General features: G+C 49.9%; 2 protein-coding genes and 2 long non-coding RNA genes across 13 annotated transcripts; 2 read left to right on the forward strand and 2 right to left on the reverse strand.

Moving 5' to 3' along the window:
• Positions 1-2316: 2316 nt before the first annotated feature.
• On the reverse strand, positions 2317-8374 carry CYP2D6 (cytochrome P450, family 2, subfamily D, polypeptide 6). 4 transcript variants are annotated; one of them, XM_042990790.1, is made up of 12 exons: positions 8287-8369; positions 7708-8063; positions 7305-7412; positions 6659-6890; positions 5563-5734; positions 4828-4980; positions 4574-4734; positions 3952-4128; positions 3648-3789; positions 3272-3459; positions 2686-2827; positions 2317-2586 (listed from the first exon to the last, which is right to left on the reverse strand). In XM_042990790.1, the coding sequence occupies exons 4-12, from the start codon at positions 6845-6847 to the stop codon at positions 2408-2410; spliced, it is 1503 nt and encodes a 500-aa protein (XP_042846724.1). In that variant the 5' UTR covers positions 6848-6890; positions 7305-7412; positions 7708-8063; positions 8287-8369; the 3' UTR covers positions 2317-2407.
• A 4603-nt stretch (positions 8375-12977) lies between these two features.
• Positions 12978-115874, reverse strand: TCF20 (transcription factor 20). Of its 7 annotated transcripts, none has more exons than XM_042993422.1 (6): positions 115819-115874; positions 61252-66960; positions 27375-27468; positions 19587-19636; positions 18331-18425; positions 13119-13205 (listed from the first exon to the last, which is right to left on the reverse strand). In XM_042993422.1, the coding sequence occupies exons 2-5, from the start codon at positions 66922-66924 to the stop codon at positions 18375-18377; spliced, it is 5868 nt and encodes a 1955-aa protein (XP_042849356.1). In that variant the 5' UTR covers positions 66925-66960; positions 115819-115874; the 3' UTR covers positions 13119-13205; positions 18331-18374. The 7 variants fall into 7 exon arrangements, with proteins under 7 accessions (XP_042849357.1, XP_042849356.1, XP_042849353.1 ...); XM_042993419.1 differs by having other exon boundaries at positions 18331-18458; XM_042993420.1 differs by lacking the exon at positions 115819-115874 and adding an exon at positions 115587-115740 and having other exon boundaries at positions 18331-18458.
• On the forward strand, positions 13199-19297 carry LOC122240483. The gene is made up of 2 exons (XR_006220275.1): positions 13199-14228; positions 19041-19297. It is a non-coding gene; the product is annotated as an uncharacterized LOC122240483 (long non-coding RNA).
• A 3361-nt stretch (positions 115875-119235) lies between the features above and the next one.
• Positions 119236-122717, forward strand: LOC122240484. The gene is made up of 3 exons (XR_006220276.1): positions 119236-119521; positions 120049-120173; positions 121943-122717. It is a non-coding gene; the product is annotated as an uncharacterized LOC122240484 (long non-coding RNA).
• Positions 122718-142620: the final 19903 nt, after the last annotated feature.

The raw sequence follows: 142620 nt of genomic DNA on the forward strand, positions 1-142620 counted from the left end.
GGGGAGGAAGAGGTGGCGGGGATCCCAGACTGGGAGGGAAGGAACAGCCCTAGCGTGGGCCCCGCTGAGAAGCCCCAGAGCCCGGCAGGGTGGGGGCCGTGAGGGAGAGGGCAGTACTGGGGGCACGGGGCACCCCCAGGACCACTGGGCCGAACCGCCGTCCCAGTGGCGCAAAGAGCCGCACTCCTGGTGTGAGCAGAGCGGGTCTGAACCCTGCCTCTCCTGACTTCCTGTGAAGTGAGGCCTTACTTTCCCCATTTGTGTAGGGTAGAACCTGTCTCATCCCGCCACTGTGTCCTTTCTTTCTTCCCAGGCAAATAAAAAGGTCTGTAAGGAGATGGCAATATACCCTTCTGGCCCCACCCCGATGCAGGACTGCCTCCCTCCCTGATCGCGGCGACCCTGCAGGGGTCACAGATCACTCCTCTCAGACCTCCTGCCCTGGGTGGGGAGGGGAGGGAAGAAGCCCAGGTGTCCAGATGCCGCGTCCCCCCTAATGTCTCCCCTGCCTCCTGCTTCCTTCCTGGTAGCCGGGAGCTTGAAGCCACTCCCCTCGGGCTGGGGGAACGGCCCGCCTTTCCTGAGCCTGTCCCCCCAGCATCAGAGGGCGCCCTGGCTCTGGGGAAAGGTCCTCCCAGCAAGGGACCCACAGGCATGCCTGTTTGTACTTTCCAGAGGCCTCTGAGGTGGCGAGTGAGGAGGAAAGTCCTGGGGCCTGGGTCCCCCGGCTCCTGAGGAGGCTCTGGCTGGGCTGGTTCCCAGCCCCTGACACCCGGAAGACACAGAACCACGAATGACAAAGTATCCAATAAATCCGCAGTTACTGCTTCTGCAGACCCAGCTGCCTCCTTTCAGAGGCTTCGTGTCTTCAAAAACCCAGTGAGACCCTGTCCACAGTCCCTGTCCTGACAAGCTGCAGGAACACCACCTCCTGCCACTGAGCCCTGACACAACGGCAGATACTCTGAACAGGCCCTCTGACTCAGTGCCAGGGGACAGACCAAGTCCCCTGAGTGCTGAGAGCCGGGCGGCTCCATGTCATGAAGGCATTTAGAAGGTGCTGGTGGGACCTCTGTCAGGGATGCCGTTGGGTGTGCGTGTCCTCTGGTAAAAGAAGCCTGGGGGAGGGGGCGCTTCTGACCTGAGTGTCTGTGGTCCCCAAGCTGTTCCCTAAATGCACCAAGGGGGTCTGCGCAAGACTTGGCAAAGCATCCCATTGTCAGCAACCCTCAGGTGCTCCCCAGGTGCGCAGTCCAGAACCCGCCGGTTGTGGGGGTGGGCACGGAGGGGGCACAGCAGTCCTGCTCCTGGCCGCGGCTCCAGGCTAACAGGGTCACAGCCCGAGAAGTCAGAGCAGGAAGACAGGACCCGGCAGCCATCTGACGCCAGCAGCTCATTGGCTGAAGGGGAAACAGAAGCCCGGGGCAGGGGAGGGACTGGCCCAGGGTCACACAGTATCCTGGCAGAGCAAGGGTGAAAGGCAGGTGTCCTCCTCCAGGGTCTCCACATGGCCTCCTCGCCCTCCGACCATCCCACTGTCACGTGGGTCCAAGGTCGACCCCCGTCCCTAGGGCATGCCTGTGGCCCACAGGTCTCCCTGCCTACCCCTGGCCAAGTCTCCCAAGAGCTCAGCCTGACCCAGCCGCTCAGAGGACTGTGCCCTGGGCTGGAGCCAAACGAGCGTCTTCCTGCTCCAGCCTGGCCATGAATGGCAAGTCCTGAGCAGGTGACTGAACGCGAGCATTTCCGAGGGGCTAGGGAACGGGGCCCATCCTAGTTTGGGGTGACTGAAAGGCTCAGGGAGGTGGCTCACTCCTGGGCGGCCATTAGGCTTTGCAGGGAAAGCTCTGGCACCTGAGGACCGAGCCCCAGGTGTTAACCTGGCACATCCCTCCTGGCCCTCCCTGAGCGCCTCACCTTCGGGGGTGTCGTAGATGAAGCGGGGCAGAAGGGTTGAAGGTGCTGCTGAGCTGCTGGCCTGTGGTGTGGGGTGGGCGGTGTTGGACCTGAGGTGGGGGTGTCCGGGCCGAGTGGGGTCCTCCCCACCCCCACCGGGGCCTGGGTGAGATCTCTCAGCAGCTTGTTCTCGCTCTTCCTGGCACGGGCCAGGACCTTAGACATTGCCACTAACCAGAGTGGCCGATGTTGGGTCTCTGGGTGAGCAGGGGGTAAGCTTGTCATCTTCTGGCCCTCGGTATACCCGTCTCTCGAATGGGATCAAATGCAAGGCAAGGATGGATAAGGCAGGGGTAGGGGCTGGCCCTGGGGAGGCTGCTGAGGCCCCATCACCGCCAGGGGCTGGTCACGCGGCCCGAGGGGACTCGGAAGCCAGGATGGAACCGCCAAATTGGTTTATTGCGTATCAGGGCCCCTGCCGAGGAGCCAGGTGGGGGGCTGGTTCCTCCTCCTAGCGTGGCGTGGCACAGAGCTGGTAGGGGGGTGGGATCATCAGGAAGGAAAAGACACCATGGTCGCTGGGCCGGGGTTGCCCCACAGGCACGGAAAAGCTGAAGCGCTGTAGCAGACAGGTGAAGAAGAGGAAGAACTCCATGCGGGCCAGGGGCTCCCCGAGGCATATGCGGCGGCCTGCGGGTGGGTATGGGGGTGCTCAGTGAGCCTGGGGGCCTGGGCTCCATCCTCCGAGACTCCCTTGGGAGGGGTCAGTGAGTTGGGCACCGCAGGTACCTGCAGAGAAGGGCATGAAGGCCTCCTGCTTGACGAATTGGCCCTGGGCATCCAGGAAGTGCTCGGGGTGGAAACGGAAGGGCTTCTTCCAGACCGTCTTGTCCTTCAGCACTGACGATAGGTTGGTGATAAGTGTTGTCCCCTGGCAGGAGACGCCTGGCATGGGTGGGGTCTAGGCTATGGGACGCCCAGACCCCTGCCACCGAACACGCATGGGTGCACGCTCTGCCTGGCACACATGGGACTCTTTCAAATAACCCCGTGGCCCAAGAAGCTTCTCAGCACCTCCTTTGTCCCCATGGCAGGCCAAGTGACTCACCACCCACGGGGGTCCACGCTGCCACCTGTCCCTGTGCACAGGCTCCTCCAAAACCCCGTGCAACATTTCGGTCTGTCTTCCCCACCTGACTCGGGGGCTCTGAAGAGAGAGGCCGGCCCTGCCTCTGCTCCCATCCCCCACATCCACCTAGGCTGGGATAGTGGGTGCTTGCAGAAATGAGGATTGGGTGCCTTGGGTCCCCGCCCTTACCTGGCATTGGCCATGCTGGGTGGTGCTGAGCATGGGTGCAGAGGGCTGCAGACCTACCTTGGGGATGAGAAAGCCCTGTACTTCAATGTCTCGGGATGTCATGTGGGGCACGCCCAGTGGGGCGAGGTCCCCAAAGCGCTGCACCTCGTGCATCACGGCCATGGTGAAGGGCATGCGGGTCTGGTCCGCCATCGCTGGTCGCTGCTCCGGCCCTAACACTTCATCTATCTCCCGTTGGACGCGTCCTAGACAGCCAAGCATCCCCATAGTGGTCAGAACCCTGAGGTCTGGGCTCCGACCTCTGCCTGACTCTATGGAAGGGCCCAGGGCCCAGCTTCCGCTCAGAGCTTCGGGGGGCTAGAGCAAGCTTAAGGGGTCCCGGCTGGTTCCTCTCCTCCCTCATCCATCCATCCGGGCCCCAGGCTGAACTCACGCTGCACGTCCGGGTGCAAGATCATGAGCAGGAGGGCCCAGGCCAGCGTGGCTGAGGTGGACAGCATCCCAGCAAGAAACAGGTCGGCTGTCACCATGAGCATGTTCTCATCATTGAAGCTGCTCTCGGGGCTCCCCCTAGCCTGGGCCGTGCCAAGAGGGTGAGCTGGGCCAGAGGGAAGAAGCCCCCAGATGGCCTCCCACCCTGCACCCATCACTGATCACTGGGTGATGTCCAGGCCCCACCTTCCTGGGCCTGGGTTCATGGGATTCTCAAACCACCACCACTGTCCCCGACACCTCACCTTTTCTATTTCATCCAGGAAGGCGTCAGTCAGGTCTCGGGGTGGCTGGGTTGGGTCCCGGGTGATCCTGTGTTCCTGGACTAGTTCATTCAGGAGGGTCATTAAGGCTTTCTGGTTTGAGAAGACCTTGTCAGTCAGTCCCGGGATGTTCAGGAGCACAGGGATGGAGTTCAGGGCCTGGGAGGGCCACAGATGGGGGACCTTCCTGTGCTCAGGTGTTCACTTCCATCAGCCAGGTCCCTGCCACCTCCCGGGTGTCCCCACCATTGCAGTGGCTCCTCCCTAAGTTCGGGCCTTGATCCTCTTTCCTGGCTCGGGGCCCAGAAGGATAAATCTAAACCCTAGATCTCACGGGCTCTAGTGGCTTCCAATGAAGCAGGTACAGATTCCTTCCCGGGCCCTCTCCTGGGCTCCTGGACCCTGGGCCCGCCTCCCCGGCTCCGGGCCTGCGATCTCCCCACCTTCTCCAGACCCTTTGTCTTGGAATGCCTTTTCTCCCAGGCCCCTCCGTACTCCCCCTCCCCCTCCTCCCCCACGCCCTCCTCCGGGAGGCGCGTTTTAGGGCGGAGGCCGCCTCCACGCAGCTCGCCCTGCAGGGCTCCTTGGCGCCCCCGCCCCGCACCTCACGCACGAAGCCGCTGTCCTCCTGCAGTCCCTTCAGTGCTCGGTCTATCAGCTTGTGGAGGCGCGGGTCGTCGTACTCGAAGCGGCGCCCGTAGGTGAGGGAAGCGATCACGTTGCTCACAGCTTTATTCAGAAGGGCCCTGGGGCTAAAAGGGCGTCCTGAGAGGGGACGGTGCGGGTCAGGGGGTCTCCTGCATCTCTTCCCCAGCCCCTCCGTCCCTGTCTCCTGGGCCCCTCAGCCCCCAAACGCACCGGCATGGTCGGCGAAGGCTGCACAGAGGCACGACGCCTCCTCGGTCACCCACTGCTCCAGTGACTTCTTGCCCAGGCCGAAGTTGCGCAGGGTGGACAAGGCGAAGCGCCGCTGCTCGCGCCACTCGCGCCCGTAGCGCGCCATGAACACCCCTGGGGCGGGGCGGGGCGGTGGGCGTGGTTTGACGCGCCCGCCCAGGGCACTCGGCCCCGCCCCCTTCGCAAGGCCCCGCCCCTGCCCCGTTCACAGGCCCGGCCCCCTGCCCGCCCCCACAAACCTTGCCCCCCACGCCCACTCAATCGCGCCCACTTTGACACCCACTTGCCGCTGGGGACTGGTCTCTCTGCCTGCCCGCCAGCTCTCCTCTGCTGGGGGCAGGTGTTGGCATCACCCTGCCCACCTTGACCCCTGCCCGGTAGGGAAAAGTCCTGGTCCGCCCCCTGCCTCGCCCATACAGTCTTCCTTCCCCCTCATTCCCGCCCACCCAGACGTCCTTTTCTTGACCGCTTCGGCCCTGGGCCCGCCCCTTCTCGGTCAGGCCCCGCCCTCATCCACCTCTATCAGACCCCGGCACTTGGCACCAGATCCTTCCTCCACCTGCGGCCACTCCAAATTCTTTGACTCTTCCCTGCACTGCATGTCCACGATCCTGCCTCCACTTAGCCCTGCCGGGTCTTGAGTCACTGCTGGCCCAGTCCCCGCCGGACCTCGGTCTGCCCCCCTTCTCCGCTTGCCTTGGGAGCGCGGCCCGAACCCCAGGTGCTCGTAGATCGGCATAGGTGGGCGGTCGGCAGTGTCCTCGCTGTGGTAGACCAAGGCCTCGCGCACGGCCTCCAGGCCGTTGAGCACGACCACGGGCGTCCAGGCCAGCTGCAGGCTGAACACGTCCCCGAAGCGGCGCCGCAGCTGCAGGCCGAGGTTTGAGGGCGTTTGTCAAGCCCGGTTCCGCCCCCCCACCCCCACCCCCAGCAGGCTGCGGCCCCAGTCTCATGGCGCTAGCCTTGGGGCACCCCTAGGCCTCCGGCAGCACGCTGGTGCAAGGGCGATATCTGGCCTAGTGACTCTGGGTCTACGGAGGAGGAGCTCACGCTGGATCAGACCTCTCAGCTAGGACTTTGCAAAGGTCACCAAAATTGTCAGTAGGCCAAGTTAGGATCCCATTCTACGGGTGAAGAAACTGAAGTTTACAGAGGTGAGCACTGAGACCCAAGAAACCACAGCAGCGAAAGAGTAGAAACTGTCCCCGTAATTATGTCACCCTCGGTTTCCTGATTTAAATGGGGCTCCTATCTGACTTCAGCCCAGGTCATGATCTCACCTTTCGTGAGCTCCAGCCCCAATTCGAGTGAGCCCCGCTTCTCGTTCTGCCCCTTGTGGGTCTCTCTCTCCCTCTCTGCCCTTTGCTCACTTGTGCCCTCTCTCAGTAAATAAAATAGAAAATAACACAAAATAAAATAATAAAGTAATTTTTAAAATGGGGCTCATGACCAGACTGCGTCCCCGATTCTCAAGACCTTTCCTCCTGCTGTAATCAGAAGGGACCCAGGTCACATGATTTAAGCGCTGCCCGACTGGATCCCAAACCCACTGCCAAGCCCACACCCCACTCCAGGCCTTTGCCCTCTTTGACCTTTGATTGGAAAATCCCAATCGTCCTTCGGGCCCTGCACGGAGGCCGGCCGCCGTCAGCCTCTCACCCCTGCCTCCTGCGCTCGGCCCGTCTCCTTGTGCTCTCCTTGTGCGGCCTGTGGCTTCACCCCCCACCCGCCATCCGCCGCCGCTAGGCGGGGTCCCCATCCCCCTCTGCTGCCCGCCTCCCGCCTCCCTCACCCGGTCGAAGTAGAAGAGCGTGTCCTGGAAGTCCATCTGCAGCAGGTTGCCCAGCAGCGGCAGCGGCATGGGGCCTGGCGGGAAGCGGGCAGCCCAGAATCTGCGCCTGTGCAGAAGGTCCACCAGGAGCAGGAAGAGGGCCACGGCTATGGCCAGGGGCCCCAGAGCATCCCCGGTCAGCAGTCCCATGGCCGCCTCAGTGCGTGCTGGGCTCCTCCGGCACACCAGGTACCTAGGACCGGGCCAGATGGGACGCTCAGCACATTTTGCGAGCCCAGCCAGCGCGGGCCCTCTTTCTAAAGGGACCCGAGGCCGGCCTTTGCCCTCTGCCCCGAGTCAACGTGTCAGGGGGACCGTGCTGCCAGCGGACACGAGGAGGAGCCGAGGAAGGTCAGGTGCAGGGGTGACCGCCGAAGTCCTGTCCCTCTTGGACTCTCGGGTGCTTCCCCAGGGTAGTGGGGTGAGATTAGTGGAGAGACGAGAAGCCCACCCCTCAGCCTGACTCTGCAGCTCTGTTAGAGGCTCCGAGGAAAAACCAGGGGTCATTGGACTTGATTCTGCCACCCACCCGTCGTATTAGGCTCGCACCCCTTAGTGTGGTCCCAGCCTCGTCCCCAGAACACACCCTTGTCTTCCCATATGTTACCTGCCCCCTCGCAAGTTTGTTACTGGCACTTGCCCAGTGCCCTAGGGAGGTCACAGTGATCAGAGGGTCCGTGGTGGCGGGGATGACGTTCTTGGTGTCCCCTTCACACTAGTTCACTCAACACAGAGAAACCCACAATCACGAACCACTCACACATTCAGACGCTACCCACGTGTTCACACACTGACCCGCAATCACAGCACACATTTACACACCCACAAAACCACGCACCACTTACACACACACACACACACACACACACACACACACTCAGACCCAGCACCAAGTCACCCTAGTTCCCGGTAGCTGCCCGGACCCCACCCCTGCCTCCTGCCTCGAGGCTGCCCACAGTGGCGCTGTGGTCCCTCGCCTGGTAGGCGGGCCCAGCGTCCTCAGTTCTGACCTGATCTTGGCCTGTCGAGTTTCCATCTGGGGGTGGGGAGGCAGCTGGGTTGTTTTCAGAGCTTCCTACTCACGCTGACCGCCAGTTCAATGGCCTGGAGACGCCTTCCTAAGTTTGTTACAAATTCGTCCTTGGACCTCCTGGCTCTTGCGGCCACCCGAGTGATGAATGTCCTTCATGCCTGCCCCACTTTCCGGCGTGGGCACTTTCCCTTGTTGACTGAGCTGCCGCTGAGCTCAGGGGCGTGAGGGTGGCTTAGACCCGAGAGGTACCTCTGTCCTCTGAGGAGGAGGCCTGCTTCCTCCTCCTCCTCCTCCTCCTCATTTGTCCTTGAACATCAGCTGCTCAAACTCATTCTGGAAGACGAGGGGATGGAAATCCAGTGGGACACAATTTCTTTCCGCCCTCACAGGCGCCCCCTGCTGAGGACCCCAGGGAGTGAATTCTCAGGACTCCCCTTGTGCCAGCGCCTTCCCCGCGTCCCCCTCCCCGCCCCCCCCCCCCAGGCCAGGTCCCCCGTGGCTCCAGTCCCAAGCCTTCCAGTCCTGACTCCGAGGTCCTTCCAGGAAAGATGCAAACCTGTGTGCCACCCGCACCAGGCTGGAGTCGTGCCAACCAGACCCTTCCTCTTGCTCAGCCTCTCTGCTCCTCCGCGTAAGGCCTGGGTGACCACACCATGCCCGGCCTCACGCTCCTTCTCCAACAATGGAAGGGGCGGGAATTGAAGCTGAATTGTTACATCAGTGAGGCTGGTGGGAACTCTGAGGCCAAAACCTGCTCAGATGAGAAGGTAGTAGACCCAGAGGGTGGGAAGGGGCATTTCCCGGGCAGGGTCAGTCCCCTTCACCCGTCCCAGGGGTGTGTGAGGCACACTCTCATTCTGGAAACAGCCGGGGTATTCTCTCTCCCAGCTGAAGCAGGGCCTGGGGGAGGCATCCCTTACCCCCACCCCATCGCCCCCGTTCTCCCCCTGCTTCGCCTTCCCACTGTAAGAGGACCAGGATCTTCCCGAGCGCCCTCTGACATCCCTGGCTCAGAGACGCCATTCAGAGGTGGCAACCCGGGGTCATATGGCTTCCAATGTTCGCAATTCCTGCTTGGCTTGTGGAAGCTGCTTCCTTCCCGAAGTCCCACACCCCTACTCTCCCGCTGGGCCCAGGACTTAGTTTTTTGGGACCCAGCTGGGCCTTCCCTGCATCTCGCCATGGCCAAGTACTTGATGGGCTTGGATTCTGTCCCACCCACACCGGAAGTACTATGTGCTGGGTACTGGGTGCTGGGCTAAGTACTGGCGACATGGTGGGAAGCACATGGTGGGCCCTGCTCCAAGGTGCTCAGGACCCGGAGGGGGCCAGGCCGGCAGCGTGGGGACTGCTTTCAGGGTCATGGGGACACTGCCCCAGGCTGGAGCAGGACTTTCTGGAGGACCCTGGAGCACTGCAAAGTCTTGTGCGTGGTGGGGGTGGGGCAGCCGGAGGGAGGCGGCTGGAGGTGGCAGCTTTGCAAGTCTGGCTGAGGTCTAGACTGTGCGAAATTGCGGTCTTGGCTTCCAGGAGGCAGGGAGACCGCTTCTAAGGCCACTCGATAGAGCAGGAGGGCGAGACCCTAGGCACCCTGGGGGCGGGGGGTGGGTGGGTGGGTGGGGGGCTCTGATCTGCCTCAGCTGCGCACTCCTGTTCAGCGAGCGGCGACTCTCTACCCAGACCGCCGGTCAGGTGGTGTTAGCACGGGGAACGTGAGGGTCCGAGTGTCCGGTCACACAGTGGCCTTAGATAAACTATCTCTACCCCCTTCTTTTGAGGCATCGTGCCCACTGGGGGGTTGCGAAGGGCAGTGGCCTGTTGTCCAGGGCGGGGTGGCCTTGTGAGGCCTGTGGCCTTCTGCAATCATTGTGCAATCATAGCTTCGTGTGCCAGGCGCTGCTGTTCACGTGCCCTCTCCGCAGCCCCTAAGGCTGGTGGCTTCCAGTTTGTGGTAGGAGATCAAAGTCATCGAGCAGCATTAGGGTCCGTTTCAAAATGCATGCTCTGAGTTACTGTTCCACACTGGACAAAAACTTCAAGGGCCAGCACTTGAGTTCCTGGGGTTTACTCACAGACACACTCAGGGCCGCCCCCACCCCCAGTCAGGCGGTGAGGCTGCCCAGGAGAAGTGGAGATGGGAGTGAGCGCTTCGCAGGGACCACATGTGTCACTGGAGTTTGCCTGCCCGGGGAGGGATGGCACCAACACGGTGCGGACCGGGAACCGCCCACCCCCGGCACCCCTGGGAGGGAGCTTCGGCACCCAGCGAGGGCGCTGGGAACGTTGGTGGCATTTTGCCAGCCGTGACCCCTCTCCCTCCCTGCGGCATGGCGGCGCCCACAGAGGAAACCCCCCAAAATTCCTGGGGACAGAAAGAGGCAGAAGGTTAAAGCGGACCCTGCGTGCAGCTTGCCGGGCACATGGGCCTGGATCTCGCACCTGTCAATGCGAATATACTCAACACTGCACGCCGGTTAAGATGGTAAATATTTTATCTGCAATTTTAAACTTATGAAAAAAAAATCCATGTTATCACCACTGCATACCTATTAGAATGGCCAAAATCCAGCACACTGACAACACCAAATACTGTTAAAGGTGTGGGGCAAAAGGAACTTCCATACGCGGCCACTGTGCAAGGTGGCTGGTGGTTCCTTACAAAACGAAACCTTCTTACCATGTGATCCAGCAAGATCCTCGATATCGACCCAAAGGAGTTGAGAACGGATGTCCACACAAAAACCTGCACACAGGTTATTCACAGCAGCTTTATTCATAATTGCCAAAACTGGGCAGCAACCAGGACGTCTCTTGGCAGGTGAGTGAACTGTGGTACATCTGGACAATGGAATATTCCTTAGCACTAAATGAGCTATCAAGCCATGAAAAGCCATGGAGGAACCTTGAATGCGTTTTCACTGAGTGAAGGAAGCCAATCTGACAAGGCTACATACTGTATGATTCCAACCATATGACATTCTGGAAAAGGCAAAACTATGGAGACAGTAAAAAGATCAGTGGTTGCCAGGGGCTGGGAGGAGGGAGGACAGGCAGAGCACAGAAGATCTTTAGGGCGGTGAGACTACTCTGAGACTGTAACGGTGGACACGTGTCATTACACCTCTTGTCCAAACCCACGGAGTGTGCAACACCAAGAAGGCACCCAAATGTCAACTACGGGCTCTGGGTGACAACGACGGGTCTATGTAGTCGGATCACCAGTTGTAACAAATGCACCGCTTGGCTGGGGTAGGCTGTGTGTGGGGGGACCGGGAACACACGGGCACGTTCTGTAACTTCTGCTCAATACTGCTATGAACTTAAAATGCAGGAGGTGAGGCTTCCTGCAGAAGCTGGAAAGCCGGAGCCAGGAGCGGAGTGTGGAACGCAGCCACGCCCCGGGGAAACGGTCATTTCAGAAGCCAGTTTGAGGAAAGTCCTAGAATCATCCCATGTGCCTCGCTCAAGTATCATCAGCAAGTCAAAAGGGGACAGAAGAATAAAAGCAAAATGACAAAGAATCATTTGCCATTGGGAAAATATTTTCCTCAAGACACGTATTTTTCAAGGTTTGTGGTTGAGCCCCTGACACCTGAAATCTATCAATTTCATCTGAACCGTGTTAGCGCCAAGTCAAGACCAGACGGAGAGCCGCGCGGCTCAAAAAGCCGTCATTTCCATGCGGGTCCCACAGCCCGCCCAGCACACCCACCCACGCCTCCGTCCTGGTGAGCGAAATGAGAAATGGGCCGCACGGCTTGATGGAGCCATTAAAACAGAATTAATCTGCCATTTCTGCAGTCCCAAATTGATGAGCACACAAGAACTCATTTATAATTGCTTACTTCTACTTCACAACATTCCTTCCAGTATTTCTGTTCTCTAAAAAAGTCCATTAACATTGCATTATTTTTTTATAACCTTTAAAATTAATGTTGATTGGAAATCTGTCCTCATACCAACTTAAGTAAATCCGCCCGTCCCCGCACACTGGCTGAGTTCCACCCGCCCGGGCGGGGCCGCAGAGGAGCTTGGGTTTTGTGTCCTTCCAGGCCCCGCTGCGAGGGCCGCGGGGGGCGCGGGAGGCTGGGGCTCAGCTGGACAGTCAGATGGCGGCCTTCTCTGCAGTGGAGCAAAGCCACCTTTGGGGGCTGGAATGGGAGGAGGAAGAGACGCGTTTGCTTTACATTAAACAAAAAAAGGAAACAAGGTTAAAATGAAGTTTATTATTTTTTGATTTTTTTTTTTTTGTTTTTTAAATAAAACTGTTTGTGAAACAGCCATTTTATCCCCACGGCAGAGTGACCCCTGAAAGATGCACTAACCCCTTCTTAAGGCCTTAACAAGATTTTTTTTGTACTTTTTTCTTCTTTTTTTAAAACTCAGATATTTAAAAATTATACAATTTACAAAACAAAACAATACAACATAAAGAATCATGTAGCGTGGAGCTGCTCACCTGACAGGCCCCCTTTTCCTTTATAAAAATGAAAGCAAAAGAAAAAAGGGCTAACTGGGTGTTCCTGGTCAGCCTAACCACACTGATGGCACTCAACAGCCCCTCCCCCGTGTGCCGAGTCCTACAACTTAGATTTCCTGTCCCATCCTTCGGCCTGGGGAGTGGGGGGGGGACAGGGTACAGCTGCCAGGAATGCGTCCAGAGGCAGGCCACCCCCTGACCCTGCCTGCCGGGCGCACTTAGTGGGGCGCTCATGGTTCTCACTGGCCACAGTGACCCAGGACATGGCTGTGACCTTGGGACATCTGCCCATCTCACCCCCCAAAAAGATAAAAATTTTAAAAATAATAAATAAATAGTGTTTCTGGAAATGAAAAAATTTATTTGTGTTTAAACATCATTCCCCCACTCTTGAAAACACGGACCGTCCCCACATCCCCCACCCCCCCAACCCCCAAACCTTCCCACTTTGAGACAAATTAACGACAAAGGATGGTTCCGGTGTGGTCTGTCTGCTCTTTCAACCCTGGGTCTGCAGCTCTCTGAACCGGCGTGAGGCAGGCTAAAGATCAAAGCCACACCCCGTCCTTTATGAGACCAGCTTGTTCAATTTCACACTTAAATTTCACTGTTATCGGAACAAATTTGGAGTTCTTTAACTAGAGAATTTTAAAATAGAATCAAAAGGGATAGCGCACCTTTCATTTAAACAAAGTCTTTCCAGACTAAAAATAGATTTATATATATATATTTTTATCCCACCCTTTTAACCCCCCCTTTCCCATCATCCCACCCCACCCCCCTCCCCCCACATTGTCACTATGGAGATCGTGTCCATGGAAACAGCCATTCCAACTTCTTGGGTCTTTCTTTCCTGTGGTGTCACGGTTTGGGTGTGATGTAAGGACTTAGGGAGGAGGTGCTGGCGGGGCAGGGCGGGCGGGGCGGGGCCGCACAGCAGGACGGTTCTGGTTCCATCGCGAGTGTCCACCACCTTCTCATCTCCACAGTCTCACCTGGAAGACAGAACCGACACTGGGTGCCGGGAACCTCCGTGCCCCCACTCCGTGGGTCCAGCGGCTGCAGACCCCCCCACAACGGTGCCATCGAGGCAGGAGAGCCCCCAAGACCGGTGGTGGCCAGGGACACGGTTAAAGACGGCAGTGACCCCGCCGGCTGCTCTGTGACTAGACTCTGTGCCCCGAGGTGCGGCCGCCTCCCCCAGCGAACGGAAGGAACTGAGGCCAGGAAAGGGCTCCCCAACTGTCCTGGTGGGGGCCGCCCCGGAGTCGGGCAGTTCTTGGGGTGACCCCCGCTCAGGATGCCACCACCAGGGGCCCGGAGTGGGGCTCGGCACTGTGGCGGCCCAGAGCGGTCCTCACAGAGGTGGCTGAGCACCCAGGCGATCTGCGGAAGAACCGCTCACAGCCACAGCTGCTCGCGGTTGACAAGAGCGACACTTCACATGACAAAAGAACACTCTCCGGCCGGCCGGCTCTGACAGGGAGGGCAGAGCCAGCTCTGAGGCTCCCCAGGCGCCCCCTGCCACGGTTCCTCTTCCAGCCCAGGCTCCAGGCTCAGAAAGGTGACCCAGACAACACCCGGGGGCCAGTGGGGCAGTGCCGGGGGCCTCCTCAGACTACCTCACGGGTCACTGCGCGGGCAGGGGTCTCAGACACGCGGCTTCCGAGGATCAGTGCCGAACAATCAGCGGAAGCCGAGAGTGGCGGAGGCCTCCCCCCGACCTGCTCCCTGCTAGTCAGAGTGCCCCCTCTCCCTCCGACCCCCTCTGGTGCCCCCCTCCAACAAATAACCCCCAGGAAAACCCAGGTGGTGCTGTCCCTTTTCTGTCCTCATACAACTAAGAGGCAGGACAGTCAAGAAGGCTATCTGTGTGCAGGAGCTAAGAACCTTCTATTCAGAAGCACCCGAACGTATACCTGCCCTTGCCGAAAAGAGAGGCCTAACTGCTTGGCGTAAAACACGGTTACACGGGAAGCCCTTCTGCAGAGGCAGCAGGACAACGTCATCCCACTCAGGTGAGGCAAACTCCAGGGCTCCAGCCGCCACTCCAGGACGTCCACGGCGACAGCGTGGCTTCCCTAGTTCTGGGCCCCAGAGGTCGGCGGGGCCCTTCCGGCCCATGCTCTGATTGGCCCCCAGCGCGGGGAGACTCTCCACTCCGCCCTCTGGTTTTCCTGAGGTGAAGGCCGCCAGGGGAGGGGAGAGAACCAAAGGTCCCGCGTAAAGGTGATGACAAGGGTGGAGCTGATGGGATGACTCAAGCGACAGCCAGAGTGGGGAACCTTGCTGGGGACGCAGGACACCCGTCCGGGCACACCGCGTAAGGCCCTGCGTGTGGAGGGAGGGACAGGGCGGGGTCCCTTGGCACAGCGCTGGGCCTGCAGCCCCAGCCTGCTGGCTGCTCAGAAGAGCAGGCCCCACCCCGGCCCCCAACCTCAGAATGAAGCAGGCCCGGCACCTGGGGTCAGCCTGGCCGGGGTGGGGGGACTCGGCAGGGTGCTGACCTCGGGCTCTGGAGCGCCTGGTAGTCTAGGCAGCCGTGGCCTTTACAGCACCTCCTGCCTGGCTCTGTCTGCCAGCCTTGCTAACAGGGACCTCTCCTCAGGGTCTGATGTCAGACTGCCCTGAATATGTGACACCTTGAATGTCAGGGGACCCTAACTTCTCAGAGCTATTTCTAAAAAGCTGTTCCTGCGACAGGGAGCACAGGAAGAAAATTCGTGTGCCAGGTACTATGCCAGCAGTTTTACAGGGGTCCGCATGAGGACACCAAGGCCTGACCCCCGTCTCACAGATGACAAGGCTGAAGCCGAGGGACCCAAAGCCACGGGGCTGCTGAGAGGTGGGACTGGGGCTCCCACCCAGCAAAGCCCTTCCGTCTGGGCCCCCGGGACCCTGCCTTCGAGCCTCAGTCACCGCGTGGTCTTGTCCAACCACATGGGACGTGGCTGAGACAGCACGGTCCCGGGCGGGGAGCCAGGGGCAAACGCCGTGCCAGCTGCAGCCACTCGGTGGCGCGGGTTTTCAATACTCTCTGTAAAAGGCACCTTGGTGTCCGGCTGCCAGTGAACAGGATCTCACCCTGGGCTACAGCCTTCCAGGACTCCCGCTCTCCTCCGCTCCCACGTTCCTTCCCCTTCAGCGTCACCTCTGTGGCCTGGACAGGCCTCTGGCCGCACAGGCACAGCCTGCCTTCCCCAACCTTCTCTAACCGCAGCAAGAATCCATCACCCCAGCCCACCCTACCTGGCCAGTTTCCACCTGTCTGGGTGGGACTGTGTGCCGCTTTCTTCTCTGGGGTGCGTGCCCCCCTCTAACCGACTGCCTGCATTGCCCTGTGTGCGTGCTGGGCTAGGGCACAAGTGGGCAGATCCAAACACGGTTCTGATTCCAAATTGGCCTAAGAAGGCTGCAGCCTGGGAAGGAGCTGGTTAGACAGGGGCTCAGGAGGGAAGGCCTCGTGAGCAAGTGACACGGAAGCAGAGACCCGAGATGAGACGGAGCCTGTCACTGAAGATGGGGGGGGAGGGGGGAGAGTACCCAGGCCCAGGGGGATGGCAAGTGCCAAGGCCCCTAGGGAGGAAGTCTGGCCTCTGAGGAGCTCACTGGACACTCCTATAGGCCTTTGGAGGCACGGTTAGGAGTTAGCACAGGGAGAGGGCGGGCACCCACCGGCCTGTCGCCCTGCTTCCTGACACTCACAAGTGGGGAAGAGGCGGCCCACTGGGTGACTGTCTGCCCAAGGAGCTTTCCTCCCTGGCCATGTTGGCCTGCTGAGGGACAAGTGCAGGTACCTTGTCCCGGAAGGACTAGAACTCCCACCTCCCAGCCCCCGGGCTTTGTGTTAGACAGGGAGGCACAGGGTCCCACCCAGCCGGGCACGGCAGGCCAGCACCCCACGCTACACTGCACAGACACGTTAAAGACATTTCTTGACCGAATCCTCACAAGGTGGGCCATCGTCATTCCTCTCTTTACAGAAGAAACAGAAGCAGAGGCATTTAGCGGCCTGCCCCTGGTTACATAGCACTTTCTGTGTGAGAAAGGGGGGCACCAAGAAGCAGGACTCATGTACTCCTGTCCCTTCCCTGCCTTGTCAGGGTCACCCATTGATTGTGGCTCTGTCCCTAGAAAGGGCCCCAAGATGAAATGTTCTCTGTCTCCGATTACTGGGGTTCCCGTACAATCTGTGGAGGGCCACTGCTCTCAACGAGATGGCTGAACTGAGAAAGCGGGACAAGGGTCCCGCCTTGTGGGGACAGCGTATGAAGAAAATCATTTCAGGTGGACAAAGCTGGACCCCACACCGATGGGCCAGGCCGTCACCACTCAGAGCTGCAGTGTCTTTTGTGCACGTGGGAAGCACACACCGACACTGAGGTCTGAATGCTGAAGCTTCCTGCTCCACGCGGGGGCCGAGGGCTACTGGCTGGCAGGGCCCAAGGCTGGCTGGAGAGGAAGCAGTTGATGAACGAAATTAAAATTCCCAACTGGAGTTCTGCCCACCAGGCCCAGGGCTCAGACTTCCTTTTTTTGTTTTTTTTTCCTCTCCAAACACGAGCTGGGATTCTGGGACAAAAACAGAAGGCACTCAGCACCAACTGGTTCTTTCCCTAACCTGGTCATCCAAGGGCACTTCCAGAATGTTCCTCGTGGTCCTTGTAGCATGTGGCTCTGCCCAGCAGCCAGGCAGTGGAGTGGACAGGAAGAAGGCAGAGCCCAGGCACAGGACAAAGGCTAACAGAAACAAGCTGGAAAAGCAACCAGCCTGCTGTCTTGCCCCAGGGGCTGCTCGGTGGGGAAGGAGGACAGGAACAGTGGCCTCGTTGCATTCCAGAAATCTGGGGCTGCTGCTAGCAGCAGTGTGCTCATTTGGTTCCTGAGACCCAACCACCTGTTCTGCTCTGTCCCTTCCATTCCTCGGCCCCCTCCCTGGGAGGGGAAGACAGGCCTAACTGCAAAGGCCTCACTCGACAGCCCCCTCGAGAAAGCACCACAGGCCTCCACAGCCCTGCAGCCTCCACGGCGGAGCAGAGGGGGCTTCTCTGGAATTCTGTACCAGGACCCACCTGAAGAACGAGGACTTCTCAAAGGACAAAAACCGCCACTGTCTGAGACAAATTCTATTTTTTCCTCAAATTACTGTTGGGTATTCCAGAGAAAGGTGGAATCTGCCGGTTGTAACGGGGAGGAAACGTGCCACAGACTAAGCGCACCTGTGTGTGGCTCTCGGATGTCGGGAGTAAACACAGAAGCCTTCATTTGAAGAGAAATAATCCCTTAATGAACATTTCTGAGACAACTGGCTCCCCCCACCCCATCGTATAGGAGCAACCGCCTCAAGTCACAGTTTGGCTTTTCTTTTTCTTCTCTTTATGCTCTCTTTTCCTCAGTCCTCAGTGACTCCATGTTGGGGGGGGGGGAGGGCAAGGAAGCCAGTTGGGGAGGAGGGGACGCCCGCTGCCTCTGGGGACGCTGGTCCTCTAATCCCGTTTTCACAGATGCACGCTGCCCTGACCACGAGCCCGGACACACTCGCAAAAAGCATAACTCAATCTCTTGAGGTTTTTAGGAGTAAAATTAAATCGGACGCTAAAGTCTCCTAAATCTTTGAGGGGATTTTCCTTCCCTTTGTACTTTTGCGCAAAGGAGTCCTTCACAGTACTTGGGGAAAGAGATTTCAAAGAACAAAACTGGGAATTTTTTTGTTTTTCAAAGGAAAAGCCACCATAAGCTTTACAGAGAGGGAATAAATAAAAAAGGACAGCCCCTGGCTAGAAGCATTTCTGAGTCGGACACAGGGGGTGGGCTGCTGGCAGGGTCTGTCCCAGAAGCCTCCGGGAGCACCACACACGCACGCGCACACACGCATGCACGCACGCACGCACGGCCTGAGTTCAGCTCGGTCACTGTGAGCTCCGACGGGCAATGGGACAGCCTCAATCACCCCTCCTCGGGCTCCAGGGAAGCTAAGCGACGGACGGGGAGACGTTCTATCCACCTGGTGTCGGCCGTCCACGTGATTAAAGACCTGGGTGCAGCCGGGCCTGGGGCGAGCAGGAGGGCAGAGGTCATGACACCCACCGGGACTCTGGCAGGGGTGCCGGCCCGACTCACCTGTGCTTGCTGTACTTTCCATTCCCACGAGCACTCTGCCCCCCTCACCCCCGCTCCGACTGCTCTGTGCTGAGGCTGCCTTTCGCTGTCTTGTTCTGCAAGGGGGGGAGGGGGAATGGGAGGGGAGGCTGACACCGGCAAAGCCAAGGACACGAGACAGGAGGGACAGAAGAACAGTGTGGGGGTCAGGGAGGGCAGAGGCGAGGAGAGGAATGGCACATGGAAAAGGAAAGAAAAAGCAAAGAGTCAGTATTGAATGACAAACAGGAGATATTCAGACAGGGTTTTCTAAGACAAAATGTGACCATTAGAGAAGTTTAAAAAATAAAAAAAAATGCAAATTAACTCGAAGAGAATACTATAAGATCCTAGGATCCATCTCTGGAAGTAAATTTTTAAAGAAAAGCCGGAGTAAGCATCTTTCAGAAGTGTTTTGAAGGCAGACTGTCAGGATGGCTTCTTAGTTCGCTCTGGCCCCAGTCGGAGACTGAAGCCTGTGAGCGTCCAGTGACCACCAGGTGTCAGTGTGACCTCAGCCAGAGGACAGCACGGCCGCTGCAGGAGCTCCAGGAGGCGACAGACCTTGGCGGCAGCCCCCATCCTCTCCAGGGCTTCCCCGCACCCCCCTCTGCACCCTCCCTCCCTCCTCCCCCACACGTGCTGGCTCAGCAATGGCCCAGTCACCCCAGGTCTTCCATCATTTCCTAAAGGGGCCACCGAGAGAGGAGAGACGCCTCTTGAATGATGTGGGAAATCAGGTGGCGGCGGCCCACCAACCACACCACCGGTCGCTTCCGCTGAGTGAGGTAAGACCTAGAAGAGACTGAGTTTCCCAGCAAAGCCCTGGAGTCAAGTCTTATTTCTTTCAGTCTGGGAAAATGCCTCTGATTACGCACCAAGGCCTACAATCAATCTTACCTCGCGCCAACCTGTGAACTGGGGTTCCATTAAACTAAAATGGAAATCAGTGGTTTTACTGAGTTTCATCTTCGCATTTCTCTTAACAATCAGATACACACCTTCTGCTTCCAGACCTCTCTCCCAGCCTCCCACACCACATGGGGGGGGGGGGCGTCGCCCCAGGGCACAGGTCTCCCTCCTGCAGGGAGAGACCTCTCCCAGAGAGCACAGGGCCTCTCTGCCCTCCCAGGGCCAGGACCGTAGCCCATCACAAGGTTCTCCAAATTTTGTCTGTAGCTTGTGCAGACCGCCCCCCCCCCCCCACCGCCTGCCGGGGGGCACTAGCTCTGACTCACCTTGTGCTTGGGGCACCTCACCGAGAAGTTCTCCTCATGTAGCAAACAATCTGCAAGACAGAAAGGGGCAGTCAGACAGCTGGCAGACAGCACAGCCCAAGGGGAGTGGGGCCACGCTAGCCAGGACTGACAGGGTCAGACATGGAGATAGGAGGCCCTCGCACTGGCGTTTCTAAAACATCAGAAACACCCCCAAATAAACTACGGGACAGCAACATGATGGAACATCAGTCACTTAAAGCATTAGTGTTTCAAAACAGCCAGTGGTACAGGGAAACACTCATGACACAAAATGGCTTGAAATGCCAGGATACATAAATATAGAAGTACAATCCTAATTTTAACAAAGTGTGTTATATATGCATTTTAAAAAAGAAAGGAAATTTACCAAAATCTAACAGTGCTTCTCTCTGGGCAGCAAGACTACATAGGTGATTTTATTTTATTTTTTTTTACATGTTTCCACGATTACATCATATTGTTTTAATAATGAGAAACAACCTCCAATAAATCTTATTTTTAAGATCCCTGATTCTAGGCTAAGCCCCTCCCACAGGCCCAAGCTGAAGCTTCCCTGTGAAAACGCCCCAAATCCGGAGGCACCTTTCTCCTCTGTTGCAAGCCCTGCCATCTATCACCTTTGCTGTACAACCCACGGAGACACAGGAGAAGTTCCCGACACGAACCACATAATCCACACTAAATGCTTCGGGGGAAAACGAAATCCCACGAGGGGGTTACTAATCCTTGGAGGAAAATGATTCATTCCAACTTTTAACGTGGTGACAGCATCCTCGCTGACAGCAAGGACACGCATCCGCCTCCAGGTGAGTCGAGCTCCATGGCACAGGGGTAGCGTGTGGAGCGGGGCGAAGAGATCTAATTAACGAATTCGCTCTGCACACCACAGCTCCCGGAGACCGACAGCCAGGTCACCGGTGCAAGATGTGATGGCAGAATGTTAATAAATATTGATCGCACATTCTCAGAGAGCTCCCGGGCACCATGGCGGGAGGCAGCCACGGTACTTAGCCTTGTTAAATGTATGATTTAACTCGGGTTTAAACTGAGGTCCAAATTCGCAGCCTGTGTACCCACAGATTTCACATGAAATAGTAATGAGCAAGGGAACATACAAATGAAAACTTCTGAGGTCCTCTGTATCTTAAACAAACAGAAAAAGACCCTTTCATAACTGGGCCGGGCCTGTCCCATCACTGCCTCCCCCTAGAGCCTCTGAACACCCAGGGGTGGGCAGGCAGCCTCCCTGCTCCCGGGGCAAGCCTCAGGGCACAGGAGCTCCGCAAGTCCGCTAACCTCCGAGCCCTCCCCCTGCAAGCAAATAGCATGGCAGTAAATGAAATGTGTTAATTTAAAACCCACAAGTACATGGCGTGACCAAGGCTCCCGCTGCTCCAATCTGCCAGAGAGCTTATGAACAGCAGGACACAGACAACTGGAGCTCAAGGGAAGCACTTGCTCCTTACCTGGGCTTTAGCAGCGCCGTGTGCTGGCGGTCTCTAGGTTGGGCCACAGGGAAACAAACGGCAGAGCCCACGTGGGGCTCGGCCACCTTGACGCCATAGGGGTTTAGAGAAACGAGGAGGGGGGCCACGCTGGCTGGAAACGGTGCCACCCGAGAGGCAGAGGCGGCTCCGTCCGCCTCCCAGCCACGAGGCGTCACCAGCTGTGAGAGACCATTAGTAAAATATGTCTGAAGCTAGGAAACATGTTCCCTCTAAGTTAAAAAGCAGAAAAGAAAGAAAGTAATCTAAGTACACACTACAAGCAACTAGAGTTAATGTCAGGTACTTCTGCAAATGCAAGGCTCCTAACAAAATCTGCCAGAGACCACGTCCACCTGTGGCAACATCTCCCGCGCAGACAGACTGCAGACAAACGCTCTCATCTGTGCTTGGAATACCCACAGGCCACCAGGAACCGCCATCACGCTCCCGGCAGGCACAAGAACCAGGGCCAGAGAGCTTAGACACCCGCAAGGGCACGGGGAGCCTCTTCTTGGCTGCCTCGAACCAGCCCTTGCTGGGGGGAAGGGGCGCGGTGAGGCCTTTCCTGAGGTCTCTCAGCAGGCGCCCGCCCTACACAGCCAGCCAGCCTCTCGATTTGTTTTCCTTAAGCCCCTGGTGATATCCCGCACTGGCCAGAGGGCCTGGTCAGCACTTCCACACACTGAAGTCAAAGTAAATGGCTTGCCGGATCATCACACACGCTGGAAAAGACTCACAAGGTTGTCTCGTCAACAAGACGGCTTCCAGATACAAACACCGATGCCCCAGAAGAGGATTCCGCTTTCATTTCTCTCTACGCTCGTCTTCACTGAGATCCTCATAACAAGCTCCTTGGAGCTTCAGATACTCACATGCAGCCATAGCCACCCTGGGTGTGGATGGTAAACTCGAGGAGGGAGGAAAGGAGAGGGGAGGGCTCGTGTCCTTCACACGTGCCAGGCTCCGGAAGCTGTCACCAGCTCACCTGCAACCCATCTCAGAGCTAGTTAGTACTTAGATTGGTAAAATCCAGGCCGGGACACGGGGACCCGCCGGTCTCACCCGCCTTGCTGGGCCCAAGGAGGGGACTATCAGGGCAGGGCAAGCAAGGCCTTGGCACTGCTTCTAGGGCGCAGAGGAAGGGAAGGGCCAGACACCAGTCCGCTCATAACCGCCAAGGGCCCTGAACCCACTCTGCGGCAAGATCAAGATCAAAGTGCAGTAAGGGTGGCTGCAGAAAGCGAGTTTCCAGCTGGGCCTCCTCCTGAGGGGAAGAGGAAAATCCCCTCCAGGCTGGATTCTTTATGCACAGTAGTTATTAATGTGCTACCGCAGTCCTTTTTTTCTTTTGGTCTTAATTGTTGTGGCTCGTTGCATTAATATGTCATTTTTTTTGAAACTAGTGCTCACGTTCTCCTCACTGCATCTCCCCGGAGCCCCAGGCTGCGCCCGTGACGGAACAAGTAGCACAGGACAGCCAACCATGATGTCACCAACGCAGGACCAACAACAGGTGGAGGGAAGGTGTGGCAGCTACAGACCCTCAGGAGAACAGGATTCTGTTTCCATGGAGATGTCCCCAGCAATAAACGTTCTCTCTTAGACACGGACAGCCCTGTGAAGGTCTGGGTGGTTCGCAGCCAGGCAAAGATGAAAGTGTTCAACTGTTCCTTACAACAAGTAGCAATGAGGGACTCTCCACCCAGGGACATATAATTAGGAAGGAAGTCAATCAATGAACGCCTTTCCTGGACACACAGATCCGTCACATACAGAACCGAATTCCTCAGGAGACCCTGTGGGATAAACACAAGCATCTATCCCCACAGAGCAGTGTGGCCTTCTGGGTCACTGCGACTCAGGTCATCAAAAAAGACTGATAAATCCCAAGACACGGTCATCCTGTGGTGCCGCTTCCTTGGTCCCAGATCTTCACGTGGAGCAGCGGTAAGGCCAGCAGCAGCTGGGGCAACAGCGTCAGGGCCTTGGCCCCACCTGGGCGCCCCCCTGACCCAGGCAGCCTCCCTCTCACCGGATACTCGGCCACCAATTTCTGCCAAATAGTCATGTTCTCAACTCACCTGGGAAGGCCACACAAGACAGGCTCAAACAGAGAGTGACAAATACCATTTTCTTACTAATCTTCAGCTGGTGAAGCAGCCCCTGCTTCCGTGCAGAGTGGCGGATCGAGCAAGCCTCCTTCGCAGAGGAAGAGGAGCCCAGCGCCACTTCCCAGACGACCCAGTCCCGCCGCCGGAGCTTGGGGGAGGCAGTGAACTAAGCCCAGGCTTTCCAGCCGCTAGCCACACGGGGACATGTAAAGTTTAAGTTTAAATACAATGAAGTAAAATAAAAATTCAGTCCCTCGTTCCCAACTAGCCGCATGTTAAGCACTTAGTGGTAACACAAGGCTTGTGGCTACTATGCTGGAGAGTGCAGATCTAGAACGTTCCCATTATGGCAGAGTCCCACCGAGCATCCTGCTTAATCCCTAGAGAAACTGCCAGGAGGCAGGCCGTGAGCCTGGTCCCTAACCTGGCTGGCGCCCCAGGGTGCAGACAGGGAGTGCACTCATGCGGGGGTGGGGGTTGTGTACGATGTTATCTGCCTGTGGCTCACTGGATGTTTCTGGGCAAAGCCTCAGGGCAGGAGATCACCTCTCACCTGGCCACTGACTGGGACAGCCAAATCTCACAGTATTCCCCGCACAAAATTATAAACTGCCACAAACTTAATATGTTTAAACATCTTCATTTAAAAACCACGAAGCTTAAACTAGAAAGAGAATGTAGCCAGGGGCAATAATCGTGACAATGAGAAAAGGCAGCGGCTGGCTCCTGAGGGAGAGGAATGAATGGCTATACTCTGGAATATGCTGGACCACAACCCAGGGTGAATGACAGCTCCGACTCAACAAAGAAACATGGAGGGGAAAGGAAGAAAGAGAATGGAAAGGACCGACTAAAACCCAAGATCCCTGAATTGACATCTTAAGGCTGTCTTCCTACTCGCTCTGGCCAAGCAGCGTCCCAGCCACCAGCTGCCCTTCAACGTGCAAATGCATACTTTCATGAGAACTTTGGCATAATAAGCATTATCTTTCTGGATCTTTCTGGTGTTCAGCTATGCCTCCTATGGAAACTTGGAAGGAAAATCAGAGAGGGAGAGGAGGAATAAGAGAAGGACCTGTGAGGCAGAGGGCCTGCAGCTCCAACAACCACAATGGAAGGAAGCAGCATCCAGATAACACACTTCTCCCTGCGTCTGTCGGATTCTACTCTGTGTGCCTCACGCTGCTGTACCTGCTTCCGCCACCTGCTCGGCCATGCCCTCCCCTCTTCCCTGCCAATTCTAAATCAAACCTCACCTTCTGGGGAGAGCGGGGCTGCCTCCATGGAAGGAGGCACTCCTTCCTCAAGCACTCAGGCCTAAGAAGCATCCTGCCACTCGCTGCCCTCTCGTGGACCTTCCCCTTTTTCTCCCCCTCCTTCCTGAATGAAAGTACAGTAAAACCTTGGTTTGCGAGCATAATTCCTTCTGGAAACATGCTTATAATCCAAAGCACTTGTATATCAAAGTGAATTTCAAGAACCATTGGCTCAGTCGTGATGTGACATTCGGCGTCACGTACTACTTGTATTGTGAGACACTGCTCACTTATCAAGTTAAAATTTATTAGAAATGTTTGCACAGAACAAGTTACTCACAATCCATGGTTTTTACTATATTATGAGGGCCGCTGAGGTGAAGCCCTTAGTCACATGCTCAACAAGTTACAGGTGAAAACGTCCACTGAAAGGACAGGAGTCTAAAAGAAGAGGACTTTCCCAGGCTAAAGCTCTGAGTCAAAATTTAAGGCGTCATTGGGGCACTTGGGTGGCTCAGTCGGTTTAAGCATTCGACTCCTGATTTAGGCTCAGGTCATGATCTCACAATTCGTGAGATCACGCTCCGCACTGGGCTCTGTGCTGACAGCGCAGAACCTGCTTGGGATTCTCTCTCCCCCTCCCCTACTTGCACTCTCTTTCTCTCTCTCAAAAGTAAATAAATACACATTAAAAAAAAGTTTAAGGCTTCTGGGGCGCCTGGGTGGCTCAGTCGGTTAAGCGTCCGACTTCGGCTCAGGTCATGATCTCATGATCCATGAGTTCGAGCCCCGCATCGGGCTCTGTGCTGACAGCTCAGAGCCTGGAGCCCATTTCAGATTCTGTGTCTCCCTCTCTCTGTGCCCCTCCCCTGTTCATGTTCTGTCTCTCTCTGTCTCAAAAATAAAGAAACGTTAAAAAAAAAAAAAAAAAAAAAAAAGTTTAAGGCTTCTGCATCACTCACTGGATGGAACTTCCTGGACGAAAGTTTCCCCTTCTTTCAACAGTTACGACACTGCAAAATACTACTCTGATCACATCAACAGACATGGAAAAAGGAAAAACTGCAGTATCCTTTCATGATAAAACCACTAAACAAACTAAGAACAGAAGGTAACTTCCTCAGCTGCATCAAGAACATCTATGAAAACCCCATAGCTATCATCACATTTAATGGGTCAGAAACAAGGCACGGAGGTCAGCTCTTGCCATTGTTACCCAACATTATGCTAGATGTTCTAGCCAGGGCAATTAGGCAAGAAAAAGAAATAAAAGGCATCTGATTGGAAAGGAAGAAGTAAAACTACCCATTTGCAGATGACATATCTTGTATGTAGAAATCCATTAAAAAACTATTAGAACTAATCAACGAGCTGAGCAAAGTTGCAGGATACAAGATCAATAACAAAATCAAGTGTGTTTCTATATGCTCACAATGAACAATGTGAAAATTAAAGCAGGGAAACAATTCCACTCACAATCACACCAAAAATAGTAAAATACTTAAGAATAAATTTAACAAGTGTAAAACTTAAACTGTGAAAACTATCTCGTCTGGTCATGAGTTGGAAGACATACTACTGGTTAAGATGGGAAAACCCCCCAACTTTACCTGCAGATTCAGTGCAATCCCTAGAGCTCCAATGGCTTCTCTGTACAGAAACAGACCAGTTGATCTTAATTAAAATTCACAGGAAATAGTAAAGGACCCAGAATAGCCAAAACAATCTTGAAAAAAGGAATAAAACTAGAAGACTCCCACTTCCCAATTTCAAAATCTACTACAAAGTTACAGTAATCAAGACTGCGTGGGACTGGAGAAAGTCCAGAAATAAGCCCATCCGTCTATGGTCAACTGGTTTTTGACAAAGTTGTGCCAAGATCATTCCACAAGGAAAAGAACAGTCTTTTCTACAAATGGAGCTAAGACAACTGAAATCCACATGGAAAGAATGAAGTGGACTCCTACTTCACACCATATATAAAAATTAACTCAAAGTGGACCAAAGACCTGTGTAAGAGCTAAATTCTTAGAAGAAAACATAGGCATGAATCTTTGTGATTCTGGATTAGGCAACAGTTTCTTAGATATAAGAAAAGGCAGGGACGCCTGGGTGGCTCAGTTGGTTAAATGTCCGATTTGAGCTCAGGTCATGATCTCACGGTACGGATTCGAGCTCCGCATCAGGCTCTATGCTGACAGCTCGGAGCCTGGAGCCTGTTTCGGATTCTGTGTCTCCCTCTCTGTCCCTCCCCCGCTCACGCTCCATCTCTTCCTTCCTTAAAAATAAACATTAAAAAAAAAAAAAGTGAACAACCACCTAAACGTGCATCGACTGTTAAATGATAAATAAAATATGGCCTAAAATATGGTGTCCTTAAAATATGGTTTGGCAATAAAAATGAAGTAGTGACACACGTCACAACATGGATAAACCTGAAAAACATTATGCTAAGGGACAGAAGCCAGTCATAAAGAGTATGTACGGTATGATTCCACTTCTACAAAATGCCCCAGAACAGGCACATCCATCAAGACAAGAAGTAGATCAGTGGTTGCCAGGGGCTGGAGTGGGTGGAGGGCGAGTGACCGCTAATGGGTAGGAATTTACGAGGTGATGAAAATGTTCGAAAACTGATTGTGGTGATGGCTGCACAATTTTGTGGATCTACTAAAAACCACTGAATTGTACACTTAAATAGTGAATCATGTGAATTATATGAATAAAACTGTTATTATGACCCCATTTCACGCCTTTTTATTATCCTCTCTGCATTCCTTTAGAGTTGACAAACAGAACAGGGTCAGAAGTGACAAAAAGAACTATAAAGAGAGGAAAGAAGGCAGGGAAGGAAGCAAAATGTACATCCCGCCCTTCAGATGCTCTGGATAAGGGTACGTAGTCCCGTCTTACCTGCGTCAATGGCACACGGGTAATGGTATCGGAAGGAGCAGCCTTTGTTGTAGCAGCCCAAGGTGGCACCTGCCTCCTGGCAGTGGGAACATTTCTGGAAGGAAAGAAGTGCACCACATCAGCATTCCAGAGTCACCCTCTCCTCCAGGCCTTCCTTAAACCCCATCTGTCATACCTCAGTACGTCTCTGTGGTTACAGGTCTGTGGTGGTGGGGGGGGTGGTGGGCTGGTCAATAGCTAACCTGCCACCCACTGACCACACGGTGGAAAGGATCCAGCAGCAATGTTTTAGGCCAGGCCTCACAAATGTCCACAAACAGATCAAACAGAACACCGCGGTGGGGCAGGGTCCCCAGACTCGCCTATGGTGCTCCTCCTGCCCACCCACCCGCAGACATGCTTGCCTGTCCTTTCCTCGTTCCTGCCGCATCCTAAAATGCCAGCTCTTGCCTGTTTATTTCTGCTGTGAAAGTCTGGGGTAGGAGGAGAGGGTAAGATAGTAGAGTTATATATAAACCTTTTAGAATTAAAAGTGGAATTTGGTTTCTAGTTCTTGTATTTGTAAGATTTTATTTTTATTCTACTTTATCCCAAATGCCCAATACAAGTATATTTCCCTTTTCAAAAAAGATGGGCTCCTGTGTGCAAATGGTATTTTTATACACAAATCCTATTTTAAATGCACTAGGAAACCTGCCACAAATTTCTGGCTAAGTGAGACACTATTCTGTAATTGAGATGCTCCCCCTTACATGGGCAGGTTTCCTTAAAGCGGGCACATCTCTATCATCCTGTGATGCGGTGGCTGTGAGCTCCCAATCCTGTCCGCATAGGAAATGTGACCTATCAAAAGTCATCGTTATTTGTAAAATTCAACCAACTTGGCCCTACCGAGAAGGATGCAGACTCTTCAGGTGGCTGAGGCACACCGCGATAAGGCTACCTGCATGGCCCAGACACTTGTTCCTGATTCTAGGAAAAGTACCATGAAAAAGTTCTCCCTCAGCAGTCATACTTGTGGAGAGGAATGGCTCCCCACACATGCCCTCGTGCTCCCTGAGACAAAGTGCCTCAACGGCACCCCCTTCTCCCTCTTGTCTCGTGCAAAGGCAGGACCCAAGTGGCAGCCTCCCAGGGGACAGTGTGGTCCCCAGATCTGCAGCAGTTAGGACCGCCTCGCCAGCGGGAGGAAGCTCGCCTGGATGGTGCCGTGGAATGGGCGGGACGCCCGGGACACCCCAGCACAGAGTAGCAGGCCCGGGACCAGGGAGCCGGATCAAGCTTCCCTGGTGCTGACGCTACAACCACACTAGCGCCAGCGACCGCAGAGCCCGAGTGCCCCCTATGCAACGGGTGTCCCTGCGTGCCACTGACGCACACCCGCTCAGTCAGCCCCGTCACCTCCACTCTCCCTCCAGATGAGGTGCCTGAGGCACCAGAGAGAGTGTACTCGCTCCGGGTCAGAGCAGATCCGGGCTGACCACCCCTGGCATCCTCCAAAGACAAACTCGGCTGGAATAGGGTGGTAAGACAGGTCTTTCGGGGGCTCTGCCTTCCTCTCAGAAGACCAACATCTTTCTGAGTGCCGGTGCTGAGTAAATGTTTGCCCTGTGCCCTCGCACCCTTGCCAAGGCACAAAAGATTACTCGGCCTGGAATAAACCAAGGGCAGCTGGCAGCATTCTGAGTGGCCCGGGACCGTACCTACCTTTGTCAGTGCCACAGAGCACCTTCAGGACAAAGGGAACATGGCTGACTGGTCAGGGGCCCTGCCCGCGGCAATTCCTGCTGCCTCACCTCTGACTCCAGGAGCCCCCACCAGTCAGGTATCCAGAGCGCTTGTGCTCCAGGCCCTCCCTACCCTGGAGAGTGAATCTCCATCAGTGGTGGTCATTTACAGGTGGGTGCAGCAAGCCTTTCTGGAAGGAAAGTCTGCAGTTTAAGGAACTTCTAAGGAAGTTTCACCCCTCTTAAAAAGGGACAAGAGGCAGGAACAGGCTGTCTGCTCACTCGGCCCCTGTGAGGATAGGATGGTAAGATCTGCTGCAATCTTCATATCACCATGAGGGGACAGCTGTGAAGATAAAGCCCAAGCTGCTGAGGACAGCAAAGTGACAGGGTGGAGGGAACCTGGACCTCTGAGACCCTGCTAAGGATTACATTAACTAGGTCAGGGACCAACCCATCTCCAGACTGTTAAGGGGGAGGACACTTAAAAAAAATCACTTTTGGGGCACTTGGGTAGCTCAGTTGGTTAAGCGTCGGAGTTTGGCTCAGGTCATGATCTCGCGGTTCGTGAGTTCGAGCCCCGTGTTGGGCTCTGTGTTGACAGCTCAGAGCCTGGAGCCTGCTTCTGATTCTGTGCCTCCCTCTCTCTCTGCTCCTCCCCTGTTTGCGCTCTCTCTTTCTCTCAAAAATAAATAAACATTAAAAACCTTTTAATAAAAAAAAAACCCCAGACATTCTACACAGACCCCCTATGAAAAGCAACCTGGAGCAGGATTTGTCATCACCCAAGTTCACAGACAGGAAAGGGAAGCAATCAAGCTTGGATGTGAACAAGGTCCATTTCCTTTCTACCTCAGCACATGACTCTGTCCCCTGCAGGGCTCCTCAATGCTCCCTGCCCTGAACCAGCCCACAGACCACAGGTACTATCTTTTGCATAAAGAAAGCAAACTCACCACTCATCAATGATGATGCTTGTTTCTTTCAGTTAAAAAGCATAATTAATTTACTATATTGCATCCAGAGGAGAAAGATTCCGTTATGGTATACTTGGGTCTTGAAGAAAGGACATTAAAGAGTTTGTTTTGTATGTATGTATGTATGTATGTATGTATGTATGTATGTATGTATGTATTTCAGTGGTTCTCAAAGTGTAGTCCTTGGACCAGCAGCATCCAAGCATCACCTTGGAACTTGTCACAAATGAAAATTTTGGGATTCCGGGAAGACGTTGGGGTAGGCAGGACCAGGAATCTGTCTCCCTACCTGGTCGACAACTGAACTGGCCAAATCTGTCTGATAGAACTATTTTGGAACTCTGGTGTCTGTTGTAGGCGTGCAACTTTCAGGGGAAGACTTGGGTGGTAAACTGCAGCTAATTTTGGTCAGTTCCAGCTCCTGGCACAGTGGCATCCATCTCCCGTTCACAGCCAAGCTCCAGGCAGCTGTGCACACGATCCTGGAGCAGCTTGCACACAGCCTGGGGGAGCCAGGGTGGGCAAAAAGAACCCCATCCTCCAAGTATCAGTGTATTGGGGGGAATCTCTGTTCTGACTCATTATTGCTCCAGATCACAGAGGTGCAGATGGAGGTGGCTAACCACGCTGTACCTCCCCCTGACTGTTGTAAGCCCCTCCCCTTCAGGCTGAAGGGACTTCTAGGAGATTTAAAAGGCTGGCATCCTCTCCTCACCATTTTTTGCTTTTTTCCCTTCTGGGAGCCAGACATTAAAGAGTAGGATGTTAAAAGAACAGCTATATACTTGGGTGCAATTAGAAAGCGACCCATGTGTTCCCACGGAAAGTCTTAGTAAAAGACCTGAGAAGGCTTGAGTGACACCTCAAGCTGATCCCAGACACAGAAACAACATACAACAATTGAAAACAAACAAACAAACAAACAAACAAACCCAAAACAATTAACAACCTCCCAAAAAGCAAAGTTTGGGGAAGGGGGAAATATGATTTTCAGAGTGATCACATTATTAAATTCAAATTTCCAGTGTTCAACAAAGAAATCACAAGACATACATAGAGACAGGAAAGTACAGTCTATTTGAAGGAAATAAATTAAACAACAGAGACCTTCCCTGAAAAAGACCTAACGGCAAGTACACCAACGACTTAAAAGAACTGTCTTAAAAATGCTCAAAGAAAGAGAAAGTTAAGAACACAATGTGTGAACAAATAAAAATAGCAGTAAAGAAGTAAAGAAAACCTAAAAAGATACCAAAAGAAATTCTTAAAGCTGAAAAGTGTAACTGGAATTTAAAAATTCACTAGAGGGATTCAAATGCAGACTGGAGCAGGCAGGAGAAAGAATCAGTGAACTTGAAGATAGGATGATGGAAATGATGGAGTCTGAGAAACAGGAGGGAAAAAAAAAGAAAGAAAAAAAAAAGACTGAAGAAAAGTGAACAGAGCCTAAGGGAAACCATTAAGTAGACCAACATAGGCAGTGAGGGAGTCCCTGAAAGAGAAGAGAGTGGAAGGGGCAGAGACAATTTTGGAATGGCTGAACACTTCCTAACTCTGATGAAAGACATAATTATAAACATCCAAGAAGCTCAATGAACTCCAAGAAAGACGAACTCAGAGACCTACAGTGAGACACATTACAATCAAACTTTCAAAAGCCAAAGAGAGACTCTTGGGAGAAGTAAACCATCACAAGCAATCCTCTCTGTAGGACTACTTGCAGATTCCTTATCAGAAACTTTGGAGACTGCAAACAGTGGGCTGATACATTCAAAAATCTAAAGAAAAAAAAAAAACTATCAACCAAGAATCCTATATCTGGCAATGCTGTCCTTCAAGAATGTAAGAGAAATTAAGACACTGCCAAATAAACAAAAACTGAGGGAGCTGATGGCCGCTAGACCTGCTCTGCAAGATATACTCCAGGGAGCCCTGCAGGGTGAAGTTGTACAGAGGAATAAAAAGCTTAATAAAGGTAAACACACTGGCAATTATAAATACAGGTGCTATAGGAGCAATGGCTTGTAACTGCATTTTTTGTTTTTCTACATGATTTAAGAGACTAATACAGCTAAAGAAAAAAAAAACCAATTAGTGTAAAAGCTAGTACTACTGTTAACTTTGGTTTGTGACTGCAAATCTTGTTTTCTACATAATTTAAGAGAACAATACATTTAAAAACTTATTAGTTTATGTTTTGGGGCACACAATGTATAAAGATGTAACTGGGGGACATCAACAACAGAAAGGACTGGAGCTGCAGAAGGGCAGAGTTTTTGCATGCTATGGAAATTAAACTGGCAAAAAAAATAGCTATTAAATATATAGGAAAGGAAATGACAAAGGAATTTAAATTTTCCACCATTAAAAAACATCAACAACACAGAAAAAGACAGTAATGCAGGAAATGAGGGACACAAAAACCATAAGACATCTAGAAACAAAATAGCAAAATGACAGAAGGGGCTCATTATCATAATTACTTTAAATGTAAATGGATTAAACTTTCCAATCAAAAAACAGAGACTGGCAGAATGGATATAAACTTATGATTCAACTATATGCTATGCATAAGAGTCTTACTTTAGATACAAAGACAAAATTGACAAAGTAAAAGGATGGAGATACTCCATGCAAGTAGTAACCAAATGAGTGGAGTGGTATCCTATTATCAGACAAAACAGACTTGATGGATAGAAAAACCAGACAGAAGAAAGAAAATAGAGGACTTAACCTTATAAAGCAACCAGTCTAACAGACATACACAGAACATACTACCCAACAACCAAACACACTTTCTTTCAGTGCACACAGGACACCTTCCAGGACAGACCACATGTCAGGCCACAAGGTAAGTCTCAACAAATTTAAAAAGATATCATACAAAGTATCTTCTCTGAGCACAAAGAAGTTCGAAATGAGTAACCAAAGGAAAACTGGGAAATTTAAAAAACTGTGGAAATTAACATACTTTTAAACAAAAAGTGGATCAAAAAAGAAATCACAAGGGAAATAAAAAATATTTAGAGACGAATAAAAATAAAACCACAACATATTAAAACTTTTGGGATTCAGCAGAAGTGGTGCTAAGGGGGAAATTTATAGCTATAAACACTTACATTAAAAATAAGATCTCAAAGCAACTATCTACCTTTATAACTTAAGGAACTACAGAAAGAAGAACAAACTAAACCCAAAACTAGCAGAAGGAAGGAAATAAAAAGGATTAGAATGGAGATAAATGAAACAGAGATCAACAGCAGAGAAAAATCAGTGAATCCAAAAGTTGGTTCTTTGCAACACTCAACAAAATCAACAAACCTTTAGTTAAATGGACTAAGAAAGAGATAGGAGACTCAAATTACTAGAATCAGAAATGAAAATGGGGGCAATACTATTGATTCTACAGAAATGAAAAGGATTATAAAACAGTACTATAAGCAACTGTATGCCAATAAATTGAATAACCTAGAAGAAATGGACCGATTTGCAGAAACACAAAACCTACCAAGATTAAATCACAAATAAAATACCTGCATACACACGTAACTAGTAAGGAGATTGAATCAGTAGTAAAAAATCTCCCCCCAAAAGAAAAGCCCTGGACCTGATGGCTTCACTGGTGAATTCCACCAAACCTTTGAACTATTTCAACACTGAACTATTTGAACTAATACCAATTCCTGTGAAACTTTCCCCCCAAACTAGAGGAGGGAACATTTTCAGAATTATTCCAAGGCCAGCATTACCTGATACCAAAGTCAGACAAAGACATTATATATATAAACAATAACAACACAAAAAACAACAAATATCCTTTATGAATATGATATAAGAATCCTCAATCTAAATACTAGCAAACAGAATTTAGCAGCATATTAAAAGGATTATATGCATGACCAAGTGGGACTTAGTCCTGGAATGCAAGGCTGGTTCAACATAAGAAAACTGTTTGTTGTAATACATCACAACAGTATGAAGGAAATAACCACAGATCAACTCAATTGATGCAGAAAAAGCATCTGACAAAATTCAACACACTTTTATGATAAAAACACTCAACAGAATAGGAATAGAAGGAAATTACCTCAATATAAACAAAAGACATATATGAAAAACCCACAGGGAATATCATACCTAAAGGTAAAAAGATGAAAGCATTTCCTCTAAGATGAGGAACAAAGAGAGGATGCTGGCTTTCACCACTTCTATTCAACACAGTACTGGAGGTTCTAGCCAGAGCAATTAGGAAAGAAAAAGAAATAAGAGGTGTCCAAACTGGAAAGGAGAAGTAAAATTATCTGTTGGTAGATGTTATGACCTAATATGTAGAAAACAAACACTAGAGTCCAAAAAAAACCTGCTAGAATAAATGAATTCAGCAATGTAGAAAGATACAAAATCAATACACAAAATATCAGTTGCATTTCTATACACAAACTGAATAACCTGAAAAAAATTACACACACTTTTGATTTCCAATAGCATCAACAGAATATTTAGGAATTAACTAAAGAAGTGAAAGACTTGTACAATGAAAATTATAAAACATTGTTAAAAGAAATTAAAGAAGAGATGAATAAATGGAAATCCATCCATTTTCATGGATTAGAAGACTTCATATTTAATTAAAGCGTCAATACTACCCAACGTGATCTGCATATTCAAAAAAAATCCCATTTTTTTTTTTTTTTAAAGAAATACCCATCCTGAAATTCATTTGGACTCTCAAGGGACCACAAATTGCTAAAATAATCTTGGACAAGAAGATAACTGGAAGACTCCTACTTCCTGATTTCAAAACTTACTACAAAGCTACAGTAATCAACAGTGTGGTCCAGGCATAAAGACAGGGATATAGACCAAGACAACAGAGCAGAAAGCCCTGAAGTGAACTCTGGCATATAGAGTCAAATGATTTTTGACAAGGGTGCCAATACCATCCAGCGAGGAAAAAAGGACAGTCTTTTCAACAAATGGTTCCAGGAAAACTAGATATCCACATGCAGCAGAATGAAGTTGGACCCTTACCTAACACTATATTAAAATCTTAACTTAAAATGGGTTAAGAACTTAAATGTAAAACCAAAACAATAGAACTCTTAGAAGAAAACATAGGGCAAATGCTTCATGACATCGGGTTTGTCAGTGATCTGTGGTTTATGACACCCAAGGCCCATATAACAAAAGAAAAAAGACAAATTGGACTTCATGAAAATTAAAAAAAAATTTGTGCATTAAAAGACACCATCACCAGAGTAAGAATGGTGATTTACACAATGGGAGAAAATATTTGCAAATCATATACTGAATAAAGCATTAAAATTCAGAATATACAGAGAATGCCTAAAACTCAATGGCAACAAAACCACCTATTTCAAAAATGGGCAGAGGCCCTGAACAGACAGTTCTCAAGGCAACATACAAATGGCCAATGAGCACATGAAAAGATGTTCAACATCACTCATCAATAGGAAAATGCAAATAGTAAGATGTCACCTCATACCCATCAGAATAACTACTATAAAAAAAAAAAGAAACCAACCCAAGGGCACCTGGGTGGCTCAGTTGGTTGATCGTCTCTTGATTTCAATCAACTCAGGTCACGACCCCAGGGTCATGGGATTGAGCACCATGTAGGGCTCTGTGCAGTACACGGAGCCTGCTTAGGATTCTCTCATTCTCTCTCCCTCTCTCTCTCCCCCTCTGCCTCTCTCTCAAATGAAAACCATACAAAACAAAACAAAACCCCAAAACCAACAAGTGTGGCAAGGATAGGAAGGATGTGGAGAAAAGTAGAACCCTTGGGCACTGGTGGTGTGAACGTAAAAGGAATAGCTACTGCGGAAAACAGTATGGCAATTCCTCAAAACACTCAAAACAGAATTATCGGGGCACCTGGGTGGTGCATCTGGTTAAGCGTCTGACTCTAGATCTCGGCTCAGGCCATGATCTCACAATTTGTGAGTCTGAGTCCCTCACTGGGCTCTGTGCTGGTGATGTGGAACCTGCATGGGATTCTGTCTCTCCTTCTCTCTGCCCCTCCCTGGCCTGTACTCGTGTGCGCGTGCTCTCTCTCGAAGTAAACTTAAAAAAATAAAAAATACAAGTAGAATTACTGTATGATCCTACAATTCCACTTTTGGGCATACAGACTCAGAAATGAAAGCAGGGTCTCAAAGATATTTGTACACCCGTGTTCACAGTGGCTCTACTCACAATAGCTAAGATGTGGAAGCGACTCAAGTGTCCACTGACAGATGAGTGGATAGGTAAAATGTGGTGTATACACACAACAGAGTATCATCCCGCCTTAAAAAGGAAGGAATTCTGATGCCCTGTTACAACAGAGAAACCCTGAGGACACCATCCTCAGTGAATTGCACCCGTCAGAAAAAGACACATACTGTATGACTCTACTTACATGAGACAGCCAGAACAGTTAAGATCATAGACACAGAAAGCATAATGGTAGCTGCCATGATCTGGGGATAGGGAGGAGAGAATGGGAGTTAGTGTTTAATGGGCACAGAGTTTCAGTTTTGCAAGATGAAGAGTTCCAGAGAAGGAAAAGGAAAAAGAAACGTAAATTCTCAAGGCCCATCTCAGTCTGTGCCGTGACAAGTGTCCACGCAGTTCTGATGCGCAGTACAATGTGAGAACCCTTGGTCCAATTTCAACTCTCCAACTTTTTAGCTGAGGAAAACAAAGACCCAGAGACGTGCAAGAACTGGCTGAGCTAGGATTTCAGGTGTCCTGGGAGCCATTTAGTGCTTCCCTCACTATACTTCTGTCCCCTACTGACCAATACCAATGTAGATTATGGGGGGGGGGGGTGATAGGCAGAACTACGCCCCAAAATGTCAAAGATGTCCAACCTCATTCCCAGAACCTGCCACCTTACATGGCAAAGGGACTTTGTAGATGTGACTCGGTCAAGGACGCTGGGATGGGCAAGAGCATGCTGGAGTCTCCAGGTGGCCCCAATCTAGTCATGGGCCCACTCAAGCAAAGGAGCCCTCCCAGAGGTAGTGAGAGTTGAGGGTTTTCGGGAGATGCCAACGCTGCTGGTTTCAAAGACGGAAGAAGGGGCCATGAGCCAAGAACGGGGGCGGGGGGGGGGGGCGGCCTTAGAAGCCGGGTGAGACATGCAAACAAATGCTTCCTTAGAGCCTCGAGGAAGAACAGAGCCCTGCCGGCACCTAGTGTCACCGAGTGTGAGCCTCGTGAGACCTGTGCGGGCCCTGAGACCTACAGAACTGTAAGATGACAAGTCTGTGCTTCCAGCCCCCAAGTTTACAGTAATGTGCTACAGCAGGGATAGGAGACTAGGACGTGGGGATTTCCTGTGAAAATCTCACAAGAAGGAAGTAACTCTTCATTTTCCTTTTACGTTCTTCAATGTAACCGATTTCTCCCTCATGGCAACACCCACAACTTTCCTCGCTCTTTATTAGACAAATTCTGGCGTCATCAGTGACACTGGACCTGGAAGGGACGCTGGCTCTGTCATCAGTGCCCTTGTTTCTGGTTTAAGAAACAGGCAAAGTGGCCAGAAGTACCAGCACTTCAAATTGCAGCCCTTTTTCTTCTGAACCCCAAGCTCGACACTCTTTATACCACATGGCCTTCCAGTCCCCTTCATCCACTCAACTCTCCAACCTTTGAAAAGTACTTCCTGCATGCCAGGTGCCAAACACAGAACAGAAAGACCTCTCTCTACAGCGTCTTCAGTTTCCATCCCATACCCCAAATCAATACCCAGGCTAATACCATTTCCAATTGGATTTTTATTTGCCTTTTACTTAAAGAAGCTGTTTACACTATCATTCTCCTACAATGCAAATAATACAATAAAGTCACTGCACAGCTAAATGTCCTTTGTTTTGGACTATACTGTTGTTACAAATTTGGGGATATTCATTCCTAGGGGAGGTTGAGGCCACACAATACTGCTCTCCACACAAGTGAGATACACAGTGGGGCTTCAATCATCATTTCTTTTTTTTTTTTTTTTAATTTTTTTTTTTTTTTAACGTTTATTTATTTTTGAGACAGAGACAGAGCGTGAACGGGGGAGGGTCACAGAGAGAGGGAGACACAGAATCTGAAACAGGCTCCAGGCTCTGAGCTGTCAGCACAGAGCCCGACGCAGGGCTCGAACCCAAAGACCGTGAGATCATGACCTGAGCCGAAGTCGGACGCTTAACCGACCGAGCCACCCAGGCGCCCCTCAATCATCATTTCTAAACCAAGGAATGCTTTTTTTTTTTTTTAATGTTTATTTGTTTTGAGAGAGAGAGAGACAGAGAGACAGAGAGAGAATCCTAAGCAGGCTCCGTGTTGTCAGTACAGAGCCTGACCTGGGGCTCGATCCCATGAATTGTGAGATCATGACCTAAGCTGAAATCAAGAGTCAGAGACTCAACCGAGAGCCACCCAGGCACCCCAAGTCAAGGTATGTTTTTTTCCTTTCAGTGTTCATTTATCTTTGAGAGACAGTGAGACACAGAATCTGAAGCAGGCTCCAGGCTCTGAGCTGTCAGCACAGAGCCCAACGAGGGGCTCGAATCCACAAACCATGAGATCCTGACCCGAGCCAAAGTCAAACACTTAACCAATTGAGCCACCCAGGTGCCCCTCAAGGTAGGTTTTCAAACAAACAACAGCCCAATCTTTCCAACGGCAAAATTTTCATTTATTATTGAAGAGAATGGGGCGCCTGGGTGGCTCAGTCGGTTGAGGGTCCGACTTCGGCTTGTGTCATGACCTCACGGTTTGTGAGTTTGAGCCCCGTGTCGGGCTCTTGTGCTGACAGCTCGGAGCCTGGAGCCTGCTTTGGGATCTGTGTCTCCCTCCGTCTCTGTTCCTCCCCTGCTCATGCACTGTCTCTGTCTCGCAACAATAAATAAACATTTAGAAAATATGTTTGTTATTGAAGGGAATAAAGGTTATTTTTAAGCAACTCTTGTCATTTCTGATGTTGTTATCTTGGCAAATGGATTGTAAAACGTATCCTTAGTTTTGGGGCACACTTAAACAACAGAAAGTGGCCAAACACCCACCCCGACCCTTTCAGCAGCCCTTCTCGCTGTCCCAGAGGCAGGGCTCACTGACCGGAGGTGGCAAACTGCAGGAGCTGAATCGCTTAAGGGCGGTTTAATCCGTATCTGCCAGGGGCTCTGAGGAAAAGTTTTGCGTGCCTCTTCATTCACAGGAAGCCTCTTTCCTGGGAGATGTAACGGCGACCTGAATACTCGCTCTGTTTAATGAGCATCTCGAAGCAGCCTCAGAGCACCGAAGCATTTGGGTCAGAGCATTATTAGTGCTGGTGATAACCGGTCCCGTTCAAGGTTTGAAGATCACACGTGCCGCCTCTACTGGGCCCGAGATGGCTTTTATCTGCACGCGCTTTGTGCGTGCTCACGTCATTTACCCACTCCCCTTTGTCCACCTCCCCTCAACCGTGAGACTCACTCTTGTGTCCCCAGGACAGCACGCCGCGGGAACCGTGAATATGAGCCGGCGCAGTGAGCGCGAGGTCTGACGAATTCCAGAGCTTGAGAAAAACGAACGAGGCTACTCTTCAAGAGGAGTTCAACCGCTGATGCTGGTAGCGCTTGGAGAGCGTGGAGCAAGGTGTGTGCTCCCTCTTGGCTGCCGGCAGGGGCTTTTCCCCCCTCTTTTAATTATGCCTTCGAGATCTAGGACACAAGCCTCTGCTGCCGGAGTAATCTACTCTAGCTACGTGGCAGCGACAGGGCCGATACACAAGGAGCTGCCCTTTAGGGCCCTCAAAGCATCTTTCTTTGACGCAGCTCTGCATCCTATCAATTTTCTTTCAAGAGCACTTCAAGGTGTCGGCCAAAGCAATCCATATAAAACCTTATATGTTTTGGGTCCTTGCTTCCTCGGAGCCAGATAATCTCCTTATGTTCCCTCACGAAAGCTCACCAGACCAGCTAGAGCATTTTCCTGCTGCTTGCCACGCTCAGACTCCAGAGACGGGCTTGGCGACAGCCTCTGGAACCCACACCATGGCCCAGAGCGCCACCAAGGCTTCAAAGCCAACCCTGGAGGGCCAGGGAGACGCCCAGGTCTTTCCCAGCTCTACAAGACACGCAGCACACGGGCTTGAAAGGTGTGCTTGTGTCCCACAGCTCTTCTAGCAAATGCATCAATTTTAGTAACCGAATCCATTAAATACACCTCTCAGTAAATTGGGATGACACCACCGTAAACGCCAGTCGGTCACATTAGCAGCACTCACTGGCTAAAGGGTGTGTGTACCTGAAAACAAAGTGTCAGGTTTGACCAGCTTTTCAGAAAACATGCGGACAGCCCAATGTCACTATCATCCAGGTGTGGAGCCGCGCAAGGGCCGGTGGAAAAAGAACCTGAGGGTGTCAGCTCTTGTACCAAAGCCAAAGTCAGCACGCCAATGTTACCGTCTGTAAGATGGGGATAACAATATTCGCTTTAACTTCCTCGTAAGGTTCTTATGTGAAGTAACTGTGAAATGTCTTACAAGTTAGAGTTATGTAATTACTAGGACTTATAAAAACATGGAAAACACACCTTCATCTATACCGCGTCATATTTTTGACGGTTACTGATGTCAAAATTAGACCCACCACAGACCAAGTAGAGTCTATTAAGACAAACTAAGTCAAACAGTTATTTTTTGAAACACTTCCCTTGCGAATCCTGCCTGAAACAAGCCGACCCTAGGTGGTCCTGAACACCCGCCACACAGTCATACTGCCGCTTTGGGGGGTGCGTATGGTCAGCTTTTCTCTATAAATAATGGCAATTAGTTGTGGTGTTTTGTGCAGCACTTTCGCGATGGAAGGTACTAAGTAAACAAGGAGGAATAAAACTACACACAATCAAGTACAAATTAAACACTTGCGGGAGATCAAGAGCATCTTAACGTAGCCAAAGCAGACACACTGAGCACAACCAGACCGAGGAAAAGTGCCCTGCAGGCTGGTCCCCTGCATCTGCAGATACTTACACCTTCCTGTTACGTGGACAGCAGGCCCAGGCTGCCTGTGCCGGTGTCACGAGCCGCACGCTCCTAGCCACAGTTCTCCCAGCCCACCCCCACCCTTGTTATGCAGCCCCACTCACTCGCGGTGGAATGATCTGGAATAATTTCTCCTGCTGCTTCTGGGTGTCCCTGCCACAAGGGGCTGAGGGCCCGCAGGTGGGAATGCTCCTCCCAACACTTCTAGAGCCTAACGGCTCATCTCTGTCCCCTGGGAGAGTCATCTGCTTCCCACCAAAACCAAGAGAAAAAACATACACACGCACAATCTTCCTTAATCTGATCATTATCTTTCAGGTATAAAAATAATCTAGAAGTTGAAATGATACTTTTAGACCCCCCCCCCCCACTCCCCTCCCATGTCCCAATCAAAAAGCGGTTCTGCTGCTGGCCCTGAAATTATTAGTTTCTTTGGGAAAGCTTCTCAAACGACATGATAAACCTACAGTAATAAGGGTCTCTGTGGCCGAGTAGGGGTTGAGGGGTGGGTGGTCCTGGAGGTGGAGCAAAACACAAGACAGCATGATCAAGGTCAAAGTCAACATGCAGCTGTTCTAGCAGTCTCCCAGTTACATCCCTGATCCACGAGGACAGTCTGTTCCCTGAATCCCCTTGCTACTGTCTTTGTAGTCACAGATGGATTTACAGTAAAGTTATGCTGCTTTGAATGAGGCCAGAGGGCTTGGGATTAAAGGACTCTTTTCTCTTCATTAACAGTGTCCTTCCTTGTCTTTCTGCACTTCATCTGCCAAACAGAGGAAGCCAGGATTTAGCTACAACCTTGAGCACACGAACAATATATTTGGAGTACACATGCCTTTATACAACAGATATGTTGATTTTACCATTCAGCAAACAAATAAGAAAAGATTAGGTGTAAGATGCAGCTGGGCAAGGAAGGGTGTCTTTTCTCTAGAAGACTCTATCACATACACCTTTTTGGTCGTTGCTGTTTTATAAATCTAGATTTTCACATGGCAGTGTGCCGAAGCAAGGTACACCTGTTTCCCTCCGTCAGACGGGAAGGGAAGTATTGGCTGACAGGTGAAAGTCAGGCTGGTGCTTCTTTACAGAATCACGGAATGCAAGTTATTCTACTGAATATGATGAAAGGATTTTGACTTCCTGATGAGCTCTTCTTGGGACTTTTAATTCGCCTCATTACCGTGTCCACTCTGAGTCAACGGCACAAAACTGCGAAGTCCAGGAACTGGGAACACGGGTTGGAGGAAAGCGAGTAGGAACTGGATCCCTTGGTCCCTAGGGGCTGCTAACTCCTTACCTTCCCTGGAAGGTACCTCACAGGTGTGGTCAAGGGGCCTTGGATCCTCAGGGGACTTCGCTTTGATACTTAAGTTTGCTTAAATGGTGTCAACTTCAGAAATGTAAAAATCCTTCCTTTTTTATTATTCATTCAACACATTTTTATTACATGCCTGTGGGCAAGGCAAAGAGGCCCCCAAACTGAGGACCCAAAGTCAGGGAGTGTCTGCCCTCAGGAAACTTCTAGAAGAACTGGGATGTGTTACGATGTAAACGGGACTCTCCAGCTTAGAGGCAGGATGCCCACCCGGTTAAGGTCGGGAAAGCACTCTTGAGGGGGTGTTGCCTGAGCAGTCTAGCTGTGACGGAGGAGCAGGAGCTACTGGGGCAAAGAAGGCAGGGAAGGCGTCCACCACAGGGGGAACAAACAGGAACAAGCAGTCAGGGTGTGGGAGGTGCATGTGGTGGAACAGGATTCTGAAGGGGTGGAGCCAGATGAGCAGGAACGTGGGGCCAACGTCACTGCCAGGTTAGGGGTATCATGGAAGTTTGTGTGGGAGGGTGAGGAAATGCATACAAGAGGCTGCACTCAGAGACACTGAAGATAAACCGGTAGGACTTGGTGACAAGCTACAGCCAGGAGTCTGTGAGTCGTGTCTTGGGAGCCCCGGTGCGTGGCGGTGCCTTCGCTTGGTGCGCGAAGTCGAAGGGGAGCCCTTCGGGCATCAGCACAGGAAGATTCTGATGAGCAGAGGACTCTCAGAGCCCCAGCTCTACAAGCGACTTACCTTCAAAACATTCCGTTTACAGAGTAGAATGTTTTGGACCTAGAACAAAATCTTGACTGGAATAACCAGGAATGGGTTTAATTTCAAATGACATTTTCTGGGGTAACTGAAGATAAAGCTAGAAACCCTTTCCGGAACACATTACACTATTTTGAATTAAATTCATAATCTCGGGGCGCCTGGGTGGCGCAGTCGGTTAAGCGTCCGACTTCAGCCAGGTCACGTTCTCGCGGTCCGTGAGTTCGAGCCCCGCGTCAGGCTCTGGGCTGATGGCTCGGAGCCTGGAGCCTGTTTCCGATTCCGTGTCTCCCTCTCTCTCTGCCCCTCCCCCGTTCATGCTCTGTCTCTCTCTGTCCCAAAAATAAATAAAAAACGTTGAAAAAAAAAAAATTAAAAATAAATAAATAAATAAATAAATTCATAATCTCTATTGCCTCAGAGTGATGATTCCATTATTAGGAATATTCTTGTAAGATACTAGGTAAAGACTAGGCGTTATCAAAGTGACCCCAAGATAGAACTTAAAAACTTCTAAAAATGAATCTCAGGGCACCTGGGTGGCTCAGTCAGTTAAGCGTCTGACTTGGGCTCAGGTCATGATCTCACAGCTCATGGGTTCGAGCCCTGCGTCGGGCTCTCCATTGACAGTTCAGCCTGGAGCCTGCTTCGGATTCTGTGTCTCCCTCTCTCTCACTGTACCTCTGGGACTTGTGCTCTCTCTCAAAAATAAATAAATAAACATTAAAAAAAAAAAAAGAAGAACGTGTAATAGAAAACATTACAAAAAAGTAAATCTCTGCTGGGAAGCTTTTTTTCTTTATCATTTTCTTGTTTATTTTAAAGTGGAGGGGAGAAAAAGAATGCAGTGAAAGACATGTTCCAGTTAGTTAGCTGACATCTCCTATATTTGCCTTCCTTGCATTCAGTGGGGAATGTCGTTTCCTGCCTCAAATACTGGCGTCTAAAAAGAGATGAAAACATGAAATGAGAAAAAAGGAGAGAAAGCCAGGTTGGAAAAAGACCTTCCTTGAGAAAGGAAACCAACCCCTGGCCCTGCCTCTCACCAGCCAGATGAGCATGGCCCAGTTAATCTATTTAAACCTCGATTCTCTCAACAGTAAATAGGGGATAAAATCCCACTGGGAAAAAAGGAAGGAGGTGGAGAATGTTTTAAGAAAACTGGTGAATGAGGTGGGGGTGGGGGCATCTGGGTGGCTCAGTCTGTTAAGTGTCTGACTCTTGGTTTCAGCTCAGGTCATGATCGTGCAGCTTGTGGAATTGAGCCCCACATCGGCTCCATGCTGACAGCATGGAGCCTGCTTCGGATTCTGTCTCTCTATGCCCCTCCCCCATTCGTTCGTTTTTTCTCTCTCTCTCTCCCTCTCAAAATAAATACATAAACTTAAAAAAAAAAAAAGAAAGAAAACTGATGAGAGGGAAAAAAACTCAAACCATATAAAACTCTAAATGTGTTTGACAATGAGGGAAGAGTGTTTTGTAAATGACATGTAAGGTATTCCTAAGACACCCTGCATAAAAACAGAAGGAAAAAGTTCCAGCAGTGATCCCAAAGGGAATGGACAGCCATTCCAGAACAACCAGAGCCCCCCCTGGGCTTATCTGCAAGGCCACGGGAAGCTGGAGATGGACAGCAGCACAGACTTCCAGGAAGATCTGGCTTTTAAAACAATCCACCACTGGGGCGCCTGGGTGGCTCAGTCGGTTAAGCGTCCGACTTCAGCTCAGGTCATGATCTCGTGGGTCTGTGGGCCCCAGCCCCGTGTCAGGCTCTGTGCTGACAGCTTGGAGCCTGGAGCCTGGAGCCTGCTTCCGATTCTGTGTCTCCCTCTCTCTGCCCCTCCCCTGCTCATGCCTCTGTCTCTCTCTCTCTCTTTCTCTCAAAAGTAAATAAACATTAAAAAAATTTTTTTGACACAATCCACCACTAGCAATTAAACACAGCTATTACTACTTATGTGTGCTTGTTTTGAATATTTATCTTTTCACTGGAACATTTTTAACAGACCAGGAACAGTATTTACCCCCTCTCAATTATATGTCTTCATATAAACACTTCACTGATGACAGTGGTCTCTGAACACATACAGGTCCTAGTAACCATTTCTACCAGGGTGCCCGCAAAGCTGAAACAGTTTATAACGATCACATATGGAATGAACTTCAACTGTTGATGAGGTGGGTGCAGATACTGACTACCTGTTGTAGGTTTTAAATGTTCTAGAATTCCCTCTCCTGGACTTAGAGTCTTCAGGTTCAGCAATAATAAAGGTACAAAGGCAAGACAAAGCAATATAAGCGATTTCCCTAACAAAATGCATCCACTTGCCAAATTTAAGTTAAAACCAATCTCTATCCCCCCACTTTCTGGAATATTAAACTGTGAAAAAAATGTTAGCTTAATCGTTTTTCTTTTGCACAAAACGTACAGTTATGTTAGTATACATTCTTCATAACTCCACCTATCAAAAACTCCACACAGGTTTCGCTAAGGATGAGGTTTCTTTAGGCTAACCAGACCTTGGTTTTCTCCAGTTTGTCATTTTATCCTACACATAGTTTACATTTTAGCTTACCTACAAGTACATACACTCCATTAAAATAATTCTAATCAGAGGGCATCTTTTATAGCTGGGGAAGAAAGCTGTGGCTTTGATAAAACGTTATACATTTTGTTGAGGGGGATTTTTAAATATTACAAATAAAAGAGATTTGTGCCCTTTAGGAAGTTAGAAAGGAGGGGCTTGGGTCAGGGAGGTTTTTTAAAGCAGTAATTAGCATGTTTGCTCCCAGTGGCAGCTGAGAACCTGAGAAAAGGCTGCACCCAGCAGGAGCAGGAGCCCCGGCAGCCCAGGGAGAAGAAAGAGAATAGCCTTTTCTTGAAGTATAGAGATAAATGCTTATGGACAGAGTTGAAAACATTGAACTTAAAGTTGCACAAGACTACTTACTAGCGTAATTTTATTTTCCCCTTTGCTCAAACGGTGGATTGGGTTTAAGGAGTAATAATTACCTTTTGTGTTTAGCAAGGCATCTTTTTAAAGAAACTGCCTGCCAGGAAAGGGACTCTCTGTATAATCCTCCTCCTCTCCATGGCTCATCCCAGGAGTTGAGTCTATGCTTCCAGAAAACCAATTACAGGGAGCCGCTCATTCACAAGACGCTCGCATCTAACTGTTGACGATTTTGGTAACAGAAATGACAAACGTGCTGCCACCACAGGCCTCCTTTAACAGGACTCTGAATCTGCCCAGTCTACACAGGAGCTTCAATCTGCAAAGTTCCCAACCCTTGGAGGCCTTCTTCCGTATTTTTACTGCCTCTTGTCCCACTTGGCTTGTTTTATCCTTTCCTGCCGGATCTGCCTCCACCTCACCATCCCTCTCACCCACGCATCTGTCTTGTCTGCGAAGCCACCCCACTCCCGAAGTGGCCGGTTCCTCAAGGGCAAGGCCAGCCTGAAAATGGACAGAGGAGGCACCTTCATCCAGAAAAAAGGCAGAAAGGAACCTGAGAAAACTAGGATGTCTTGGGTGTATTTAAACTAGTGCCAGTGTAACTCTCCACAGGGCTGCTGGTCCCCACACCCTAAAGCCAGGTGCCAGATCCCAACAACCCTCTCTGAGGGCTTTATGGGGCCACTTGATGAAGCGACAATGTGTGAGACACCTCACTTCAGGTCCAAAGCCTCATGCCCTCCTTCCCAGAAACCTTGCTCTGGAAGGAAAAATTGGTACGAACCTGGCATGGAAACTGTAACCAAAACTGGTTGGCTGGCTTATGATGTAGCTTTCGTGAACTAGCTCAAACACACGGAGTGTTCAGAGTTGATTTTGGCCCGTCACCTGAAGCACGTGCTAACAATGCAGACTATGGCCATGACCCAGAAGGACTGAAGGCGCACCATCATCCCAGGTGTTTCTTATCCCCAAGAAAGTTTAAGAACTATTGGCTCAGCCCATCTTCATGGATATGTACGTATATTTTCTTCCTGATTTTCTACTTTAGAAGCTTAATCCCAGAATGGGAGATACTCAGCAAAAGGCCAATCTTAACTTCAACAGAGGAAGAAAATGGAAACTCAGATGTAATATGACTAAGATTAGAAATATTGACTAAATTCAACAATTACCTCTTCCACCTCCAAGCTTTTTTTTTATTTCTGTTTTTAATGTTTATTTTATTTTGAGGGAGACAGAGAGAGCATGCAGGGGAGGGGAAGAGGGAGAGGAGAGAGAGAATCCTAAGCAGGCTTCATGCTGTCAGCACAGAGCCTGATACAGGGCTCGATCTCATGAACTGTAAGATCGGAGTCAAAACCAAGAGTCAGACACTTAACTGACTGGGCCACCCAGGTGCCCCCACCTCCAATTTTTAAATGACAATTGACTGTTATGGCCAATCTCATTTTATTTATTTATTTATTTATTTATTTTTCTTTTTTAACGTTTTATTTATTTTTGAGACAGAGACAGAGCATGAACGGGGGAGGGGCAGAGAGAGAGGGAGACACAGAATTGGAAGCAGGCTCCAGGCCCTGAGCCATCGGCCCAGAGCCCGACGCGGGGCTTGAACTCACGGACCGCGAGATAGTGACCTGAGCCGAAGTCAGACGCTTAACCGACTGAGCCACCCAGGCGCCCCTCATTTTATTCCTTAAAACAACCTGATAGGGTGGTCCAGTTATTATCTCCGTTTTTACTGGGTAAAAAATTAGGTGGGGAGAGGCTAAAGGACTTGTCTACCATTACAACTTTGCAAGCAGCCAATCCTTATGAATAATTCAAGAATAGAATGAGACCTACAAGAGTCTGTAATCATTACCCCTTGCCAACAATCTCTTCTGGGGTCTTCAAAGACCTTTTCTGTTGGACAAATGCAAGAGTCCCTTTTTCTCTGGGCAGCCTGGTAAGTGCACAGTGGTTATGTGATAAAAAGGTGGCTCCATCACGTGGGTTCTCTTTCATGAGTAAGATTACAAGGGCAACAAATACATGATGGCGTTGGCAAAATTACTGAAACTGTTTGAAAATATATCAATGACTACGGCGCTTCAGAATTCCCAAGTCAAATTAAAGAGCTAAAGGCAACAATTGGTATTTGCTCGTGGTCTCAGAGCCTTTGAGGGCCCAAGGGGTGTGTGTGTGTGTGTGTGTGTGTGTGTGTGTGTGTGTGTGTGTGGGTGTGTGTGTGGGTGTGTGTGCGCGCGCGCGTGTATCATTTCCTGGGGTTCCCTAGAGTTAATCTGGAAGCTAATTCTGAATGTGATCTTCTAAAACTCACCAACAAAATCTTGTTGGCATATTCACAGTAAATGGAATTCTCTTTTTTCCAAAGGAGGGGGAGGGATGCGTCTGGGAGAATGGAATTTCCTTGCTGGAGAGATTAATACCCCCTGGAAGTGATTCACTTTACCGAAGAAAGGTGTCTAAGTCCCTGTAAAGCCTAGCCCTGCCAGGAGGTGAAGCTGAAGCAACAGCAGTTTACAAAGACACCTACCACAGCCCTATAGCCACCTTGCACAGTGCTTCTCCATCTCTACCGTGGGTGCTCAGCACACAACCCTGGTCTGACATGTCACAGTGGAGAGAAAGTCTCTTGGACAGTACCTGGCCCACAGTGAGTGTGCTAACTACTAATGACCATTTACGACCACCTGTGACGGATAAGGGGCAGGAGCACGTGGAGAGAGCCGGGTGAAGGGGTTGCTCAAAGTAGAGAATGAAGAGTGGTCCTGGTGGACTGTGGGTGTCAGAGGGCATGGGAGCAGGGCTTGGGAAAGCAGGGAGGTGTGGCTCTTAATATGTGCCTATTTCTCCCTCCGCTCACTCCTCAAATCCCCCAAGTCACTCTGACCTATTGGCACGAGCCTTCCTGACTCAAGTCAGGTGCGGCTTCTTGGTGCCTGCACAGACCCCACGCTCTCACTGCACTTTTCATAAGTGCTGATCTAAGCGAAGCTAGAGCTGCTCTTAGCCACAAGAAACCATCCATCAAAATTCCTTAGTTCTGAAAGGGTCGTACTTCCCTTGGATGGCTAAGAGGCACCTCAGACTCACCACGAACATAGTACACCTTTTGATTTCCCCACCAAACCGGTTCCTCCTCCAGGCTTTCCAGCGTCAAGAAACGGTATCGTGTCCGCCCCATTGTTCTGTGCCAGTCCTGCTCACACAGGCCACAGGAATTAGCTCCTGCCCACCTCTCCAACTTCATTACCCTCTCTCTGTATCCAGTACTGCCTCACCATACTGCCTTTTCTGTTTCTCCAATCCACCAAGCTCGGTTTCCCCCTACAGCCTCTGTATGCTCTGTCTACAGTGCCCTCTGATCTCATTATATAACGAGTGGCTCGTTATACCACTCCCACCTCAGCCTGTCAGGGAAATTTACCTGGACCCCCAATCTGAAGCAGCTACCCAGTCACTGTCTATAACATCATCTCATTTTAAATATGTGCACTGATTTGTTCCTGGCACAGAACAGATGCCAACTAATACTGGCTGAATGGACAAGTGTAAGGTGCCAGTAAACGGGGGCTGGAAGCCTGCAGGGCAAGGCTATGCTTGGGTTTTAGAAACATCGCCGCAGAGTGGGAGGCCTGGGTGGCTCAGCTGGTTAAGCACCCGACCCTTAATTTTGGCTCAGGTCATGCATGATCTTATACTTCACTGAGTTCAAGTCCCATGACTCTTGGTTTGGGCTCAGGTCATATTCTCACAGTTTGTGAGTTCAAGCCCTGCGTCGGGCTCTGTGTTGCACGGACGGTGCAGAGCCTGCTTAGGATTCTCTCTCCGTCCCTCCTCCCCTACTCTCTCTCTCTCTCTCTCTCAAAAATAAACAAACATTTAAAAACATAAGATAAAGTAAGTACTTTAAATGGCATCCAAAGGCCCACCTCCTACCACCAAACATCTGTTGCTCGTTACAGGTCTCTTAGGACAGCCAGCTAGACACAGGTTCACCCTGCCCTGATCAGCCATGTGTCAGGCACTATGGTCGGTTCAGTCAGGAAAAGTCATGATACATGGTGCTGAGTGGCACAACAGGTATGACGGCAGTGCTGGGGACTTGCTGCCTGGAGGACCAGGTGACAGGTGAGCTGGTTTTTTAAATGTGCTTTTCAAGAACAACAACAGTGGATTAAAATGCCCAGGCCTGCTGGGAGGTGCGAAGTCTCGTGTCTGCAAACACAAACAGTGTTTTTGAGGGGCTGCTTTTTCAAAGCACTAATATATTTTGATTTCTTCCAGAGGGAACTCTACCTAGAAACAGGCAAAGAGAACCAACTGGCCAACTATCCTACTGCTTAACGAACCATCATCCCACCAACTCAGCTTTTTTCAACAACAGCAGCAAATACAACTTACAAGCACACCAAAGGCCTACACCTGACACCCGGCTCAACCAAGATTTAAACTTCACAGAGACAGTTTTCCAAGCCTGGAGCCACCTGGCATCTCTGTGGAGCCAGTTACCATGAGTACGCCTGCGAGTGAAATGAACAAAGACGTTTTACTAGAAACTCTGCCACAGGCTGTGCAGTGAAACACGTAAGAAATGAAACGCCTCCAAAACTGATGTCACTGCAGCTGGGTCCCTCTCCCATCCTGAAGTTTGTTCTTTCAGACGGAAACGCGCCGTTGTGTTGACCTTGGTCTCACGCATCTGCTTGTGTGGCAGTTCTTCAGTTCTATTCTCTTAAGGCACATTTGACAGCAGTCTGCTGGCAACATATTCAAATTAAGTGTCAGCTCGTAAGCACAGTGGCCAAAATCACCCCACCGTACCTGGCTTACTGGGACAGGGTCATCCAGGGCTGACTTTCCTCTTCAGCTTAATTCTACCCAAGAAGCTTACTGATAGGGACATGCCTCCACTAAAAGGACACGTGAGGACACTTTCCAGGCCGGACACCAGCTCACAGTACTTGCTTCCTTTAAAACTACCTCGACGCCAAAGCTTCTAGGAATAGTTTAGTGTCCACCAACGAAGCTGCCTGATCTCCAACGAAGTTAATTGTACCAACAGTCCTCGGTCACCGTCCTATTTATAGATGAGAAAACTTTATCTAGGTGCTCTCCTAAATGCCTCCTTTAGGTGGCCCTCCTGAAGAAAGGGTTTCCATGGGTCCCCATTTCCCAGGTAACTGAAGTTATTCAGACTGGGGAAATGGTGCACACAAAAATGACAAACTGAGGAGAAACATTAAAAGTAATAGGGGACGACTGCAATATCACTAATCCAAGAAATAAAATTTAAAGGAAAAAATTAAAAATTTAAAAATACCCAATGTTGTTTGCCTCATAGTAAAATGTGGGCTCTCCTGTATCTGTGGATGATCACAGCTCAATACGATCCTTTTTGGTTAAACCGCAAGATAATGCCTAGCAAAACGCTTAAAATATTCACACTTTTTGACTTAGCAGCTTAACATCTGGAGGTTTTCCCTCACATAAAACTCCATGAATAGAAATGTTTACCGCCACATAAGAAATAGTAAATAAACTGGAATCCTCAATGTCTAACAGTGCAGGAATACTTGGCTAAATTACATTTATACACGTATTAAAACAAAATACCCTAAGTTACTATGCAAGCTAAAATTACAAAATTAAGTGAAAAAAGCCACACAGCTTTGTATCTATAGTTAATGGCAGAGCCTCTCTGGGTCTGGATCCTGGACTCAGTTTTGTCCAGGAGCACAAGGAGGCCCACCTCGGAGGGCTGCTGTGAGGTTTAAATGTGATAATTCACGCACAGCGCTTGGAAAGCACTCCATCCGTGTCAACAATTGTTACTACACTATTATTATATCTAGTAAAACAGGCACATGGACAAAATCTGGAAAAGAGGCAAATCTACTGGGCTGTCAGGATTTTGCCTTTCTTTTACCTACTGTTCCATTAGTTTTACGATATGAATAACACTGTTACTATTTACGCTTATGTAGAGAACATGTAATTCTGTCATAGAAGGTAGTTTGCCCTTTTATGACTCAGGAGTTAAGACGGAGCTTCCAGCCTGTGGACGTACCCAGCGCCCCCCGTAGAGCTCGTGTGGCCAGTCTGCTAAACCTGTTCTTCTTTAGTCCTTTCTCGGCTTTCCTGTTGCTTCCTAAATTTAGTCCTTTCTTGGCTTTCCTGTTTGCTTCCTGTGAGTGGAACTTCTCAGACCCTCCAAAAATAAGTGTCCGTGCATAGTGACAACCTGAACCTCATGAACCCTGAACCCATGTGACCTCAAAGTAAAGGGCTTGCACTTTGTCTCATCTCAGTTCAGCACATACAGGCCTTCAGCTACACCCTGGAACTCTGAGAAAATGGGGTGTTACACTGTGCACAATAGTCTTTTCCAGGCCCCCAAAAGTAATGTTTCATATCAGCTCTTTCTCACTATAATTAAATGCAATTTGGTATTCCACTGTGTTGTCAATAATGTCAATGTCTTGGAAAATTATTAGAAAGCCAAAAATAGCAAATTACCTCTTCTGTGCCCCCTCCCACCCCTAATCATATTGTAGCAATAATTAAAATGATAGCTTAATCTCTTTGATGGCTTTTCAGAGAATTCTCTAATGAAGGATTTTTTTTTTTTTTTTTAATGACACAGATCTCATGATTTCCTATTTCTTCCCACTTTCTTGCAACGTGGATTAAGTTTACTGGTTTTACACATATCCAAAAAGCTAAATAAAAACCAGCCAGTCCTGAGGAGAAAGTACCGTCCTGGAGACCCGGAGCACGGTCGCCCCGAAGCACGGTCGCCCCGAACACGCAGACTCGGCTGAGCTTTCACGCCTAGTGTTCCCTCCTGCCCACAACACGTTAGCTGCCAAACGAGGGTCTCCCTTCTCTTCCTCATCCCCTCTTTGCTGCTACTGGGGTCCTACCCACCCCCTCCGCTGACCCGCTCGCTTGGATGGGAAGCCTCAGCATCATTCCTCACTTTCCTTTACCTGCCACACCTAGTTGGTTTTGGATTCTATCGACTTTAAATTCCAAAGTGATCGTCGTTATCTATCCGCTCCTTCCGATTCCCTTCTCTGCCACTTCTTCGGCCCGTGTCATCTCTATGTAGACTAATGCCACAGCCCTTCAACCAGAGACCTGCCTCTTCATCTCTCCCTGCGTCTCTCCTGAGTTGCCCTCATAAGACCAAACCCAATCGTGTGATGTTACACACTCAGAAACTGCTAGTGGTTTCGCACTGCCCTTAAGTCACAGGCTCAATCCTCAGACTACAGTACAGCCCTCTGCAGTCTTCATATACTATACGTGTTACCTTTTGGTGGGGGCGGGTGGTGGAGTGTGATGGTTCTGAATCATTCTGTGAATTCTTTATTATTCTGGATCTCTGGGTGCTGACCCATCAAAAATGTTTATTTAAAAAATAATTTTAAGGGTGCCCGGGTGGCTCAGTCGGTTGAGCATCCGACTTCGGCTCAGGTCATGATCTCACAGTTTGTGAGCTCGAGCCCCGCGTCGGGCTCCGTGCTGACAGCTCGGGGCCTGGATCCTGCTTCGGATTCTGTGTCTCCCTCTCTCTCTCTGACCCTCCCCCACTCGCACTCTCTGTCTCTCAAAAATAAATTAAAAACTGTTAAAAAATTTAAAAAAAAAGTAACTTTACTACTGGGTAGACTCTTTACTTTGGCCTTAGGTAATCACTATCGAAAAATTGCCAACTCACAAAAAAGAACATTAATGCTCTTATTTAATGGACAAGGCAGATTTTATTCCCTTCTTTCCATCTCCTCTCCTTTGAATAATCTAATTCCTGAGAATGTCCGCGTGGGCTGCTGCCATATCAGAAGACACTAACCAATACAGCACCTGAAATGCCACACGCCCTGCTCTCCCCAAACAAGAGTAAAAATGAAAAGAAAATGGTTGTTTCACATGCAGGGCAGCCTCCCTTCCTGGAAGAAGCACTGACGGCCCACGGACCACAGCTCCCGGGGTGAGCCCACAGGAACGCACCTTCACGAGAGCACGAGAAGGCCACTCTAGGGCAGACACCGGCCCACAGCCTCGCCAAACATTACTCCGTGCACCTTCCCAAGGGTCACTCGTGCTCCTGACAACCGTCTTCGCAGCAGGCGCTCTCAGTCTCCATGTTTTATAGATGAAGAAGGGGAGGCACACGAGCTAAGTAAGTGCCTTGAGCAAGTGACTGGCGAGGAAATGCCAAGTCCCGGATTCACACGAGGCAACAGGACTCCAGGGCTCTCACGGACCGCCACCTCCCCGCCGCTGAGCGGAACGGCAAAGGCACAAAGGCGAGGAGGATCTCTGAGGGTACCACTAGGCTGACTGGATTTTCCCTTATCAGACTTCTTTTCAATAGGAAGATGGGAAGACACCGGCCTGCAGCTGGGGGCCTTCAGGTCCTACAAAACTGGCCTTGGCCTGGGGCAAGGGGCGGAGGACAGTATGGAACGAAGGAAGCCCCACGTCCTGGAAAACCCAAGCTCTCGCGCGGGGAAGCGTGTGGCACGATGCGTGAATCACATCACCCTTCCTGACAGAGGCCGGGAGCCCTCCTGCCAAGTGCCGTTTCCCACACACCAGTGTGGGACCTGGGGCCAAGGCTCCCCGACGCTGAGGAGGGAGTGAGGGGCGCTTCCAGCGCTCAAACTTCAGAGCTGTACCGGTTTTCTAGAGGGACCCAGACAGCTGCTGACGTGAAACGAATGCCTACCTCTGCGTGCCATCTCATCACCTTAGCTCTTTTAACACATCAGCAGTAACCAGTTCAACGGCTCAGGGATGACTTATTTGGCCTCGTATGGAGTCACCTGTCGATATTCTTGTTTATGGTCCTTTACCTTTGGCATTTAGTCTATTCCTTATAGCTTTTATTTTATAATCAGGTGTAAAGTTTCTCTCATTATCCCTCCACCTCTAAAAGAAACAGATTTTAGGAAACTTCTTTCAATTTGTCACAACGTATTCTGTAACACAATATAAGCAACAAAATTCAAAACTGCAAATTTCATGATACTCCTTAGAATTCAGAAAAACCAAATCCTGAAAGAAAGTTAACCTTTCTCTGGAGGTTAGTGTCAAGGTCATCACAGGTCGTGTTGAGAAAAACAGGTAATAAGATAATCACACAACTCTGTTATCTGCTGAAAGTCACAGGAATAGAGAGATGCATGAACCCCGGTGCCTGAATGGGTGATACAGACAGGCTGGGACAGAGGTGTGATTTGTGGCAACAATGATGAAGTGACAGCCAGAGAGACGGGACCAGAGAGGAAGGCAGTGTAAGGAAGCCAGGGCAGGGGGTAGGGAGGGGTCCAGGGGAGGGACCGTCACCGTGGGGCATGCGTGTCCAGTGAGTCAAGAGCAGAGACCAGGAGCCTAGTGGGAAACCTTCAGCAGGACCTGGGCAGCCTCCATGGGTGGGTGACAGTCCATTACTCACTCAGGGAACACAAACGGAAATTCAGGGAGCATAGGACAACGCCTTTATTTCACACATAACCAGAGAGGCAAACTGACCTGTTTTTGATCATTTAACATGCAGTTACGTTTTCATAATGTAATAGATATATTGATACTTTTACACTTGTGAAATTATGTTGTCACAATTTAAAAATTAAGGAGAATATTAGCCTGTTAGAGATGGTGGAAGGATCTATTTAAAGTTATATTAAAAATAAACTTTAGGGGCGCCTGGCTGGCTCAGTCAGAAGAGCATTCAGCTCTTGATCTTGGGGTCATGAGTTCGAGCCACACGTTGGGTGTAGAGATTACTTAGGTAAAACTTAAAAAAAAAGAAAAAACAAAACTTTAAATGGAATCTTTAATACATCGATTTAAAAAAAAAATATTAACCCCAATCTAGTTAATACACACTGTGGGGTAAAAACTTTTTAAATTCCCATGGAGGTTGTTAAGAATCTGTTTGGAAGGGGAGTGGTCAGCCGGGGCAGGGGGGGGGGGGGGGGGGGGGGTTGTGGAGGGGAAAGGAGGGAACAAGCAGGCCAGCTCTTCCCCAGAGCAGGGCACACCAGGGATCCCTGTCTGCTGCCACAACCCTGAACCCTGAAGGCCTTCACGTTCTAAAAGTATCAAACACGGTTTCTGTACACCGAGTTATGCGTATGTCTGTTTCGAGACAACTGCCTCTGTCACAACATTGTGTCAGATCAGAGGTCACTGTGGGCTCACATATACAATCGGACCAAGGTAAATAAACAGAGGTAAGAGTCAGACAAAACCAGAGGACTGTGCAGAAATGAACGGATTAAGTCCCACACTCAGAAAAGGAAGGAGAGCAAAGGCCATCTGCTTGAACAGGAATGTTCTAGTTTTCAGCAATTTTCACAGTGTGACACTTACAGGGAGGGAACTGCTGTCTCTCGAGGACTTCATATTATTTTGTTATAATATTATGCCTGTCAAAACACCTGATAAATACACAGGCCAAAATGGATCTCTAATGAAATAGATGTGGCCTTATCTCAACATGATAGGATGCTTGTTAAGCGCACTGCAATTGAACGCATCTGCTAAAACCTAAGACAAAACTAGACTCAAAGTGGCCTTGACAAATTGAAACAGCATCTATCAAATTAAATAAGAGAAGGCAAGTTAGTGTAATTTTAATTTGTTCTCAAGTACATAAGGAAAAGGAGAATAAAAACCGGGCAAATAAAACAGAAAAAGAGCCTGTAGTCATAGTGGAACATCGGTCAGCTCAAAAAGCTAAAGAAGCATAATTTTTTAAACCATTTTTAAAATCAACACATCCATCCGAGTGTGTTTCACTAAAGCCAAATCATTCTTTATTCTGAGGGTAATGGAACGGTGCTGTCTCCCTTCCTATCTCATTGGGTGGCTTGTGGGAATAAAACAGATATGCAAGTGTACAGAGAAATTAAATTCAATATACAAAGCTAGCATTCTACTCCAAAATGGATGTTAAATAAACAGAACGGAATTGAGGGAAGAAAAAGCTTAGTAATTTTTAAAGGGTGATGGCATTGAGAGTGCAACATAAGAAGATAAAGATTCAGCTGTAGTATGACGTATATTTAAGATTTGTCATGAAACTACTATGTTCTATGTCAATTATACCTCAATTAAAAAAATAAGATTGATCAGCTATTTGTCTGAACCCTGTTATTAAAGGAGATGGTGGAATCTGCAGCCCTGATGGGGCCACCAGAGAACCCAAAAATCTAATTTAGAGCCTCTAGTATATGGAAGAAGCATAGGGACAAAATTACTGCCTTTATGCCTTTTACCTTTAAATGGAGCATTCCAACTTTTTATCCCTTAGGACAGATGATTAATTTGAAGTACTTTTGAAATAGCTGAGGCTGAAATTAAGATTTTATTTTTTAATGTTTATTTATTTTTTTTATTTTTGAGAGAGAGAGAGAGAGCACAAGCAGGGGCGGGGCAGAGACAGAGGGAGACAGAGAATCCCAAGCAGGCTCCAGCTGTCAGCGCAAAGCCCGACGCAGGGCCTGAACCCAAGAACCTTGAGATCATGACCTGAGCCCAAGTCATATACTCAACTGACTGAGCCACTCAGGCGTCCCTGAAATTATTTCTAAAAAACAGAAACCACTTTCAATTTTCTCCATCTAAAGTGCTTCATGTTCTCCTAACCACCTAGTCCATGGCAGCGGTGGGATGGGGATGGGCCAGAGAGAATGATTTATCATATTCAGTCTATTTGTTCCAACTATATAACATGCCAGATTTTACTTTGGGATCAAAGCTGACAAGTAGTAAATAAGCTAAATTGTGACTTTCTGAAGACACAGATTCCCAATTAGGAATTTTAAGAGGCAAGTTTGCTGGTCACCAACCTTTCTGGGGTGGAGGGACTTGTGATTTAGTGTGGTCACATTATTCTCGGGTGTCTTCTACTTTCTATAAACTAGATGTGGGCTGAGACACAGGATTTAGGGATCTGCTGGGCAGGAGTCCACCTGCTGACAACCGGTTACCAATGACTGCCCCAGAACGTTCAACAGTTTAGACATAAAAGTTACTCTGAGAGGGGCACCTGGGTGGCTCAGTTGGTTAAGTGTCCGACCTCGGCTCAGGTCATGATCTCATGGTTCATGAGTTTGAGCCCCGCATGGGGCTGGCTGCTGTTAGCATACAGCCTGCTTTGGACCTTCTGTCCCCCTCTCTCTCTGCCCCTACTCCACCGGTGCTATCTCAAAAATTAACATTTAAAAAAGTTACTCTGAGAGAGATTAATAATATTCTATGTTGTAATAAAGAAAACACTGGTAGGGGTGCCTGGGTGACTCAGTCAGTTAAGCTTCTGACTCGGTTTTGGCTCAGGTCATGATCTCATGGTTCTTGAGATCAAGACCTGCATTGGGCTCTGCACTGACAGTGCAGAGCCTGCTTGGAATTCTCTCTCTCCCTCTCTCTCTGCCCCTCCCCTGCTTGCCAGTGCAAGTGCACATGTGCTCGCTCTCAAAATAAACAAACACAGAAAGAAAGAAAGAAAGAAAGAGAAAGAAAGAAAGAAAGAAAGAAAGAAAGAAAGAAAGAAAGAAAGAAAGAAAGAAAACAAACACTGACAGGTGGGCAGGGACACATACCTGAAATAACAAACACAACAAAACAAACCACCAAATATGGCAGGCAGGCCACCAGCAAGATGAGTACTGAGGCCACCAGCTGATAGAGTACTGAATACTCAGGATTGACTATTTACAGAATTTTGTACTTAAAGGTCTTAAATGTTAGGTCCCTTTAGGACTTGTGCATTGTAAAATGTCACATGTGTACAAAGTAAATGTGTTTCAAGCCTGGGGATTGGGAGCAACTCTGGTGATGGAGAGGAAAGGAGGGAGAAAAAACTCACGTGGGGGGAAAAGGTCTGAGAGGGAAAGGCAAGCCCCTTGTGTGACTGAATCAGAATGTTCTAATTTAAATTATGTTATCAACTTCACAGGGCACCTGGGTGGCTCAGCTAGTTAAGCGTCTGACTTTGGCTCAGGTCATGATCTCACAGCTTGTGAGTTCAAGCCCTGTGTCGGGCTCTGTGCTGACAGCTCAGAGCCTGGAGTCTACTTCAAATTCTTTGTCTCCCTCTCTCTCTGCCCCTAACCCACTCACATTCTGTCTCAGTCTCTCTCAAAAATAAACATTAAAACATTTTTTTAATTAAAAAATATATAAACTTCCCATTAATTACATTCTTTACTACAGTTTACAGTTTTGATTTCCTTTTTATCAGAGACTGATAAATTCTGGAGACAATACAATGATAAAATATACTGCTTTGGGGAGAAACGTAGGGGGAGAGGAAAAGAATGTCCAAGGATACTATGATCCTGGCTGACATAATCCTTCTTCACGATGATTAAAAGTCATCAGTATATTTGTCCAGCGTGATAAAATTTAAATATATATGAATACAAAAACTCTTGCGTGATTCAATATCGTAGACCCAACATTCATTTCCCACATCTGTTCCCCTCCCAGAAAGAGAAAGGGAATAGCTTCTATGACATGGACATGAAGGACAAGGACATGAAGAATGGGAGAGGAAACAAACACCTGAGAGATGTCCCAATTTCCAGACGCTGGAAATCGAACAAAGAGGGCGCGAGCCAACGGTCTGAGAGGCACAGAGAGGAACGAGTGCAGCAGAGGAGCCACTAGAACGCCAGCCACTGTGGCACAGAGCCTGGAAAGGCACAGGCGTCTCAGAAAGCGGGGCCAGCAACCAGGTCGTTGGCTCAAAATTTTAAGAGGAGTTAGGTCTCTAACCCAACCCAATTCAAGCAGTCAATGGTCCACCTCCCAGAAGGATATTTGGAAAAGAGAAGTTTCTTGAGAGTATCAGAAATAAAGATAAATAAATCTTTATTTAGAGCTGAAGAGAGTGTGGAGAAATTAGAAAAGGCAGAGAGAGAGAGAGAGAGAGAGAGAACGAACCCAGGAGAGAAAAGGCAAAGCCAGAGGATTAATTCAGGAGGTACAACACCTAACTGACAGGATTCTGGAAAGAACAGAGAAAAGAGAAGGAAGGAAAGTATCCAAGAAACAACACACAACAAACTTCCTCAGCTGGAAGGCAGGAGTTTACAGTCAGCAAGGGCTGGCACAGTGAGTGAAGAGACCCACCCCAAGGGCAACTGAGAGGATCCTCAAACCTTCCAGAGGAGGAAGGCAGCACACACACTAAAGACTGAATCGTAACAGCTCCTGTCCCTCAACTGCAGCACTAGAAGCTAGAGGACAAGTCAGGAGTCAGGACTTGAAGGCAGTGAGAGAAAATTATTCCAAATCTAGAATTCTATACCCAGCCAAAGCTCGATTAAGCAAGAGGATGGGATAAAGACATGTTTTCGCGTAAGACAAGATCTCAGAGTATTTACCTCCCGCCACCCTTCTCAGCAAACTCCTAAGGGATGATGATGTCCCGTGTGAGCTGAGGGCGCAGGCTAAGAAAGGCGAAGACATGGGGTTGAGGAAACAGCGTTCACTGGAGGACAGAAGTGAGTGATGATGACGACGAATGCCCCAGGACAACAGTTACCAAACAGTCCTAAACAGTAAATACCCTGACTGTCAGGTTTGGGTCAGGGAGATGTGGTCCAAGGAAAGCCATAAAAACATGAATTAATAATTCTAGAGAAATGGAAGAGTTTTAGAAGAAAGGAAATATAACCGTGGTATACTTCATAAGCGTTACAGAGTCAGATGTTGAAAAACGGGGGAAAAGGATCCGTGAATAACACAGATAGCGGTAAAAGCTTATTGTTTAGAAACAGGAAACTGGCAGAGGAGTGGGCGGTCGGGTTCGAGGAGGGGTGTGTTCTGGTAAGCGGTGCCGCACCCACGTGACTTTGTAACCCAGGGACCCTTCTTACCGATAAAACAGACGTTAAACAAATCTTCCAAATTACTTCATTTTCTGTCCATCGTTTGAGCCTAGGGGCTTTAATCTGGAGGGATTGCCATGCGCTACAGAACAACAGGGCTGGAACAAGCGAAGGCGGAAGGAACCGCCCAGAAGGGACAGAAAGAGCAAGCTGGGAAGGGGCTTTGCACTCACCATCTCTCTGGCTATTTCCAGCGCCTCCTGCAGGCCATAGAGCCTGCCGCACACCAGGTAGATTCCGTTGGCCCAGAGAATACAACCCTCATGGACCCAAAATTCATTGCTGTCAAGAGGTAGTTCAGGGATTTGTAACTCCAGCTCGGGGCCACCTTCGGAAGTGGTGGGCACGGAGGGCTTTGAGTCCAAAACGGTCTTTTCGCCGCCGCCCTCGGTGGTTGCTTTCTTACAAGGGAGCCCCCTGGACAGGGACCGAGGGCCCCCGCCACAGTCTTCCGAGCGGTGTCGCCGCTTAAACCTGGGGTGGGCGGCCAGGCTCCTCTGCTCCTTCTGCTGCTGCTCTTCCTCCTCCTCAGTGTCCGTCTTGGAGCCGTTGGACGCGCTTTTGTGCCGTACCTTAACCTTGCTCTGCATCTCCGTGGCCCTCTTGGGCGGCGGATTCTTCGGGAGAGTGGCTGCGTAATCTTGGGGATAAAAGGGTCCAAAGAGGTCGCCCATGTTCCGGTAACTGGCCCACTTGCCACACAGACAGCAAACCAGGTGCCCCATAACAGAAGACTCTGTCACGACGGGGCCCTGCAGCATGAAGGACGAAGCCGGGAGCACCTTGCTTTCAGTGCTGCTGGGCGGCGGGGTCAGAGACCTCTGACCCTTCCGACCCCTCACCAATTTGGTCTGTTCTTCTTCTTCAGCATTGATGATTGTACACACGGCTCCAAGTTCACACTTATTTACTACATGGATATAAGGGAAAAAAGACTTGTTCTTGGCGTCGGTTTTATCCAGTGGCTGGGTGGCATACTTTAGTTTGATCTCAGGTTCTTGGGGTTCCACGATGGGAACCGCCTGTTTGGTTTTCCGCTTCCTTGGCTGGGCCCCAGGCTTCCTTCTCTCCCGCCTTTGCCTCTGCTTTTTTGGCTTTGGCTCTCCATCTGCAGAGGTTTCTGGTATCTGAGGGGGCTGAGGGGGTGGAGGTGGTGGCTGCTGTTTCTTCTGCTTGTTCACACTACCGATGGGTCTCCCCTTCTTCTTTCCTGACGGGAAGTACCCCTTCGGGGGGAAACCCTCTTGTTTGGGGGAAATCGTCACTGTATCACTCTCCTTGTCTTCAGCCTTGGGGTTTGCCTCAGGGGCCGACACGCCCGCTGGAGGTACATTCTTTGCGTCAGAAAAGATTAAAGGCGCAGTCCCACCAAGGGAACCGTCTGGTCTCCCCTGGTTACTCCCAGGCTTCTGTGAGGTGGTGGACGTCATGGTGCCAGGGGGTTCCTTTCCAGCGGTGACCGTGTCTGGGTGTGTTTCGGTCTTCACTTTGTCGTCCCCACTGCCACGCCACTCCTCGGAAGACCTCGCCAGGGGCTTTTCTACGTTCAAGTCCTGGCTTGTGGGACAGACTAGGTCAGATACCAGCTCACCTTTTCTCTTCTCCATCTCGGCGTCCGGAACAGCCACACTCCCACCTTCGGGAGGGCCACTCTTCAAAGACAGTATGTCATCGAGAGTAACCGTGTCTCCCCCAGCCTCCGCGCTGTTCGAGGATGCACTCCTCCTAATATTCGGGGACGTGATCTTCTGAACTATAGCCTCCAGTTTCAACCCCCGTCCTTTCCGAGGGGGCAGTATTTTGGTCTTAGCAGGGCTCGTGAGGGTGACGGCAGGGCAGTTCCTACTATCTGGACTCGGAAGGTCCTTGGAGGATTCTCTCTTAGGGACAGACTTGACATCCTGACTGTGAGAAAGATGCGCATAGGAATTGAATGCTCGATCGGCGCCTTCTTTTGGTGGGTGAAGGAGGCGCCCTTTATCTTCGGTGTTACTGTTTTTCACATCTTGTGACTGCCTCTTGCTGGGGATGGGAGAGATAAAGGAACGCACCCGCCTCCGCATGATTAAGGGGTTTTGAGAAGAATGATCCTCTTGGCCTGGAAGCCTGAGCATAACATTGCCGGGTTTGGATGACTGTGCGGTCTCGGCGAGCCCGTGCCCGTCGGCCTCGTGGGGGGGTCCGTACCTTTTCTGATTGGACATCCCCGGAGGGCCGCTGCTTTTGGCTGGAGAAGTCTGTCGGGAAAGATCCCAACAAGATTCTTGTTGTAGCTTCTGGGAGCCATGCTTCAATTCAATGCCTTTGTTAGACAGACCGTCACTAGACATGAGGCAGCGCCCGCCTTCCTGAGCGCTGGGGTCGTGGTAAGTCCCCATTGGTGGGCCATACATCATACCGTCTTTGTCGTTTTTCAGGGGGCTCCGCACCCTGTCGAGAAACTGCTGCTGCCTCGGGCTCTTCCGTGGTCCCTCCTGCCTGTGCTGTGCCGCAGAGATTACTCCCTGAGCAGAGCTGCTGCTCCAGTCTTTGTATTCCTCTTGTTGCTGTTGGTACATCTGTCTCTTATAATGGAGCTGAGAATTCAAGCCTGCGTTGGGGTCCCCATAAGCATGAGCCCGCGTATTTGTGTGGTAAGCGGAGGCCAGGCTTTCTGAGTTGGGAGAGAAGGGAGCGTGTAAAGAAGTCCGGTTGGCCCTCTCCGAGAAGGTCATGTGTGGGTTCATGTGATGAGGGTCTCCCCCTGGGCCTCTGCTCCTCCCAGGAGACATCTTCAGTTTTTCTGAGAAGTCATGATATTGCGAAGGGGACCGACCCCTCATGCCCTCCCGACCACCGACTCTGCCAGGGACCCGCCGCATTGGCGCGGGTCTGCTGTCCTGTGGGCCGTAGTCTGAGATGGAATCGTGGGCTGCTCCAGGGCTGGCATTGCCGCGGTAAGACTCGTGCTTGATGCTAGCAGGATGGCAGTGGTCTCCGGATTTCTTGTTGTTGAAACTAGCTTGAGATTTGGGTGGTTCAAAGTCTTCTTCTTTTATCTGCCCGCTCTGGGATTTCAGCTTTGTTTCCATGGATACCAACCCACCCGGAAGAATGACCGACTGACTTAAACTTGGATTGAGCCGTTCACTCCTTGCAAGTCTGGCGTCAGCACCCATGTGTCCCAGTGAGTGAGCCCCCGGGTCCCTGACAATCTGTCTTAGTGGAGAAATATCACAGATCACTGATCTTCTTTCAGAGAGGGAACCCCCGGGCTCATGAGCCGATGACTGGGGCTCTATTTCAAACTTTCTGGGAAGCGGATAGTCAGCCAAATTGATCTGTTTCATCTCAGGAGCCGTGCCGCTTGACTTCCTCTCCCAGGGGCCCCAGTGCGGGTTTTCTAGTAGGGACCCAATGCTTTTGTTCAAAAGGCCCCTGCTAGCCAATTCATTGGTTTGACTGACCAAGACGTTAGGCCTCGTGGCTCCTTCCAGGCCACCAGCCATGCCCTGATGCTCCTGAGTGCTCCTAGAATATCTCCTGTCAGGGTGGTGGTGGTAGCCCTGAAGCACTTCCTGCAGGAGGCTAGGGAACTTCTCATTTCTACCCTTTCGCTCCCCGTGGCCAGTGAAATCACCCTTATCTTGTCCCGTAGGATACTGAGGAAAGCTGCTGACGTTTCTTGGCACGGCCGACCCGAAACTATCTTTGTAACTGTAGCGCAGGCTTCCAGGAGATTTGCTGGGCTCACTTCTGCCTATAAAACCAGGACCCACCGCGGAGTGCCCGCTCTGGCCATTTCCCTCTCCATTGTGGTTCGAGTTATTATCTCCATTCTTGTTTCCTTTGCTCCCGACCCCCGGGGGCTCTGGCTGCGGGACTGATGGGTGACTGGTCTCCTTTGCCCCACCAGTGCTGGGTGGCCTTTGAGTGACTGCAGGATCATCCTCTTGGGAGCTTTTATCTTGCCCACCAGGCTTTTCTACCCGACTTGTCATAGCTTCCCGGGAGACAATCACCCCAACCGTCTTCTCATTGACTTTTGGGTTGCCCTCGGATGACAACGGCGTGTCCTTAGCGCCTGGCGAGGCAGCCTCTTCGCCGGCTGCGGGACTGGCATTGAGTCTGGGGGCTTCGTTCTGAGTGCCTTGCGCTGGTGAGGAGCCAGCTTTCTCGGAGGCTCCGCCCTTGTAGGTGGTGTCGGAGCTGGTGCTCTGGCCACTTAGCTGCCTCACACGCTCGCCTTGATCCTCAGAGCTGCTGGAGCAGCCTCCGTCCAGCGACTCTGCCATGGGGGACTTCAGTTGTTCTTCAGGCTGTGAGGAGCCTTCGGAGTTTGTGCAGCTGTCTGCTTTCTTAGAAGACGAGGAGGGCCTCTTGGAGGTCTTCTTCTGAGGCGTCAGGGCATCAGAAAGTAGCATGTGCTGAACGGTATTAGGAAGATTGGCCACTTGAGTACTCAGGGCGCTCAAACTACTCAGCCCAGGATCTGTCAGTCGCTTTTCTGGCACTCCTTCTAGCCCAAACCCTTTGAAGCCCGCAGCATGAGAATTAGGGCTGGGCATCATTGAGGGGGTCGGGCTGAGCTGGGGCATTAACTGTAAAATCCTGTTTCTGGAACCCATGGGCACACTGCCTTGCCCGCACTGGAGGCTCTCCCCACTCTGCATTAGAGGAGACGGGGTGGAGCTACAGCTCGGAGACTGAACCACCGAGGCCGCGGGGGAGGGGTTCGAGATGGGGCTGAAGTTCTGGTGGAACTGCATGGGGGACCTCACAGGAACCTCGGGCTGGCTGTACTGGCCCACCTGGCCCTGCAGGGGCAGCTTGGTGGCAGCGTTGGTGTACTGCATCACATGCTGAGGGGGGTGCTGCTGCGCCTGCTGCGCCTGCTGCTGCGGCTGCTGCTGCTGCGGCTGCTGCGTCCCTGGTGGAATCTTTGCCTGTTCAAAATTCTTCATAGATTGAGGCTGATAGCCGTAATTTGATTGTGTCCCATAGGCCTGCGCATTAGAACCCACGCCGTGTCCTTCATACTGGGATCCAGCGTTCACGCTGTAACCGCCGTCGTAGCCCTGTCCGGACTGGCTGAAACGCTGTGGCGAAGGGAAGGAGGAGGAGGAGGAGGCGGCAGAAGACTGGTAGTGTTGGCCGAACTGACCCACTCGGAGCTGGTACCCGGCGGCAGAGGACGGCAGAGCTGAGGGCCGCTGCATCGGCTGCAGATGGGACGAACCAGACGCTGGCTGGCCAGTGGCTTGCGGCAGAGGCTGATGGGACTGGTAGAGCTGTTGTCTCAACTGCTGTACCTGCTGCTGCTGCTGCTGCTGCTGCTGCTGCTGCTGCTGCTGCTGGCTGGAGGCCTGCTGCTGGTACTGAGCGCTCCCTGGAGAGAAGGGCCCCGTGTAATCCTGCTGATAATGAGACACACCACCAAGGGCAGAGTGCTGTGCTTGAAACTGGCCCACGTGACCCTCGCTCCCATACTGATTGCCAAAGCTGCTCCCCTGGGGGGGTCCGTAGCTCTGCACAGGCCCCGAAGGCCTTCGCTGAGGCGGCTGCGGGGTTCCCGTCGTCACGGGGTCTTTGCTGCCCGCCATGTAGTAAAAGTCTCCAGCCTCCTTCCTGAAACCCTGGTAGCCCTGGTGGCCAGAGGTTTCGCTAGCCATCGCCGCCGCAGCCGCCGTTCCTCGTCGCCCACCGCCGCCGCCGCCGCCACCGCTGCCGCCACCTGCACCCCCAAAATTCTGGAACATCTGGGCCTGACGAGGGCTGAACTCTTCTATCCGGGATGAGCCGTGTACCTCCTGCGGGTAGCTCTGTTGGTCTCCGTGGTAACTGCTTTGCTCCCGGAAGGACTGCATACTGTTCAGCAGCACGGCAGCAGGCCAACAGCCCTCCTGGAAATGGAACAGGAGACAGGAAAATATCAGACACGCATCTCCTCCGTACAAAGAAAATCAAGTCTAGATGATGGAGGGGATACAATCATTCAGACGCCCAGATGAAGGGGACTGGGCTGAATCTCATCTCCTTTGATTTCTTATCCTATCCCTCTCTGAAAATGCAAATAAGTGGGGAAATGGCCTCAGGAGTGAGGCAGAAGCCTGTGGCAGCATGAAAAGAAACATTCTGGGTAAATACAAATTTAATACAGAAAAAAACCTCACAATTAAATAAATGACCCCCAACATTCTATCGGGCTAAACTACGGGGCTGTGCTATTACTATTAATAAAAAAAACAAACAAAAAAACAAAACAATTTTTAAGTAAGTCTTCCAGTTACAGTGGGGGAGTGTGAGGAAAAAAACACTTTCATTTATTTGCTTTCATTATTATTTGTCTGATCGCTGAACTGAGTCTCAAATAATGATGAGGCAGTCACTCCACTGGCTGTCCCACCCTCCCCAACTTTGAGCAACAGAACTCAGTCTCATGTCCAAATGCATGCTATTGCAGGTTTCCTGTAATTACTGACTGGTGACCCCAGGACACTCAACTCTGATCAGTGTATGGATCCCCTGATTGCTGCAGTCATTCCTCACAAACTTAGGGCTTAACCTCTTTCTTGACAAGCAATTGTGTGCAAGGCACTCCTCCTTTCAGCCATCTGTCCTTAACTCCCAGGGACAAAGGACTAGGCAGCATAAGCCAAAGCAGCAGTGACTTTTCTTCCAGATTCTTTTTGTAGGTCTGCAAGAAGTTCCAGCACCTCTAACACCCACACAGATTTTTATTTGCCAATCTAGTATTCACAGAGTTATAACTGGCCATTACTGTGAAGTAGGAAATTGAAACAGTCACTTTGGAAGACAGTACAAAATATAGAGGAAAATAAAAATTCATCAGCTAGGACCTAGACTCTTCTCAAAGTCATCCGATTGGGTCAACAGCTTGCATTACCTTTGCTGATGTAATTAGCGTGTAATGTACTACTCTTCTTAGTCAATCAAGAGACGATCTTCTTATTTTTTTGCCTTTTGCCTGGGCCTGTCTACTTCTCAGGGTTAGCTGAGTAAAACAAGGTCAAAGAGCTCCAAAACTCTTTAAAATCAGTTACTTAAAGAAGTTGTGAGGGGCACCTGGGTGGCTCAGTCAGTTAAGCGTCCGACTGGCTCAGGTCATTTGTGGGTCTGAGCCCCGCGTCGGGCTCTGTGCTGACAGCTCGGAGCCTGGAGGCTGCTTCAGGTTCAGTGTCTCCCTCTCTACCCCTTCCCTGATGGTGTTCTGTCTGTCTCTCTCTCTCTCAGAAATAAACTTTTTTTTTTTTTTAATTAAAAAAAGCTGTGAAACACATCTAGGTTAGGGTAAGTGAGGGCAAAGTTTTCTTACAATGGCTTATTAAGCTAGTTTCTTCTTCTTAGTTCCTGCTCAGGGAGCTGACAATAATGCTGCTAGCAGGTAAGTCAGCAATCCTTTTCAAAGTTAAGCTGGAGTTCGCATCTCCAAGCCCTACGGGGGGCTCGACTCGCCATCTCATTCAAGTGAAGCTGCTCTGGGGGGTCCCTATCTCCACCCCATGAACTCTCTGACCTCCTCCCCTGCCAGTCTCTGCTCTGGTCCTGTGGTATCCTGCTTTGGGGACCATCAAAGGCATTTCTACAGAGGAATTTTGCTCTGCCTGCGATGCGCTTCCCCTGTAGACGCATGGCTTGCCCCTCTTAACTTCCTTCCAGTCTCTGGGCAAAGGCCAACTGACCGGTAAGGCCTTCCCTGGCCATCCTATTAAGAACAGCTAACTCCACAGCCGAGGCTGGGCTTTCCCGATCTCCCTCCCCAGCACTTATCTCCCAACAGACACAGATATGCTACTTGGGTACTAGTCATCTCTCCCCCCCACTAGAATGTAAACTTCCTAAAGGGCAGACTTGTCCCTTGCTGTAATCTTCATGTCATTAAAGAGCACACGGCAGGCGTTCCGTGAACCAGTAAACGGTAGAAGAACTAGGCTTTAGAGAACTAGGCTAGAACGTACCTACTCAGAGGTGGTAGCGTGGCGGGGAGATGAGAGAGTGACAGGATGAGAAAATAGAACGTGATCAATCTAAAAGCAGAGCTGGAGGGTGCCGAACACCCTGCAATCCTGTAAAATCCTCCAGGCCCAGTCCCAAGGCGGGGAACACCCAACTTGAGTCCACAAGAGAGCCGTGAGGAGGCTTTGGAGAGTAAACGTGGGTCAGAGCTGAAGATGGTCAGTAACTCCAAACTCAGAAAGCTGGCCCACTTCTTCCCGAAATATCTTAAGTCTAAAATAGCTAGACAAGTGTCTACTACTTTGATATTAAGCTTGATTATATAATCACATGACCCAAAGTCATCTTTAAACATTCAAGTACAAATAATCTCAGAATCTAAAGGAAACCGCTTCTCATCATCTTCAAACTCCTGCAACAGACTGCTCTTTTCTGTGTTCCTGTGAATCTGCTGCTGGGCAACAGACAATAGCTTACTGTAGTGTTCGCTACAGTACCAGCCCCTCACATGCACCGTCACTAACCCTCACAGCACGGACACCCTCATTTTACAGATGAGGACACCAAAGCACAGAGCTCACAAGGCTCCTGAGCAGCAGGCCCCCTCGGGCCACGTTCCTAATATTACACTACCCCGAGGATCCGTGATGCAGCCAGTGACAGGTGCCATCTGTCCTGTCAGAGATCACACGTTCCAGTGTGTCCCTTCTCTGCCTCCCTCTCACAAGGACCTCCCCCATTATTTCCAGCACCGCCGAAAACATTCTGTCCACACAGGTATTTCTCCTGTTTGTGACTGTGCCTCTACCCTGGCTCTCAATGCCAGTGGCCTTCTCCAAACGATCGAAGGTGGCTGAGATGGGTTCCACTGAACAAAAAGACTAAATCTGGTAGGTTAATGAAAAGTTCTCTCAAGAGATACTCTCTCCACAAATAAATATTTTACATGCTGTTTAATTAATCCTTCTGTAAATAACATCAGGCTTCTGAAAATCTACATGTAAATCTAAATGTCACTTGCTCCAAAGTTTTCCTTAGCAGGAGCTCCTAAGAGCTGAAGACGAGCTTAATGCTGGCCAATCCCGCCCACCGCAGGCCGGTGGGTCCCTGAGAAAACCCTATCTCCAGAGGGAAAGAGATTTGGGTACAATTCCTCAGAGGTCTTTCTCAGCCCTTCCCTGGAGCTTCCCTGTCCTGTGGGATGCCCTCCTCCTCCCTATCGTTGTAGTTCTGGTTTATGAACCAGACAAGAAAAAAAAAAAATTCCCAGCCAAATACCTCCTGCAGGGTACCAGTCAAGCTAAACATTCTTAATATACATGAAGTATCCGGTCCATAAGAAAGTGAATGCAAGTTCCTCTGTTTTGGGAGTTCCAAGTAAAACAAGAAGAAAACCAAGTATCCCAGCAACTAAAAATGTCAGCCAGAGGGGCTCCTGGGTGGCTCAGTCAGTTAAACGGCTGACTCCTGATTGCGGCTCAGGTCATGATCCCACGGTTTGTGAGTTCAAGCCCCACGTTGGGCTCTGAACTGACAGTGTAGAGGCTGCTTGGGATTCTGTCTCTCTCCCTCTCTCTGCTCCTCCCCCGCTTGTTCTTTCTCTCTCTCAAAATAAACAAACTTAAAAAACAATGTCAGCCAGGATATTTGTAACTTTAGTATCAGCCTTATAAAATAAGCTAAGAGAGATCTTTCAGATATCATCCTATCATTTTAAAAATGCAAATACAGTTTTGAACATCATGATTAATACTGACAAATGCCTGAATTTCCTTGTTTGAATGAACGCAGATGTGGTTAGAGAAAAACTGACACTCCAAAGGAAGCCAGTCACGCATGAGGAATTTGTAGACGCGCTCTGAAAAGAGGTTTGCCACTGCACCTCCCTCCCCAACTCTCCCTTTCCCTGATTTCCCCTTTTCTGGTTTTCTCCTATTTTCTAGCTTTCTGGATGGGTTCAGCGGGCCGTGGAGTGGCACTAGTGAGGTCCCAAACTCAGTGCCCTCACGTTCACAGCCCAGAGCCTGCATGCCGACCTCCACCACTTCTGCCTGTGGCCCGCCCTCCAGCCTGTCGCAGGGCCACGAATTGCCACCTCACAGAAAAGAGCCGTGGCTTGCTTTGTCCTCCTTTCCTTGCACGTACATCACCCCACTCCCCAATCCAGTCTTCCCCACAAAAGCCTCCAAACTGCCTTCAACACCGTCTCCTCGGAGGTCTCTCCAGGCACCTGCTCCTTTTTCAGTTCTGGCTTAACCACTGTGTTTCTGCCCCTTCTCCTCCCTTGCCTTGAAAAACTGCCTCAGTTCTCAGGACAAAATCACCACCTGTGCTTCTAGTTATGGCCCCTGCCTGGTGGACCATTCTGTTTGCCCTGCAGCCTCCCTCCTCACCCATCTCCCCCCTACTCCAGGCCTGGAGAGGAGGCAGAGTAGGGACCCGAAGAGGTTCTGGTGCCCCCTATGGCTTCTGGCCCAGTCTGGCTGGGACGAGGCAGGAAGAGAGTGAGGAGGGGGGATTTGTTCTCCGGGTTCCCACCCTGCAGTCACTGAGGCTGGCTGAGACGGTGCGCCAATGGCCACGCTCCATTTGGGGAACCTGAACAGCCACTTTCTCCAGGCCTCAGGAACTGCTTCCTCTTCTTGCCTTTCAGGACTGGGAGAGTAACAACTCCTGCTATTGCTGGCCCAGAGACTCCACTTTCTCCACTGGTGTCCCCAACCCTGCTCACTCACTGTGAACAGTCCCAATCCTGCACTGTGGTCAATTCCGTGTCATGATGACTCTCTTCTAAGCCCTCCTCTGTAGATCAGAAGCTGGGAGCTACTTTCCATAACCCCCTTTCCAGCATGGTCGCAAAGAGAAGCACAAGACAGATTTGGAAGACAGAAGAAAAGCAGAGACCGCTACCCCAGAGGAAGTGGTGACAACAGACACAGGTGCATAGTGGCTTCCCTGTGAGCTCATGAGAACCACTCACTGAGGTACCTCGGCCCTAGATGGGCAGGAGCAGCATCTCTGACCTTCTCAACCCCAGCGGTTCTGCCAGCAGTAGGATAAACCTTAATTCTTCTGTCAAAACTCTTCAGGAGCACCTGGGTGGCTCAGGCAGTTTCAGGTCACAATCTCATGGTTTGTGAGTTCGAGCCCCACGTGGGGGTCTGTGCCGACCGAGCTCAGAGTCTGGAGCCTGCTTCGGATCTGTGTCTCCTTCTCTCTCTCTGCCCCTCCCCCATTCACACTCTGTCTCTGTCCCTCAAAAATAAATAAAAATTAAACACACACACACACACACACACACACACACACACTCTTCATACCTGGAACAGAAAAGCTTCCCCTCTCCTGAATGATACAATTAAATGCTCCTCAAATTACCCAGTTTGAGTATGCCATCTGTTTCCTGCAGGACCCTGACTAATATAGTTCTTCTCTTATTCCTAGGATTTCAGAGTAGATTATTATCACTTGGGGAGTGAGAGACTTCTATTTCATGCAATATGGCATACCAGAGGAACTAAGAAATCTCCTCTCAACAAAACACCTAGAAATGTCAGAGAAAATGCACAGCCAAGCTGCAAATAAGATATGTCCAGGGTTCAAAATTGGATGGAATACCAAAAACAGAGTGGCAAGCAGGTGCTGGGCTCTGACTGCCAGGGATGGGGTAGGAAGGCGTTTGCAGTATTTATCAACCGCACCGCCACAGTTCTGATGACCATTTGGGGGTAGAAGACAAGGCCTCTAGTGGCGGGGGCGTGGGGGGGGTGGGGAAGAATAGTCACTTCTGCATGTAAAGACTCTGGGCAGCGTCACTTGTGGCTAAAATAATTTCTCTAAAGATGACAAAATAGATTTATTCTTAGGCTGTCACCAACTCATATTTTCAATGATAAAAACGTTCTTTCCTCAATGGACCCAACTTCCCATCCTCCGGGAAAACCACAATCAGCTCTCAGCTACCCTAAGCAAGAAGCTTTAGAATAACCCAAACTCAACTCTTCCTTTAACCCTTTGTATTTAAGATGTCACCTAATCCTGCCACTTCTCCATTTCCTGTATTTGTCCCTTACCTCTCCAGCCTTGTCACTGGCGCTTTCGCCTTTCTTGACGGACAAGAACACCTCCAGAAGTTCTCTTTCCCAGCACCCAGCACCCGGAACAGCTTTGCTTCACCAACGTCTTGACGGTGTTCCCCTCCCCACATGCCCTGAAGCCCTCTGATGTCTTCCCAACTGCATTTCTGCTCCTCTCCACCCAAACAAACCTGCTCAGTCCCGTCTAGGCCACCACGTGCTCTTCCTTTTCTGAAGCATCCCTAGGTCCAAAAATTCCTTCCTCCTTTGTCAGTCACGTGGCTCTCAGAACCTAAAGAACTCCTGAAATGTGACCTTCTCTACAATTCTTCCTTAAAACAGAGAATTTGCTGGCTTTTCTCTGCTTTGTAACAACAAACATAGTGGAGTACGCTTGCCCTCAACCACTATCCAAGGCACGTGCTATTGATGTAATAATAACTACCATTTATTCTACGTGTCATACACTGTATGCTTTACATACATTTCAATTTACTGATGAGGAAACAAAAACAAATTATGTAATTTGCCAAAAGTCACCCTTCTAGGATAAGTTGGAGCTGATGTTCTATAACTCAGTTCCAAAGTCCATGATCTTTCTGTCATAACATCACAAATTCTGTAAGGAGCACCCAAGTCCAGGTTTTTAAAAGTCCTGACCAACTTTTGTGTCAGATTTATAATACCTGCAGCAATCTCCTATTTACTGCACGTCTAATACAAGTCCTGCACTGCACCAGGCGTTTTACATAAATGTTAATGTATTTTCATCCTCACCATGCTCTAAGAAGTATTAGTGCTCCTTTTTGTAAACTGAGGCTCAGAAAAGTTCAACAAGCAAAACATTCATAGTAAACAGAGGTGAGGTACGGAATGGCCACTCCCCAAACCCCACTGTACTTCTGGCAGAAGCCTGCCTTGAACCAGGAGCAAGACACTCACAAACCAGGAAGCATTTTAAAATTTGTTTATTTTTATCTTGACAGAGAGAGAGAGAGAGAGAGAAAGCGCATGTGCACAGCAGGGAAGGGGCAGAGAGAGAAGAGGAGAGAGAATCCCAAGCAGGCTCCTCGCTGTCAGCACAGAGCCTGATGTGGGGCTCGAACTCACTAACTGTGAGATCGTGACCTGAGCTGAAATCAAGAGTCAGATGCCTAACCAGCTGAGCCACCCAGGAGCCCCTGGGAAGCATTTTAAAAAGAAATCTTGAAGGGCACCCTGGGTGGCTCAGTCAGTTGAGCATCTGACTTCGGCTCAGGTCATGATCACACGGTTTGTGAGTCTGAGCCCCACACGGGGGTCTGTGATGACAGCTCAGAGCCTGAAGCCTGCTTTAGATTCTGTGTGTGTGTGTGTGTGTGTGTGTGTGTGTGTGTGTGTGTGTTTCTCTCTCTCTCTCTCTCCCCCTTCCCCGTTCACACACTATCTAAAAAAATTAACATTAAAAAATATATATTTTTTAAGAAATCTTGAAATTTGCTAGAACTGAGTTCACTGCTTGTATCTGGATATATCCATGCTATTTGCTTTACACGTGTGCAAATGAGGGATCTTCCTAAATAGATCAATCAGGCCCAAAGACCTGCCCAATGACTTGATAATTCAAATTCTATGTCCTATTTGCAGAGGTACAGTCTAGATTTTTCCAGTGACTGATAGGTCTCAGCACAATTAGGCCTTTAGAATAAGCCAAGGTACTGACAGTGCTTGCTGACTGGCTCCCTGGCTGAGAAGCCCAGAAAGCAGCTTAAGAAACCAACTCAGATGTCTGTCATCTAGAGGAAAAGAAACCCACCCAGAATGCCTAAAAAGTTTACTCTCTGAGGGTCAAAAATCTGTATTCTAATTAGTCATGTAAACTATAAAAAATATCTTTCAACCATGATGAAATTAATGATAATAAAATCCAGGGGCACAAATTTATAGCTATTAATTTTTCAAAAAAAAAAAAAATTAAGAGATGATACCCTGTCTGGTGAGGTTGGGGTGAACCTGGTACAATTAACAAAAGCAGCATAAGTTTCCAGAACTCTTTAAAAAAAGCAATTTGGGGGGCGCCTGGGTGGCTCAGTTGGTTGAGCGGCCGACTTTGGCTCAGGTCACGATCTCACAGTCCGTGAGTTCGAGCCCCGCATCGGGCTCTGTGCTGACAGCTTGGAGCCTGGGGCCTGTTTCGGATTCTGTGTCTCCCTCTCTCTGACCCTCCCCTGTTCATGCTCTGTCTCTCTCTGTCTCAAAAATAAATAAACGTTAAAAAAAAAATTTAAAAAAAGCAATTTGGTATTAAAAATACTAATACTTTTGACCTAGTAATTCTATTTACTAGATTTTTATCTTAGGGAAATCTCAAAACAAACAATCAAACAGAAGTCAAAGTACGTATTCGCTCTAGCGATATCTATATGAAGAAAAGAGGCAGGGCAGGGGGAGAGTGAAGAGGAAAACTTTGCTCCGGGCTCCCACCCTGTAGTCACTGAGGCTGGCTGAGATGGCCTACCAATAAGAACCTAATTCTTTACCATTTCAAAATTATTACGCAAATTATGGTAAATCCACTTAACAAAACAGGACACACTAACTACAGTAATTGCAAAGATGCCAGCAGCACGGGAAATGCTCGTTATGTGCACAGTCCGGCGAAGAGCAGAATAATACAGGCATGTACCTCAGAGACAGTGAGGGTTCGGTTCCAATAAAGCAAGTCAAACGAATGTTCTACCCAGTGCATTTTATAAAAGTCATGTTTAGGGGGCGCCTGGGTGGCTCAGTTGGTTAAGCAACCAACTCTTGATTTTGGCTCAGATCAAGATCTCACAGTTGGTGAGATCAAGCCCCGCGTGGGGCTCTGCACTGAAAGCGCACAGTCTGCTTGGGATTCTCTCTCTCTCTCTCTCTCTCTCTCTCTCTCTCTCTCCCTCCCTCCCTCCCTCCCTCCCTCCGCCCCTCCCTCTGCATACACATTCCCTCTCTCTCTCAAAATAAATAAACTAAAAAAAAAAGTTACGTTTATACTATAGTCTATTAAATATGCAATAGCATTATGTCTAAAAAAACAGTGCACATACCTTAATTTGAAAATACTCTATTGTTGGGGTGCTTGGATGGCTCAGTTGGTTAAGCATCCAACTTTGACTCAGGTCATGATCTCACGGTTTGTGGGTTTGAGCCCCATGTCGGGCTCTGTGCTCACAGCTCAGAGCCTGGAGCCTGTTTCAGATTCTGTGTCTCGTCTCCCTCTCTCTCTCTGCCCCTACCCTGCTTGCACTCTCTCCTTTTTTCTCTCAAATATAAACATAAAAAAAAAATACTTTGTTAAAAAATGCTAACCATTTTCTGAACTTTCAGTGAGTCATAATGGTGTTTTTTTTTTTAAGTTTATTTATTTATTTTGAGAGAGACAGAGAGAGTATCCAAGTGGGAGAGGAGCAGAGAAAGGGGGACAGAGGATCCGAGGCAGGATCTGCACTGAGAGTAGACAGCCTGACGCGGGGCTCAAACTCACAAACCACAAGATCGTGACCTGAGCCAAAGGCAGATGTTTAACTGATGAGCCACCCAGGCGCCCCTCAGCCAGTCATAATCTTGATCACCGATCACCATAAGAAATATAATAATAATAATAATAATAATAATAATAATAATAATAATAATGAAAACGTATGAAATATTACAGAACTGCCAAAATGTAACACAGAAACACATTGTGAAGCAAACTGTTGGAAAATGGTGCCGATTAACCTGGTTGATGCAGCATAGCCACAAACGTTCAATTTGTAAAAAAACCCAAACAACCCCCCTCCGAAAGTACACAGTATCTGCAAAGTACAATAAAATGAAGTGCAATAAAACATGGTATGCCCGTAAATTCGTTACCTGTGCTATGGTTACAGTGGTGTAGATATTAGATGTTCATTTGGCCCACAGCCAGAGAATAGTATGGCAAAATTAAAACCTTGTGACTGTTGAGGGTGGCAGAACTGTGGTTTGCATTTTCTTCCTTTTAATTTCTATTTACATTAATGCTTGCGTAGAAAATAATCACTTTAAAATTTAATTAACTTCATTTAAAAAATATACCCCTCACACCATCTCAAAAATATCTTTGCTCTGTCTGCTCCTACTGACAGCAAAGCACTTCCCTGCTCATGGGGAAGAAAGGAAGGAACAGAAGACCCCACAAGTCCAGAGCAGGCTGGAGAGAGAGAGGCATTTGCCAGGCACAATCTCTGCTCTGGGAAACCTGGCACCAACACCACACATGCACCTTGGACACTGTGGAGCTCAGGCGAGTGTACATGCAAAAATAACCAGCTCTGAGCTATTTTTCTTTTCAGAATCAGGCCTAAAAACAGCCGATTTCCACTCCACAGTGGGCAGGCCTATTTTTAGACATAATCTCAAACAGCCATGAGGTTGTAGCATCCTATCAACTGCATGCTTCTAGAACTGCACAGAAATGCCATAAATTTGTTCCTGGCTTGGCCCAAAGAGGTTGGATCCCATCCTCGTTTGATGGCTACTTGTCATATTCACAGGGGCATCGCAAGATCAATTTAGATGGCCACAACTGTGGGCAGGATAGCCAACAGTTCTTAGAAAAGAAGCAGGAACAGGGTGAGGGGCCAGCTGGGGTTCCCTGCAGGTTTTTCCTAACTGTTGAGCCTGAGGGCTTTTAAAGTTGTTACTGAAATTCTTTTCCCATTTAAAGTTATATGAGTACATAATTTCTAAACCTTCCCATACAAAAGGATCACATAAAGCAATTAGTATTGATACTTAACAGGCAAAAAGTGTTTCATTTTACAATAGCAACATAATTAAAAAGATACCAGTGGGCTAATCCAAAGAAGTGGGTAAAAGCTATGTGATGAAAATGACAAACTTTACTGAAGGACCCAAAAGGAGAGCTCAAAACACAACAAAATAGACAAACCAGAAGAACACACAATGTATCTAAACAAAAACACCCAGTATGGTTAAGAGATCAAGTCTCCAGATTAGTTTATAAAACTAAGAGTTCCAGTCAAAATCTCAAGTGTATTAGAAAACAAGTTTGAAATAATTTCAAATGCACAGAAATGTACAAGAATAGTACAGTGCTCACATACTCCTTTCAACAAGATTCCCCAACTGACAATGGTTTATATCATTTGCTCTATTATCTACGCATATTCATTACCTATATATAGCCTACACACACACACACACACACACACACACACACACACACACACACACACCAGCTTTTTCCTGACATCTCTGGAAGCAGGTTGAAGATAGGAAGCCCTATCGACCCTAAATAGTATGCATATTTCCAAAAACAAGGACACTCTTCCATGTAACCAGCGCACAACCCTCCATATCAGAAAATCAACATTCATACTACACCACCAATCCAATCTACAGACTCCATTCAAATTTGATAAGCTGCCCAAACAGTATTTTTTTCCTTTCTGGCCCAGGATCCCATCCAGGAACACAAGCTGTCATTTCTCACTGTGTCTTGTTGACCTGGAATGGGTTCCTCAGGGTTTTCCTGACTTCCATGTCCCTGACAGAGTGAAGCCCTTGCATTCCGTGGGATGGACCTCAACCTGTATGTCTAGACCCGGCTCTCACGTTCTCAGCAGCACAGACACGGTGCTGTGCTCTTTCCAGTGTGTCAGGGCAGGTGAGATGCAGGGTGAGCTGACCACAGTCACCTGGTCAAGTCCATCTCTGCCAGGTTTCCCCAATGTAAAGCTACTACCTTCTTCTTGGTGACCCGTAAGTATGTTGTGGGAGAAATCCTGAGATTAGGCCAGTATCTTGTTCTTTGGCAAACATCCACCTTTGATGACTCCCATGAATCAACCACTTCTATGATGGCTGCCAAACGGTGATTCTCTATTCATCATTAGTAGGCAGACCTTTCCCTCCTCACCCATTTATTCATTCACTGATGCTCAAACTGTCCCAGATCTGACCAGTGGAAACCTCCTCAAACAGGCCTTTACTTCCTTTTTGACACATTCCATTTTTTGAGCATTCCCTTATTCCCCGGCACAAGACGTTTCAGGCTCATCTTGTGTTTTCCCTTCTTCAAGCCCTGGAACTAGCTATTTCTCCAAGGACACCTGATCCCTTTTAGAGGAGAAAAGTATTTAGAAACAAAGATCTGAGTGTTAGCACTGTTCACTGCTACCGGGATGTCACTGCTTCTAGCTGGAAAATATTATGCACGTACACGAACACCCACACCTAGAACTACTTCTGTATGTGCAGTTTGTATTTTAAAGAAATTCATCTTGATACCTCCAATTCTAATCCAACACCCTCAGGGTTCTTCCCAACCTTCCATCTTCCCATGTTTGTAACTCTCTCCTCAGACTGTAAGAAACCTGGCTCCCACTGTCCTCAAGATTCATTTACATACCTGCTGAATCAACTTACATTTTTTGCTCAACATAACCAATCTTCCAAGCTTTGCAGCCTCATCCTTCACCCCCTCACCATCACCTCCTCAGCAAGGGGACGTGCCACTGCCTCTGCACTGCAACCCCCCCCCCCAACAGGTTTTGATAAATTCTGAAGTTCATATAAAGAAAATGTGCAAAGCCAGGCAAGAAAATGTGGGAAACTATGAAAAATCAGGAGACATCTGCCCTGCCGTGCACCATAACTTTTTCTAAATTATAATTAATTAAAGGGTGTTGGGATAACATGCTACCTTTCTGGAAGAAAAATAATTGTGAGACCTCTCATCTCGTAATATTCATAAAAACAACCTCCAGGTGAATGAAAAAGCCAAACATCTCTCTCTCTCTCTCTCTCTCTCTCTCTCTCTCTCTCTCTCTCTCTCTCTCTCTCACACACACACACACACACACACACACACACACACACACACACACACACACACACAGTTGTTTTTGGAAGAAAACGCTAATACATCTTACGGAACGAAACTGACATTCAGTTTTGGATTTCCAAATGTCATTCCTTCACTAAATGGAATCAGGGCTTCTTGGAAAAATGGCTGGTTTTCCAAGGGGCAGGCAAAGTCCGAGGTGCACACCTGTAACACTTTGCTGTACCATAAAGGTGAGACATGCTTTCAGCCTAAGGGAGACGTGTCAAACAAGCCTGAGGGGGTAACTTGAGATTCAGTAGGACCAAGCTCTTTTTTTACTATATCAGATGAATTAACAATGGAGTTTTTCCAAGTTAGCTCCTAGGTCTGTGTGTGTCAATATGGATAAACTTTAGAAACAATATACATGAAACAGGCATGTCATTTGGAGGTTTGGGTCTAGTGGAGGTAGAGAAGTACTCAGAAGGATGTTAAATCTGGGCGATGGGTACACAGGCACCATTAGTCTGGGTGCTTTTCTATATGTTTGACATATCTTGCAAATAAACAAAATTGTGGTTCCCCATCTGACCACCTTGAAAATGTATGACAGTTCACAGCATGGAATTCAAGATCCTTCCGTGTTTCTGACACCAACAGAATTTCCATCTTCACCTCTCATGACCTCCCTTCACACTTCTTATTCCCAGTGACAATGGCCTTCTCTCCATTTCCCCACGTGTGCTCTAGACCTCCAGGTCCTTGCCCAAGCTGTTACCATGACTAGAATGCCAGCACCCTACCCACTTTTACTACCTGATCAACCCGACTCTTCTGTGAAGACCAGCTTGAAAGTCCATTCTCCAGGCACTCCCTTCTCCTGGCAGCACGGAGAGTGGAAATGGCACACAAGGACTCTGAACCCAGCCACGTCAGATTCTGAGTTGGGTTTTGTAGCTCACTGCTGGTGAGATCTTGAGCAAATTACTCACTTCTTTAAGCCTCAGTTTCCTCAACTGTCAAAAAGAAGTGGCCTTGGAGTTTGTCCCGGATAAAATGAACAATACGTTGCACGATTATTCTGCCAAGTAAGTGTTCCTCCAATACCAGAAGCAAGCTCCGCTCCACCTTTTCTTTTGTTACTGATAAATTTCAAAACAATAAATGCAGAAAATAGCTGGAAAGGTCACATACCAAAATATTAACTAAGAAAGTTAATTAAAAAAAAAAAAAAAAAAAAAAGACCACAGTCATGTGTTACTGAAGCTCTGAGGGTGAAGAAGGGTAGGAGGGGACCAGAGTGAGGACTCAGGGTAAACACCTAAAATTCAAAACGAAGAAAACCATAAGGAAGGTCCCTCCTCTCAAAGAGACCCATTTATTTATCTATTTATTTATTTTTAAAGTTTATTTATTTTTGAGAGGGGGACTGTGAGCACACAGGGAAGAGGCAAAGAGAGAGGGAAAGAGAGAAAGGCAGAGACAGAGAGAGAATGCCAAGCAGACTCCGCACCACAAGCGTGGAGCCCGATGTGGAGCTCGGACTCACAAACCATGAGATCATGACCCGAGCCGAAGTCGGACACTTAACCGACTGAGCCATCCAGGTGCCCCCTCAAAGAGCCCCTTTCTCACAGGGGAAACATTTACACATATAAATATTCACCATTCAATACGCATTTGAGCAAATACCACATTCCAGGCACCAATTCTAAGTTCTGGGGATACAGATTTCAACAAGACTCATAAAGTTCTGACCCTCCATGAAAACAGCATGCAAATAGGGTCAAAACAATAAACAAATAAATGCACGCATTCAAATAGGGACAAAACAATAAACAAATAGGGACCAAGAGATACTGGGAAAGAAATAAGGGAGGCTGAGGGGACAGAGAAGGACAGAAGGGAAAGGACAGAATGTTAACAGGATGGCCAGGACCAGCCTCCTCCAGGAGGGGAAGTGTGGGCACAGACTTGAACGAGCTGGGGGAAAAAGACCATGCAGAGGCCCGTGGAAAGGTGAGCACAAGGCCAGAGGCAGGAATCAGCTGGGGACAGGAATAACCAAGTGGCTGATGTGGCAAAAGCCAAACGCAGAGAGCAGAGGGCGGCGCAGTCCGAGAAGAGGGCCCCGGGCACAGGGCCGTGCTGCCACGGGGGCCACAGGGCAGCAGCGCTGCCATCTGGGTGCGGGCAGGAGACGCAGCGTCGCGGACAGTGAGGGCCTGAGCAATCAGAATCCGCATGAGCAAGCTCCCCAGTGAGGCTCACGCACGCTACAGTTTGAGACGTCCTGACGAAGGGCCCTGTAAGCTATGAAAGAATTTTGGATTTTATTAGAAGGCTTTGGAGGGGTCTGAGCTAGAAAGCGACATACTCTGGTTTCAATTCTCAAACGGCCATTCCGTTCTGTGGAAAACAGACTCTGGGAGGGGCAAGGGCAGAAGCAGGGAGTTAGTTAAGAAGCTATTTTAGTCATCTGGGGAAGGGATGCTGGCTGCACAGACGAATGTGGCGTTGATGAAGGTGGTGATGTGTGGTCAAATAAAGGACATATTTTGATGTCGGAGCCAAAGGAAATTGCTAACGGATCAGAAGTGGATGCGAGGGACACAACAATGATGACAAACAGCAGCCGCCAACACCAGCCGAGCACCGGCCACATGCCAGCCACTGCTCTACGGCCTTTGCAGGTAAAAATTCAGTCAACCTTCACCGGAGTCCCACGAGGAAGGTACAGCCAACAAGCCCACTTTATTAAACGAAGACAACGAGGCGGCGAGAGGCTCAGTAACTGCCCACGGCCTCCAAGCTTATCAGACAGAAGCCTGGGTCTGAGCCCGAGCAGAGGGCTCTGGAGCCTGTGCTCCAGCACTGTCCTCTACTGAGCCGCTGAGAACCCAGAACCGTGTACGGAGGGGGAAGCGGTGGGGAGCGTAATGGGCGGAAGGGGATCAGGAGTGCCTTGCTGGACGGGTTAACTTTGTGATTCCTAGTGGACGTCCGAGTGGAGATGTCAGGTAGACATCGGGCATGTCTGGTGTCAGGGAAAGATGAGGATGGAGCTATAAATGGTCATCAGCAGAAAGACAGTATTTAAAGCCAAAGGAGTAGACGAGATCATCCGGAGCAGTTTTTCAAACTGAAGGTTGTGAAATCAATTTAGTGGGTCATGAACAGCACTTAAAAAAAAAGAAAAAAAGAGAAAAAAAAGGAAGGAAGGAAAGAAAAAAGAAAAGAAATAGAACAGAATGGAAAATAACAGAGTCCAGGGCCCAAAGTAAGATGAAGAACTGTTTTGTGCAACTCCTGTTTCAGTTGTGTCTGTGCACAAGCGAGTGCAGTGTGTGTACCAGGCTGGCATTTGGTTTGGTCAAAGAAAGGTTTAAAGCCACATACGGGTCCAGGGGATTCCATACAGGATCGATCTCTGAATCACTCCAGCATTTAGAGGACGGGAAAGAGGAAGAGCGGCTAGAGAACGAGAATTTAAAGGGGAAAAACAACTAGAGAAGGCAAAAGAAAGGGAACACAGGTCCCCAGAGCCAGGTGAGCGTGACATGCTGGACAGGGATGTGCTGGTGAGATCATGCGGGATGATCCCAAACAGGTGCACGGAAGTAATTATGGGATGGAGAGGGAAACGGCAGTGCTGTGGGAGCACAGGGGAGGGTGACCTGTTTAAGGTCTGTTAGTTGAGAACAGAATGAAAGGGGGAACGGACAGAGAGAAGATTAAGATTTTATTTTAGACTCTGAGTTTGAGGGGACAGCAGGATATCCAGTCTATAATTTCCATAAAGAGCAAATATGCAGCTGTTAAGGTTTTCTTTGGTGTATACTATGGCCTGGGAATATAGGCAGGACTAGGACACTGTGGCCGAGAAGGAAGACAAGTGCGATGCAGCGAGATCAGGGCTGAGAGGCAGACGGTGGGCTTGGTGAGGGCACTGCAATTTTCCCCTCACACCATACTGCTCACGACTGGCCAACCCACATCCACCACCGTCCAGACCGTGCACTCAGCCAATACCTATACTCTCCTGACTTGTGCTTTGCCCCTCCCAAAAAATGTTTCCCAAATCTGAATCAATTTTTCAAGGCCTGGCTTGCAGCTGACCTCTTCAAGGAGGCCTTCAAGGGGCGCCTGGGTGGCTCGGTTGGTTGGGCATCCAACTTCAGCTCAGGTCATGATCTCGCGGTTTGTGAGTTCAAGCCCCACATCGGGCTCTGTGCTGATGGCTCGGAGCCTGGAGCCTGCTTCGAATTCTGTGTCTCCCTCTCTCTCTGTCCCTCCCCCGCTTGTGTTCTGTCTCTCTCTCAAAAATAAATAAAATGTAAAAAAAAAAAAAAAAGAGAGAGAAATGCTCAGATCAGTGATGATCTGGCCTTTCCTGAAGAGCTACAGCATTTCTTGTCCACCTAACACTCCCTGGTGCCTGGTCCCTGCCTTGTCCTTACTTCCCTCCCTCATTTCTCCAACTAGGACATGCATGTTGAAGGCTTGTATCAAACATGTCTGACATCTACAAGGCACTCTAACAGCTAAGCAAACACTTGCTTCCCCACTACAAGACTTCAATCCAACTTACATTTCAGCCCTGTTCCTGAAGCAGGTCTGATCAAGTCACTTTGACCTCTAAAACCTGCACTGGCTTCTAATTACGAGTAAATACATGCAAAGCCCAGTCATGTCTTCCAGGCACGCCACACCCTTCCCTTTCCCTACCTCCCAAACACCAAACACCCTAAAGCTGAAACAATGGCAATCAAAACAAATATAGGTATACCTCATTTCATTACACTTCACAGATACTGAATTTTATTTTATTTTTTTTACCAAACTGAAAGTTGGTGGCAACTGTGTCAAGCTAGTTTACCAGTGCCACTTTTTCAACATTGACACTTCATGTCTGTCACATTTCAGCAATTCTCTCAATATTTCAAAAATTTCCGGGGCGCCTGGGTGGCTTGGTCGGTTGAGCGTCCGACTTCAGCTCAGGTCACGATCTCGCGGTCCGTGGGTTCGAGCCCCGCGTCGGGCTCTGTGCTGACAGCTCAAAGCCTGGAGCCTGTTTCAGATTCTGTGTCTCCCTCTCTCTGTGACCCTCCCCCGTTCAGGCTCTGTCTCTCTCTGTCTCAAAAATAAATAAACGTTAAAAACAAAAAAATTTCCATCTTGATTATATTTGTTACAGTGATCTTTGATGTCACTATTGTAAATGTTTCAGTGTACCACAAACCACATCCACATATGATGGCATATATGTGTTCTGACTACTCCACCAACCATTCCTTCTCTTTCTCTCTTCCTCTCCTCAGGTCTCCCTATTCCCCGGAACACAACAATACTGCAATTAGGCCAGTTAATCACCCCACAATGGACTGTAAGTGGTCAAGTGAGAGGAAGAGTCACTCGCCTCTCACGTTAAATCAAAAGCTAGAAATGATTAAGCTCAATGAAGAAGGCATGTCAAAAGGCAAGACAAGCTGAAAGCTTGCTTGGCCAAACAGCCAAGTTATGAATGCAAAGGAAACGTTCTTGAAGGAAATGAAAAGTGCTACTACAGGGAACACAGGAATGATAAGTAAAAACACAGGAATGATAAGTAAATCTGATTACTCCTGATACGGGGAAAGTTTTAGTGGTCTGGGCAGAAGATCAAACCAGCCACAGCATTCCCTTAAGACAAAGCCTAACCTAGAGCAAAACTCTAACTCTCTCAATTTCTATGCAGGCTGAGACAAGCCACAGAAGAAGAGTCTGAAGCTAGCAGAGATGGGTTCGTGGGGTTTAAGGAAAGAAGCTGGCTTCAAAACATCAAAGTGCAAGGTGAGGCAGCAACTGCTGACGTAGAAGCTGCAGCAAGTTATCCAAAAGACTCAGCTAAGATAATGACGGTGGCTACACTAAACAATAGGTTTTCAATATAGACGAAACAGCCTTATGTTGGAAGAAGATGCTATCTAGGACTTTCATAGCTAGAGAGGAGAAGTCAGTGCCTGGCTTCAAAGTTTCAAAGGACAGGCCAACTCTCTTGTTAGGGGATAGTGCAGCTGGTGACTTTCAGTTGAAGCCAATGCTCATTTACCATTCTGAAAATCCTAGAACCCTCAAGAACTATGCTAAATCTGCTCTGCCTGTACTCTATAAATGAAACAACAAAGCCTGGATGATGGCACATCTGTTCACACGGTCTGCTGAATATTTTAAGCTCACTGTTGAGAACTTCTCAGAAAAAAAGGATTCTGGGGCGCCTGGCTGGCTCTGTCAGTAGAGAGTGGGACTCCTGATCTCAGGGTTCTGAGTTCAAGCCCCACGTTGGGCATGGAGGCTACTTTAAGAAAAGAAAAGAAAAGAAAAGAAAAGAAAAGAAAAGAAAAGAAAAGAAAAGAAAAGAAAAAGAAAAGAAAAAGAAAAGAAAAAGAAAAGAAAAAGAAAAGAAAAAGAAGAGAAAAAGAAGAGAAAAAGAAAAAAGACAAGAAAGGATTCCATTCAAAATATTACTGTTCATTGACAATACTTCTGGTCATCCAAGAACTCTGATGGAGGTATACAATGAGATTAATGTTGTTTTCATGCCTACTAACACAGCAGCCATTCTGCAGCCCATGGGATCAAGGAATAACTGTGACTTTCAAATCTCATTATTTAACAAATCTGTATCATAAGGCTAGCTGCCATAGATAGTGATTCCTTTGATGGATCTGGGCAAAGTAAATGGAAAACCTTCTGGAAATAATTCACTATTCTAGATGCCATTAAGAACACTCATGTTTCATGGGAAGAGGTCAAAATATGAACACGAACAGGAGTTTGGAAGAAGCTGATTCCAACCCACGATCATGGATGACTCAGAGTGGTCGAAGACTCCCATGGAGAAGGAACTGCAGATGGGGTGGAAACAGCAAGAGAAGCAGAATTAGAAGTGGGGCCTGGAGACAGGACTGAATGGCTGCAGTCTCATAATAAAACTCTGATGGATGAGGAGCTGCTTCTCCCAGATGAGCAAAGAAAGTGGTTTCTTGAGATGGAGTCTACTGGCAAAGATGCTATGAAGACTGCTGAAATGACAGCAAAGGATTTGGAACAGGACACACAGTTGATAAAGCAGGGGCAGAGTCTGAGAGGATGGACTCCAATTCTGAAAAAGTTCCACTGTGAGTAAAATGCTGCCAAACAGCATCACGTGCTACAGAGAAATCATTTGTGGAAGAAGTGTCCATCAACGTGGCAAACTTCATTACTGCCTCATTCAAAGAACTCACCACAGCCACCCCGGCCCTCAGCAACCAGCACCCTGGTCAGTCAGCAGCCATCAATATGGAGGCAAGACTCTCCACCAGCAAAAAGATTACAGCTGACCGAGAGCTCAGATGATGGTATTTTTTAGCAGTATTTTTTTAAATTAACGTGTGTACAGTGTCCCTTTCAGACATAATGTTATTGTACACTTAAGAGACTATACAGTACAGTGTGAATGGAACCTTTATATGCACTGAGAAACCAAAAAATTCGTCTGACTCAGTTTATCATGACACTTTATTTGAGATGGTCCGGAACCAAACACACAATAACTCCGAGGTATGTGTGTACCAAAAAACAAAGATGACCAGAAATGAAAGTAAAAAGGAGACATTCACCAAACTGTTGACGATAGCTGTCCTTAGGGTGGGGTTGTGGGGGGTAGTCATCTTCTAGGAGCTGTTTTAATGAACATGTGAACTTAAAAATAAGAAATGCCATTTGGGGCATCTGGGTGGCTCAGTCAGTTAAGTGTGCAACTCTTGATTTCAGCTCAGGTCATGATCTCACGGTTTGTGGGAACGAGCCCACCATCAGGCTCTGTGCTGACAGTGCGGAGCCTGCTTGGGATTCTATTTCCCCCTCTCAAAACAAACAAACAAACAAACAAACAAACAAACAAACAAACAAACTTTAAAAGGTAGGTAGAGTAAGAAATACCATTTAAAAAGCAAAGGAATTTAGTATTTGCAGCTATTTTTATTGAGTGCTTACATTATGTGCCAGGCAATATATTAGTCTCGTTCAATCTTAACGAGCCTTTGAATGTAGTTACCAGCCATTCTGCAGATGGGGAAATGGGGGCTCAGAGAGCTGAACTCTCACAAGGTTACACAGCTACTTAGTGAAGAAATGCTGGGATTTAAGCCCAGGTCTAATAACGAATGTGCCCTTTACCTCTCCTATTCTTACACATGTTCTGTGTATTCCCCAGTGCCCCCCGTGTGTACCCTCTACAGCCTTTCCTTTGTTCTAGCTGGTTCTTCTGCCTGAGTAATATTAGTTTTGCTGACATACCGCTCCCCTTTAAAGTCTAGTCCAAGTTCAGCTTTCCCCCTCACTCCTCCCTAGGCACATACCATGTGGGGTCAGCATTATCTGAGAGCCACTTACCCTCTGTTTCCCCCACAGCTTGGGACTTTGGCTGTCCTACTGGCACGCACACAGCAAGCATTCAAATGCTGGGTGCATTAAGTTGACAATATAAATTCTCCTTCTGACAGAAGCAAAGATAACAGATGGAGACCAAAAGTTTTCATCTGTGAGGGAAGTTAATCCTGAGAACAGGTTTCTATAATCCCTCCCTCCCTCCCAGCTTTGAGCCTCACCTCTCACTGAAGCCTAAGGAGAGGCGGGTTGATCTACAGCTTTTCGGGTGACTGAACATAATAGCTACCATTTCTGATAAATAAAAACAACTTAACTTACTATTAAATAACATAAATTAAAAGGTTTTTTAAAATGTTGCAAAGGGTTTTCAAAATTTGGTGCCTCTTTCCAAAGGCTCTGACTTTGAAAGAAAGCACTTTTTTAAGTTCAACACAAAGGTATGCAAAAATATGAAAAGATAACTCACATACACATGGAGACACATGAGCTAGTGAATCAGACATGTTTAAAATGCAAAATGACCTTTTAACACCAACTGACCACATCCTGGGTTTAGGAATAGAAGTTGAATCCAAACAAATAACACATAAGACAAAAGCACTGCCCCGACAACCTAAGAAAGGAAATACAGGATGGGACAAACAGATTTTAATGCGTCCCTGGCCTTCTTGAGCAGAGCAATGAGAAATGCACTCAACCAAAGCATTAAGACTTGATTTTATTGGAGGTACCAACCCCATAGGTCAACCTGTCAAATGAAGCAAGAGGCCGGATTGAGTTCTATGGGTAGAGTCCACTCCAGATAAAAGCCAATGGACCTTTTTACAGTTTATGGGGTCCTCTCCGTATGGCTAGGGATGCAGGCATGGGAGGAATATTGTCTGGATGATGAATTCCTGCGGAAGAGCACAAGAGGAGCTGAGCTGACGCACTCCACAATTTGCACCGTCGCCTCAAATTTACCACAACTCCAGAATCCCAAGGAATAGTGTTAGTTCTTGTTAAATGCATCTATAAACTAAGTGTCCTTCTAAGGATTACTGAACTTCCCACTTAAAAACAGAAAAACAAACAAAAAACCCCCCACAAAATTCTACACCTATAAATAGCTCAACAGATTGTTTCAAACATGTTACAAACTTTGAAACTTCAACTCTGAATTAAAAGAGTCACCTCTAAATCTCCAAGAAGTGCTTCAAGAAATTAGCAAATTAACCTGGGGCTGGACAACTTAAAAAAAAAATTTTTTTTTAATGTTTTATTTATTCTTGAGAGAGAGAGAGAGTGCGCGCACGGAGTGAGCATGAGCAGGGGAGGGACAGAGCGAGAGAGGGTCACATAATCCAAAGCAGGCTCCGGACTCTGAACTGTCAGCACAGAGCCCGACACGAGGCTCGAACTCACAAACCGTGAGATCATGACCCGAGCCCAAGTCCGACGCTTTACCGACTGAGCCACCCAGGCACCCCTGGGGCTGGATGACTTTAAAGAAGTAAAAAGATCACTTCAGTAGCCTAAGATCTTTGTGAGTGGCTTTAGCTGTAGACGGTATTTGAGGTTTTCATTTCATTTCATAAAGAGGGGAGATGAGGGAGGAGCCGTAACTGTAACGCGGAGGATGCCAAACACATCCCTAACAGGCACTGGAGACAAAAGAAACTACTGGCAACTGTTTGCTCTTTCCCAAGAAATCCGGGAAGCAGTAGCAATAAAACCCTCCTCCAGTGGGGCCTCCTTCCATGTGTGAATGGTACCGGAGAGAAGAGCAAGAGACGGGGCTCAATCAGTACACAGCCACGCAGCCACCTCATCTCTCCACTTACGGGACCACGAGAGCATCGAGCACTTTCTTACCTACAGTCAAACTACGTGTCTTGAAGAAAGACACCAAGAAAAACATGTTTCAAAAAATCATCTGAAAATAGAATTTTGTTTCAGCAGGCAAAATGAGCAAAAATACAACTTTATTTTAGCAAGGTACAATTGCTTCCCCTATTAAACTTGTTTTCAATAATTCTCCTGGGTGATGCACTGGAAAAATACTGTATTTAGAACCAGGAAACCTATATTTAAATACTTACGGGTTTTGTCACTTATTCTGTGACTTGGGCAAGTTACTTAACCTGCTGCCTCACAGAAATGTTCCACGATAAATGTGTAAGCTGCTAAGTACCACATAAATTAAAATGATCGTTATTAGTATTACCATCCTCTCTGACTTTCCCAGGTAAATGTCTGAACCAGTGAAAAATCAGGCAAAAGATCAGCAACAAGGAAAAAAGCTGGAAGAGGCACTATCAGTCAATCAAACAAATGAAATACGACAAAACCCTAAAAAAGTCACTGCTACGACTGATAGAAAACCACTCTGTGGACAGCTAATTCCTATGTCATTCTCTAATTAAGAAAAGCTCCCACACCCTGGGATCTACAGTCCATTCATAAAAATCACAGCAGGGTTAAATCCTCAGCAGCCCTCCTAATTCACAATCAAAATGCCAACAGAGCACATTCTCACCACATACGAGAGAGCCACAGCCATAGGACCAATCCCCACCCCTCCCCACAGAGGGACAGTGGCCTGACTGTTGGAGATGCACTGGGGGGGTAGTTGGTCTCTGAAGGGCAGGAGAGAGTGTAACTCTTCCTCCCCTAACCACTGGCATGAAATCAGCAAACACTAACTTCAGTCACTCCAAAATAAGCCTGCAGAGAACAGGTGGCTGATGAGAAGGCATTGCCGCTTGCAATCCCAAATTTTGACAATAAAAGCCAAAAGGGCATGAACATTTTCCGAAAAATCAGATACTATCAAATTTTCCAGATGGTTTAATACTAGGTAAAATTTATCTAGTGATTACTAGCAGTCAGGCAATATCCTAAGTTTGAGCCATTAACTAATTTAAGCAGCACAACCACAGGTAAGTACAATTAATATTTCCAATTTTAGACGAGAAAACAGAGACACAGAAGTGATTGGATTAAGGTCATACTGCTAACATGTGGTAAAACTGGGATTTAAAAGTCAGGTAGTTTGCTTGCTCTAGATGCGGCTTCTTGAAGAACCCTCCAACAAATACTGCTTGGTTTACCCAACCATTCTGCGATCTCCTCCTCACTCAGCACCACAGAGTTGTAAAAAAGACCACAGGGTAGCATCTCTCACCTTATGGTCACTTGTTTCCAGGTGAATATTAGGATAACATGAGCCCATGAAAATAAAGTCTCATTTTCTGCATCCAATAATGATGGACTAAATAACCTGACACAAAAACTGGATGATATATACATACCTCTTTTTTAAGATAGGTAACAAATTAACAGGATAGTGAGGAATTACCATGTTACTACCCTGGAAAGAACAGATACCCAAAGAAGTGAGACCTGGGGCACTTGCTGATCTACCAGAGGTGGCCAAGAGGCTCAATGCCATGTCTGGCCCTTCCAGGACCCTTGTAGGGAGATCCACAGCTGCCCGCCACCAAATCAGTGGATCGGGGCCCTAAAGGGCAGCATCCTATGAGTAGGAGTGAAGTGGAAGTCAGCCTTCCCATGGACTCAGCTTCAAATCACCTGGTTAGTCCAGAAAATCTCAAACTCTCAACTTGGATTAAAGTGATCCTGGTTTGCTAGTACCCTCAGGCACCTGGAAAAAGCAAATAAAAATCCTCCTTGGAAAAAGACATCTAAGGCCTCTAATCATTTCTATAAATAATGTTTCAAATACCACGTCCAGCACACAAACATACGAATAGACAAAACACCATGAGTAAGAACCATCAAAAACAGTCACAGACCCAAAGGGACTTCAGATAATGGAAGTGAGGAGAAGATTATGAAACAACTATATTTACTCTGTTTTAGAAAATAAAAGCCAAGCTTGAAAAATTTAGCAGGGAACAGGAATCCATAAAAAGCAACTTAGCCGATTTGAAAAGAACCAAAACTGAAAAATACAACAAACTCATCCACTGAGTTCTTAATTTCAATTAAACGCAATCAGTCAAAGAGGGAATGGGTTAAAATGGACCACAGGTCACAATTAACTACCCAGAATGCAAAACTGAAAAGGACAAAAAATGCAGGAGAAAGGAGAAGTGACAAAAAGGACAAAAAAGAAAGTCTAACACATCGGTGTCCCTGGAGTCTCAGAACGAGAAAAGAATGGGTACAAAGTCATATGGACGAGAACAGCTGGGCATTCTCCAGAACAGGGAAGAGACACAAAGACACAGACTCAACAAATCTAGAATGTCTTCTACAAATGACACGACCTGTTCTCTAAGCATAGTGCCACAGCTAATCCAACAAGTACCTACTATGGTCCTACTAGGGGCTACACACAGGGAATACAAAGGCACGGCACAAAAGTCAAGCACTTAGAAGAGAGATGTTAAATCATAATAATCTAAAACACTTCACCTCATGTGCTACCAAAAAGAAGGGGAAAAAAGGGAAAAGGCAAGAAGAAAATGCTAGAAAAGTATTTAAAAGGAAAATGGATTAAATTAAAAAACAATAAAACTAAAAGGCACTGGAGTAATAACAACAAGCAGGATCCAAAGTCCAGGCCTAGAAGCTATTTCCATTTCTTTTACAGTGCTAATGAATCACACCTCACTATCTGAACTGAAAATCCTTGGCATGAGAAACTCAAAGAATCTTTTCCTCATATTCCGCACCCCCCAACCCTACCTACTAAATGATTTTAAAAAATGGGAAGTCTGGGGGCGCCTGGGTGGCGCAGTCGGTTAAGCGTCCGACTTCAGCCAGGTCACGATCTCGCGGTCCGTGAGTTCGAGCCCCGCGTCAGGCTCTGGGCTGATGGCTCGGAGCCTGGAGCCTGTTTCCGATTCTGTGTCTCCCTCTCTCTCTGCCCCTCCCCCGTTCATGCTCTGTCTCTCTCTGTCCCAAAAATAAAAAAAAAAAAAAAAACGTTGAAAAAAAAAAATTAAAAAAAAAAAAAATGGGAAGTCTGAACAGACAGCTCTTACTTCGCTCTATTCACGGTGCCATAAACCACTGTAACAAGCGCTTTTTCCAAGGCAACATGGAGGAGCTGACTCTTGAAAGGTTAGGCAAAGGAAGAGTTCCACCAGGAGCCAGCTGAGCAAAGACCAGTCACTGGGGAGTAGGGAATACCTATGGTCACTTAGCAGATAATCAGGAAACAAGTATATATTTCATGGAATGCTTAAGTTATATGGAAATCAATTGTGTAAAAAGCCCAAGGATCTCTGCTTTCTATTAAGCTCAAACTGCTAAATGAACCCTCTCCGCCAAGAAGGTAAAAATACAGGGCCACAACTCCCGTAACACAGTACATTCCCGTATAGGGAATCAGGTAGGAGTGGAACTGGCTGAAAGAGGGAAGTATAAAACCCTGTGCCCAAGTCGACCTGCAAAGAAGCAGGTGGTACATATACCACTGTGTTGATGAAATGAAATAAACCCTTTCTGAAGCAAAGTTCTAATGAAGTTTCTGGACAAGCTGTCAATTACTGGGAGGGCTCCTGTGATTCTGTATTTAGAGTATGACTGTCAATTAACATGACATGATTCAACACATAACTCTAAATGTCTCGGTCTTAGGAATAAAGTGGTTTACGATATTTTACGTATGTTGGGTTTTTCCAGATCTCATGAGTCTTGTGAGCTGTACAGGCTTCAAAGATACCAGGGAAAAAAATACAATGACTAAATAAAAATATAGGCATCAAATTTCAAAACTGTTCAAAATTGCTTCTATTTCTGGGATTCCACTATTGTTCAAACCTGCACATAGGCTTATTCATATCTAAGCTAATGTGTCTAAACTAACTTGTTCAATTGATACTAGCAGAAAAGAACTCCAAATTCCCAGACAATGAAAAGCACTATCTGATATCTGATAAGGGTCTAGTATCTAGAATATATAAAGAACTCTTACAACTCAACACTAAAGAGACAGTGCAATTAAAAAATAAACAAAGGACTTCAATGGATATTTCTCAAAAAATGATACTGAAATGGCTAATAAGCACATGAAAAGATGCTCAACATTATTAGGGAAATGCAAATCGAAACCACAGTGAGATCCCACCTCACACGCATTTGGATGGCTATAATCAAGAAACAGGAAATTACAAGCGTTGCCAGGATGTGGAGAAATCAGAACCCTCACACATTGCTGTGGTGAATGTAAAATGGTGCAAAGGCTTTGGAAGCCAACGTAGCACTTCCACAAAAATTTATACAGAGTTACTATAGGACCCAGCAATTTCACTCCACGTGTATACCCCAAAGAACTGGAAACAGAGACGTAGACAGATACCTGGATGCCCATGTTGACTGCAGCACTATTCAAAGCAGCCAAGAGGCAAACACAAGTGTCCATCAGATGAATGGATGAATCAAAGGTGATATACACAGTGAAGTATTATTCAATCACAAAAAGGAAAGGAAGTTCTGGTATTTGCTACGACATGAATGAACCCTGAAAACATTAGTGAAATATGTCAGATGCAAAAGGACAAATATTGTATGATTTTACTTACAAGAGATACCTAGAACAGGCAAAATCAGATAGAGAAAATAGATTAGGGGTACTACAGCCTGGGGGCGGGGTGAGGCGGGAAGAGGTAGTTATTGCTTAATAGTTTCCTAGTTTCTGTTTGGGGGTGATAAAAAGGTTTCGGAGACAGTGGTGGTGGTTTCACAACACTGAGTAATCGATGCTAGTGAAATATACACTTAAAAATGGTTAAAATGGAAATTTGTACTATAGTTTAAAAAAAAGAAGTTAATATACATCCATTGTGGAAGATCATTTGGCAATTTCTTACAAAGCTAAAATATTCTTACTAAACAATCCAGCAGCAGTGCTCCTAGACGTTTACCCAAATGAGTTGAAACTTCTGTAAACATAAATACTTGCACATTAACGTTGACAGCTTTGTTTACAATTGCCAAAAACTGTAAACAATAGAAATGTCCTTCAACAGGTAAAATGGATATAAACTGGGGTACATCCATACAATGAAATATTATTCAGTGATAAAAAATACAAGCTATCAAGCCACACAAGAAGACACAGAATAAACGTAAATGCACACTGCTGTGTGAAAAGATCAGAGTCTGAAAAGGCTACATAACTATATGATTCTAACTAAATAATATTCTGAAAAAGACGAAACTACAGAGACAGTAAAAATACTAGGCTGCCAGGGATGCAAGGGGAGGGGAGAAGGGATGAACAGGTGGGGCAGAGGGAACTTTTAAGACAGTGAAATTATTCTGGATGATACATGACACTATGTCTTTGTCAAAGTCTACAGAACGTACAACAAAGAGTGAGCTCAAATATGAACCGTGCATTTTAGTCAACAATGTGGTATCACTATTGGTTCATCGACTGTAGCAAATGTATCCCACTAACCTGAAATGTTAGTAGCAGGGGAAACACCTCAGTTAGTGTCCTATACTTGTTCTAACTGAACCGATACTGATACTTTATTAGCTTATTATTAACAACTGAAAACAGGTATTCAAACAAAGTACTGACAAATGCTACAATGTGGATGAACCTCGAAAACATGCTCAGTGACAGAAGCCAGGCAAAAGGGGCCACATATTGTTCGATTCCATTTACACGAAATCATCACGATAGGTCAATCGACAGACAGAAAGCAGATTGGTAGCTGCCACGGGCTGGGGGACATGGGGAGGAGATTAACTATTTACGGGGTATGGAGTCTCTTTGGGGTGTGATGGAAATCTTTTGGAACTAAACACAGGCTGCAGATGCACGTCATGAATGTACTAAATGTCACTGAACCCTCCCGTTCACTTTAAAACGGTTAATTTTGGTCAAAGCGTACAAACTTAACAGTGGTGTGATGAATAAATTCTAGAGACTTAATACGGCATGGTTACTATAGTTAATAATGTATTGTATTAAAATGGCTACTTTTGTGTGAACTTCACATCAATTAAAAAAAGAAAACAAGGGGCGCCTGGGTGGCTCAGTCGAGGGGGACATGGGACTCTTCATTTTGGAGTTGTCAGTTTGAGTCCCATGTTGAGTACAGAGATTACTTAAAAATAAAATCTTAAAACCCAAAGGAGGCATCTCAGTCTAAAAGAACCCAGGACACCCAAGAGTGAGCAATTTGTGACTTGATCTCCCCCCACTCCTCATCTGCACTACTGCTGGCTCCTGTACTGAATAGTTGAATACTTTCAATCCCGAGCCCCGCAAACCTGCGAAACACTGAACAAGCTGCTATGGAAGTTTCAAACACTAAAATCACTATTGTTTCTTTCAACCACGACCTACTTCCCCCCTCCATAAATCTAAGCTCACACACTAAAAGCTAACCTTTTATGACCGTCATCCTGAAATATCTTTGTGACACCTTCTGCAATGCTCATTTAAGAGGGACAGAACCACTGTCTTAACCCTAAGACTGCTTCCTACAGCATGATGCCAACCTTTCTGCCCACCTTCTCAGGACCTCGATCTTGCTAAGGTCACTGGCTGTTACCCCAAACACTTTTCCAGAATCAACCACTGTTTTCTAGCGCCTTCCCTTCTCTATGGCTACACTTTCATAATGCACTAATTTTGATCTAACATGTCTGTTTCCCTCACTGTACTGCGGAACACCCTGAGGACAAGTCCTGGGACTCACCTCAGAACTCCGAAAAACGAGTGCTGCTCCTATCTAGTCATTTCTCCACCTGGCTTCCTGGCTTCTCCTCCAGATCAGACCCACTCACTATACACTTCATTCTTTACCCACCCCACCCCACACTCAGCTTCTCTTCAAAAAGGTTCCTGACCACCAAAACAATCCTCGATGAAGAACAAGTCTTCCCTGTGCCAAAACTAAATGCCATTAATTCTGTCTTTTGTCTACCTTTGTTCTTCTCTACTTCAAAAACTATTCTCAGTCGGCTCACATATTCAATGCACCACAGAGAACATAAGGAGTGTTGACACTATAATCCGTGCCTTCAAAGAGGACTGGGGAAGGAGGGCGAGAACACGTTGAAGAATATAATAAAAAGCAAAGATTAAATGTACACAAGAAAATTATAAAATTCCATGAGAGAAACACCCAGTTAAGAGGGGGTTAGGTTTCCTGGAAGAAGGAGCATTAAAGAAAGGCCTTGAAAGACAGAGATCTCAACAGAGGCAGAAAGGGGCAAAGAAGGCATGGGCACATGCATGGAACTGGGGACACAGAAGCCGCAGGAGAGGATACACACAGGGAAACCAGGAGACGGGGCTGGAAAGGCAAGACAGCATCCTACCCACTGTGAACCCTGAACAACAAGGAAGGCACCCACCTTTAATTCAGGACACAACTGAGAAGGACAGGGGAAGAGCTGACCCTGGCAGTGGTTAGAGACTGGACCAAGAACTGGGGAAGAGTTACCCTCAGGAGGCTCCGACAAGCAGCACCTCCTTTGTTCAAACTACCTCCAATCTCTATTTCCATGGCAGCCTGTCTCCTCCTCAGCTGGTTCCTCAGCATCTTCTCAAGGGACCCCTCTCTGAACCCCTTCGCCTAAATCACTAACTAAAAAGGAAAAGAATAGTCTGTCCTACAAAAGTGATTAAAAGCAAATCTTATGGGCTGATCTATGGCACAGACTCCTTAAGACGAATATGTGAGCTCCTACCATGTACCAAGTACAGCTCTAGGCAGCAGACCTGCAAAGGTGAAGGAGACACTTTCTATCCCATGGACTTTACATTTTAGTGGAAGAAAGAGATAAAAGACAAACATGTCAGACAAACGCTGTGATGAGAGCGAGGCAGAGAGCAAGGGGGCTGCCTGAGCTCAGGTGGGTGAGGAAGGGAAGCAGCCAGGCAGTATGCATTTTCACAAGGTACACATTTTACATTAAAAGGGAGAAACAGGTTTTGGAGCCACAAAGAGCTGGGTTCAAGCCCGGATTCTATCACGTAATGACTGAATGACCTCTTGAAAATGACCTAATCTCTCCTAAATATATTTCTTTACCCCCATTTCACAGATAAAGTACTAACCTTATAAAGCTCTTTTGTGAGAATTAAATAAAATAATGAATATAAATACTGTGCACTTGGTAAAGGATATATAAATGTTAGCCATTAGATCAGTGGCTTAATAGACATAGAAACTATTTTGCTGCTGTTATCTAAAAACTAGGTAATAATTTGGCATAAATGGTTGAATACAAGAAGTCTTTGGGATATGAATCAACTATAACAGAAACCTGGGAACATTTCATTAAACAGTCTTAAGAACTACCTTCATCTACACATAAGAAGACAGTTGTATTATTCAGTGATAAAAAGAAATGAGCTATCAAGCCATGAAAAAACATGGAGGAAACTTAAATGCATATAACTAAGTGAAAAAAGCCAATCTGACAAGACTACATGCTATGATTCCAACCATATGACATCTAGAAAAGGCAAAACCAAGAGACCGTAAAAACACTAGTGGCTGCCAGGGGTTGGGGAGAGGGAGGGATGAGGAGGCGGAGCACAGAAGATTCTTAGAACAGTGAGACTACTCTGGATGATACTGTAACGGAGGACACATGTCATTACTCAATTGTCCAAAACCACAGAACAGCATAACACCAAGAGTGAACTGTAATATAAACTATGGGCTTTGGGGGACAATGATGTGTCATTTGGGTTCACAGTTTTAACAAATGCACCACTCTGGTCGATGATGTTGATAATGGGGGAGGCTGTGGGAGGGGTAGGAAGGAGGTGTACAGGAAATCCCTGTACCTTGCTCTCAATTTTGCCGTGAACCTAAAACCATTCTAAAAAATAAAGGCAATTTTTAAGAACAAGTGCAGAGGGGCGCCTGGGTAGCTCAGCTGGTTAAGCATCCGACTCTTGACTTTGGCTCAGATCACGATCTCACCGTTCAAGAGAGTGAGCCCTGTGTCTGGCTCTGTACTAACAGTGCAGAGCCTGCTTGGGATTCTCTCTCCCCGACCCCTGTACCACCCCATCCCCCCACACTCTCTCTGTCAAAGATTAATAAACATTAGAAAAAATTTAATTTAAAAAATAAAAACAAATGTGGAAAAATACGCGCTAAACTGTAAGAACGGTGATCTCTGGAGAGTAAGGTTATACACCTCTGTATTGTTTTTATACCATAAGCACACACTAATTTCATAATAAAAAGATACATTTCAATAAAAGAAAGTTGTGGGTTTTTTTGAAGTTTATTTATATTGACAGAAAGAGACAATGAGCGGGGGAGGGGCAAAGAGAGAAGAGCCAAACAGGCTTCGCTGACAGCACAAAGCCCCACCCCGGGCTCAATCCCACAAACCGTGAGGTCATGACCTGAGCTATAATCAAGGGCTGATGCTCAACCAACTGAGCCACCCGTGCACCCCAATAAAAGACAGTTCTAAAAGTTAAACTAAAATACGATGCTAACATTCTTGACATTTTTTCCTCTAACGTATAGAATTATTTCCATGTATAACTATTTCAACAAAAGTAACGATTTTCATATGACCATTTCATCTCTAGGAAGAGCGGGATTTTTTTCAAATTTGTAATGTAGTAGAGTCAAATCTTATTCTTAAAAGAAAATAAAATATTATGAGGTATGTATTTAAATAAAATGTTAATAAGCTGAATCAGGTCAGCAAGAGAAACAATACACTGGCTTACAGAACTAAGTCTGAATATTTATAGATGAAAAGAGACAATATTTCCCATTTTCCCATTCTCAAATGATTTAATTTAGAATGAACTAAAATAGAAAACATTAGTCTCCTCCTCCTTAGGAACTTATTATCACCTAGTAATTTGCTAATGAAATCAGATATATGACTTCTACATGGTTGATGCTGAAGCTTTACATTAGCAGAGACATCTCCAGAGTTGTATCACCACTGGGCTCCTGGAAGAGATTTCCTAACCACTCATTCACTGAGGGAACTTCTGTGGCAGATACAGGTAGACCAGTATCAAATATTAAGAATACTGGCAAAAAAACAAAACAAAGGGAAACATGCCTGGTCTGTTAAGGATTCCATAAATATATAATCTCAACTACTATAGTTAGAAGTCATTTCCAATTCTCTTTTGTTTTTTAGATATTAGTGTTTTATTTTTTATTTTTTTAAGTTTTTATTTTATTTAAATGTTTATTTATTTTTGACAGAGAGAGAGAGAGAGAGAGAGAGAGAGCGCGCGCGCGCATGAGCGGGGGAGGGGCAGAGAGACAGGGAGACACAGAATCTGAAGCAGGCTCCAGGCTCCGAGCTGTCAGCACAGAACCCGACGCCGAAGTCGGACACTCAACTGACTGAGCCACCCAGGCGCCCCTTAAGTTTTTATTTTAAATCCAGTTAGTTAATGCACAGTGTCATACTAGTTTCAGGTATGCAATACAGTGAGTGATTCAGCACTTCTAATTCTCTTTTTTTTTTTTTTTTTTTTTTTTTAATGTTTATCCATTTTTGAGAGACAGAGAGAGACAGACCATGAGTGGGGAAGGGGCAGAGAGAGAAGGAGACATAGAATCTGAAGCAGGCTCCAGGCTCCGAGCTGTCAGCACAGAGCCCTAAATGGGGCTTGAACTCACAAACCATGAGATCATGACCTGAGCCGAAGTCGGATGCTCAACTGACTGAGCCACCCAGGTGCCCCCTAATTCTCTTTAATAATATTTCCAAGGTTTACATCTTCAACACAGGCATATGAAAAGCCAAATGCATCAACAAAAGAAATCACATTTACAAAGATTGCTAAAATCTTAAAACCTAATATTTTGATTTTGAAAGTTGCTGATTTTTTTTAAATCCCCAAAACAGTAGACTGAGCTGGCATCCTTTGAAAGCTGAGCAAGGTAAGTTCAATAAGAACAAGCAAGCAATAAATTCACGGAACTCATTAATTCAGAAAGGGATCGCGAACGGTGAGTCAAAGGGAGAAAAAAAACTGAAGTCTCCACGGTATATTCCCTTGAGGGCTGGCAGCAAAATTTATTTATTAATCTACACAAAGACTATTTGCTGAGCACTAACTACATACCAAGCACTGTTCTGGGCACTGGGGATATGATTCAGAGTAGAAAGTCCCTGCCTTCACACAAATGATGTTCTAACAAGCAGGTCCCCAGATGGCAATTCTTGGGTTCCATGCTGCTCTTTTTCTACAATCCAAACCCAAACTCCTCTTCAAAGGGGTCATGAACTTATTCTGCAAGAGTTTTCTTCCAGTTCATTTAAACACAGAATTGCACTGTGTACGGGTTAAGGGCACAGAGTCCAGAGACAGGATGCTCGGTTCCAAATCCTGGCTTTCCTACTTTTTATTTATTTAAAAAAAAAATCTTATGCTTATTTTTGAGAGAGAGAGAGAGAGAGAGAGAGAAAGGGACAGAGGGTGTAGGGGACTGTGAGACAGGGAGACACAGAATCCAAAGCAGGCTCCAGGCTCTGAGATGTCAGCACAGAGCCCGACATGAGGCTCCAACCCACGAACCCTGAGATCATGAGCTGAATTGAATTAAGTCGAATGCTCAACTGACTGAGCCACCCAGGAGCCCCGTGGCTCTGCTACTTTTTAGATGAAACCTTGGAGGAAATAGCTCAACCTCTCTATTACAGTTTCCTCATCTAAACAACGGAGATAATAATACTACCTCAAAGAATTTTTGTAAGAATTAAGCAAGTTACTATTTTTCAAGCGTTTAGAACATCTGGCACTTAGAATTTATTATTTATATAAAGTATTTATGTTAGTTTTTATTTAGTATTATTTATTCCAGTTTTTGGTAAATAGAATATCCTTGTTGATCTGTTCTAGAATCAAAGTGGACTGATGCCAAAATTTCCTGTAAATCCATTTATTTCAACCAGTTGCTAAATTTTACAGATCTTTCTCATGCATACTAGAGCCTTGGGAAAACCTGAACAGGAAGATGCACAGATGATCAATTCATTAGCCCTCCCATCTCCTTCCCACTTGTCTCTCAATAGCACACCTCTCTTCACAAAACCTTGTTCCATTTATGAGAATCCAGTGCCCTGGGCCAGATTCAAGTCCCATCACCAAGGGCCTCACTCTCAGCCCACAGCCCCTTCTGACATCCCTTCTCTGTAATCTCCAGGCTCCCTAAGATCCTGAGCTTTTCCATGTAATGCGCCACATACTTGCAAGCCTTGGTTCTTGAAGGACCTCCCCTTGGAATGCTCCTCTCCATCCTTCTGGGTCCTGCTCATATGTCTGTCCCTTCCTCTATATCCTTCTCTGATATTCTTCCCATATTTAAGCAGAAGTAAAGCCTCCCACTAGTTCTCTCCTAGAACTTTGGCTACACCACTATTTTAGCTTTATAGATCCCACATAGCTTTTATAAGTGGGAAGCTTCCATGTCTGACTCTTCTATAGACATGGCATTCCGGAAAGGAAGAGGTCTTATTTGTTTTGCATTTCTGGTTCCTAGCATGGTACATATTTAGCAATCTTGGCTGAAGTGAAGTAGGAATTTTCTTTTTCTTGTATTTTCTCTGATGGTTCATTCCTATAGGCTTCATTTGACCTGTGTCTCTGTGTCCCTTATTTTTAGGGATAGTCAACTTTCAGCACTCTGCTAGCCAATGTAAAAAAAAAAAAAAGTTAATTTTTTTTTAGAAAGAAACATTTAGTAAATGCTGCAGGCTGCAATGTCCTTCTTTCCAACTCAAATTTCTCCTATTCAATATGTAAGAACTTAAATCTGCTCCCACAAAGACTTCTACTAAAAGATGAAAATTCTACTCCCATTATGTTTAATCTTATATATCCACCAGGAAAAAAACAAAACAAGAGGCATTGAAGTCGATGCAATGTGTACATTTGTGCTTATGTCTGTTCATTAATGTGCAGGTACCTATACATCTGTTTAGGTTCATCTACCCCGAGTACGTTGAGTTTACAGGAACCATTTGGCAGAAATCTTTTTTTTTTTAATTTTTTTTTTCAACGTTTTTTATTTATTTTTGGGACAGAGAGAGACAGAGCATGAACGGGGGAGGGGCAGAGAGAGGGAGACACAGAATCGGAAACAGGCTCCAGGCTCCGAGCCATCAGCCCAGAGCCTGACGCGGGGCTCGAACTCACGGACCGCGAGATCGTGACCTGGCTGAAGTCGGACGCTTAACCGACTGCGCCACCCAGGCGCCCCATTTGGCAGAAATCTTGAGAGCATGTTCGCCACACCTCTGCCATCAAGTAGGGATTACTGGACACAAGTAAGTCTATTCCACTTGTTCTAAAACTCTCCAGGAGGAACTCCCAGGGTTCCTTACAAGGCAGGGAGTTATCCGGTCTGTTCACCTAAGCCACTCATACTCCATCTGACCTCATTTGCTATTGTTTGTTTTCCTTCTCAGAGTTGAGAAACAGTTGACCATCACTCTTTAACACACCCTAAAACCTTCATTAACTCACTGTTTAGAATACTTGATCAGGGGGCGCCTGGGTAGCTCAGTCGGTTAAGCGTCCGGCTTCGGCTTGGGTCATGATCTCGCTGTTCGTAGGTTCGAGCTCCGCGTCAGGCTCTGTGCTGACAGCTCAGAGCCTGGAGCCTGCTTCCAATTCTGTGTCTCCCCCTCTCCCTCCCCCTCCCTTGCTCATGCTGTCTCTATCTCTCAAGAATAAATAAACTTAAAAAAAAAAAGTTAAAAAAAAATACTTGATCAGGCTAAATTAACTCCGTTATTTGGATGATATTTTCTCTGATTTTTTCCCCATTATTTTTTCATTTTTTATTTTTTTAATTGGAGAGAGAGTGTGCGCAAGTGTGCAGGGGGAAGAGAGGCAGATGGAGAGAAAGAATCTTAAGCAGGCTCCTCACTCAGCACAGAGCCTGGTATGGGGCTTGATCCCACAACCCTAGGATCATGACCTGAGACGAAATCAAGAGTTGGTCAGTCAACAAACTGAGCCACCCAGGCCCTCCTTCCCCATTCTTAAACCATGTGAGTTACTCTTAGGAATACTTTTCAAGTTTTCTACAAGGAATCCAAATTTAACATTACTTTAATACCTACTCTGCAAAAGAGATATGAAGAAATTAAGATTATCAAGGCATGGTGGCCACCTAAGAATACACAATTTTGTGGTGAAACAGACACGTTCTGCATCAACTGTAAGTAGACATACATTAACTGTAACATATGGATAAAGACAGAGGAGGATAAAGACAGGGTGTTCCAGAGCACAGCCTCAAAGGCAAAGCCAGCACATTCACTCTCAATGCACTGACAAGGCAAAATGCCAGATGCTGGGGTTATAAAATAAAACAAAACACAGCCTTGACTGCAAGGATCTTACCACCTGGTACAGTGGTGTTCAAGAACATTTTGCAGTTTTTCCAGCAAAAATCTTGCACCGACACCCCAAAGTTAAGAGAGCATGGACAAGTGTTGCTGAGACTGAAATGGGGAGAGGTGAGTCTCACTCTTCTGCCCCAGCCAGGCCACCTGGGCCCCAGCCACCTCTGCAAACCTGGGGCAGCCCAGCTCCAAGGGATTCTGAGTGCCCCCACCTAACCCTGCTACTTCAACAGAGCACTTAGAACACTGCCACCTACCTAACCATGAATGCTGCGTGAGTACTGGTTAAATAAAATATGAGAGGTCTGGAATAATTTACAAGTTACTGGTCTAGTGAATGGGAATGGCAGAGGCATAAGGGGAAGGAGTGGGATCACCAGACACAAGGCAGGAAAAGCTGAGTCCGAGTCATTGGAATGTAAAACTAGACAGAGAATTGGAAAGGTCTGATCAGTTTCTCTCAAATCCCAGGAGGTAGAAAGCTCATCTTAACTACTTTCTACTTCCCCCTGTGATTCCCGTTTCCTCTGTTAGCTCTATCTGCCTGCCACAGCAGTTTCCTCAAATCTTTCCTGCGCTCTTTAAGCTTCCGACTCCCCACCTCACTCCTGTCCCTCAGCAGGATCTTCAGAGAACACACAGAAAAGTGCTCCTTACCTTCCAGCCTTCATGCCCATCAGTTTCCTGCCCACACACCTCTGCTCTCCTCCGGGAGGTACTATTCTTACCATCGAAACAATGCCCCAGGATCACAGTGGGCTCCGAGTTCTCCAGGAAGGTCCCCAGTCCAGCAAGCCCTCCTGCATCTTCAACACTGTCCAGTGATGCTCCTTCCCACCTCCATTTATGCTCGCTCAAGGTTCTCATACATGTTAAAGAATGTCTTCTCTGGACCTCAGATTCCCTCTGCAGCTATTTTTCACTTTCCTGTAATAGCCAAATTTTAGGAAGATTCGACCCCAAACTTACTCTGCCCCTTCACCTCACTTTCTCATGAACACACAACAAGCTGGCTTCACTTATCCTCTCCCCTCCCAACTGACACTTGGTGACCTCGGCTACCACCTCTGATCTGAAACACTTTCTGTTTTCGTGCCATGCTCTTTGGGTTTTCCTCCAAACCAGTCCGGTGGCATCCTCTCTGCTCTTGAAACAGTGCTCTACTCCCTTAAATGTTCACATTCCTCGGAGTTTTGTTCTCTGAGCATTTGTCACTATTAGCAGTGATGAGGGGGTGGGGGTGTGCTCCTAAAACTACAAAACCTCCTACATAAGGGCTGAGCCCTATGAAGTCCTCATTACTGGTGGGAGATGCTTACCACTCAGGCAGGGAAAAAGCAACCGCTTCTCTGCCTCTACATACCCACACCCTTGACCACTTGAGAGCAATCTCATCTATTCCTGGGCTGGACCACAAGTGCTAACTTCTGAGTCTTAGTCTATAGACCAGTTCCTTCTCCTAAATGTCAGATCCATGCCTCAAACACTTGATGCTCTCCTCAAACTTAAGACCAAAACGAAATTCATCACTTTATACCCTGGCCCAATCTTCTTTTCTCCATCACTTTTCATTTCAACGAATGGTGCCACCATCACCTAGTTTCCAAGGCCAAAGTCTTCACTCTCCTTGGCCCCTTTTTCTGCCTCACAGGCCGACCTCCTAAACGATCTTCTCTCATTATCACCACCCTAAAACCTTCTCTTAGTCAATACTTCTGGCCCACGTGGGCCAAATACCACTACAGACACAAAGAATACAGCAGTGAACAAATCAAGCTTAATCCCAGTGGGAGGAGACAGGGAAACAAATAAGTAAAAGGCCAAAATAATTTCAGACTTGATCAAAGCTATGAATAAAATCAAGCTGGGTGATGTGATGGGACACAACTTTAGACAGAGACAGTCAGAGAAAATCTCCCAGAAAAGGAAACCTTTAAACTGAACCTGAAAGACATACAAGTATCACACAGATCTGTGAGGTGGCGAGCTCCCAACAGACGGAGGAGCCAAGTGTAAAGGTCCTAAGGCAGAAATGAACTTCAGGTGTTCAGAATGGGGGGGGGGGGGGTCAACAAGGCTGGAATTTAGAGAGTAAGGAGGTGGCCACAGCAGATGGGCTCACAGGGAGACAGGGGTCAGACAGGCCCTAGCTGGCCACCATGAAAGCAATGGAAAGCTACTGGAGGATTGTAGGAAGACAACTGACATAACCCAATTTGAATTTTTAAAGGTCACTTTAGCTGATAAGTGGAAAAAATGGTTTGGGAGGAGGCCAAAAATAGGGGGTTAGAACAGCAGTCAGGAGGCTAAGATACAGTCCAGACAAGAGGAGATAGTGCTTGAGATAGGAGGAAACAAATTCAGGATATTTTTTGGACATAAGTGAACAGAACTTGCTGGGACATTAAATGTTGAGAGTGGGGGACGGGGGAAGGAATCTAGGACAATTCCTAGGTTGTTTGTAGGTATAATTTACGCACAGTAAAATTACATACAGTATATGGATTCAATCAGATTTGATGACTGCCTATCAAGACTCAGAATATTTCCATCACTCTACAAAGTTCTCTCCTGTCCCCTCCCAGTCAATCCCCTTCCACTCAAGAAGCAACCACTGATCTGATTTCTAGTATCACAGACCACTTTTGCCTGTTCGAGAAGGTCTTATAAATGGAATCATCCATTATGTATTTTTTTGTGCCTGGTTTTTCACTCAGCATTAATACCTGTGAGACTCATCCTTACTACATGTCTCGGTGGTTTGTTCCTTTTTACCGCTGAGCGTCCACTGCATGAAAGCAACAGTTTGTTTATCCATTCTCCCACTGATGGACAGCTGGACTACTGCAGTTTCTGGCTACCATGAATAAAGCTGCTTCACATTAACATTCTTGTATACGGCTTATCTGTGAACATGTATTTGCATTTCTCTTGGATAAAGACCTAGAAATGGAACTGCTTGGTCACAGGGTAGACATACATTCAGGTTCTGAAGAAACTTCCAAAGAGTTTTCTAAAGTGGTGGCATCACTTTATATTCTCATCAGCGTTAGATGTGCCTTGTGGCCACCTGACTCCTAGTGTTCTGCTTGAACAGGTGGAGTTCTGGGCCACAACCAAACTCTCGGTCTGTCAGCTCTTCAAACACATTTCTGTATCTCTTTGCTAGACCTTTATAGATGGACTCTAAGGACACTTTTCCTCCTTATTCCATCATCCCCTTTGCCGCCTGTCTCATGCTATTTATTCATTCAACAAATATCCTGAAGGGTGAGAAAAAGGCTGGCCTGGCCAGAGTGCTCGAGGCAGAGCAAGTGGCATATAAAGAAGTCCCTCAGGTGGTCAAGAGCTGGGTGCCTTCGGGAGACTTGAAAGTGAATGTGGCTGGGGGACAGCAAGGAGGGGAGGTCAGGGAGGCGGGCAGGGCCCAGGGTACCGAGGGCCTTGTGAGAAAGGGGAAGGAGCTGGGACTGTCTTCCGAGCGCTAGGAGAAACCGTGAAGCTTTCAAGTGGAGGAAAGAAGGCAACCCTTGGCCATTCCAGGCAAAGTAGAGGAGACACGAACAGGACCGGAAATGGAGAGGCCACGCTGAGAGGCAATCGGAGTGTGCCAGGTAGGAGATGATGGCGGCTCAGAGGGCAGTGGCAGGAGAGGAGACAGACTCCAGTCACGGTACAGAAACGGCACTGACTTGGCGATGGGGGACACGTAGAGGGTGGTGAGAGAAAGGGAGGTCGCTAGCCCGGGAAGATGGGGGGCCGGTAAAGCCACTTACCGAGAAGGGGACAGATGAAGGACAAAGAGCTTTCAAGGAATACGTGTTCAGTTTTGGACTTGGGAAGCTCAAGTTACCGGTAACACAGACAAGCAGTGGTGTCAAGCCGGAGCTGGAGGGTCCAGGAGAGACCTGGCTGAACTTATCAATTGGCTCACGGATAACCATGAGCACCTGGGGATATCCGAGAGCACCCAGGGAGAAGGCACACCAAAATACGAGGCTCCAGAGAACACCGACGGTCAAGCAGAAGGAGGGAGCCGCAGAGTGGGAAGGAACAGATGAGAGAAAAGCGGGTGGATGAGGAAGTAAGTGGTCCTCTTCTGAGAAGCTGCTTCTGACCTTTCAAGTTAGGGTTACACATCTTGGTAGAGCCCCTTGTACTCCCTTCATCAGGGCACGTCTGACGCCCCTGCTTCCGTGCCTTCTCTGCCAGGCGGGTGTGAGACAGGGGAGTGTACTCTAAACCGGACACACTCAGTAGGAACCAGCCCTGCTCTAGTCCAGCGTCTTGACACAGCACGACGTTGGTGTCATGGACCGCTACCATTCACTGAGTAGCATCTATAGATAGTACGCCCCACCGTACACTTTGTCTATTTTCATTCCTTTTCCCAATAGCTCCGAGAAAGTATATTTCCATTTTACAGATGAAGAAACTGTGGCTAGGGCAAAATGCCCAAAGTCACTGCTAGTAAGTGACAGAGCCAGAGAGAAGACACACATCCTCTGTCACGTGCTCTGCTGCCTCCATAAAGTGCCCATCGTGTGGACTCTTTACAGCAGGAGTGCCCTCTCACATTCCTGCCAAAGGTATACAAAAGCTGCCCCCAGGTCACTGGCCCACCAGAGCGCTAAGTCAGGGAGATGCCAGGGAAGAATCCCTGCTCGTCAGGCACACAGAATAATCTCCAGGCTCCCAGAGGGTGCTTCTGAATGTAGAAGCAAAATCTCCCATGACACCAGGGTCTCAAGGTGGAAAAAAAAAACAACAAAAAACAGGACTCCTAGGGCTTTTTAACTCTTTAATTTTAGAACTTAATTTAGCCACATTTCAGAAATTTCCCACTACTTCTATTTTTTTTTAATTTTTTTAATGTTTTTTTTTTTTAATTTATTTTTGAAGGAGAGAGACAGAGCATGAGCAGGGGAGGGGCAGAGAGAGAGGGAGACGCAGAATCCGAAGCAGGCTCCAGGCTCCGAGCCGTCAGCACAGAGCCCGACGCAGGGCTCGAACCCACGAACCACGAGATCATGACCTGAGCCGAAGTCGGACGCTCAACCTACTGAGCCACCCAGGCGCCCCTCACTACTTCTAAAGGGCCTTACTCTAACTTCACAACTAATGCAGAACGTGGTGGCATCCTTTCCAGACCAAGACATGATCGGGATGAGATTATGTCTCGGTGGAGCCTGAGAAACCAATACTATGTATTTGTGTGAAAACTAACGATGGTACGATATTCTTTATTTTCCATACTCTGCTTTTGAGATAAATGTACTGTCTTTGCCCTGACTTAAATTCGGAACTACACAGGTTTTTTCCTAAGTGGGTACAATAATACCCAGAGGCTTCCTTTCTTTATCCACTCAGGAGCAACTGTTAACTATCAATCCTCTGGTGAGGGCATGGGCTACGGGGGGAAAGAACACTAGCTTAGCTGGCAAAGAACAGGGTCGCAGCCTTGACTCTGTCCGTGTAAAGCATCAGCATCTCTCCAGAGCTATAAAGCCAAAGAGCTAGACTAGCTAATGTCTTAGGATTCTTTCAGGTCTCTATAGAATTCTACAATTAGAGAGCGTAGAAAGGGTGAGTGAAGGTACTAGGATGCGGCAGGCTAGCTGGGAAAGGCTGGCAGGACTAACCCTTCAGGCTACGATTAAGTTAACAGCCAGTCTGAACTGCACTCTTTCCTTCCCTGCCAGCGCTCCACCCCCCCCCCAACTGTGAGCTATCCTTGTCGCCCTCAACAGCCCCCCAACCCAAGTTCCACTCAGTCACTTGGGATCTGATGCAATACCTAGCAAAGTACCCTGTATACAGATGTCACTAATATCTGCTGGCTTCGTTGGAAGCTTTAACAAAATATGATGATTACAACACCCCGATCCAATTTCCCAACAAAGAAACATAAACACAACTAAAGGATGTTTCTAATAATGCCTAGCACTCATCAATATAACACATCTCTACTTTTTTTTTTTTTAATCAGAACAACTACCCTTTACAAAGGGTGATCATTTCTTTCTTTCCTACCCCTTACAGGATACCACTAATGATCCCATTCACAAAGCATGAAGATATAAACAGAGGAAAGATTTCCACCAACCCACTTCTATTCTTTGGATTAACGTCTCAAGATGCTCAGGGCTAAAGCAAATTATTTACTTTGTTTAATGCCATTTTCATCCATCCCACAGATCAAGTCCGACTGCCCTGCTGGCAAAAAAGGCTTCAGAAGAGGGGACATCTTCTACTCTCACTAGCACACCCTGAGTCACTATCATGTCTTTTTGTTCTCTTCGTAGCTATCACCTCCAGACATTCTTATTTAGTCAATGTTTACAGCCCAACTTCAGAGCAGTTTCCTTTTCTATTTTGCCCGCCACGGCATCTCCCATGCTTAGAAAAGTGTCTATAAATACCTGTTAATGAAAACTGGAACATACACAGAGGGCTTCAGTCCTCATTCAGGAATGTGATGTTCAAACATGGAAACCACCTTCCCATCAGGCTGGCATTCAAGTGTTCCAATGAACTTTCACTCTTTCCTACAGGACAGCTCTCATGTGCACATGACAATAAGGATATTTTCCCCTATAGCTAATGTTTTCTCTTTCTTAACTTCCCCACAATGAAGCATCAGATAACAAGCCACAGATAAACCAATAAGTCACTTTTTAGTTGATCTTCCTGCTGGGTTTCACACATTACCTACAAAGCAAACACAGCTCTAACGCAGAAAGTACTGATTGTGTTTGTCACCATGAGAACCTTTTCACCCATACTGCAGGCATCACAGGTATTAAGAGGACTTTAAGCAGCCTAACTAATAATAAAAAAGCCATCCAGTCTAAGTACAATGTAACCAAATTATGCTCTATGAAAGCCTTGACTTCCTTATATTTCAAATGTGTAACTTTGGTGTACGGTTATACTCCAACATAAATAGGGTTTTTACTGTTTTTGCTTTATTTTGTTACTTTTACCTCCACAAAAAGAAAATGAACACACCAGAGTGAGAAACCCCAGACAGATCTAATGAGCACTAAGGTGCCTTGAATACAAGCACCCATGAGGAAGAGTGCTTAAGGCATATGGGGGACTGTCTTTTGTAACCGTATCTTTTGAGTCCCATCTGGTCAAACAGAGCGGTCACCACATAGTAGGATTCCTGTGCGGTAGCACAGACCGGAAAAGAGACAGCCCCTTACCTGTGGTATCATTCTTTGAGCTGATACAAGAAGTTTCCAGCTCAAGATAGAATGGCAGAATTGGGAATGAAAGAGAGACTTTTTTTTTTTTTTAATGTTTGAGAAAGAGAGTGCGAGAGGGGGAGGTACAGAAAAAGAGGGGGACAGAGGATCTGAAGCGGGCTCTGAGCTGACAGCAGCCAACCAGACACAGGGCTAGAACTCACGAACCATGAGATCATGACCTGAGCCGAAGTCAGACGCTCAACCGAGTCACCCAGGTGCCCAGAAAAAGAAATTTTTTACATTATATCTCAGGTACACTAATAAAATTGACTAGGTACAGGGAAAGTGAAAGTTTAGAAAACTCCCAGGGGGTCACTAAACCAGAGTCTGGTTTAGTGGCATGGTTGCAAAAATCATGCTTTCCACTACTCTGCCCAAGCCCAGATTTCCATTTTGTTATAACTTAAAAAAATAAATAATAAACAGGGGTACCTGGGTGTCTCAGTCAACTGAGCATCTGACTTCAGGTCAGGTCGTGATCTTGTGGTTCGTGGGTTTGAGCCCCACGTTGGGCTCGCTGCTGTCCGCCTGTCAGCACTTGAGCCTGCTCTGGATCCTCTGTCCCCCTCTCTCTCTGCCCCTCCCCTGCTTGTGCTCTCTGGTGCTCTCTCTCAAAAAATAAATAAGATGTTAAACAAACAAACAAACAAACAAACAAAAGAATGGGCAAAGCATGAAGTATGGATTCCAAGGCCAATCCACCACCAGCTGATATGTGCCTTGAGCAGGCAAAGAGCTGTAACAGATCTAGTAAAGGCTTTGGAGCCAAGGGGAGGACAGTCACATCTGCTCTCTGACCCTCACTAGCCGTGACCTCTCAGGAAAAAAGAGAGCTCATTTACTTCTCAGGTCTGCTGGGTAGATTTTTACAAGACAAGTTGAAATACCTTGGACAGAACCTAGCACACTGGATTTAAAAAAACAACCAAAAAGCCCACTCAAATGTTAGCGTCCTTTCCTATCCATATGAAGAGCAAGCTACACTCACCAGAAGTCCAAGTTTAATTTCTTGGTCTAGACAGACATGATTTCAATTCCATTCCATTCCATTTCATGAAATTAAAAAAAAAAAGTATACCATGAAAAGGTTATGGAACCTAAAACCCATGTCTCCTAACATCCTGCTCCCTTGGCAACCTTCTCTCTCTCTCTCACACACACACACAAATTAACTCTACAGAGTAAGAATTTTATAATAATCTTTTCCTTGTTAAGTGTAAGTTATAATGCAGAAGTAAACACATGTGAGTACGAAAACTACTTATAACTTAAGTAGCCAGGATTTGTAAAATCCCACACCAAACACAAGGTCATATTTCACATACCAACACAAAATAAAGTATTTATTTTCAGAAACTCCAAATAATCTGTGTAGCCATGTAAAAGTGTCTGCCTATTGTGTGACAGGTGTGGTGTTAACACATGAGAAAAATTCTACCAGTCCATCTCCAGAGTCAACATTAGGAGCACACCTCCCAGTGCTGAGAAGACCCTTCGTGAATCTGTACAGACTGAATAAAAAAGTGACAGGGGACATATTACACCACTTCAGGCACATGTCCTTCCAGCATCACAGTACCAGAAATGTAAGACCAACAAGGCCAAGGCTGAGGATGGTCTAGAAGAGCTAAGTAGTCAAAAGCATGGCCTAAGGCTCTCACACACCATAAAATCAGTGAAACTAATTGGGGTTCTGCAGCATCTGAGAGGAAGCATCCGGCTACCATTAAGGAATAAATTGGGGATGCAAATAATTAGTGCACCCCCAGGTGACAGTTAATCCCACGAGCATGCCATCTCACAGGAGGTACTAGGGAATTCCTCTTTATCCCTACTCGGAGGGTACTGAGGTTGGAAATTTCAAAAATTAGCCAAATGCCAAACATCCCATCAAAGAATTTCAAGTAAGGTCTCTCCACAATCCCCTGCAGAAACAGATCCTGGAATTCCTTCGAGCCAACCAACTTACACAGCCCCAAACACACCTGCATTCTCTACACCTCCAAGTAGTCAAACTTTCTCTGAAATCTTTCTCCTGATAACTTCTCTTTGCACAAAGACAAAAAAACATAAGGCATCTTCAGCACAGACTATAATACGACACACTTTGAGAAGCACAGAACAGAATCTGAGATTTGAAGAAAAATTATCATTGTAACCAAGTTTTATGCTCTGTTGCAGAAGGAAGAGGCTGGAAACTGAAAAGTGGGACAGGATCTTAAAGGCCAGGTAAGAAACATCCTGCATTTCTCAAGAAGGCTGCCTGTGACTTAAACAAAAGCACAAGATAGGAAACCAAAAACAAACCAAGAGGAAAAAAAAAAAAAAAAACAAAAACCAACAACAACCCAAAAACAACAACAATAAATAAAACCCTACCCAAAACCACTGTAGTGTTTGACCTGGAAGGGAGTCCTCATTTAACAGATAAGGAAATTGAAGGCTTGAGACGATAGGTAACTCGGCCAGGATTACAGTTTATTTGGGAGCAAAGCTGGAAGGAGATTCCTGGTCTCCCAGGTCGGACTTCTGAGCAGCTTCTTATTCCACCATGTAAGACGTTCCGCTGCCACCCTAAGTAAGATGTTTTATGAAAGTCTTCACTGAGGCTGTTAACATAAGGGTCCAATTATCATTCAAAGATCTGCCTGTTAGATAATAGCTCGAAAATTCCATCCATTTTACAGCAGTTACCAGAGTCATCTAATCTTGGAGGGGGAGAAAAAGCAAAGAGGAAAAGGGGGGCGGGGGGGGAAGTCCTAACGCTGATCTGTCCCCTAAGGGCAAACTCAAGGGACGCTTACAGACAGGCAGACAGCGCTAGCATCCACAACCACAAAAACAGACAATAATCCCCACCCACAGGCCCAGGAAAACGACCGCTCCTCGGCACCCCTCCCCACCCCCAACACACTAAATTCCACTCCCATCCCGGCGCAGGGGGGACATTCCACCTCCTGCCGCTGCCAGAGCGAGCTGGGCCGGATGGACCACTCTCCTGCCACCACCACTCCCCCGCCCCAAAAGAGACGAGGAGCTGCAGCCTCAGGCCCCCAAACGGGCGCTCGCTCGCACCCGGGACTACCGGATCAAACACCGGCCCCGCTCACCGCGGCGGGGGAGGCGGACAAAACCCCACGCAGGAAGCGTGTCCCGCGCTCCGCTCCCCGCCAACCCCCCCCCGCGCCGGGACCTTGCGCCCCGCCAGCCGGTACCTGTCCTCCGCCCCCAACAGGCGAGAAGCTGCTGCGTCCACATGGCTTCAGGTGTTCACATGGCAATAAACGGGCCCCCGTCCCTCCCGCGGCAGGGCGCGCTCCGACTCCCGGTGCCGCTCCCGTCCCAAGCCCAGCCCTCGCCCGCCGGCCTCGCCCCCAGCCGCCACCGAGAGGCGAGCGCCGCGGGACGCCGGGGGCTGCCAGGGGTCTCGGGGTGGGCGGCGCTGACCCCGCGAACCCCTGGGCGCCGCCCGCTCACACCCGCCGCCTTTGCACCCGAGGCCGCGACGAGCAGGTACCTTCCCGCGACACCCTCAGGCTAGGACGGGTGCCCAAGCCCTGCCGGACTCTCAGGCCAGACCGAGACCCCTCAGCGCCCAGATGCCAGGCCGGGCCCCTGCCCCTCCGCACCCGAAGGCCAGGCCAGGCCAGGCCGCTCCTCTCTGCGCTCCTCGGTCGGGCCAGGCAGGGACATTCCCCTCAGCACCCGGTGCCCTGGCCTCGGAGTCGAGGGGGCTCAGCACTCCCAGGTCGGCCGGGCCAGGACCTCTGCCCCCAGCCCCCGGGGCCGGACGCCCCGGCCTGGCCCCAGCCCCTCAGCCCTGCCCCCTGCCCCTCCCCCTCAGGCCCGGGCGGCGGTTACCTGCGGGAGCCCCCCGCCCGGTCCCTCGGCCTCGGCCGGGGGCGGGAGGGGAGGGAGCGGCGGCGGCGGCGGCGGCGGGCGGCGCTGCGCGAGGTGGGGGTGGGGGAGCCTCCGCCGCCTCCAGCTCGGGCGCCCGGGCCGGCGGCGGGGCGGGCCGGGGCCGTGGCCCCTCGAGCCTCGCTCCGGCCCGCGCGCTCGCTCCCCGGTCAGGCACGCCTCAGGGCGGGCTCCCCCGGCGGAGGCCGCGGCCGCCTCGCAGGGGCCGAAAGCGGCTCGGCTCCGGGTTTTTTCTCTCCATTCTCCCAACACACAGGAAATAACAGAGCGTCAGGTGACGGCGCGCGGCCAATGGGGAGGCTCCGGGCCGCGGCGCGCGGGCGGGCGGGAGGGCGCGCGGCGGGGCGGTGCGCGCGGCGGGGGCGGGGCGGCAGGGGGCGGGGCCGGCGGGTGCGCGCGTGCCCACCCGCGTGCGGCGGCGCCGAGGCCTGCGCGCGTGGGGCCGGGGCCACGGAGACCCCAGCCTGGCGGCTGGGGTCACGCGGGGTTCCCCCGAGGCAGCAGCCCGGCGCCGCGCGTATAGCTCGCCGCTCGCACAGTGCCATCTTGGCCGGCGGCTCCGGGCCGTCCGGGGAGTGGCCGCGAGCCAACTTTCTGGGGAGTTGGTGGCCCGGAATCTCTCCCTGGGATTTCTGGAGTTCCCTAGAGCCTCCAACGCCTGAATCGCGCCTTTGGCATCCGAGGGAGCCCGCGGGCAAGGGCCTGGTCTCCTCCGGGCAACCTGCTTAGTGGGGCCGGGCACGGGGGCAGCTCCTGACCGCCAAGCGCCCTCGGCCCGGCAGGCCTGGTTCACTTGCCTCCTCCGCCCCTTAGCGCCGCGTGCCCTTGGATGAATGACTTAGGCTCTCTAGATAACAGATAACTTCCTCAGTTTCCTCCGCAAAAAAAAGCGAGGCGCTGGGAGGCCCACCAACCTCGCATGTAAAATACATACTCACCGAGTGCCAGTTCCCCTTCGCCTGTGGCGACATTAAAACGCTGCAACGCCTGGCTGGCTGGACCCAGGGTCCAGAATTAATTTGGAGATAAGGTGGATGATTTGCGGTGCCAAGGCCTCAGGCCGTTCCCAGTCTTCCTTTACAAACCTCATGTATGTTTTATGGAGCAAAGCAACGGCTTGGCTTTTTTCTTTTTTTTTTTTTTTAAAGAAAATCTCAGTTGTAGAACCACCACTGAGATGTTTGTTTGTTCCCTGTGACCCACCGCTATCAAAAGAGAGGCGGCCAGTGGGGGTGAGATGTGTTTAGAGTGTTTGTGATCTTACTTCTGACTCACCCAGAGACCTGGCCAAATTCTCTTCTCACTCTGGGCCTCAGTTTCCCATTGGTATAATCAGAAGGAGGAGAGTTTGAACTAGATGTCCCTAACGTTGGCTGAAATTGCTGATTCTAAATTAAGCCCCCATCTGCCCTAGATGTTAGGGGAGTTATGTGGCTTCCTTTCCTGAAGCAACCCAACTTGAAAGTAAATTGGAATTGGAAGAGTGCTTTGGGCAGCAGGTGGAGGCTGATAGGAACCAGGTGTGGCCTGGGACCCAGATTTCAGTATATCTGAGGTGCAAAGCTCCCCTGGGCCTGGACCTACCCTTTCACCTCTAGCCTCACCTAGCCAGAAATGTAAAACGTTTTGCCTTGCCTTGGGCCACCCAAGGAGGGTCCCCGGCTGCAGCAATACCTGCCCCCCAGTGAAGGGATCAGAGGCAGGGCCTCAGTTGGTTCTGGCACCCCTAGGAGGATGTGGTCGGGGAAGGCAGTGATTTCTCCTGGCTTCTGTCCAGTTTCACAAAGTGGGGGCTGGCTCCGATGTGGGTCAGGGCTATTCTTGGAGACTTGATTCCCCAACACCTCCTGCATGCCAAGCGGGGTGTCCGGCTCTTCTGGGACAGAGCTGAAGAGGCTGCTAGGCCCTGCCCTCTGGCTGTTCCATTGTTCTGCGAGTTTCATTTTCAAATTCTTTGGCACTAAGACTTACTTAGAAGACGAGTGCTGGCTTCTGCTTGGGTCAGGGCTGCAGAGGGAAAGGATGGGGGGGACTCCAGCACAGACCCATGTTTTCTGGACAACGTGGAAGGACGCAGGGGAGCTTTCTAAACACTGGGTGTTGGGGCACCCTCAGTTTCTTGAGAACTCATGAAGGGAAGCCCTTTTCCTTAGTCTCCTGCCCCATCACTCCTTCCTTCCCTTCCCCTCTTCCTCAGCTCACTCAGGTGCCAGACCAGGGGACTAAAACATGAATGTATGGTGATGAACTGTGCAGAGAGCCTCATTCAGAAGGGAGGGAATGCAGATAGAGGACCTGAGTCCAGGATCTTGTTTGCTCCTGCCTCGAGTCCCATCCTGGGACGGACTCTCTAGCCCCCTCCCCACCCCCTTGGACCCTGCCAGAACACTGCCCAGCCAACCTCCACCTGGAAACTTCCCCAGTCCTAGGGCCAGGCCAGCCAGGACCTCTTCACCCCTGGTGGCCTGTCACTTTTCCTTTTAGAACCATTTGGAAAAAGAACGTGCGGGCATTATGGCCCACAGACACATAAGGGTTATTGCTCTCCGGCTGCGTGGCCTTAGACAAGCCACTTCACCTCTCTGAGCTCTGGTTTCCTCAGCTGTAAAATGGGGATCGTATGACCTCACTTATAAGGTATCATGGGAACCTAAAGAGATCTGCGTAAAGAAGTCAGTACAGGGCACCTGGGTGGCTCAGTCGGTTAAGCATCCGACTCTTGGTTTTGGCTCAGGTCATGATCTCACGGTTTCTTGGGTTTGAGGCCCGCACCGGGCTCTGTGCTGACAGCGTGGAGCCTGCTTGGGATTCTGCCTCCCATTCTCTCTGCCCTTCCCCCACTCGCCCTGTCTGTCTGTCTCAAAATAAATAAACTTAAAAAGAGAGAGAGAGAGAGACAATTCAGTACAATACCAGGCACATATTAACTACAGTTCTATGATATGGCCACAATAGGACACAGGAGCAGACTGAGGCTCAGGAAGGGCAAGTGACTGCCCAAGACCCCACAGTGGCCGGAGCCCAATAACTGGGGATCCCCTCTTTGACCACGTTAGGGTACGTCTATTGTTCTCTCCTGTCTCATCTAGAGAATCATGTTTTTCCTACCACTTTAAGGAAAGGACAGTAGATCGGTTTTTTTTTTTTTTCTCTTCTCTCCTACTCAAAAAATACTTATTGAACTGAATCAGTGGTTTCAATTCCAGAAGCAAAATTAATCCTTTCCCTCCTCCTCCAGCGCGGAGATGGCTTTTGGAAACCCTGTGTCACTCCCTTTATTACAAACTCTTCTGCCCTCCTCCAGGCGCCTGGGCCACTCCGGGATTACAAATGGAGCCTTCTGCCTCTAGGTCACTGATTCCGCTACCGTCTGTCAGCACGGATTGATTGAGGAGACTGGCCTGCTCGGCAGATCAGTGACTTGTGCGAAGTGAGCCGGGTGTCAGTGCCTTCAGCGGCAGGCGGATGGCCTTCCCCTCCCTCTCTGGCTCTGAGGCACCCTCACCTTTATCCTTCACCGGTCCCCAGCTCTCCTTCCTCTCTGGAGGTCCCTCCTGCTAACTCCAGCACACCAAATGGGAAGCCTGGAATGCCGGCTCACGGACCTCCAGGAGACAGCAGTTTGCAAAAGCCTCGGGTTAACAGAGTGAGAAACCCCCCACAGCGTCCTGGGGGGGGGGGCGGTCCCAAGCCAGGCACAAAACAGCAGGAGTGGACAGATCCTTTGTGGACATGCCTTCATTGCACACAGAGCAGTTGGCTGTGTGCTAGGCTGTTAAGTCCTGATGGAGGGAGGGAGGGGCTCAGAGCAAGTCGTTCTGGGACAAGGGCAGGGCAGGCTCTAAGGCTAAGGGGATAGGAAAAGCTCCAAACGGGGCCAGGGCATGCGAACACACATCAGTGTGTGCGCGGCCACCTGCTGTTCCCAGGAGGGCCTTGCCCAGCGCAGGCACAAGGGAAGGAGCTAGGAGGATGCAGAGGTGGGCGAGGGTGGATTCCTACAGGGCCTTGGCATGAATTTGTTTCACAGGGTCTCACGGTGACCTCTGCTTAGGAGGTGCACCCCTCAATCCTCCCCTCCACCCCAGCCCTCCAGGATCAAAGCTGTGGCCCCCTCCTCAGCTCCCACTGGTCGCGTGGCGCCGTTTGTGACTGTACCCATCTCTCCCACAGGGCTGTGCGTATCTGCAGGGCAGGGACAGCCTATGCAGGGCAGGGCACCATATCCATAAAAATGGTAACGATAATCACAGCCCAGAGGGACCCAAGCTTACTGGGAACAGGCACTGTGAGTTCAGGTTGGTATTGTTATCACCACCGTTACAGAGAGGGCCAGAGAGATTCGCTGGTCCCAAGTCACGTAGCTTGGAAGAGGCCGAGCTGGGATAGGAGCCCAGGTCTTTAGAGGCTGCACTCTTAACCACCAAGCTTCCCAGCATTTGAAAAACACCGGACGGGTGCAGACTCGGGTGTAGAGTCCCAAAGTCTACAGGCGGATAGGGAAAGAGATGTGAGAGGGTCTACCGGCTCGGCACCAGTCTTTCCCCATAGTGACACGCCAAAGCCCCGGAGCCGGGACAGTCTGCAGGCGATGGGCTCTCAGACCCCACACCCAGAAGATCGCGGCCCGCCCAAGGAGCAGCTGCTGTGCAGCAACTCCCTCCTCCCACAGGTGAGCAGAGAGAAAACACCGGAGGAGACACAGCTGTGCCACTGGAGGCCCCCTGCAGCCTGGCCACAGGGGAGATCACCCCTCCCACTTGGCACTTCTTTCCCTAGTGGCTCTGCTTTCCCTGGGCAGCCCCTGGCATGACGGCCTAGCACAGGTCACTGAACTAGGGGCCCAGCCTGGTCTCAACAACGTACGTCCTTCAGGAAATCATCCAATGGCTCAGCATCTCCATCTCCCCCTCTGGAAATCGGAATGGGTGGGAGGAGGCGCTGAGTGGTCTGCCTGCCTCCGGGGAGTCGGGTCCCTTCACCTGGGCAACCCCATTCACTCCTCCAAACAGCCTTATGAGGCAGGGACTGTTATCTTCATTGTACAGAGCAGGAAATGGACACGCAGAGATGTTAAGAGATTTGCCTGCGGTCACACAGCTAGCAAGCAACAGAGCTGGAATCTGAACGCAGCCTTCTGGCTCCCCTGAGTCACTTCCAGCACCACAAAGAGTTAAAGCAAGATGAAATGATCTGGCAACGGTAGTGACACAAGTGTTCTAAGCACTGCACCTGCATTAACTTGCTTAACCCTTACAACAGCCCTACGGTGTGGATACTGTCACCTTGTTTGGCAGATGAGGAAACTGAGGCACACAGCAGCTAGGAAGGGGCAGGGCTGCAATCAACGCAGGCAGGTTGGGCCGCAGAGCCCCTGCAATCGCTTTATCACATGGTAACAATAGGGAGGTTCCTTTCCATTGGGATTATTTCTGCTTGAAAAGCTCAAGACTTTTAGCCTCATCACTGCTGGGCTCCACAGGAAGGCAGTGCCACATGCTGAGGCATGCTGGGAAAGGACTTTGTTCCATCCTGTTTTGTTGACACGCTCTTCATTTTAAGCCTGAAGCCCAAGCTTGCTGCAAAGAATTCAAACTGCGGAGAAAAACGCAGCCACGGTTCGGCCACGACTTCCTGAGCCCCCAGTGTTCGCTGTGCTTGGGGCTCTATGTGTGTCCTCACGTTTAACCTTCACCATGCCCGAACAGCCCCCACCTCACAGCTGAAGAAACTGAAGCCCAGAGTTGCTAACAAGATGCCCAAAGGCACACAGCCTCCAAGCGGAAGATCTGGGACTTGAGAGTCCTGGCTCTTCTGACCACGTGGGCTGTGCCCCCATGGGAGCAAGGAGGTGCTGTCTTGTTTGCTGGGCTTTGACAGAAATGCTTCTATTCATCTTCTGGCACAGGCTAGTCCCCTCCGTGTCACAATCCCTTGGCCACTGGGAAGGCACCAGGACACAGGTGTAGGGAGACATAGCTAGGTGCTGCCTTCTGGGTTGGGGAAGCTGAGAAAATGTGGACATGGATGCACCCCTACCCTGCCCCGTCTCCATCTCTCCCTCCAGTGACTCGGGAATGACTGGCCTGCAACCAGGAGGATTGTCTTCTGGAAGCAGTGATGTCGTGTGAGGTTCCCTGTCTCTGCCCTGTGCTCCCTGCTGGCTCTGGAGGACGAGGGACAAGGCACGTGTGTGGTTCCGGAGAAACGGAAAACAGCAGTCGATGGTTTCTCCCAACTCCCAACCGGTCCTTTTGACTGTAGCCTCTGTTCCCGGCCCCCCCCCTCCCCCGTCCCCATCCCTGCAGCAGACTCATCACAGTGACCCAAAGCCAGCTTCGACCCTCCTGCCCCTGGCTCAAAAAGTTTTCAAAGGGTCCCAAGTGGCTTCAGAATCCTAGTCGATTCTCATTCACCTCGAATGCAGAGCCCTTGTTTGGCCCCAGCTCCCTTCTCCAACCCTCCCTCTCACATGTCCCGTTCTGCCTCTTTGCTAAACCAAGTGAGTTGTGTTCCTGCCACGTGCCTCTCTGCTCCCCAAAGCAGGAAGCCCTTCCTTCTTGCCTAGAGACCGAAAGTACGACCTCTTTCAAGACTCACTCAAGGGCCACCACCTCCACGAAGCCTTACCTTAATACTCATCAGAAATTCCCCCCAGAAGCATTCACTGAGTCCAAGGGCCCTTGTTGTCATGGGGCTGAGTCCCACCATGGGGCCATTCGAGAGAACGAGTCAACACATAAACAATCCTTTGGTAAAGGTGAGGTGCCCGTTAGTAAGAATGCATGGCAGGTGCACAGGGGGTGTATAATGGGACCCTGGGCACTGGGGATCCAGGCTATTTGAGGTGAGACCCGAAAGATAAGAAGGAGCCATAGGCCGAGGCTAGAAGTGCGGTCCAGGCAGCAGGCACAGCACAGGCAAAGGTCTTGAGGCAGGAGGGAGCAAGTGGATGTTCAGGAAGGGGAAAAAGGCCAATGCAATTTAAGTGAAACGAGAAAGCTAGAGCTGCAGCTGGAAGGAGACTGTGCCGGCCACGAGAGGCACGGGGACTTCATCCCAAGGCAAAAGGGGGAGCCACTGAAGGATTCCGAACAGAGGAAACAGCCAACATCTCATTTATAAATGATCCTGCCAGAGGCCCCGTGGATGTGCATCTTCTGAAAAATGCATACTTCTTCTGCGTCCGGCCACCCCTGAACCTCGGGGCATCCGGTCAGGTGGGTATGGAGCCTTCAAATCCTTCCTCCCGGACTGAGCTCTCGAGGGTAGGGCAGACCTCTGGTTATCCCACACTCATCCCCAGCACATGCAACTGCTCCAAAAACATTTGTGCAACAAACCAACAACAGACAGAACAAAACACTTACCAGCATTTCCCCTGGAAGGGGCCAGGCTGCCTGAGGGGCCTTCCACGTTCTCTGGAAATCACAAAATTCAAGGGGTTTAGTGAGGCCACGACTCATGGAGCCCTTGAGAGCAGGGCCAGCATCCCACTGATGTCGGTCGGCATCCAGCATGCATGGCATGGCTCAGGCATCTGCCCGTGACCGTCTCACGAAATGACCAGAAACAGAACCGAAAGATCTCGACGGCTGTAAGGTGCTTTTGAGCTTGCAAACTACATCTCACAGGAGCAGTCTCACAGGGGGTCAACCCTCTCCGGGAGGGTGTATGGTTACTGCCCCCTTTTACAGATGAGGAAACTGAGGCCCAGGAAAGGAAGGGACCCTGGCAAACTGTGCCAAGGCCGAGTCTAGAACCTGACAACAATCAGGCTGCTTATGGCCCCGTGGGGGTAAGAAAGCTCTCCAGAAATTTCTTTTAAACGTGTTTCCAAATGACATATTTCATCAGGATGTCTGTCACGCCAGCAGTGGGAGCCAACACACCAGTTCTCGCAGGCCGCTCCGACTACACGTCAGATCCACACACACAGCCCCAGGCCCTGAGGCTGGCAGCTTAGCCCAGAGCACAGGAGGGGCCTGTGTGATGAATCCTTGGCTCCCCGGGCTTGGTGCTGGCACAGAGCAGGTGCTCAGCAAACTGAGCGTCTGAGGGGGCATCTGCACTGGTTTGAGGGGATAACAATAGAGAACATTCCTACAGCTCTCCTGTGGGCACCGAGCTGAGTTACTGCATTAACTCAGGTCACCCTCACGGAGTATGACAATTATCCCCATTTACAGGTAAGGAAACTCGAGGCTCAAAGCAATAAATGATTAGCCTGCGATCACACAGCCAGGGAGCGACAGAGCCAGGATCTGAACCCACGCAGAGCCCTTAACCCCATGCCCTGAGTGGAGGTGGGCAGGGCAGGAGGATGTGCATTCCTCAAGGGCTGGGACCATGTGGGGCGCCCCTCCCCCGCACCTGGGATGACCATTAGTCCCATCCCCATAGATCCTGTGTGGGCAAGAAATGACAAGCTGACAGGTAACCGCCTTGTCACCGCCTTGTCTTTGTCTCTCCAATCTCTCTCCTCTAGTGGTCTCTGGGCTCCCTTTACCTGTCCTGCCTCGTCCGGGCTCCCTGCATTATAATCCGCCTCGGTTCCTTTTCGGTAGTAGGCGTGATGTAAAAAGAAAGGGGAAGCGGAAGACAATGCAGCCTTGGGCAAGCTCCCTAAGCTCTCGGAGCCTCAGCTTCTCCACCTGCAGAACGGGGTCATGACATCGCCTGCCACGGAGGGCTGTCCACACGGTGCTCAATCAATGACCTTGCACCTGAGGGCTGTTTCCACCACTCTGGCCTCAGGTGCCCCGTGAGGTGAAACTGCGGGTCCAGGGAGCGAGCAGGCTCGGGTAGTAAGGTGCCCTCCAGCACCCAGCACCCAGCAAAGAGCACAGTGGAACAAGGGGTGAGCCGATGGTCCGACTCCAGAGCTCCCACCGAGGAGACAGTGTCAATGAACCCCTTGGGTGTTCCCTGGCAGCTCAGCCGCACACAGCCAGGTGTGGGCCAGATGTGGTTTCCCAGCCCCGTATGCTCACACTTCGGGGGCATCCCCCCAACACAGCACCTGTCGCATGGTGTCGGGGCCTGCCCCGCCGGATGTTCTCAGCCCCCTACCCCAGGCCGGGTGAGCTGTGTGGGTGGGGGCAGGAGGAGCAATGGGAAAGGCTAGGCACCGTGGCTGACTGCAGAATAGAAGGGAAGATGGCACCCTTTCTGGAAAATTCAACGGGCAGCCGATGCTGCCCAAGTCCCAATCCGCACGGAGGCCATCCAAAAAAAGCCCGAGACAAGAGAATCAAAGCCCCTGATAGCAGGTGGGGACCTGAGAGGTGAGTAAACCCAAGCCCGCATCATACAGATGGGGAAACTGAGGCCTGAGGTGGGGCCATGGCTTGCTCGAGGCCCCACAGTGTGTTGGAGGCTCTGCCATGAGGGGGCCCAGCCCCAGGTGGCTCATTGGCCATGGCGAGTGGGCCCTTTGCTGGTCTTCACGCCCCAGCCATCCGATCCCCTCTGGTCTTGCCCACACTGCCAAGCATGCCAGTTTAGCCTCACCCAGAAAACACCAACCCTCATGCTCCCCCCCCGTAGGCTTTTGGCTTCTTGGGTGCCCCACACCCCTCCCCACACTCCCCTCGCATGTTGGGCAGAGTTGGGGAGACTTATTCAATAAGCCACCACATAGTTACGCAATCAAAACATCCCACCTAACTCCCAGTAAGTGCACATAAATGTTAACTATTATTACCAGGCACAATTACCAGCCATTTTACAGCTAGGGAAACTGAGGCTCGGAGGGACTGAGTGGCCCATAGATACGAGGTGCTAGAGCCTTCACTCTCCTGGGTTGACTTTTCTTTTAGCTAATGGTTACTGAGTGCCCCTGGGAGCCAGGCTCTGGGCTGACTGCTTTGTGAGATTTATCTTACACAATCCTCACCCTAGCCCTGTGATTTAAGAACTGTGATCACCCTGGGGCGCCTGGGTGGCTCGGTCGGTTAAGCGTCCGACTTTGGGTCAGGTCATGATCTCACCGTTTGTGAGTTTGAGCCCCGCATCTGGCTCTGTGATGACAGTTCAGAGCCTGGGGCCTGCTTCGGATTCTGTGTCTCCTTCTCTCTCTGTTCCTCCCCCACTCATGCTCTGTCTCTCTGTCTCTCAAAAACACATAAACGTTAAGAAGAAAAAAAATTTTTTAAAGAACTGGGATCACTCTAAGAAACTGAGGCTCAGAGAGGGCAGTCGACTTGGCTGAGGCCACACAGCTGGTAAATGGCAGAGCCACAGTGATCTCAGACAGCCTGCCTCTGGTTGTACCGCCATCTCCCTTGGGGCAGATTGAAGGGAGTAGCCACCCTGGCCTCTTGCAGGGACTTCCAGTCACCTCAGGGTCCCAGGCTGGACAGCCTGCTCCAGGAACTCTCACCCAAGTCAGAGACCAGGCGTCCATTCTACTTCCCCGGCAATGTCGGCCCTAACTCACAGCGGGGCCTGGGCCAGTCCTGGACCCCCGGAGTCCTGAAACTTCAAATTAGGAGAAGACCCAGGCCAGTCCTTAAATTCAAATATGGGACTGTCTGCGAATCCCAACACCACAAGACCAGCCTGAGAAGCCTGACTTGAGAGCAGCTAAAACAAGCTTGCTTTCCAGGATCCTAGAGAACTGTCCGACGTCCTAAGCCATGAATGCCTCCAGGAAGTCAAGTTTGCAGTGATCCAGATGTCTGCGTCAAACCTGCCCACTCTGTCATCAACTCCGCTTCCTCCCTTCCTCTAGAACTGGTTCCCACTGCCGAGGGGAATGGGCCTTGTCTCCCCCTAACCTTCCCTGAGCTTCGGCCACACCAGGTGACCCCCCTTTTACCCCCGGAAGCTCTGTGCTTGCTCTTCCTCTGGTGACACCCCCTCCCCTGCCTCAGCTTGGCAAAGTCCTACTCATTCTTCAAGGCCTTCAAATACCACCTCCTCCTTGAAGCCCCTTTCAACTGTCCTGTGAGAATTCACCGGGGTACCCCACGGAGAACATTTCTCACTGCGCCTCTGGGTTGCTGGGACAGCCAGCTCCCTCATAACCACAGCTGCCACTAGTTGAACACCTGCTGTGGGCAGGTGCTGCGCCAGACAAGTGTGCAGCTAGAGGTTACGGCCCCCAGGGCACCGCCTTTTAAAACTGCAGCTCTGAGGGACTAAGTGACTTGCCCAAGGTCACACAGACAGGAAGCGGCCAGGGAAGACTGCCACTCAGAACCGTCTGACTCCAGGGACGCCTGGGTGGCTCAGGCACTTAAACACCTAACTCGATCTCAACTCAAGTCTTGATCTCAGAGTCGTGAGTTCAAGCCCCGCGCTGGGCTCCGTGCTGGGCGCGGAACACTCAGAACTGTCTGACTCCAGAGCTCCCGGGATTCCTGAGACTGGGGGCATCCAGAGCACCCCCCACCCCGCCCGCCCCAGAGAGGGCCTGCTATGCTTCTCCCATCTCTACATGCCAGAAGGGTGCCGGCTTCGAGGGCAGTCTCCGTGAACCTGGGATGGGTGAAGGGAGCTGACCGGCCGGGTGGCCCTCGCTCTGGCTCCCCACCTGGTGCTCTCCGCACCCCCTGGCCAGGGGAGGGTCTCAAGCCCAGACCTGGAACGGCCCCAGCATCTTGGCCTTGGGGAGAGCCTATCCACTCTTCCTGCCTTTTCCATCTGGCAAAGGAAGCTCCGTGCGAAGGCCAGGCGGGCAGCTGCTCCACGGTCTCTGCAGCGCTTCCTGGCTCCCCTGTGGAGGTTGGCTTGTGCGCCCAGGACCTGAAGGAAATGCCAGGGTAGATAAACGAGCCCACCACCAGTCTTAGAAGGGACATTATTTAGCCACATGAGGCTCTGCAGCTCAGGGCGGACAGAGCTCACCGGCATGGCTGCGATTTGCCCTCACGTGTCAGGCTCCACGGGGAAAAATTCTCTTTGGACGGGTTTGCCCGAAGGAAGTGAGCCCATCACCACTCCCAGGGTGTGAGGCAGGGTGCCTGTTCCTGGTGGCCTACTTTCCTGGGGGATTTGTGGGTCTGGATCTGCTCCCCTGGCCTCCAGGCAAAACTCTGTCTGTGCTCAGCTCTGGGCAGGTGCTAGGAACACTGGGAGCATGCCCTGAAAGTCCCCGTACCCAAGGGCCTCACAGTGACCACAGTGTGATCAGCGCTGTGAGCGGGGGCCGGGGGGGTGGGCACGGCACAGGCCCCCAGCCCATCCAAGTGGAGGGCAGGGGGAGGGAAAGGGAGTCCGGAAGGACTTAACCAGGCAGAAGAGGAGGAACCAGCTCCCAGGGAAGGAGGACTAGTACGAGGGGCACAGCCCGAGGCCTAGTGTGTGACAGGCTGCACCCAGCTGGCCACACAGCCTTTCCCTGACCCTCCGTCTGAGAAGGGATCCTGCCTCCACTTCTCAGCTCCGAACCCTCTGTTCCTGCTGGGACCTGAGCGGTGGCCTGACCCTGTAGATCCCACCCCGTGTGCTCTCTGCAGATCTGCTCCAAAGACTGACCACCTGTATGCATGTTACTGTGCCTGCCTGAGCCCTGTTGCGGCCCAGGGCTTTAAAGCTTCCGGGCCAGGTCAAGTTCAAGCTCCCTGCCCTCATGGGCCCGTCAGAGGAGTCACGGTCCTGGGACACTTTGCCAATACCAGCCTGGCCACAGAACCCTTTGCCAGCCCGGCCTTGTATCTCTGAAGCCCCGTCTCAGCCTCGGTGCCAGGCCCCCGGTCTCCAGGCAGCCTCAGGAAGCAGCTGTGGGCAGAATTAGCCTTCTGAGACCTCGGGCTGCCCAGGCGAAGAGAATGATGGGACTGCGACCCTCGCCGGGGACAGAGACCTCGCAGGGAGATGGCCAAGATGGGGCAATGGCTGGGGGTCGGAAGAGCAGCCTGGGCATCCCGCAGAGTGAGGAGGGGGCTGCCATGCCAGGGAGGAGGGAGGACCAGCCCCTCCCTGCCATGCTGGCCTGTCTGTCTCCAGCATTTCACTGTAAAAATAAATGGAAGAAGCACACGCCAGACAGAAAAAAGGGAAGGGAAAAAAAAAAAAAACAACACCCCCAACCGCCCCACATGGGCTCCCTCGGCGGGTCTGGGCCAAGGCCTTGGCCTGGGTTACTTGCTGCTGCTTTTCCCGGGAAGCTGCTGGTGCCGAATTTGCATTTACCACAAACAGAGACAACACAATGTCATAATCCTTCTCCTGTCATTCTCCCCTCTCTTCCTCCTCCCACCTCAGACACACACACGCTAACACAAAATGACGGCTCCCTCGACAGCCTGAATGAGCAAAGCCCTCGATCTGCCTCTTAATTGTTGGCGTTTCTCTCCGGCCCGCGCGCTGCGCTCGGTGCCCATCGCCCAACTTGCAGCAGACCACCCACTGCCCCCTCCTTTGTCCCGAATCACCGCTGACAAATGGCCTGCTGGAGGTGGAAGAATATGCCTGGAAATAATGGGGGGGGGGGGGGGAGAAGCCAGCCCCTGCGCCCCGCCGCCTCTGCACCCTCCCTGCTGGGGTCCTGGCCGCGGAAGCTGGCTGGACTCGAGGGGACAAGGGGCAGTGATGGTGACTCGGCCCCTGGGACTCTGACCCAGGGCCCTGCCCTTCACGCCCCTGCTGCTGCCCGGCCGCCCGCGCTCTCCCAGGGCAGCCCCCTCCCGCCCCTCCTCTCCCGGCCACCCTCCTGGGCACTGCTCCGAACATCCCCCGCGCTCCCCTCCCTCCATCGCTCTTTATGGCAGTTTCAAAGCTGCAGCCGCCACTCGAGCAGCTGCGGCCTTTGATGGGGACAAGGCAGGGAAGGCGGCCCGGGAGGCCCCTGCCCGCCCTGCCCTGGCCCGGCCCGGCCCTGCCCGCCCCCGCCCGCCCCCCGGGAGCCTCGGGCCGGGGCCGCGCGGCGCGGCGGAGCGCCCAGCGGGCACGCCTCGCGCACCAGAGCAAACTTTCACGACCGGAGGGAGAGCACCGCGCACGCCCGCTACCTTTGCAGCAGCATCCTTCCTGGCACTTGCCCCAGACCCTCCGACAGACCGGCGGGGAGGAAAGCAACTCCCAAGCCCCAAGCCGAGGCTGGGGAGGAGGGGAGAGGGAAAAAGGAGAAGGAAAAGGAAAAGGGGGGCAGTTTCTCGTCTTTCAGCCTCCTCGCGGCTCCTCCTGCCCGAGCCGGCAAGTGAAGTCACAGGGCTGGGGCGGTGACATCAGCTGAGCCTCTGACATCACGGCCCCTGCCGGATCTCACCTCTGCAGGGTGGAGATGGAAGAGCAGCAGGGAGGAGGGGATGGATGGAGGAGGGAGGGGAGCACCGATCCTTCCTTCACCCTCAACTGCGGAGAGCGTGTGCCAGCGTGGGGGGGGGGGGGAGGGGAGGGGAGGGGGGCGGCTCATCTCTGAAGAATATGTTTTATCTCTATAGATAGGGGCGATTATGTGTCTATTTATAATTGGCCCCAGAGTGAATGGCTTAAAAGGGGCGACCGCCCACCAAAGGCAAGAATCGCAGCTCTCTGCTCTTCTTGGAGCCACGGGGTAAAGGCCAGCGTGACCGCTCACAGGCCGGGGACTCAACAACCCCTCAGGCAGTGATCACGAAGACCAGGGGAGGCTCAGAGAGGGAAGGGTCTCCCTGAGGCTGCACAGCAGGAAAATGAGCTGGGATTTGAGCGGGCAAAGGCACTAGAAGGTGGGAAAGGGTTGGTCCGGGCCAGTATAAGGGGTCCAGAGCCTGAAGGGCCAGCCAGGCAGCTTCAGGGATTTCTGACGCCTTCACCAGCTGCAGGAATGAGGCTTTGGGTCTGGCCAGGCCACACCCCACAAAGGTGGGCTTCAGAAGGGGGAGGCAGGCAGGCTGGAGCGGTCCCAATCACCCAAGTCCCATTGTGGGGGGGAGGGAGGGGGGGGGCGGCAGCAGCAGGGGGTCTGCCCCAGGCTGAGCAAGCACCGGGCCCTCATACTCCTCTTTTATTCCCTGGCACCGCTTGAGAAGTAGGTACCCAAACCCCACCCACATCAGGATGGAGAAACCGAGGCCCAAGATGTGATACGACAAAACAGGGACCCAGGTGTCCAGTACCTGGACTCCAGACGTGGCCAGAGCCCCGGCCCCGCAATGCCCTTGGCCTGAGCCTCCTATGCTACGACTGCTTAGCCTATCCCCAGCCTGGCAGGGTCTCCCTGGTCCTATGCCCACCGCCTTTGAGAAAACCACGGTTGCTCCAGCCTCTGCCCTCAGATGGGAGGGAGCGTAGCCCGCTCTGCTGTGCTCCCTTCGGCCTGAGACCCTAGGCCAGCCCAGGGCCCCTCCAGGCCCCAGCGTGGACGGCACCCTCTTCCTGGCACCACGGGGTATGTGGGCTGCTGACCACTGACACACCGTCTGAGCTTCTAGACCTGACAGTTGGTGAGAGCCCACTAAGCACCAGGCTCTGGTTTCTCACTTCGTCTTTTCCACGTGCAGGATGTCAGGGTTACAGGGTTAGAGGCCAGGACACAGGGCTCCTCCACTGTCTGCAAAGTGCTTCCATTTCTCTCAGGCTTTCACCAAAGCCCAGAGCTGATGCTCCCATCTCAGGCCTCCTGCCACGCTTCCGCACCAAGCCCACTCCCCAACCAACACCCAACATGGTGCAGAATCCACACAAGGCACTCAGCAAGCCCTTGTAGTAGAAGGAGTCTACTCACAGAAGACGGGTGTGCAACTCCCGACACCGACCAGGACGCCCAGAACAAACACCTTCCTTCCAGGCTCTCTCGTGCCTCCAGGCCTTTGCCCGTGCTGTTCCCTCTGCCTGGAATACCTTCTCGGCCCAGCCCCACCCCTTCCCTGGTAACACGGGCATCTCAGCTGAGACATCACTTCCTCTGCGAAGCACTTCCTGACCCTCAAGTCCAAGTTCGATGCTGCTCTCCGCGTCCTTCCCCCCCCCCCCCCCCCCCCCCCCACTGCTCCCACTCACGGTGTCCGGGCCCGGCAAGAAGTGGTGGAAAGGGATGGGGGTTCTGACAGAACTGCTGGCCTCACACCCCAGCTCTCTGGCTGCCCACTGTGTGGCCTTGGACAAGTGACTTGACCCCCATAAGTCTGTTTCCTCCTCTGTGAAGTGGGGGGCAATCCCTACAGTGCTGTTACGGGGTCTCGGCACAGTCCAGACCCTCACCGGACCCCAGGAGAATTGTTCCTGCTCTTTCATCCGCCTGCCTCCCCAGCTGGGCCGCTAGATCAGCCAAGGACATGGGTCAGTCTTGTCTTCTGAGCCCCGGCACAGTGCCCGCACTGAGGAACCTAGGCAAGGTTGGCTGAAACGGTGGATTGGAGAATTTTAATTCAGTTCAGCAGGCACCTACATCAGGCTGTCTGGTTTTAAATCTTGGCCCCACCACTTCCTTCCTGTGTGATCTTGGGCAAGTTACTTAACTTCTCTGAGCCTTATATGCCCCACCTGTAAAATGGGGATAAGAATAGAATCTACCTTATAAGGTCGTTGTAAGATTACACGCAAGAGGGGATGTAAAACAGCACAGGCTCTTAAAGCAGGAGCCAGGCTTGTGTTAGCTGCCATCATTATTTACCTGATCGGGGCCTGCAAGGTACCACAGGGGACAGAGAGAAGTTAGAGATGCGGTGGGACAGTGGGAAGGAAGTGGGCTTTAGAGGAACAGAGGCTGGGCTCCCGCACAATCTCACTGAGCCTCAGTTTCCCACTCCTGAAGCAGGGTAGCCCTCCTTACTTTGCTGAGCGTTCCAGTGGGTACCTGCAAACAACGGATATGAAAGTGTGTAGCACAGGGTCGGGCACTTAGGAGAGAAGCAATAAACGTGGGTTCCCTTCAGTCTCCTCAAAGCGTGGACACCCAAGCACAGTCACTCAGTAACTGTTCACGAACATCCCGACACGGGTGAAGTGTGATCACAAGCCACAGAGCAGCTTACAAGGAAGGGCAGCTGGGAGGGGACAACAGGAAAGGCTCCCGGGAGGAGGAGGTGTGTGAGCCGGGTCAAGAAGCATCCCCAGGGAAGGGAAGAGGGAGCAAAGGCAAAGGCAGAAGAGTTGGGGCACACAACCCCCCAGAAGCAAGGCACATTTCTGAGGCAGCAACCTGCACCACCCCTTGGGCGGAGGGGGCTCCACTGCCTCCATTTGGAAGCACAGGTTTTTTGGTAGCACGATGGCTGAGCCGGAGGGCTCCGTGAGCGCCGAGCTGGGCCTGTTGTCAGGGATCAAGGCCAAGAGCACGGGGACCAGAACAACCAAGCTGGGAGGGATACGCTGGAGTCATCTGGCCCAACCATTCTATACACATGGAAACTGAGGTCCAGAGAGATGAAGGGACTTGTCCAAGGTCACACGGAAGATCAGTGGCAGAGCTAAGGCCTATGCTCAGCACCGTGACCCCTGGGTCAGAATTCTTTTAATGACACCAGTGATAACAACAGTTAATGATACTTAACGTTGTGCTTACCGAGTGCACCCCTGTCTTGGCTTGTTAGGAGGATGAACTAATTTGAGCCCCGCAACTAACCCCTGGTGAGGCACCACCATTACCCCCATTTTACAGATGAGCAAACCGAGGCCCAGAGAACTGAGTGGAGTTGTCCAAAGTCACACCGCTCATAAAGAACATACCCAGGATTCAACGCTAGGCTCATGAGGCCCCAGAGCCTGGGCTTTTAATCAACACACCCTGGCTGCTGCTCATCACAGCACATATGCATCCCATCATGCATGCATGCACCCAGCTACCCAATCAAGCATGCATGCATTCATTCAAGCAGTGCTTTATTTGAACTCCTGCTGTTCCAGGCACTGAGGAGTTCGCAATGAATGAAGAGCCAACCCCACGGGGCTCCGCCCACCTGTCCGTGACCCCTGTAGCCCCGCACTGTGCTGAGCTGCTTCAGAGCTTACTAAAAACCTTCCCCCTGAAAAGCCCAGCTTCAAATTTAGCTGCTCAAGACCACAGACCACTCAGCTATTGGGAAACCACGAACCAGCCCCCTTTCAAAGGCCATTATGCCGTCTGCTTAGAAAAGGGGGAGAAAAGAACGGTTGGTCCAATATCAATTTCTGGACAGAATGGTGAGTTGCTTGGAGGTCTGGGGCCTCACTGGCAGAAATAATTCCTGCAAATCAGATCTGGAAATGTTCAGTCCATGAAGCTTGAAACAATCGAGCCAAAAAGTGCAATGGTTGAGTTCTGCCACCACAAGAGCTTTCAATATGCCCAGCCTCCCCGGGCAGAGAGGAGGGAGCCCAATCACATGTGCTGGGCAATCTTTCAGATAGCCTTCCGGGCTCCCAGAAGACCCAGACCTTTTCCTGCTCTGTTCCGGGCCCACAGCACTGTTCTACCGCAAAAGGCTGGCATGGCTGTGCCATTCCTCAGACGAGGAAACTGAGACCCAGAGAAAGGAAGACTTGCCCAAGGACAACAGGGACCCAGCTGGTTTCAAAGACCGCGATCCCCTCTCGACGCTGCTACTTTAGTGCAGCCTCGAGCAGGCTCGTTCCTTCTCCAATCCATTTCCTCCTCCTTAAAGTGAAGAAATAGGGGAATAAGAGCAGGAAACCCCCTTCTGGCCCTGGCATTCAGTGCTCCCATCTGGTGAGGCTGCAAGCCTGGGGCTGAGGACAGGAAGGACAGCCAGGCAGACGCCTCTCAGCCCGTACCACCACCACTTTCCTCTCCCCTCCACCAGTACCCTACAAGTTAATCAAGCCCTAGGACCACAGATCTTAAAACAGGCATCTACTTCAGGGAGAGGAGGCATTTTTATACCCATTCTACAGATGGAGGTATAGATTCAAATCTCTAGGATCAGCGCTTTCTCCCTGCCACTGCACCTCCATCGCACTCCGGGAGGTTCCGAACATCGTCCACTGTTGCCCAAAGGGTAGAGACAAAGCAAGAACTGGGTGGCTGCTGCAGTCAGGTTATTAGAATTATTAATAATAATATCCAAAATCTGCATAGCATGGTGCCACTTCTTGGCTGTGCAAATGCTCACAGCTTCAGTTTCCTCTTCCATAAAATGGGAATACTACTGCTTATCCTTCCCTGCAACGGCAGGACAGGGATCACGCCTCCTGTTTTACAGATGAGTAAACTGAGGCACAGAGAGGCGAAGCCTCAATTCGAACATGGGTCAGAACAGAGGAGCGTGAGAGGAGAGAAAAGGCTGGGGTGGGGGTCGGGTGAGCTGAGATTCTGAACCCAACACGCTCTCATCCACTGGCAGGCTGCCGATGGCCACAAATGAGGGGTGATCTGGCCGCCCGGGGTGGGGGGGCCATCAGGGGCCTGCAGCCTGCCCTGGGCACAGCTGCCGCCCTGGCAGACCCCCAAAGAGCCCCCTGAAGAAATCACTGCACTCCCGAGCTTTTTTCCCATTCCAAACATGCCAGAGCCCCGTGGACCCCGGAGGCTGCTACTTAGCGCCAGATTAATCACACCGAATTCTCCATCCAGATATTGCGTGCAGGCCGAACTCCCACCGCTAATCGCCGTAATATTCTCCTCGGCGTGTGCAGGCGGCCGGGGCGATGTTCCAGGAATATTAATTCTCCACAGCCGGCTCACTCCCGCCGCACGCATGCGCCCCCTGCACCGCCCGCTGCTGCTCGGGGATCGGGGGGCCAGACTGGGGGACAGGGGGCCAGCAGGAGGCACAGAGCAGGCCAAAACCCTCCCCGGGGGCCGGGGCCCGCCTGGTGGGGAGCGGCGGCCCCAAGGCTCGGCTGACCTTTTAACATGAGCCACCGCAGGGCTGGAGATGGCTCGTGCCTGCGGTGAGGGTCCACCGCTCACCCTTGCCAGTCCTGCCCCTGAGCCCCCTGCCCCAGGACCTGCGGGAGGCTGAGGGCCCCCAAGGAGCCATACAGCATGGGCCCTGTGCTGTCTTCTCCACACAACAGAGCTTTGAGCAAATGGGCAGCTAGGGACCAGCTAATCCCAGCCAAAGATGAAAAAAAAGAAAGAAAGAAAGAAAGAAAAGAAAACACACACAGAAAGGAATGAAAATCTTTCAACTGCTCAAAATATAAAAACGTGGGTGTTGGAGGAGACGCAGGTAAAGGAAGGTTGGGCTCTGCTGTGGGCCTGGCTGGGGCATTGAGGGGGCAGGCCGCCGCTGCTGGCAACTCTTAACCCCATTAGCACAAGGAGGGGACCCTCTTCCTACAGTGCGACCATTAATAAGGGGGGCCCAGGGCAGGATGGCTTTTAGTTTCTGGAGGATCCCTGAGGACAGAGAGCACACCTCTATTCCAAGCCCACAGGTTCTGGCTGCAGCACGGGCTGCTGGGCCTGGGAATGAGCCCCTGGCCTGGCCTCGGGGAAGCCAGCCGCTCAAGGTAGATGCCGGCCTCCCCGAGCACAGGCCCCGGGAGCGAACCTGCTGCTCACTCTGACCCTGAGGCCTCTAGAGCGGCACTGGGAAGAGGCACATCTCCAAGGGCTTTTGCAAAGTGCACCCTCTTGCCTTGGTTCAAACTCAGTACAGCCACAGGAGGCAGCTTGCACCTGCCGTTTACAAATAAGGAAACTGAGGCACGGAGAAGCAAAGGAAATGGCCCAGCAGATCAGTCCCCAGGCTGTCAGAATTCGGAGCCGGTACCCTCCCCTCTCCACCGCACAGCCTGACTCTGTGCCCTGTCCCTCCCCTCTCTGGGACTCCAGCTCTTCTTCTCTGAAATGACCTTTAAGGCCCTTCTTGCTCCCACCCACATCCTGTCTAACAACCAAAAGCATTTATTGAGCACCTACTGTGTGCCAGGCCCAGGGTTCCAGAAATGCATAAGGTTGCTCAAGCAGCTCATAGTCTGGTGGGAGGAAAGATAAACCAATGACCACAGTCCAGACTGAGCCCCAGGGGAAGGGGCCCTATCTCCCATGGCCTTGGGGGATAGGGAGGGCTTGCTGGAGAAGGCAGGCATTGAGGAGACATGGAGAGGAGTGGTGATCTTTACACTGGACTCTGGCCTAGGGTGGCCAGATGAGGCCAAGGGCAGTTTTTGCGAGTGGAGCAGTGAAGGCGGCTTCCGGAGGGGGATCAGATGAGAACAGGAAGGGTGTGGCTGACAAGGGTGCTGTTCTGGGCAGGACAGGGCTGGGTGTGGTTCCAGGTAGGCTGGGCTGTCTCCTGTGCATGGCTCACCTGGGGGGGGAGGGCCCTCGGGCCATGGGACACTGAAGAGGGGGCCTCTTGAACCCAGGTCTCCCGATTCCAGGTCCAGTGCTCTAGGAGGCAGAAACTGTTAAGAACACCAAAAAAAGTGGGTCCAGACTAACAAGTGAGAAGGGGGCTGCATGAGGGTTTGGGGCTCAACCCAATTACTTTCCGGCACAGAGAGGTTAAGAGAATGAAGATTTACATTTAAACCACAGAAGGAGGGGATGGAGTTCAAGCCTCTGGCATCCCCTACAGCAGCCGACACCTGTCTAGCCTCAGGGACACTGGTCATTCCCCTATGCCCCATGGACCTGAAGTGTGTGACCGGGGTGGGTGGCAGGCCCCTCTCGTACATTACCCCTCACACTCGAGTCTCACACCACTGGAAAACCAAAGGGTTCCTCACCCATTTCTCAGATAAGGAAACTGAGACTTGGAGGTAAAACAAGGCAGAAACCAATGCCCATGGGCCTCCTCCATGCTGTGGTCTCTGCCTACAATCTCACAGGGTGGGATTACAAGTAAGTCCCATAGGTAGCAGCAGGCGGCATTTTCTGGCTCCCGGGTCTGGGCCTGGGTGTCCAGTGTCCTGCCCTCCACATTCTGCCACTCGTTCCTGATGAGAACATGTGCACAGGGGCCAGGAAAAATGTAGTAAAAAGGAGGCCGTCTTGCCCTCCTCTTCCTCTCACAGTCCTCAAGCACCACGGGGTCCATGCCTTAGCCTCAATTTACGGATGAGAAATCCCAAGAACCGGGACTCGGTCGGGAGCCAGCAGATACCGAGAGACCAGGGGACAAGCCAGGGCCCCAAATCTGCCCTCAGGAGATAACATCCCAGCAGGTCAACTGACCACGGTGGGTCTTGAGACCCCAACAGAGTGGGCATCAAGCCAGCCTGGGAAAGTCCCAGAAGGCTTCCTGGAAGAGAGGAACCTAGAGGCTAAGAAGGCCTGCGTCAGCTGTAAAGGGCCACGCACATGAGACACAGGGCCCCGTGTCTCAGGGAGGCACAACTCTCCACCACCCTCTCCCGCCAACCAGCCCCATTCCAGGCCAGTCCTATGCCTGTGGCCAGTGCCAGTGCAGGCCCGGTCCCAGGAAAGTCCTCCTAAATGACAACTGGTCTGATCGTGGTAGCACAGAGGTGCTTGCTGTGTCCTGAGGCTCCAGACCCCACACTCCCTCCCATTCAGCACCACCTGCCCAGGAGTGGCAGGGTCTGGGTCTCGGCTGCTAAGCCTTGTAGGCAGGGCTGATGGACCAGGCAGTCAGGCCCTTGGGCTCTTCCTAGACTCCCTTCTGGAGCAAGGCAGGGGGCAGGGCATGAAGCATGGATGAACCAAAGGCCTGTTCCCCCACAGGAAGCCTCCTGGTCAGGCCCACGTCCCTGAAGGAGGCTGACAAGTGTCCGTCCTGGGCACCTCCCTCCGAGAGATTCAATAGTTGCCAGTGTTGGCTCCCAGCTCCTCCAGCAGGGGAAAGACCCTGATCTGGGCCCAACCTCCCCACTCCTTGCTGGGACTCTGAGCAAACCACTCCCTCTCCAAGCTTCAGTTTGCTCATCTGAAACAGGGACTGGCCACGCCTATCTTGCAAGGTTACCGCAAAGACTCTGATAGTGGTCTCCAGGTGAGGGACAAACAGAAGGGGTAAACGGCTCCTTCCACAGGGCTGGGCTTTTAAAAAAGACCCAGGGATATAAAACCAGGTCTTCTCCCGGACAAGAGAATTCACATTTACCTCCTTTATTGCTCACGACCGCCTGGAGAGGGAAGGACTATATTCTAATTTTACAGGTGAGGATCTGAAAGCAGGCAGATGAGGGGTCTTGCCCAAGGTCATAGAGCCCCATGTCCCAGGTGTCCTGCCTGACTCTGTAAGTAGGTATGTTTGGGCTTTGAAAGGGGTGGGCAGGGAGGAGGCCTGGGCACCGTAAACCAGCCCAACCCCAGGGCTTAGCCTGGCCCCACACCCCAGCTCGGGAAGAAGAGAGCCCCTCATCCCCAGCCTCCCGGAGCCTGCAGCCATCTTGGGCTCTGGCAGGGGCTTGTTTTGAAAGCCAGGAGCCCATCAGCCCATCAGCCCCAGGAAGGGGCTGGGAAGTGGGAACATCCCCTCAGGATGAGCCTCCCGGTGGGGAACCACCCCCTGCCAGCGTCCCGCCAGCCTCCTGCAGTGCAGTGCGTCAATGGAGCACAAATGCTGTGCAGGCACCTGCCAATCTCAGCCCACGGCCCCCGCCCCAGCCCCCCTCTCCCGGAGGACAGATAATTCTCTCGCTCTCCCAGCCTGACAAAATAACTAATGCTAACTCAATAAAGTCCCCCTTGAAGGTTTTTAATTACCAGACTGAGCTGAAGACTAAAGACTCCAGGAGCAGGAGGGAGGCCAGGGGAGGCTGATGGAGGTCGGCAAGGCAGAGGTAGGGCAGTGGGCGGGCGTCCCTTCCGACTCGGGAAGAGGGCACGGCCAGGCCGCCGCTGTCCAGGGTGCTGTGCCTGGCGGTCACAAGGATTTAGGATTCATATTTGCAACAGCGGCCACTGATGGAGGCCAGGCTAGGTTCCCAGCAGGAACCTGACAGAGATTCCCTCATTTGAGCCCTCATTTGACCAATCCCAAGGCAGAAACTGATATCCCCACTGTACAGATGAGGACAATGAGGCTGGCGGGTGGGGGCGGGGGGGGGGGCAGTGACATGCTGTGGTTACACAGCCAAGCCCAGATTGTCCAGTTACACTTGGCGTCAGGCAGAGTGCCTGGCTGTCTGCAGCAGGAAATATGAACCAGGGATGTGGTTGAATGGAGGGTCTGAGAGCACAGGGATGGCCCTCAGGAAGGGGGTCTCATGGTGTGCAGTGAGATGCACTGGGCTGGGGAGGCAGACAGCACAGCCAGCAGCTGGCTGGATAGAGGTTGCCCAGGGAGAACCAATCGCCTAAAGGCAGGAGCAGCCTGGCTAGGTCCTGCCTGGAACTGGAACACAGACAGTCACAGGGCCAGGGGGCTCAGACACCCCCGTGAGGAATCCCCACTACCACCAAGGGAAATGACGAGGGAGGGGAAGCCACTGCAGGGGAGGTCTAGTGACCTAGCCAAGCCTCCTAACTCCCGCGCAGACACTTCCTCTCCGACTGAGGGAAAAGGCAGTAACACCTGAAGTGCCTCCCTCCCGGGAACGACCCCCAAACTCCTCCCCACCCTCTGTGAGCTGGCCCTGCCCTCCTCAGCCCCACCCATTCCGCAGTCCCATCCAGGGGCCTGCCTTCTGCCCCATCCAGCTTGTCTTGCCTCTTCCTGCCTCGGGACCTTTGCCCTGGCCCTGGCTGTTCCCTCTCCCTGGGATGCTCTTACTCCAGCACATCTGGACTGGCCCATGTCATTGAGGTCACAGCGCAAACAGCACACCTCCCTAGAGAAGCTTTCCTTGAACTGCCTCCTTACCAGGGCCTTCTCCGTCAAAGGCCAAGTGCCCACCAGCAGAAACGCCGTGCAGCCTTTGGTCCCACCCCACACAACCATCCCCTCCTCGGGGCAGCCTTCCCGTGCCCCAGACAGACTGACGTGCTCCCCAAACGGTACAGGTTGCCCTCAACACTCGGACCCTAGGAGTCACTGAGGTGTGGACTCTGAAGGCAGCAGCCTGCTGGGGTTCAAATCCTGCCTCAATCACTTCCCAGCTGTATGGGCTTCTGTGAACCTGTTTCTTCACCTATAAAATGGGGGTAAACCCCCTATTTGTGGGGGACTTAGCACAGCGCCCGGTGCGTCCCCAGCATCCTCCCCCAGCACAAGCCCCGGACACACGGATACTCAGTGAGCGCCGGCTAAATGTCTGACCCTGCGCAACTGGCCAGGGAGGTGCACCTGGCTCCATTTTCTAGATGAGGAAATGGAAGCTGCGGGAGGCTCAGCCTCCTGTGGACCTGCTGCCCCGGCTGTGCTCTGCTCTTTTCGCTGCCGCTTCTGCGAATCTGCTCTTCCCAGCTCTGCAGAGGCGCCAACCTGGGGAGGGGGTGGGGGTGGTACTGAGAGCCAGCACAGCTGTGCCTGGCTCCCGAGGGCCGCGTGGGGCGGCTGGAGGCCCCAACAGCCAGCCCCGCCTGGAGCCTCCTGGCTGGGATCGCAGCCCTGCGGTGTTCGAGCTGCTGCCCACCAGCCGGCCCCCTGGCATCGGGCCCGGGATGCCAGCCAGCCGGGAGAGGAGGCAGCGTGGCTGTCAGCCAGCTCACAGTGCCCGAGCTGTCAGCCGGGAGGCGGGCCAGGCGGGGCAGAGACCCCCGCCCCTGAACGGGGCCCTGGCCAGGCCACCAGGACAGGGCCAAGCTTCTCACTGCCACACCTCTAAGGGGACCCTACGGGCGCCGGTCCCAAACAGGGCTCAGGGACATAATCTCACCGGGGGGGGGGGGTGCCCAGGAGGCTTCGTCCCCATTTATTCAGCTCAGCTTTTCACTATAGTGGAAACAGCACGTGGAACAGGGGAATTTTCAAGTCAAATAATAATAAAAACAGCAACGACTACGGCTGACATTTAGCAAGCACTTCTTCTGTGCCAGGTGTTTTAAGTGCTGCTGCACTGACTCCTCCCAAAGGGAGATGCTGTTTTTATCCCTCCTCCACAGACTGGCAGCTGAGCTCAGAGAGGTGCAGTAACTCACTCCGAACCACACAGCAAGCGGGGCGGGGTGGGGAGAGATGGGGGGGGGGGGAGGACTCAGATTTTGAACTCAGGCTCCAGAACCTATATTCCAACCTCTCGGCTCCACTGGCTCAGGCAGGCCTAGGTGCCCACACTGGATGGCCTTGGGCCAAGAGGTCACCCGTCTGTCAAATGGGCACTTGTCAGAGGGTCACACTGCAAAGCTGACCAGGGGCTAAAGACAAAAAAACAGGCCTGAGCAAAGGACATGTTCCCTAAAAATGGCTAGTGGTTGGTCGGATTCACTGGGCTTCGGGAGTGATGAGGACGAAAAGGCCCATCTCATCGGAGCCTCTGCCAGCCTGTGCCGGCCCCCCCTGCCCCCACAGCTTTCTGGGCACCCTCCATGGGCATAGCTGGGCGAGGGGCACTGGGGAGGGGCGGTTCCTAAGGCTAACTGAAAGCCCATGATACAGGGCCTTGAGGCTCAGACCCAGGAAGTGCCCCTTTGTACCACCGCTCCCGACTCCTAGACAAGGCAGACTCAGAGAGGACTGGCCAGAGAATCATGGGCCTCGGCCAGACAAATGTGTGTAGACCCGTCTCTGGTATGGATCTCTCTTGCCCCTCAGTCCACGGAAAGGCTTGGGTTCTGCAGCCCCCTATCGGCGGGGGCTCGCTGGAAAGGGCCCGCTGTTTTTGATTCAAGGTCTCATAGAAAAGACTGGGGTCACTGGCCCCCGCACAGAGGGAGCATTGGTGAGCATGTGCCAGGGTGCAAAGACAACCACTCAGCCCAGCTGCTCACATCTGCACAAAGTACTGTTTATTTTTACCTCTTTCCTTTCAACTCAAAACAAGCCCGATGGGAGAGAAGGCACCGCCATCCGTATTGCCGCTGACCCTATTTTCCGTATGCCCAGACAGGGACAGCGACTTACCCGAGGTGGCACAGGT

This window comes from Panthera tigris, chromosome B4 (assembly GCF_018350195.1).
Source record: "Panthera tigris isolate Pti1 chromosome B4, P.tigris_Pti1_mat1.1, whole genome shotgun sequence".
NCBI classification, from domain to species: Eukaryota; Metazoa; Chordata; class Mammalia; order Carnivora; family Felidae; genus Panthera; species Panthera tigris.

Excerpts from the sequence above, each read along its gene's own strand:
- CYP2D6 (XM_042990788.1), bottom strand. The coding sequence starts at position 7,733 with ATGGAAACTCGACAGGCCAAGATCAG. Across the intron at positions 6,891-7,707 it reads ACTCGACAGGCCAAGATCAG|GTACCTGGTGTGCCGGAGGA; the intron begins GTCAGAACTGAG and ends GCCCGGTCCTAG. Across the intron at positions 2,587-2,685 it reads CTTCATGCCCTTCTCTGCAG|GCCGCCGCATATGCCTCGGG; the intron begins GTACCTGCGGTG and ends ACCCACCCGCAG.
- TCF20 (XM_042993419.1), bottom strand. The coding sequence starts at position 66,924 with ATGCAGTCCTTCCGGGAGCAAAGCAGTTACCACGGAGACCAACAGAGC. Across the intron at positions 19,637-27,374 it reads CCCGTGTGCCATTGACGCAG|ATTGTTTGCTACATGAGGAG; the intron begins GTAAGACGGGAC and ends TCTGTCTTGCAG. Across the intron at positions 18,459-19,586 it reads TGAGGTGCCCCAAGCACAAG|CCTCCCCTCCCATTCCCCCT; the intron begins GTGAGTCAGAGC and ends TGCCGGTGTCAG.